This window comes from Cherax quadricarinatus, chromosome 79 (genome assembly GCF_038502225.1).
Source record: "Cherax quadricarinatus isolate ZL_2023a chromosome 79, ASM3850222v1, whole genome shotgun sequence".
Classification (NCBI taxonomy): Eukaryota; Metazoa; Arthropoda; class Malacostraca; order Decapoda; family Parastacidae; genus Cherax; species Cherax quadricarinatus.
In genome coordinates this window covers 14,675,288-14,788,384 of record NC_091370.1, presented here as the reverse complement: position 1 = coordinate 14,788,384, position 113,097 = coordinate 14,675,288, and the positions used below count along the sequence as shown (strand labels likewise).

Sequence of the window (113,097 nt, the reverse complement as noted above, 5' to 3'; positions counted from 1 at the left end):
CCTCTGGACAACAGTTTTGGTAATCCTGCACCTCCTCCTAACTTCCAAACTACAAATTCTCTGCATTATATTCACACCACACATTGCCCTCAGACATGATATCTCCACTGCCTCCAGCCTTCTCCTTGCTGCAACATTCATCACCCACGCTTCACACCCATATAAGAGCGTTGGTAAAACTATACTCTCATACATTCCCCTCTTTGCCTCCAAGGACAAAGTTCTTTGTCTCCACAGACTCCTAAGTGCACCACTCACTCTTTTTCCCTCATCAATTCTATGATTCACCTCGTCCTTCATAGACCCATCCGCTGACACGTCCACTCCCAAATATCTGAATACGTTCACCTCCTCCATACTCTCTCCCTCCAATCTGATATCCAATCTTTCATCACCTAATCTTTTTGTTATCCTCATAACCTTACTCTTTCCTGTATTCACATTTAATTTTCTTCTTTTGCACACCCTACCAAATTCATCCACCAATCTCTGCAACTTCTCTTCAGAATCTCCCAAGAGCACAGTGTCATCAGCAAAGAGCAGCTGTGACAACTCCCACTTTGTGTGTGATTCTTTATCTTTTAACTCCACGCCTCTTGCCAAGACCCTCGCATTTACTTCTCTTACAACCCCATCTATAAATATATTAAACAACCACGGTGACATCACACATCCTTGTCTAAGGCCTACTTTTACTGGGAAAAAATTTCCCTCTTTCCTACATACTCTAACTTGAGCCTCACTATCCTCGTAAAAACTCTTAACTACTTTCAGTAACCTACCTCCTACACCATACACTTGCAACATCTGCCACATTGCCCCCCTATCCACCCTGTCATACGCCTTTTCCAAATCCATAAATGCCACAAAGACCTCTTTAGCCTTATCTAAATACTGTTCACTTATATGTTTCACTGTAAACACCTGGTCCACACACCCCCTACCTTTCCTAAAGCCTCCTTGTTCATCTGCTATCCTATTCTCTGTCTTACTCTTAATTCTTTCAATTATAACTCTACCATACACTTTACCAGGTATACTCAACAGACTTATCCCCCTATAATTTTTGCACTCTCTTTTATCCCCTTTGCCTTTATACAAAGGAACTATGCATGCTCTCTGCCAATCCCTAGGTACCTTACCCTCTTCCATACATTTATTAAATAATTGCACCAACCACTCCAAAACTATATCCCCACCTGCTTTTAACATTTCTATCTTTATCCCATCAATCCCGGCTGCCTTACCCCCTTTCATTTTACCTACTGCTTCACGAACTTCCCCCACACTCACAACTGGCTCTTCCTCACTCCTACAAGATGTTATTCCTCCTTGCCCTATACACGAAATCACAGCTTCCCTATCTTCATCAACATTTAACAATTCCTCAAAATATTCCCTCCATCTTCCCAATACCTCTAACTCTCCATTTAATAACTCTCCTCTCCTATTTTTAACTGACAAATCCATTTGTTCTCTAGGCTTTCTTAACTTGTTAATCTCACTCCAAAACTTTTTCTTATTTTCAACAAAATTTGTTGATAACATCTCACCCACTCTCTCATTTGCTCTCTTTTTACATTGCTTCACCACTCTCTTAACCTCTCTTTTTCTCCATATACTCTTCCCTCCTTGCATCACTTCTACTTTGTAAAAACTTCTCATATGCTAACTTTTTCTCCCTTACTACTCTCTTTACATCATCATTCCACCAATCGCTCCTCTTCCCTCCTGCACCCACTTTCCTGTAACCACAAACTTCTGCTGAACACTCTAACACTACATTTTTAAACCTACCCCATACCTCTTCGACCCCATTGCCTATGCTCTCATTAGCCCATCTATCCTCCAATAGCTGTTTATATCTTACCCTAACTGCCTCCTCTTTTAGTTTATAAACCTTCACCTCTCTCTTCCCTGATGCTTCTATTCTCCTTGTATCCCATCTACCTTTTACTCTCAGTGTAGCTACAACTAGAAAGTGATCTGATATATCTGTGGCCCCTCTATAAACATGTACATCCTGAAGTCTACTCAACAGTCTTTTATCTACCAATACATAATCCAACAAACTACTGTCATTTCGCCCTACATCATATCTTGTATACTTATTTATCCTCTTTTTCATAAAATATGTATTACCTATAACTAAACCCCTTTCTATACAAAGTTCAATCAAAGGGCTCCCATTATCATTTACACCTGGCATCTAAAAATGTTTGTTAATTATCTCAAGATGTTTGAAGGGAAGTGCCTGGATGGCAGTGATGGGCTCTTGGTCCAAGGAGCTACCCTTCCTATGTAACCCCTACAAGAGGTTCCATGAAGCCAGTGAGGGGCTCTTGATTCAAGGAATTGGACTACCTCTCTTCCTTGGATCAAACCTGAATGCCTCGTGTTCCCTACTGGTTTAGTGTTCCCTCTTAAATAGTATAATGTATGACCCCAATGGGTATAACGCTTTATCTACGAATATACATGTGTTCAGTGTGTATTTTTAATTGACCAATAATGATGAGAATCCCTTTGACTAATACCACTAAAGGGAGGTCCCAGATTCTGGGAAGTTTTTTTTTTTCTTCCAACAAGTCGGCCGTCTCCCACCAAGGCAGGGTGACCCAAAAAAGAAAGAAAATCCCCAAAAAGAAAATGCTTTCATCATTCAACACTTTCACCACACTCGCACATTATCACTGTTTTTGCAGAGGTGCTCAGAATACAACAGTTTAGAAGCATATATGTATAAAGATACACAACATATCCCTCCAAACTGCCAATATCCCAAACCCCTCCTTTAAAGTGCAGGCATTGTACTTCCCATTTCCAGGACTCAAGTCCTACTATATGAAAATAACCGGTTTCCCTGAATCCCTTCAATAAATATTACCCTGCTCACACTCCAACAGATCGTCAGGTCCCAAGTATCATTCGTCTCCATTCACTCCTATCTAACACGCTCATGCACGCTTGCTGGAAGTCCAAGCCCCTCGCCCACAAAACCTCCTTTACCCCCTCTCTCCAACCCTTTCGAGGACGACCCCTACCCCTCCTTCCTTCCCCTATAGATTTATATGCTTTCCATGTCATTCTACTTTGATCCATTCTCTCTAAATGACCAAACCACCTCAACAACCCCTCTTCTGCCCTCTGAGCTATATAATCCTCCGGGTTTAGCGCTTCCCCCTTAATTATAATACAGTGGACCCCCGCATAACGATCACCTCCGAATGCGACCAATTATGTAAGTGTATTTATGTAAGTGCGTTTGTACGTGTATGTTTGGGGGTCTGAAATGGACTAATCTACTTCACAATATTCCTTATGGGAACAAATTCGGTCAGTACTGGCACCTGAACATACTTCTGGAGAGAAAAAATATCGTTAACCGGGGGTCCACTGTAATAATAATTCTGCCCTCTGACTAATGCTTCTATTAACTCCACACCTTCTCCTAATTTCCACACTCCGAATTTTCTGCATAATATTTACACCACACATTGCCCTTAGATAGGACATCTCCACTGCCTCCAACTGTCTCCTTGCTGCTGCATTTACCACCCAAGCTTCACATCCATATAAGAGTGTTGGTACCACTATACTTTCATACATTCCCTTCTTTGCCTCCATAAATAGCGTTTTTTGACTCCACATATACCTCGACACACCACTTGCCTTTTTTCCCTCATCAATTCTATGATTAACCTCATCCTTCATAAATCCATCCGCTGACACGTCAACTCCCAAGTATCTGAAAAATTCACTTCTTCCATACTCCTCCTCCCCAATTTGATATCCAATTTTTCTTTATCTAAATCATTTGATACCCTCATCACCTTACTCTTTTCTATGTTCACTTTCAACTTTCTACCTTTACACACATTCCCAAACTCATCCACTAACCTTTGCAATTTTTCTTTAGAATCTCCCATAAGCACAGTATCATCAGCAAAAAGTAACTGTGTCAATTCCCATTTTGAATTTGAGTCCCCATAATTTAATCCCACCCCTCTCCCGAGCACCCTAGCATTTACTTCTTTTACAACCCCATCTATAAATATATTAAACAACCATGGTGACATTACACATCCCTGTCTAAGACCTACTTTTACCGGGAAGTATTCTCCCTCTCTTCTACACACCCTAACCTGAGCCTCACTATCCTCATAAAAACTCTTAACAGCATTTAGTAACTTACCACCTATCCCATATACTTGCAACATCTGCCACATTGCTCCTCTATCCACTCTTATCATATGCCTTTTCTAAATCCATAAATGCAATAAAAACTTCCCTACCTTTATCTAAATACTGTTCACATATATGCTTCAATGTAAACACTTGATCTACTCATCCCCTACCCACTCTGAAGCCTCCCTGTTCATCCGCAATCCTACATTGTCTTACCTCTAATTCTTTCAATTATAACCCTACCGTATACTTTTCCTGGTATACTCAGTAAACTTACTCCTCTATAATTTTTACAATCTCTTTTGTCCCCTTTCCCTTTATATAAGGGGATTATACATGCTCTCCACCAATCCCTAGGTACCTTCCCCTCTTTCATACATTTATTAAACAAAAGTACCAACCACTATATCCCCCCTTGCTTTTAACATTTCTGTCATGATCCCATCAGTTCCAGCTGATTTACCCCCTTTCATTCTCCGTAATGCCTCACGTACCTCCCTTACATTCTGCTCTTCTTCACTCCTAAAAGATGGTATACCTCCCTGGCCAGTGCATGAAATTACCGCCTCCCTTTCTTCCTCAACATTTAAAAGTTCCTCAAAATATTCTCGCCATCTACCTAATACCTCCCTCTCCCCATCTACTAACTCCCCTACTCTGTTTTTAACTGACAAATCCATACTTTCCCTAGGCTTTCTTAACTTGTTTAACTCACTCCAAATTTTTTTCTTATTTTCATTAAAATTTCTTGACAGTGCCTCTCCCACTCGATCATCTGCTCTCCTTTTGCACTCTCTCACCACTCTTCACCTTTCTTTTACTCTCCATATACTCTGCTCTTCTTGTAACACTTCTGCTTTGTAAAAACCTCTCATAAGCTACCTTTTTCACTTTTATCACACCCTTTACTTCATCATTCCACCAATCACTCCTCTTTCCTCCTGCCCCCACCCTCCTTTAACCACAAGCTTCTGCCCCACATTCTAATACTGCCTTTTTAAAACTATTCCAACCCTCTTCAACCCCCCCACTACTCATCTTTGCACTAGCCCACCTTTCTGCCAATAGTCGCTTATATCTCACCCGAACTTCCTCCTCCCTTAGTTTATACACTTTCACCTCCCTCTTACTTGTTGTTGCCACCTTCCTCTTTTCCCATCTATCTCTTACTCTAACTGTAGCTACAACTAAATAATGATCCGATATATCAGTTGCCCCTCTATAAACATGTACATCCTGGAGCCTACCCATCAACCTTTTTTCCACCAATACATAATCGAACAAACTACTTTCATTACGTGCTACATCATACCTTGTATATTTATTTATCCTCTTTTTCATAAAATATGTATTACTTATTACCAAATTTCTTTCTACACATAGCTCAATTAAAGGCTCCCCATTTACATTTACCCCTGGCACCCCAAATTTACTTACTACTCCCTCCATAACATTTTTACCCACTTTAGCATTGAAATCCCCCAACCACCATTACTGTCACACTTGATTTAAAACTTCCCACACATTCACTCAACATTTCCCAAAATCTCTCTCTCTCCTCTACACTTCTCTCTTCTCCAGGTGCATACACGCTTACTATAACCCACTTTTCACATCCAATCTTTGTTTTACTCCACAGAATCCTTGAATTAATACATTTGTAGTCCCTCTTTTCCTGCCATAGCTTATCCTTCAGCACTGTTGCTACTCCTCCTTTAGCTCTATCTCTATTTGAAACCCCTGACCTAATCCCATTTATTCCTCTCCATTGAAACTCTCCCACCCCCTTCAGCTTTGTTTCACTTAAAGCCAGGACATCCAGTTTCTTCTCATTCATAACATCCACAATCATCTCTTTCTTATCATTTGCACAACATCCACGCACATTTAGACTTCCCACTTTGACAATTTTCTTCTTATTCTTTTTAGTAATCTTTACAGGAAAAGGGGTTACTAGCCTATTGCTCCCGGCATTTTAGTTGACTTTTACAACACGCATGACTTACGGAGGAAAGATTCTTATTCCACTTCCCCATGGATATAAAAGGAAAAGTAATAAGACCAAGAACTATTAAGATAAAATCAAAGAAAACTCAGATGAGTGTGTATAAATAAACGTGTACATGTATGTGTAGTGTGACCTAAGTTTAAGTAGAAGTAGCAAGACATGCCTGTAATCTTGCATATTTATGAGACAGACAAAAGACACCAGCAATCCTACCATCATGTAAAACAATTACAGGCTTTCGTTTTACACTCACTTGGCAGGACGGTAGTACCTCCCTGGGCGGTTGCTGTCTACCAACCTACTACCATAAGAGCTTTTAATCCAAGGAATTGGACATAATCTTCCATTATGCAGCATTGTATGACCCTCTCGGGTTTAGAGCTTAATTTACATCAAACCCGATTGACTCCCATCTTCCCAGGTGCTGCATGTCCCCTATGGATTTAGTGCTCTCCCCATGATCCAAGAAATTGCGTCATTCTCACTTGGATGAAACTAGATTGTCTTCACTCCCTATGTATGACCCTGGGGCTTTAGCGCTTAGTTTTGATTATAATAAACTCCCTATGTGCTTTATAACCCCTACGGGTTTAGTGGTAGACTGGCAAGTGTCTTGATGCCGCTGCGGGATCTATCTACTCTGGCTCTTGCCTCAGTGCTGGATGACCCTTGTGGGTTTAGTGCTTATGATAATAATGTAGGTTTAACGCTTAGTTTTAATTGTAATAATAATTGTGGGCTTAACGTCTAATTATGTTAGTAAAAATAATTGAGGGCTTTACGCTTAACATTGATGATGATAATTTACCTTGGCTCGAACCTGATTGCTTCCCATTCTATGTACACTGACTACTACGGATTTAGCGTTTTTCCTGATTAGAATAATACCCTTGATGCCCGTGAAGGACTCTTGTTCCAAGAAACTAAAGCTAATCATTTCCTTAGACGGAACTTGATTAATTGCACCTAATGGAAATAAGTCCATTTGTCTGATTTTTGTTATCCTAGGTAATTTACACTATGTATGATAATTGTACCTATGTGTACTTGTGCCTAAATACACTTAATGACCTGGCCAGGTTTAGTGCTTTCCAAGAATATACATCATAAGCTGTGCTATAAAACCCATAAGAGTTTACTGTTTGTTTTAATTATAGTAGTAATATAATCCTATATTCTTAAATTTTAGCAATTAAATTTGGGTGTGGTCTGTCCTTCCTTACTCCCTGGGGCCTGAACTTTGCCTTCCCCCCCCCCATAGACAGGTACCAGAGCTCCTATAGTCACCCTTAGGGTTAGATGGTGACGTCAGAAAAGTTACATAATTGTTACTACTATAACAAATTAAGAGTCAAAAACCGGCGATTTCTGGAGAGCAGAAATTACTTGCCCTGATTATCGTGTCAACGAAGTATATACACGTTTTGAAGTTGCAACATGTGTCATTTAGATGCTTGTTTTAATGTTACGAATATAAATTAGTCATGAGATAAAATGTCCTCATCGGCAACCGATGGTCAGTGTTCCCTGCTTCCCAAACGTCTCAGCTCCGGACTAGTGGACAAGTGTGTGGTCTATTCTCTAGCATTACTCGTAAACCTTAAAATGAGTGTCATGTGCAAGTACTTGTCGCGCTATCATAGGTAAGTCACCTCTCCAAATTACATTACCTTCCCAAAGTTAAAAACATTAAAGTGAAAGTATTAGCACTTCCGCCAAAAAGTAGTCTTGTTTTTTTTTTTCTAGGGATGTGATAATCAAGGGATTCGTACGAGGGAATTTCTTTCGGTGGGGATGCCTTGATGCCAATGAAGGGCTCCTGATCCAAGGAACTGGAGCTACCCTCCTTTTCCCTGAATCAAACCTCATTACCTCTCATTCTTCAGGCTTTGTATGACCCCCCAAACTTAAGTGATTAGCGATCTCCTACTAATGCAATAATTATTAGGGTTAAGCCGTCCTGATATGAGTTAGTTCAATACAGAATAATGAAAGGTGTATGATGGGAAACTTCCATCACATGCCTAGTGATGGAGAGGCGCTGAGATGGCTGTTTCATGAGTGGAGTGTCACGTACACCTGAGGCTACACTTTCGTCGCCGTGTGTTTATGTAGGTACAGGTACACAAGTACAATTATTATACATAGTGTAAATTGCTACGACCGTCATGTGTACCCGCGACTTAGAATAACGCTGTGTCCGTGGTTCAATCCCCGGCAAGACCACTCTTGCCTTAGGCGTGTTCCCTTACACCTGTCGTCCCGGTTCACCTAGCAAGCAAATAGGTACCTGGGTGTTAGTCGACTGGTGTGGGTAGCATCCTGGGGGACAGATTGAGGACCCTAATGGAAATAAGACAGTCCCTCATGTCGCGCTGCCTTTCTTGGGTTATCCTGGGTGACTAACCCTCCCGGGTTAAAAATCCGAATAAAATCTTATCTCTTATCATTATATGCACCTGGAGCCGGGTACCGTCTGGAAACGGAGGACTCCCATTAATAAGAACCAGGACGTATAGTACGTGAATCAGTTTGTTATAACAGCCCATCTCTCGAGGGAGGTTAATGGACGCTGGTTGTTGACTCTTAATCCAAGGAATTGGGCCTAACCTTCCCATATCGGTTTCAGAATCTTATACTCTTAAATTTCTGAATACAAAAAGTGGACTAAAACAGTAAAGACTGCATCAGGCGGGAACCTCTCCCACAACTTTACCCCTCAAGGAAGGTTCCTTGATGTTGGCGAGGGGCTCTTAATTTAGGGAATTGGATCTGTGCTCCAGTTCCCCGAATTAAGCCTGAATGCCTTCCACATCCCCCCCTAGGCGCTGTATAATCCTCCGGGTTTAGCGCTTCCCCCTTGATTATAATAATAATCCCACAACTTTCCTCACCACACCAACACCTCCACTAACCTTTCTCTCCACCCCATTTCTATGCCTTTAAGAGGGTTACATTGATGTTTGTGAACGGCTATTGATCCCAGGAATTTGAGCTGCCCTTTTCTCCCATATCCCAGGCGAGGTATGCTCCCTAGTAAGTAAGTTTATTCAGGTATACACAAATACAGTCACATAGATTATCATACATAGCAGCATATGTGTAGAGAACCTAGGATAACAGCTTTATTGCTTCCCCATAAATGGAAATAAGTCACTGACATTTTTGGGGTTATACTAGGTAATTTACACTGTATGGTAACTACTACACAAATAACCCGCACATGGGAGAAAGGAGCTCCTCTCCTATGTGCGGCTTATTTGTGCATTGTCCAGTCTCGGTATTGTGCCCTTTGGTTCTTCAAAACTGCACTGTGCCTAAAAAAGCTTACTAACCTGCTTCTCCACAAGCAATGTATATCCACATCATGTCTCCACACGGTTCCCTGCTTTGGATCGAACCTAACTGCCCATCTTTCCTTTATGCGCTGTATGACCCCTACGAGTTTAGTGCTTCCTATAAATGTAATAATAATAATCCACCACACGTTGGTAATTAATGTCGATAATCTTATCTTTATTGCTCCACTCAAGTCTCCCCTCCAAGGCTGACAAATTTCGTTATTTCATGTTACGTAACCCTACCTGTATTATGGAATATGAGAGCGAAAAAATAGCTAGTTTTTGTTCCCACTATATAACTTAAACATAATAAAATAGACGCACACTACAGTTATACTTAATCATGTTGCCTAAAAAAAAAATGAATTTATCTCCCGGGTCAGCGACACGGGGACTGGGAAGCCATGTTGTTTACAACTGAAGCACGATCAGGTGGAGTCTCCATGTCAGCTTATTTCCTGACTTGTACTCGCCTATATGTGGTTGCAGGGATCGATTCACATCTCCTGGCCCCTTGCCAGTCATTTGGCCTACACCGCCTTGTCGAGAACAGGAAGGTTATCACTTACTAGTTCCCACCCAGCAATGGCAGCCTTCACACCGTCACTCATCCAGGTGCTGGCAAAAAAACAGTGTTTACCCTAATGAAGTGATGCTCACATCATTCACAGTACACAAATTTGTGCGTGATTTCGTAGCTGTATGTTTGAAGATTTAGCCTTGATTCGATCGACTGATGTAGTTTTGCTCTCTTGTATTCTTTTGTAATGTAAGGAGTCAATCTTCATCGTGACAACTCATCAAACATCTTTACTATTACATTGTATAGGCTTATTTAAATAACTTTGGCTCTTTGTGTGTTTAGCTTTTACCTGTCTCCTCGCCTTGGTACATCCCATGTTAGTCTGTCTGGTATTCAATAAATTTTGTAAATAGTTCATTACCACTGTAACTTAGCAAACAGATGGTGTCCAGTACCTAAACCCATTATGTGCCTCTAATCCTCTGGCTACGCTCATAGAATGGGTGGGTATGGGGTACGTAACATATGAAACTAATTGTTCAGCTATCAAGACCAACCATTGATTTCAAGTTCTGAGGACAAGGTAGTATGTCCTTGTACGCTTGTGACAGAAAACCACTGTTTTTTATTATTTTATTATTATCACACTGGCCGATTCCCACCAAGGCAGGGTGGCCCGAAAAAGAAAAACTTTCACCATCATTCACTCCATTACTGTCTTGCAAGAAGGGTGCTCTACACTACAGTTTTTAAACTGCAACATTAACACCCCTCCTTCAGAGTGCAGGCACTGTACTTCCGGGTTATTTGTGTATCGTTCCAGTCACGGTATTGTGCCTTTTTGTTATTTATTTACTGTACTTCCCATCTCCAGGACTCAAGTCCGGCCTGCCGGTTTCCCAGAACCCCTTCATAAATGTTACTTTGCTCACACTCCAACAGCACGTCAAGTATTAAAAACCATTTGTCTCCATTCACTCCTATCAAACGCGCTCACGCATGCCTGCTGGAAGTCCAAGCCCCTCGCACACAAAACCTCCTTTACCCCCTCCCTCCAACCTTTCCTAGGCCGACCCCTACCCCGCCTTCCTTCCACTACAGACTGATACACTCTTGAAGTTATTCTGTTTCGCTCCATTCTCTCCACATGTCCGAACCACCTCAACAACCCTTCCTCAGCCCTCTGGACAACAGTTTTGGTAATCCCGCACCTCCTCCTAACTTCCAAACTACGAATTCTCTGCATTATATTCACACCACACATTGCTCTCAGACATGACATCTCCACTGCCTCCAGCCTTCTCCTCGCTGCAACATTCATCACCCATGCTTCACACCCATATAAGAGCGTTGGTAAAACTATACTCTCATACATTCCCCTCTTTGCCTCCAAGGACAAAGTTCTTTGTCTCCACAGACTCCTAAGTGCACCATTCACCCTTTTCCCCTCATCAATTCTATGATTCACCTCATGTTTCATAGACCCATCCGCTGACATGTCCACTCTCAAATATCTGAATACATTCACCTCCTCCATACTCTCTCCCTCCAATCTGATATCCAATCTTTCATCACCTAATCTTTTTGTTATCCTCATAACCTTACTCTTTCCTGTATTCACTTTCAATTTTCTTCTTTTGCACACCCTACCAAATTCATCCACCAATCTCTGCAACTTCTCTTCAGAATCTCCCAAGAGCACAGTGTCATCAGCAAAGAGCAACTGTGACAACTCCCACTTTATGTGTGATTCTTTATCTTTTAACTCCACACCTCTTGTCAAGACCCTCGCATTTACTTCTCTTACAACCCCATCTATAAATATATTAAACAACCACGGTGCCATCACACATCCTTGTCTAAGGCCTACTTTTACTGGGAAATAATTTCCCTCTTTCCTACATACTCTAACTTGAGCCTCACTATCCTCGTAAAAACTCTTCACTGCTTTCAGTAACCTACCTCCTACACCATACACCTGCAACATCTGCCACATTGCCCCCCTATCCACCCTGTCATACGCCTTTTCCAAATCCATAAATGCCACAAAGACCTCTTTAGCCTTATCTAAATACTGTTCACTTATATGTTTCACTGTAAACACCTGGTCCACACACCCCCTAACAAATCGAACACAAAGAGTAGTGGTCAACAGAGTTAAATCGGAGGCTGCCATAGTGAAGAGCTCTGTTCCACAAGGCACAGTACTCGCCCCCATCTTATTCCTTATCCTCATATCAGACATAAACAGAGATATACACCACAGCACCGTATCATCCTTTGCGGATGATACTAGGATCTGCATGAGGCTGTCATCTGCTGAGGACGCGGTTAACCTCCAAGAAGATATAAACAAAGTTTTCCAGTGGGCAACGGTAAACAATATGATGTTCAATGAGGACAAATTCCAACTACTCCGTTATGGAAAACTGGAGGAGATAATAACTAGAACAGAGTATACTACTGACTCCGGCCATACAATAGAGCGGAAAAATAATGTAAGGGACCTGGGAGTAGTAATGTCTGAGGATCTCACTTTCAAGGATCACAACAGTGCCACGATCGCACGTGCAAAGAAAATGATAGGATGGATAATGAGAACTTTCAAAACGAGAGATGCCAAGCCCATGATGATCCTTTTCAAATCACTTGTTCTCTCTAGGCTGGAATACTGCTGTACATTAACATCTCCATACAAAGCAGGTGAAATCGCAGATCTAGAGAGTGTACAGAGATCCTTTACTGCACGTATAAGTTCTGTCAAGCACCTTAACTACTGGGAACGCTTGAAAGCACTTGACTTGTACTCGTTGGAACGCAGGAGGGAGAGATATATCATAATCTACACTTGGAAAATCTTGGAAGGAATGGTCCCAAATCTGCACACAGAAATCACTCCCTACGAAAGTAAAAGACTGGGCAGGCGATGCAAAATGCCGCCAATAAAAAGTAGGGGCGCCATTGGTACACTAAGAGAAAACACCATAAGCGTCCGGGGCCCAAAACTGTTCAACAGCCTCCCATCAAGCATTAGGGGAATTGCCAATAAACCCCTGGCTGCCTTCAAGAGAGAGCTGGACAGATACTTAAAGTCAGTGCCGGATCAGCCGGGCTGTGGCTCGTACGTCGGACTGCGTGCGGCCAGCAGTAACAGCCTAGTTGATCAGGCCCTGATCCATCGGGAGGCCTGGTCATGGACCGGGCCGCGGGGGCGTTGATCCCCGGAATAACCTCCAGGTAACCTCCAGGTAACCTTTCCTAAAGCCTCCTTGTTCATCTGCTATCGTATTCACAGTCTTACTTTTAATTCTTTCAATAATAACTCTACCATACACTTTGCAAGGTATACTCAACAGACTTATCCCTGTATAATTTTTGCACTCTCTTTTATCCCCTTTGCCTTTATACAAAGGAACTATGCATGCTCTCTGCCAATCCCTAGGTACCTTACCCTCTTCCATACATTTATTAAATAATTGCACCAACCACTCCAAAACTATATCCCCACCTGCTTTTAACATTTCTATCTTTATCCCATCAATCCCGGCTGCCTTACCCCCTTTCATTTTACCTACTGCCTCACGAACTTCCCCCACACTCACAACTGGCTCTTCCTCACTCCTACAAGATGTTGTTCCTCCTTGCCCTATACACGAAATCACAGCTTCCCTATCTTCATCAACATTTAACAATTTCTCAAAATTTTCCCTCCATCTTCCCAATACCTCTAACTCTCCATTTAATAACTCTCCTCTCCTATTTTTAACTGACAAATCCATTTGTTCTCTAGGCTTTCTTAACTTGTTAATCTCACTCCAAAACTTTTTCTTATTTTCAACAAAATTTGTTGATAACATCTCACCCACTCTCTCATTTGCTCTCTTTTTACATTGCTTCACCACTCTCTTAACCTCTCTCTTTTTCTCCATATACTCTTCCCTCCTTGCATCACTTCTACTTTGTAAAAACTTCTCATATGCTAACTTTTTCTCCCTTACTACTCTCTTCACATCATCATTCCACCAATCGCTCCTCTTCCCTCCCGCACCCACTTTCCTGTAACCACAAACTTCTGCTGAACACTCTAACACTACATTTTTAAACCTACCCCATACCTCTTCGACCCCATTGCCTATGCTCTCATTAGCCCATCTATCCTCCAATAGCTGTTTATATCTTACCCTAACTGCCTCCTCTTTTAGTTTATAAACCTTCACCTCTCTCTTCCCTGATGCTTCTATTCTCCTTGTATCCCATCTACCTTTTACTCTCAGTGTAGCTACAACTAGAAAGTGATCTGATATATCTGTGGCCCCTCTATAAACATGTACATCCTGAAGTCTACTCAACAGTCTTTTATCCACCAATACATAATCCAACAAACTACTGTCATTTCGCCCTACATCATATCTTGTATACTTATTTATCCTCTTTTTCTTAAAATATGTATTACCTATAACTAAACCCCTTTCTATACAAAGTTCAATCAAAGGGCTCCCATTATCATTTACACCTGGCACCCCAAACTTACCTACCACACCCTCTCTAAAAGTTTCTCCTACTTTAGCATTCAGGTCCCCTACCACAGTTACTCTCTCACTTGGTTCAAAGGCTCCTATACATTCACTTAACATCTCCTAAAATCTCTCTCTCTCCTCTGCATTCCTCTCTTCTCCAGGTGCATACACGCTTATTATGACCCACTTCTCGCATCCAACCTCTACTTTAATCCACATAATTCTTGCATTTACACATTCATATTCTCTTTTCTCCTTCCATAACTGATCATTCAACATTACTGCTACCCCTTCCTTTGCTCTAAGTCTCTCAGATACTCCAGATTTAATCCCATTTATTTCCCCCCACCGAAACTCCCCTACCCCCTTCAGCTTTGTTTCGCTTAAGGCCAGGACATCCAACTTCTTTTCATTCATAACATCAGCAATCATCTGTTTCTTGTCATCCGCACTACATCCACGCACATTTAAGCATCCCAGTTTTATAAAGTTTTTCTTCTTCTCTTTTTTAGTAAATGTCTACAGGAGAAGGGGTTACTAGCCCATTACTCCCAGCATTTTAGTCGCCTCATACGACACGCATGGCTTATGGAGGAAAGATTCTTTTCCACTTCCCCATGGACAATAGAAGAAAAAAAGAGGAACAAGAGCTATTTAGAAAAAGGAGAAAAACCTAGATGTATGTATATATATATATGCATGTGCGTGTCTGTGAAGTGTGACGAAAGTGTAAGTAGGAGTAGCAAGATATCCCTGTTATCTAGCGTGTTCATGAGACAGAAATAGAAACCAGCAATCCTACTATCATGCAAAACAGTTACAGGTTTCTGTTTCACAGTCATCTGGCAGGACGGTAGTACTTCCCTGGGTGGTTGCTGTCTACCAACCTACTACCTACAAAACAATATAAAGTAAGTATTCCGTCAGGATTCATGGCTTCCTCAGCCAAGAAGGATGCACATGAAAATGTGACAAACTGCTTGGACTTGGAATAACAGAGCGGCTAAAAGAGGTCAATCTATCTGAAATGCGTAGGGAGACACTGGTCAGAGAAATAGCAAACATCGAACTTAAGCTAAAGGAATCTTATAGGAGTCAGGAGTCGCGGGAAGAACTAAAAGCCATAAATGAAATCGAAAGAAACCCAAAGTATTTCTTCTATGCCAAATCAAAGTCGAGAACAACGTCCAGTATTGGGCCCTTACTTAAACAAGATGGGTCCTACACAGATGACAGCAAGGAAATGAGTGAGCTACTCAAGTCCCAATATGACTCAGTTTTTAGCAAGCAGCTAACCAGACTGAGAGTCGAAGATCAAAATGAATTTTTTATGAGAGAGCCACAGAATTTGGTTAACACAAGCCTATCTGATGTTATCCTGACGCCAAATGACTTCGAACAGGCGATAAATGACATGCCCATGCACTCTGCCCCAGGGCCAGACTCATGGAACTCCGTGTTCATCAAGAACTGCAAGAAGCCCCTATCACGAGCCTTTACCATCCTATGGAGAGGGAGCATGGACACGGGGGTCGTCCCACAGTTACTAAAAACAACAGACAGCCCCACTCCACAAAGGGGGCAGTAAAGCAACAGCAAAGAGCTACAGACCGATAGCACTAACATCCCATATCATAAAAATCTTTGAAAGAGTCCTAAGAAGCAAGATCACCACCCATCTAGAAACCCATCAGTTACACAACCCAGGGCAACATGGGTTTAGAACAGGTCGCTCCTGTCTGTCTCAACTATTGGATCACTACGACAAGGTCCTAAATGCACTAGAAGACAAAAAGAATGCAGATGTAATATATACAGACTTTGCAAAAGCCTTCGACAAGTGTGACCATGGCGTAATAGCGCACAAAATGCGTGCTAAAGGAATAACAGGAAAAGTCGGTCGATGGATCTATAATTTCCTCACTAACAGAACACAGAGAGTAGTAGTCAACAGAGTAAAGTCCGAGGCAGGCACGGTGAAAAGCTCTGTTCCACAAGGCACAGTACTCTCTCCCATCTTGTTCCTCATCCTCATATCTGACATAGACAAGGATGCCAGCCACAGCACCGTGTCTTCCTTTGCAGATGACACCCGAATCTGCATGACAGTGTCTTCCATTGCAGACACTGCAAGGCTCCAGGCGGACATCAAGCAAATCTTTCAGTGGGCTGCAGAAAACAATATGAAGTTCAACGATGAGAAATTTCAATTACTCAGATATGGTAAACACGAGGAAATTAAATCTTCATCAGAGTACAAAACAAATTCTGGCCACAAAATAGAGCGAAACACCAACGTCAAAGACCTGGGAGTGATCATGTCGGAGGATCTCACCTTCAAGGACCATAACATTGTATCAATCGCATCTGCTAGAAAAATGACAGGATGGATAATGAGAACCTTCAAAACGAGGGCTGCCAAGCCCATGATGACACTCTTCAGGTCACTTGTTCTATCTAGGCTGGAATATTGCTGCACACTAACAGCACCTTTCAAGGCAGGTGAAATTGCTGACCTAGAAAATGTACAGAGAACCTTCACGGCGCGCATAACGGAGATAAAACACCTCAATTACTGGGAGCGCTTGAGGTTCCTGAACCTGTATTCCCTGGAACGCAGGCGGGAGAGATACATGATTATATACACCTGGAAAATCCTAGAGGGACTAGTACCGAACTTGCACACGAAAATCACTTACTACGAAAGCAAAAGACTTGGCAGACGATGCACCATCCCCCCAATGAAAAGCAGGGGTGTCACTAGCACGTTAAGAGACCATACAATAAGTGTCAGGGGCCCGAGACTGTTCAACTGCCTCCCAGCATACATAAGGGGGATTACCAACAGACCCCTGGCAGTCTTCAAGCTGGCACTGGACAAGCACCTAAAGTCGGTTCCTGACCAGCCGGGCTGTGGCTCGTACGTTGGTTTGCGTGCAGCCAGCAGCAACAGCCTGGTTGATCAGGCTCTGATCCACCTGGAGGCCTGGTCACAGACCGGGCCGCGGGGGCGTTGACCCCCGGAACTCTCTCCAGGTAAACTCCAGGAGGGGCCTTAGTCAGATGACCAAAGGAAGCTCTAAACCCACAGGGATTATACAGCGCCTGAGGAATAGCCGAAAATTGTTTGATCCAAGGAAGGGGATGGGTAACTATTGTTGACATCAACATTCCCCTCCCATTTGAAGGATCAGGAATTAGGGTTTTATTTCTCACTGTGTAACTGTCATATAGAATACGATAGCAACACACTGACGATATCAGTTTTGCTAAATAATAATAATTAAAAAAAAAAAACTAGAGCTCAGCCTCCCATGTAAATAGATAGGGTCGCGCGACAAGCTAAGTGGGTCGGGTAAACCGAGGGAAGAGATGTCACGAAAACAATAATCAATGATAATTTAGAGGAGAGATCAATAATGGCCTTACCCAAGGTAATATTTTTCCCCAGTGTATGCATGTGTATTCACCTTGTTATAACTAAGTAGTTGTACTTAACCATTTGTACTCCTAGTTATACTGACCTAGCTGTGTTCACATAGTTATATTTACCTAGCTGCCTATTTTTACTCGTCTAGTTATGCTTTCCTACTTATCCTCATTTATACTAATTTGGTTATACTTATTTAACTGTACTTACCCGGTTGCATTCATCTCGTTTTACACAGTTGTACTCACCTAAGTTGTACTTAACCTAGTTCTCACCTTATACGAACGAGCCTTATACTCACCTGGTTGTACTCATGTAGTTTTACTCGCCTAGTGTGCCGCCTTGGTTGAGGAAAACTTGATCTAAGTTAACCCTATGGGCTAGTAGCGTAGGAAAGTCAAGCAATGTGGCTTTTTTCAATTGGGGACCTTATGCTCTCCCCAATATGCAATCCACAATAGCCAACCAATTTCTAAGTATCTATTTAATGTTAAGTGAAAAAGAGCAGCAGGTGTTAGAAAGCTTGCCCATACGCAACTCCTCCCCCAGGATCAAAATAGGGTCCTTGATTATGAGCCGAACGCTTTACCCCAAGTTAACATGAGGTTATTCAGCCGATTTGCGCCTTCAGCGAGATGCCTGGTGTTACGCTACACTTCAAGGGATGGGAGGGACGGACGTGTTTTGATGCCGGCGAGGGTTTCTTAATCGAAGAAACTGAAGCTATTCTTCCCTTCCTCGGATCAGACATGAGTACCTCATTCCCCAGGATCTGTATGACTCCTACGAATTTAACGTTCCCCATTATTGTAATAATAGTTGGTGTTAAGCTTTTCCTATTGTATGGCATCAGTAAGGACCAATACTTCCCTACACGTCAAACAGCCGTATATAATTTGAAGCAGAATGAGTACCTGACCAAAATCATGCCTGCTGTGTACAACGCCACAGTGACGCCGCAACACCTCTTGTGACGTCATGAGCGCCTGGTTGCTCGTACCTACAAGTTCAAAAGTAAATACGCAGTCCAAGAGGCTTGGAGGAACCAGTTATGCTAGTAACTTGAAGGTTGAGGAGTGCAGGAGCTGCAACTTTTCCCCAGTAGGTACTGTTCTGTGAGTACACAGAATAAATAGATGATTCGTGACTCAATGGTAGATTAACCTAATTTTATTTTATTCTTTTAGTCATTATTGAACCATTAATTCTGTGATACGCAGACTGAGTTTCGAGGAGTTAAAATAAGTTCAGATTGTTTATCAAAACGATTCTTACCTACTAAGCTAATACAAGGTGTTTGTCACTGATTGTCAGAGCGAATCTTGCTGAACAACAGAGAAGTGAACAGAAGAGCCAGAAATACACACGAAGGGATAAAAGAGGCAAACGCGAAGTCAGGACCACGACATGAAATATATCAGTAAAGAACGAAGTGATAACATATAAAGAGGTACGAGAGCTGACAAGTAAGCAAGAACTTCGATGAAGCATTCATTCACTTAAGAAAATGGAAATTATCAGATAACAGAAGATTGAATAAACTAAAGGATACTACATAACATCATCACAACAAGAGATGAAGTAAAGAAGCTTCTCAGTGAACTGAAATTGTTAAAGTCGAAAGGACCTGACAAAGTGTCTCCTTTTTACTCATGTACCAGCTGACTTTTCCACCCCATGTATAGCTAGTACTACTACCCCCACTAGTTCTACACCTCACTCAGAGGTGTAGAACTAATGGAGGTAATTGTTTGTAACGGCCTGACAAAGTTCCTTGAGAGCGAAACGTTCCCACAATAAAATGTAACATTACTTGCACTTGTGTCCTTTTTACTTAACTATGTGAACCTTCAGGAGAGCCGGAAAGCAGCATATGTTGTCCCAGTATTCAAGTATGTAGATAGATAAGCAGCACTGATCTATAGGTTGCTATATTAAGCTTGCATAATAAGGTAATGGTGCTAAGACAAATTACCTAAGAAGAATGATAGAAGGGACAAATCTTTACAACACTGAATGAGAGGTGAATCAAGGAAGACATGTCTATGATGTGTAAGATAAGGGACTGGATAAGGCAAGAAGAATCACTTAAAAGCAATGAACCGGGAACAAGGGGACATACGGTAGATAGGAGCTAAAGACACGATGAGAAATAGTGACAGCAGAGAATAATTCTTGTCTGAGGTTAGTTAGGAAGTGAAACAGTTTGAACGAGAAATTATATCCTAGGTATGACAAGAGTTTGAGACCAGAAATAGTGTGTCCTTCGGTGAGTAACTGAAAGGCAGAGCAAGGTACTAGGATTCGACTCCCTGCAACCACAACTAGGAGAGTACAACTAGGTACGTACACACGCGCACGCGACTGGTTTCACCTACTACTCACATAGGTTGCGTCTCGGAGAACAAGTGCGTAGTAGTGATGTGCACTAACAGTATCTGACGCGATTGCTGAGATGCGTCGTAACAACTTAGACACCAGTTTTAATTTAATGAGTTTTATCACACTTTATAATTATCACGAGAGGCTTCATCAGTCACTACGATTGATGAAGTCGCGCGTAGTAAAATGTCTCTTTTAATAATTATCCAGAACTGTGTACAAGTGTCCTTTTCCACAGTATGTCGATATCACGTACCATATACATCCCTTAGCAACGGTGGGTTAAATTGATTTACTTGGAGAGGGTTGGGGGTCAACGCCCCCGCGGCCTCGTCTGTGACCAGGCCTCATGATGGATCAGGGCCTGATCAACTAGGCTGTTACTGTTGGCCGCACGCAACCCGACGTACGAACCACAGCCCGACTGGTCAGGTACTGACTTTAGGTGCCTGTCCAGCGCCTTCTTGAAGACAGCCAGGATCTGTTGGTTGGCTTTGTGAACAGGCTTTATGCATACTAAAAATATATACACTATGCATATACGTCATTATACATTACTCTTGTAAATATATACACTACACTCTGGTGGCCTGATGGTTAACGCTCTCGCTTCACACGGCGAGGGCCTGGGTTCGATTCCCAGCCAGAGTAGAAACATTGGGCGTGTTTCTTTCCACCTGTTGTCTATGTTCACCCATCAGTAAAAATGGGTACCTGGATGTTAGTCGACTGGTGTGGGTCGCATCCTGGGACACTGACCTAATTTTCCCGAGATGCTCAGCATAACAAGTGGCTTTCTATGTAGTAGTATGTCATTGTTGTCAGGTAGGACTGTATACCATGTACATGTACTTGTAGTAAATAAAGATTATTAATTCCAGGTACGGGTTGGGATTAAATTAGATGCGACAGTTAGAAACTAGGAAAACTTGGCCTTAATCCACCTGAAAGTCTTTTCCCCTTAAACTTTAACACCTAACATACACATGCGTCCTTGACTCCTAGGTGTCAACAGTATCTGCATATACAAATTGTTTATAGATGTGTACATGACTCATGTGTGTACTTGACATATGCAGAGTGCTTACAGGTGTATACATGGTATATACAGTTTCTGCAAAGCGCTTGTACTTGTTATAATACACAATCAGTCTATTTTAATTTGTGTGAATTACTGTCTTTACTTCGTTTTATACAATAAACGTACCTCCTCCCATGGGAGACTTAAGTCTCGAGACACTCCCCAGATAGGGAGCCAAGGCCGGGTCACCATTACTTGGAAAAGACCCGGGCCTTTAGAATACCGGCGAATAAAAAAAAAAAAAAAAAAAACTCTTCATCTTTCAATAACCTGGGTATTGGCAATCACTACCAGCCGCAAAATGCTAACCAATCTGAGAAAAGCTACACCAATCTGACCATATGGGCGCCAGGCATAGCAACATACTGACCAATCAATCAAAGATTTCTAATGCATGGAATCAGCTTCATCCTTCGCTGTATATTTTCCAGCGCATTTACGTCCATTCTATAATAAGGAGACTAGAACGGAGCAGTATTAGCTAAATGAGGCCAAAGCAACAGCCCGCATACTGGCCGGTGTTTAGTCAAAACAGCAATATACTTGACAATCTGTTATTAGCCACATCCATACACTGACCAATTTGATGCTAGCTACTACATAACAATGACCCATGAGAAAGGTGTTACGGATGCATTACTCAACACCATCTGCTTCTCCATAATATCTAGCACTCCCTAGGAGCCCCGTGGGGACGAGGTAAGAGGCTAACGAGTTGCATAACTTCTTCCTGCGAACCCCGTGAAGGCGAGATTGTAGTTAGGATTAGGGATAGCAAGTGTCCCAGAAGATGAAGAGGAACACCTTCCCATGGCAAGACATTATGAATGTCACACTTCCCCAATGGGAAGCCAAGGCCGGGTCACTTATTGGAAAAGACCTGGGCAGCGAAATGCTGCAAATCTCTACCAACCAACCAATTAACACCATCACTGGTAACAAATCAACAAGCAGGACAGCGGTAGTTCCTGCAGTGAGGCTCCAGTGACATCACGAAACAGGTGCGGAAGACTCCATCACTGCCAGTCAACAGCTGTGGTCACGAGTGAGGCTGTCGTGACGTAACGGAACAGGTGTAAAGGCAGTGGATAAAACTGACGTTGGAGTGCGACGTACGTGGCTGACTGCAGGTGTGCGGCTGATGTCACAGCGCAGGTGTGGTCGGTCGGGAACACATGCTAGGAAGCAAGTAATGCCTCAGCCGATATGATTTTCATTTAATCCAAATTGATTTACACAAAGCGCTTATGTAACGTTATGGTTTTGCGATTTTTTAATGAAAGTAGCGCTGTTACTAATGTCAATTAGTATTATGATTATTATTGTTAATTATAACGTCGTTATACACCCTATATCCATTACGTGGGAAGTAGTTGTGAAATTACATTGGCACATAATAGGTCCAGGAACTGGGCTCTTACCCACGGGTTTTACCACGTGGGTTTCTCTGCGGATGCTATTTCACCTTAATTATTTTCGTTACAATTTATGCAATTGTACTGCTCTCTCTCTCTCTCTCTCTCTCTCTCTCTCTCTCTCTCTCTCTCTCTCTCTCTCTCTCTCTCTCTCTCTCTCTCTCTCTCTCTCTCTCTCTCTCTCTTTCTCTCTCTCTCTCTTATATATTTAAGATGTTTACAAGGAGTTCAGTCTCGTGTTTAATTCTTATCATATTAAACATAATTTAAAGAATAACCTTGATGGTTTTTTGTTGCCAAAGCACGTTGCAGAGTTGGCAAACCGGTTCGACCTGTTGCATATGACGTAGGCTGGTGCGCGTTGGTGGGTGTGTACATGGCAACAACCAATCACATTGAGGCTTTCACTCACGTAGTACGTTTCACAGCTGTAGCGAATCAAAGACCTTATAGGTAGGGGTGTGTTCACGTCAGCCAGAGAACACCCAATCAGTATGCGGTTAACTAACCACTTCGGTGTTAAGAGTGTCGTCATCCACCCGGGGCAACAGTCACAAATAATAATATGACTTTAACTCGCAGATTGCGTAATATAAATAATGATATCACCCGACTTATACATATATAACTTAATCCTGCCTAAGCTAAGGTCAGCTTAAATTTAATTAGCATTATTTATCATCATCGAAAAATATAAATTTCTTTATACCCAGACAGATTTTCACTTAATGAAAAAAAAATCATCCAACTGTAACAAAGCTGTGTAATTTCAACTATTTGAGCGACAATGATGTTTCCTCTGCTGCCAAACGTTTCTCTTCCCTTCATGTAATTCATATAATGGTGGTTAACCGTAAGTGCATTAACCTGACTTTAAATAACTGATTTTTATTTTTTCTTAGCTTAGATCGTAGAGAAATTGACACACTGCAACAATTTGAAAGATGAACTTTTTATTTCATGCTCAGTTGTGACTTGATATGGTCCAGGGTGGACCGAAACGTCGTCTAAAGCTTCCTCTCCAAAGCGTGAGTTATTTGTGAATTTCGACATTGTTGTTTGTAGGATAAGCTGATTAAAATTATCAGTGGGCGTTGTTTACCTTTGTTAAGTCTTAATCCATTACTTTATTGCTCTTTCCATTACTCACGTCTGTGCCTCTTACCCACCTCTCTCACATTGCCTATTTCCACTTCCACCGGGGTGTTGTGTAGCTCACCAGTGGCAGCATACACAGAACATAAGAATGGAGTAACCTGCCTAGCACGGGCCTACTGGCCCCGTGCTAGGCAGGTCCGACTCACACCCATTCATGTATTTGTCCAGTCTGGTTTTAAAGTTATCCAGAGTTCTTGCTTCAGTGACTGCATGAGGGTTTGTCTCACTCATCTATGGACACAGCAGTATAAACCACGGTACGAGTGGGGATTGAACTCACGGTGAATGAGTCGTAAAACTCCAGTGGTGTCTATGCTAACCTTCCTTCGGTTTGTAAATATACCTAGTTGGATTAATCTTATTGTAGTTAGTTGGCTCAGTGGCTAAAGCGTCGGTCTGGAGTTTTACGACACGCCGCGAGTTCAATTCCTACCCGTACCCTGGTTCGTTTGCAATCGTGTCATTATGATTTCTTGAGACACAGCAATATTATTTAGTTTATAGGCGAGAACTACATTATTTAATTTGTGTCCCAGTATTGTTTGTAACGGCTTGACAGAGCTCCTGGAGAGCGAAACGTTGCCACAATAAAATGTCACATTAGTTGCACTTGTGTCCTTTTACCTGACATATTGTCAGTAATTCTACCAACATTATTACATCATTGAGTTTATAGGTGCTATAGTTATTTTCTTTTTTTGTCATCCGACTCGCAATTCCAGGGTCCCAGGTTCGATTACCTAATTTATTGGACAGAGAAGAACATTTGGGCAGATTTCCTTTCTCTCCTGCTGCCCTTGCACACCAAGCAATAAAATAAGTACCTGTGTGTTGTGAGTCACATCCAGGGGAAAAAATATTTCATAAAATTTCAATTCTTCTGGAATGCCATATATTGATTAAGAAAACACTGATCCTGTGTTGAGAAACTAAAGTACTGTACCTAATGGATGCATTCAAATATTGGGTAAAAAAGTATTTATGTACCTAATGATGTTTGTTAAAAACTCTCCCTCATCATCCCTGCCTCCGGTACCTTTCTCTCCTCACTAGTAACTGACGCAATTCCTTGTGGTGTTTGCAAGAAGAGGAAAAATTCCTTTGCTTGGGAAGCATTTTCTCGGGTTCTCACCCCTGGCAACAGTGATGCTTTACTAGGAGTTGCAGTTAATGCTGAAAGATGTGTTTCTTCGATATAATACAGCCAGGTTGTGAAAATTTCTCAGGCTAGCCAGTTAAAGGGTTAAAAGCCCCGAGTAGGATACACGTACATGTAAATCCCATTCCCACTACTGACTCCGAGAGACGAGTTATTCCGAAAACACCCGTGTTAGGACTGTTCATGACGAATATACTAACAACTACCCTTACCACTAACTCCCTTTAACCATCCCCTCTACCACCACCACCCCCCATCCCTCCTGGCTCCCCCTCCGTATTTATTAACCCCCCCCCATCCCATTCCTCCACTACCAGTTCTCATCCTACTTTATCCTCCACAACACATCTTTAAAACTTCAACATGCTTAACACCATGCAGTTATGCGTGTCACTCTGTATGTCCACCTTCACAAAACCTCCATATCACAACTGGTGGATCGTAAGTCTTAGGCGCACAACCGAAGGACCCGGGTTTAATCTTGGGCGGGTGGATATGAGCAAGAACTCTCTTCACACCACGCAACCTCAAAATCAGCACATCCTGTGCCTACCACTACACACCTTCCCAGCACAGTACCTTTGAAGAAAGGATGAGAAAGAGGGCGCCTCGCTACTTGTCAAGGGATCTTGATCTAAGGAATTTGAGCTACAGCATATTTTCTTAACGAATACAGTAATAAAAATAATATTATAATTATTATTAGTATAAATTCATTATTATTATTATTAGTAGTAGTAGTATAAATTCATTATTATTATTAGTAGTAGTAGTAGTATAAATTCATTATTATTATTATTATTATTATTATTATTATTATTATTATTATTATTATTATTATTATTATTATTATTATTATGTAGCAGTAGCTGTGTATTCATGGAGAAATGCTAAATCCACAGGGGTTATACAGTGTTCTTTGTTCACTTGCCTTACTTGGAACACAAGTTTGAGCCTAGCATATACAGTATGCTGTCATTAATACAATGCTGCATAGTAATCCAGATGAGTGTGAAGCAGTTTTAAGTAGTTGTGGGAGGTAAAAGGGAGAATAGTAAGTCTTACTGATAAAAAACAAGTTGGTTGACGCCTATCACTGAAGACCAGAGACAGTGAGCCAATAGGAGCAGGCAGTGTACAAGGCTTTGTGTGTGTGTGCTATGGTGCCAGTAGTGGTGGAGGTAAGATAACACGTTCCGGAATAAACTTTAATTAGGACCATGTTTCGTTCTGTTTAGAGCTTTATCAAATCGTGACTTCATAAAGCTTTACGCCGAGCGAAACGTTGTCATGAAGTATTGTTCAGCAGGTTGCCCTCTGTTGCCTTTGTCTATGAGCAAGGTGACACGGGGATATATGTTGAGTTCTTGAAGAATTAATATATTTGTTGTTTATATATTTTTATTTTACTGAGATAGCCTTAAAACAGTGCTAATGTTGATTAAGAGGAACACTAAGGACAGACCACTTAAAGGATGGGCTTTGATGCAGGTGAAAGACTCTTGATCCAATGAACTGGAGCTACCCATTTCCTTTGGTTCCCACTTGATTGCGGCCAATTTCCCAGGCGCTAAATAACAAATGCGGGTTTCGCTCTTCCCATAAGTATATTAAAAATTTTATATACAAAGAACAGACAAGACACTAAATCCACTTAAGGAGTCACTAATGATGCTAACCACGTACACTGATCCCTGGTATTACCTCTGCCGGATACTCAAGGTGCTATGCTTGCTGGGTCTTGGCAAGGTTGAAGCCCATCACCTTTTGCCTGCTTGTTTTTGTGGGATGATTACCTTGAATTGTGGGCACCACCACAACTGCGAACCTTTTGTGTGTGTGTGTGTTTGTGTCCTTGTCTGCCCAGTCGAGTTCTCTGAATATTTTATGTCGTTATCATGTCTCCCCTGGTTCTGTCCTCTAAAGTTGGCAGGTTTAATCCCTTTAGCCTCTCCATGTAGCTCATTCCCCTTATCTTCAGGACTATTTTCGTTGTATACTTCTTCACTTTCTACAGTTTCTTAACATGTTTCATCGGGTGAAAAGTTTCATGCTGGTGCAGCTTGCTGGAAGATGGGTCTAACGTATGTTGTATATAGGGGTCGTGAATAACTTTTTGTAGAAATTCCTGAAGGCTACTCTTAGATTTGCCAAACAGGCATTCGCTTCAGAAGGTATACAGTTGATATGTGTTCTGGCGTTATTTTCGGCACTATGACCATCTCTGGATCTTTCTCTTTAGGAACCTATCCAGTTCCTTCAAGGCAGCGAGAAGTCTAATGGTAAACCCCCTTACGTACAGTGGGAGGCTGTTCAATAGTTTCTGGGCCCCCTTACAATTACTGTGTTGTCTCTTTGTACTTATGGCACCCTTCTTCAATGAGGTATTTTGCATCATCTGCCGAACCTTACATAAAACACAAACCTTTACTCACAAATATATATATATATATATATATATATATATATATATATATATATATATATATATATATATATATATAATGTCGTGCCGAATAGGTAAAACTGGTCAATTAGCAAGAACTCATTTAAAATTAAGTCCTTTCTAAAATTTTCTAGTATACGTTTAAAGATATATTTTTTCATTAATGTTGATGTAAAAATTTATAATTTTGCACCAAAAGGAACTTAGAAAGCTTACCTAACCTTATTATAACAAGAACAATTTATTTTAGCCTAACCCAACAAAATATATTTTAGATTTGTTTACAATAATTTAGTGATAAACAAACAAAGTGAAATATATTTTTTTCGTTATGTTCAGAATGATTTTGGCGAAATTATTGCGTACGCAAATTTTCACTTGTCCTATATGGCAAGATGAGCGTTGCTATTTAAGCCAAGATCGCAAGTTCTGCCTATTCGGCACGACATATATATATATATATATATATATATATATATATATATATATATATATATATATATATATATATATATATATATATATATATGGATCCAAACCAGTGCCTTGAAAGGATCAACTTCCTGGCAGCCGAAGCATGTTCTAGGCATATTCCCCTAAGAAAGAAGAAGAGCAGGAGTAAACTGGAGAAAGACGCTCCCTCTACAGAAGACGACGAAGAGTCACTGAGCTCCTCAGGAGTGCTAGAATATGTGATACACGAAAGGAGGCGCTGATCAGGGAAGTGGAAACTATCGAACTTAAGTTAAATGACTCTTACAGGAACCAGGAGAGGCAGGAGGAGCTTAAAGCTATTAGTGAAATTGAAAGAAATTCAAAATATTTATTTTCATATGCCAAAAACAAGGCAAATACCACATCTAGTATCGGGCCCTTACTCAGACAGGATGGGACTTACACAGATGACAACAAGGAAATGAGTGAAATATTGAACTCCCAGTACGACTCTGTGTTTAGTGAACCACTAATCGGTCTGAGGATCGACGACCCAAATGATTTCTTCATGAATGAGCCTCAAAACTCCATAAATGTATGCCAGATTTCCGACATTACCCTAACTCCGATAGATTTCGAAAAAGCCATTGACAACATGCCTATGCACTCAGCCCCGAGCCCAGACTCGTGGAACTCTGTTTTCATTAAGAACTGCAAGAAACCCCTCTCGCGTGCCCTAAGTACACTATGGAGGAGGAGCTTGGACATGGGTGAAATTCCACAGTCACTTAAAACAACGGATATAGCCCCAGTCCATAAAGGTGGCAGCAAAGCATTAGCTAAGAACTATAGACCAATAGCTCTGACGTCCCACATCATAAAAATCTTTGAAAGAGTGCTAAGAAGCAGGATTGCAAATCACCTGGATTCCCAAAATCTGCACAATCCAGGGCAACATGGGTTCAGGGCAGGTCGCTCCTGCCTCTCACAACTACTGGATCACTATGACATGGCCTTGGATGCACTGGAAGAAAATCAGAATGCAGATGTAATATACACAGACTTTGCAAAAGCATTTGACAAATGCGATCATGGCGTAATAGCCCATAAAATACGTGCTAAAGGAATAACTGGGAAAGTGGGGAGATGGATCTTCAACTTCCTAACAAATCGAACACAAAGAGTAGTGGTCAACAGAGTTAAATCGGAGGCTGCCATAGTAAAGAGCTCTGTTCCACAAGGCACAGTACTCGCCCCATCTTATTCCTTATCCTCATATCAGACATAGACAGAGATATACACCACAGCACCGTATCATCCTTTGCGGATGATACTAGGATCTGCATGAGGCTGTCATCTGCTGAGGACGCGGTTAAAATCCAAGAAGATATAAACAAAGTTTTCCAGTAAGGGACCTGGGAGTAGTAATGTCTGAGGATCTCACTTTCAAGGATCACAACAGTGCCACGATCGCACGTGCAAAGAAAATGATAGGATGGATAATGAGAACTTTCAAAACGAGAGATGCCAAGCCAATGATGATCCTTTTCAAATCACTTGTTCTCTCTTGGCTGGAATACTGCTGTACATTAACATCTCCATTCAAAGCAGGTGAAATCGCAGATCTAGAGAGTGTACAGAGATCCTTTACTGCACGTATAAGTTCTGTCAAGCACCTTAACTACTGGGAACGCTTGGAAGCACTTGACTTGTACTCGTTGGGACGCAGGAGGGAGAGATATATCATAATCTACACTTGGAAAATCTTGGAAGGAATGGTCCCAAATCTGCACACAGAAATCACTCCCTACGAAAGTAAAAGACTGGGCAGGCGATGCAAGATGCCCCCAATAAAAAGTAGGGGCGCCATTGGTACACTAAGGGAAAACACCATAAGTGTCCGGGGCCCAAAACTGTTCAACAGCCTCCCATCAAGCATTAGGGGAATTGCCAATAAGCCCCTGGCTGCCTTCAAGAGAGAGCTGGACAGATACCTAAAGTCAGTGCCGGATCAGCCGGGCTGTGGCTCGTACGTTGGACTGCGTGCGGCCAGCAGTAACAGCCTAGTTGATCAGGCCCTGATCCATCGGGAGGCCTGGTCATGGACCGGGCCGCGGGGGCGTTGATCCCCGGAATAACCTCCAGGTGTATATATATATATATATGCAGTCTGTAGTGGAAGGAAGGCGGGGTAGGGGTCGGCCTAGGAAAGGTTGGAGGGAGGGGGTAAAGGAGGTTTTGTGTGCGAGGGGCTTGGACTTCCAGCAGGCGTGCGTGAGCGTGTTTGATAGGAGTGAATGGAGACGAATGGTTTTTAATACTTGACATGCTGTTGGAGTGTGAGCAAAGTAACATTTATGAAGGGGTTCAGGGAAACCGGCAGGCCGGACTTGAGTCCTGGAGATGGGAAGTACAGTGCCTGCACTCTGAAGGAGGGATGTTAATGTTGCAGTTTAAAAACTGTAGTGTAAAGCACCCTTCTGGCAAGACAGTAATGGAGTGAATGATGGTGAAAGTTTTTCTTTTTCGGGCCACCCTGCCTTGGTGGGAATCGGCCAGTGTGATAATAAAAAAAAATATATATATATATGATAATGTGAGTAGTCACGAAAGCGCTTGGAATTTCTCTATTCTTTCAGAGTGGTTGTTTTGCATATTCTGAAATCACCTGTTTACTGTGATCTTATTGCATATATATATATATATATATATATATATATATATATATATATATATATATATATATATATATATATATATATATATATATATATATATATATATATATATATATATATATATATATATATAGGACAAGTGAAAATTTGTGCATGCAATAATTTCGCCAAAATCATTCTGAATCTAACGAAAAAAATATATTTCATTGTGTTTGTTAAGTATTAAATTACTGAACAAATCTAAAATATATTTAGTTGGGTTAGGCTAAAATAAATTGCTCTTGTTATAACAAGGTTAGGTAAGTTTTGTAAGTTTCTTTTGGTGCAAAATTAAAAAAAATTTACATTAACATCAATGAAAAAAATATATCTTTAAACGTATAAGAGAAAATTTTGGAAAGGACTTAATTTTAAATGAGTTCTTTCTAATCGACCAGTTTTACATATTCGGCACGACATATATATATATATATATATATATATATATATATATATATATATATATATATATATATATATATATATATATATATATATATATATATATATATATATATATATATATATATATATATATATATATATATATGTGTGTGTATCTTTAAAACACATGCATATGTACATTGTATGAATGTGTTGTGTATACTGTATGTGATAACATGTTTATAGCTATCAGGATATTAACCTGTAAATGGGGTCATCCATAAAGAGATCAGTAGCGTGTTTATCATTGTAGATTATGTAATATATGTAACCTGGGTCAGAGCTTATGCAACAGAGGTCAAAGGAGTTCAAGTAGATGACAAAGACATGATGAAACAGCGTAGATGTGGTGTGGTGTGAGGTAGAAAACATTACTACATACTTAACATGTCAACGAAGAACCTTTGTAAAAGGCACAAAACTTGTTTGATGCAATAAATGAATAAATTCCCGTCTGTCTCTATGATCTAGAATTGTTTTTGACATCCTTAACCACAGTTGGTACGAAGTCTTTGTCCCACATGGGAATAGATAACAATGACCTTCACCACAAACATTGCTGAGAATACATAAAATATTGTACAGTGCGATCACCTATTTTTAGTTTTCACATAGTAATGCTCGTGGTGTCTAATCTTTATTATTAGTTTTATTTGCATTTTGTTTCCTAGGATGCGACCCACAACAGTCGTTAATAACCAGGTACCTGTTTGCTACTAGGTGAATATGGGCCGTAAGTGTGTGTGTGTCTGTGTGTGTGTGTACTCACCTATTTGTGATTGCAGGGGTCGATTCATAGCTCCTGGCCCCACCTCTTCACTGACTGCTACTAGGTCCTCTCTCTCCCTGCTCCATGAGCTTTATCATACCTCGCCTTAAAACTATGTATGGTTCCCGCCTCCACTACTTCACTTTCTATGACTGAAGAAATACTTCCTAACATCCCTTTGATTCATCTGAGTCTTCAACTTCCAATTGTGACCTCTTGTGTCTGTGTCCCATTTCTGGAACATCCCGACTTTGTCCACCTCGTCTATTCCGCGCAGTATTTTAAATGTCGTTATCATGTCTCCCCTGACCCTCCTGACCTCCAGTGTCGTCAGGCCGATTTCCCTCAACCTTTCTTCGTAGGACAATCCCCGTAGCTCTGGGACTAGTCTTGTTGCAAACCTTTGCACTTTCTCTAATTTCTTGACGTGCTTGACTAGGTGTGGATTCCAAACTGGTGCTGCATACTCCAGTATGGGCCTGACGTAAATGGTGTACAGAGTCTTGAACGAATCCTTACTGAGGTATCGGAACGCTATCCGTAGGTTTGCCAGGCGCTCGTATGCTGCAGCAGTTATCTGATTGATGTGCGCCTCGGGAGATATGCTCGGTGTTATACTCACCCCCAGATCTTTTTCCTTGAGTGAGGTTTGCAGACTTTGGCCGTCTAAACTATATTGTGTCTGCGGTCTTCTTTGCCCTTCCCCAATCTTCATGACTTTGCATTTGGCAGGGTTAAACTCAAGGAGCCAGTTGCTGGACCAGGCTTGTAGCCTGTCCAGGTCTCTTTGTAGTCCTGCCTGATCCTCATCCGATTTGATTCTTCTCATTAACTTCACATCGTCCGCAAACAAGGACACTTCTGAGTCTATCCCTTCCGTTATGTCATTCACATATACCAAGAACAGCACAGGTCCTAGTGTCAGCATAGTTGCTGATCCCTGTGGAACCCCGCTTGTCACAGGCGCCCACTCTGACACCTCGTCACGTACCATGACTCGTTGTTGCCTCCCTGTCAGGTATTCTCTGATCCATTGCAGTGCCTTTCCTGTTATGTGTGCCTGATCCTCTAGCTTTTGCAGTAACCTCTTGTGAGGAACTGTGTCGAAGGCCTTCTTGCAGTCCAAAAAAAAAATGCAGTCGATCCACCCCTTTCTCTCTTGTCTTACTTCTGTCACCTTGTCATAAAACTCTAGTAGGTTTGTGACACAGGATTTTCCCTCCCTGAAACCATTCTGGTTGTCAATTATACACTTGTTTCTTTCCAGGTGCTCCACCACTCTCCTCCTGATGATCTTCTCCATGACCTTGCATACTATACACGTTAGTGATACAGGTCTGTAGTTTAGTGCCTCATGTCTGTCTCCCTTTTTAAAAATTGGGACTACATTTGCCATCTTCCATACCTCGGGGAGTTGCCCAGTTTCAAATGATGTGTTGAAGATCTTTGTTAACGGTATACACAGTATCTCTGCTCCCTCTTTAAGGACCCACGGAGAGATGTTGTCTGATCCCACCGCCTTTGAGGTGTCAAGTTCGCATAGCAGCTTCTTCACCTCCTCCTTGGTTATATGTACCTCATCCAGCACTTGCTGGTGCACCCCCTGCTCTGATTTCCTGGAGTCCTACTGGTTTCCACTGTAAATACTTCTTTAAATCTTGTGTTGAGCTCCTGACATAACTCCCGGTCGTTTCTTGTGAATTCCCCATCACCCTTCCTCAGTCTGATTACCTGGTCCTTGACTGTTGTTTTCCTCCTGATGTGGCTGTACAACAGCTTCGGGTCAGTCTTGACTTTCGATGCTATGTCATTTTCTTATTGCCACTGAGCCTCCCTTCTTATTTGTGCATATTCGTTTCTGGCTCTTCGGCTAATCTCTTTATTTTCCTGAGTTCTCTGTCTTCTGTACCTTTTCCATTCTCTAGTACACCTAGTTTTTGCCTCCCTACACCTTTGGGTGAACCAAGGACTCGATCTGTTCTTCCCATTATTTGTGTTTCCCTTGGGAACAAACCTCTCCTCTGCCTCCTTGCATTTTGTTGCCACATAGTCCATCATTTATTGTACTGGTTTTCCTGTCAGTTCCCTCTCCCACTGAATGTCTTGAAAGAAGTTCCTCAAGCCTGAGTAGTTCCCCCTTTTGTAGTTTGGTTTTCCCACCCTATTCCTGCTGTTCTCTCCACTTGGAGCTCAACTATGTAGTCGAAGCACAGAACCACATGATCACTAGCTCCCAGGGGCCTTTCATACATGATATCCTCGATGTCAGAACTACTCAAGGTGAATACAAGGTCCAGTCTTGCTGGTTCATCCTCTCCTCTCTCTCTGGTAGTGTCTCTAACATGTTGATGCATGAGGTTTTCCAGTACCACATCCATCATCTTGGCTCTCCATGTTTCGGAACCCCCATGGGGCTCCAGGTTTTCCCAGTCAATCTCCTTGTGATTGAAATCACCCATAACTAGTAACTTTGCTCCCCAGATGTGTGCTCTCCAGGCCACCTCGGCTACTGTGTCGACCATTGCTCTGTTGCTCTCATCGTATTCTTCTCTTGGCCTCCTGCAGTTCTGTGGTGGGTTGTACATTACTGTAATTATCACCTTATGTCCCTCAGACTGGATTGTTCCTATTAAGTAGTCCCTTTCGCCCGTGCCATCCATTCCTTCCATTTCCTCAAACCCCCACTGGTTTTTAATGAGCAGTGCAACTCCTCCTCCCCCTCTCCTCCCTCTGTCTTTCCTGAGGATTTGATATCTGGATGGAAAGATTGAATCTGTTATTATTCTGGTGAGTTTTGTTTCTGTGAGTGCTATTATGTCTGGGGATGTCTCCTTGATTCTTTCGTGCCACTCCTCATACTTATTTGTTATTCCATCTGCATTTGTATACCACACCTTCAACTTCTTTTCTAAGATTGTGTTCTGGGAGGTGTATTGGGGTTGGGGAAGTGGAAGACCTGATAAGGAACTATGGGTGGTTGCAGTGGGGGTGGAGTTTGTAATGCAGTGGGTGGGGGCATTGGATGTGGCATGGGTGTTTTGGTTTAGAGTGTTTGGTTGCACTGGGGTTGACCTGGTTGGGAGGCTTCTATAGGAAGTTGTGAGGGAGGCTGTATTTGATCTTCCTGTGTCTGGGATCTCCTGTCTGTCTTCTCCATCCCCTCTCTTTCCTCCTTTCGCCTTTGTACCATCTCTCTCTGTTTCTGCCTTTCTGCTTGTGTTCTGTCGCGGTCGAGATACACCTTCCTGTATGCCGGCATGTCCCTTAATCGTGCTTTCTCCTGCAGGATCCTGTTCCGAGTCTCGATTCTGCCTTGAAGGTCACTTTCACTGGCCGGGTTCTTTTTTTTACAAACCCCCCTATTCTCTGAAAATTTTCCAGCTGGGTCATGTCGTCTTCTCCTATTGCTTTCATGATGCTTTCAATAGCTTTTTTCCCCTTGTTTTCTTGTGTGTGTATGTGTGTATGTATGTATGTATATATATATATATATATATATATATATATATATATATATATATATATATATATATATATATATATATATATATAAATATATATATATATATATATATATATATATATATATATATATATATATATATATATATATATATATATATATATATATATATATATCACGAGCACAAAAATCATACTAAAGGAGCGAACATAAAACTTAGCTGTGAGCGTGACGTTATTCACGGACTGAGGATGTCAACTGTTATTTATTTCCTGGTCGAGTTTAAATCTTGCTGCCAATAATTTTATTTTGTAAAGCAATTAAATCAGTCCATAATAAAATACTTATTACATTATTTTATTATTTTTTATTAATATCATTACTATTATCACTAATATTATTATAGTAGGTTAGTAGACATTACCCACCCGGAGAGGTACTACGGAAGCCTGTTAAAGTTTTAGAACTCTGATACGACTGTAGGTCTTTAATCATTAGTCCTCATGCACATTTCATCAGTCAAATAATGTTGATAAAACTATCGACAATTATCTCCCATTACCAAACCTATTTCTATACACAGTTCAGTTAATGGCCCTCCTATTATTATTTACCCCTGGCACTCCAAGCTTGCCTACTGTTTCCTCTATGAGGTCTGGTCATGGACGGGGCCGCGGGGGCGTGGACCCCCGGAACACCTCCAGATATAATCCCGGTATACCTGACTTGTTTCTTAATATTTATTAATACCGAAATAGTTATTTTTTATGCCATTGTATGTATAATTTGAAATCAAATATAGGTCTAATTGTTGAGACCAGTTTTAGTTATTAATTTTTAAAGAGATGGACCAGTAAGCCAGCGGAAGGCCTCGGTCAGATGAACAAAAGCTCTGACGGGTCATCATAGGATTAATACCCATTTCAGGAAACATTGTCCTGATTAAAAAAACCATACCACGGGCGGGATTTGAACCGGCGGTCAGAGTCTCTCAAAACTCCAGACCGTCGCGTTAGCCACTGGACCAGCTAGCCACAATAAGATTCGTCCAACTAGGTATATTTCTACACCGTAGGAAGGTTAGCATAGACACCACTGTGACCACAAATACAAGTTTTTACAGATGAATCTCCAGCTAGCGTGGCCGTGACGAACTCTAGCTCAAGTCCCCTCACTGCCGTCAACATGACTCACGAAATCGTAATGACTTGCATTTGTGGTCACAGTGGTGCCTGTGCTAACCTTCCTATGGTGTAGAAATATACCTAGTTGGACGAATCTTATTGTGGCTAGCTGGTCCAGTGGCTAACGCGACGGTCTGGAGTTTTGAGACTCTGACCGCGGGTTCAAATCCCACCCGTGGTATGGTTTGTTTGTAATCGTGTCATTACGATTTCGTGAGTCATTGTCCTGTTTCCTGACGAAGCTTACTTAACCGAACCTAAGTCTTGGCTACGCCCGTGGGTCAACTCTACGCTTAAAAGGCTTTTCGTATAGATCCCCTTAAATTATCTAAAAGATGGCAACAAATACTTAAATTTTTCTGCTAAATATTGTTTCACGTTCATTATATCTCATGACGTTTCTATGTGAAGATGAATGAGAACATAAGAAAGGAGTACTGTAGCAGGTCTGCTGGCCCATGCTAGGCAGTTCCAAGTCACCTACTGGCCTAAGCCAGTCTGATCCAAGTCACATCCACTTCAGAAGGAAGGGATGTGAGTTAGACTTGACTCACACCCTCCCGCACCCACTCATAAATTTGTCTAACCTATTTTTAAAACTGCACAACGTTTTAGCTTCAATGACGCTACTCGGGAGTTTCTTCCGCTCATCTGCAAGTTGCATCACTTGGGTATCTCTATTGCCGCAAGGAAGATCCCCAAATGTTGCAGGTGTCTTATTCATCAACGTATTGGCATTATATACCATCAGTAAATGATATTTATATGTGATCTTACATTATAATTAATTATACATTTTGATTCTATCGATCTGGTCGATAGTCTCGCTGTATCATAATGAATTTCGAGTTCTTTATATTCTCTTTTATAGTTTAGCACTATATTTCCTAAGCTAGGGCCGAAACACGTAAAATTATTAATCGTTTCATCGTTATGGAGCCTAGCAACAGCTGTGCATCAAATCTAGGTAAGCGGCAAGCAGTTCCTTATAATTGTGATATTTACCTTAATACCCACTTATGTTCAGGTAATCAGGATTTATCCAAGGGAGAGTAAAGTAGCTCCAATTTTTGGGATCAAGAACCTTTTACTGGCTTCAAGTCATCCACTTGAAGGGTAAGTTGGATTAAGCAGGATTTGCTTTCTTTAATTTGGATCAGGTTAGGCTTCTAAGTCACCTTGGATGTAAATGAATTAACATGTATATCATGTAAACTCGGTATCAGTGAAAATTTACAAAATAAAACATAAAAAAGTAACAAAGTTTGTGATATAAATATATGCATCGCCATTGAATATATACCTGATTTAATTTTAACTTGAAGGTCGTATTGGGGAAGACCTATGAGCAAACTGTGTTGCCTTGGTTGTTGTGGGGAGGAACACCATAGCGGGATACAAGGACGCTCACATCTGACTGAGCAAGGAGGCCGTCCCTTGCTGATATACAGAACTGTCCTTCACCTATCCGCTCGGAGACGGTGGATGTCCTGTAGTGAAGTTAATGTTTCGGATGATGTGTTTTGTATAGCTCGTCGTACTGTAATGTGATGAGTGTGGTTGGGAGGGTGATGCCATGGGTTGTGTTGTGTATGTGATGTGCTGACGTTGATTTATTCGTTAGGGAAAAATAACTGACGCAGAGGCGCAGCACAAAATTAATGCTGGCTTGCAGTACAGAGAACGATGGTGTCTGCCGTGGACTTTCGTTGGGTAGCTATTAGTCATATGTTGGTCACAGCATCGGCTATTCCGTGGTATCCTATAAATATATGTTTCGGCCTATTATGATGTTAGATAACTGATGTTGCTTTATATTTCCTTGTCGAAGACGTTATTTTAGATTACGAATAATAAGGGGCTTAAAACTGACCCTTGTGGCAATCCAGTTGTTGACATGGCGCAATTCTTTGCCTCCGTCCAAGAGAGACATTCTTTTATGCCATAGACTGCCACGTCTTTTCTTGAACAATATTATGTAGAATTATTAAAAACACTTCACTAGTGGGTGGTGGTGGTGTGTGTGGTACTATTGGGTAGTGTGGCTATAGTATACATGTAGTATTAGTGAGTGTAGCTACTGTGGTGAATGGTACCACTTTATGGATGTGCAGTATGTATGGTACTAGTGGGTGGATGTGTTGCAATATGTACGGTAATAGTGGGTGGTAGTGCAGAAGAGTGGGTGGTGGTGCAGAAGAGTGGGTGGTGATGCAACAGTGGCTACCACTACTTTAATTATGCTGTCAGGACGAGATACGGTGAAAAAAACTACCAGCAGAAAATTTACAGTTACATTTGGCTTCTTGCTTTGTTTGAAAGTGTGTGGCTCACCTTGGAGTAAGGGTTATACACTATGGGGTAGGTTTTTTTTTTTTTTTTTTTTTTTTTTTTTTTTTGCATAATTTTCCTTCTGTGCTGTTCACAGAGAGAGAGGATTCTGAGCCGGGCTGTTGGGCTGTGCTGATTTCTTGCTTTGCTGTCGGGTTTAGCCCCGACTCTTTTTCCTGTTTTCTTTATTCTTTTCCTCTCCCTCACCTGTTCTTCGCCTATCCCCACTTCTCCCTCACCCTTAGTGGGTCCTTACCTGTGAGTCCCTTCTGTTCTGTTCATAATTTTCAGTAATGTATATGCCAAGAGGTGTGTAACTCTAAAGAGTACATACAATTTGAGAGTTAAATGGATTAAAAAACTCTTGATTGATCGTGTACGTAGTCTTAAATCCTCGAGTAACTGAGAGGCATTAAACTTAAAAAAGAACTATGGTACATACACGTAAGGTGTGTGTGTGTGTGTGTGTGTGTGTGTGTGTGTGTATATATATATATATATATATATATATATATATATATATAAAATATATATATATATATATATATATATATATATATATATATATATATATATATATATATATATATATATATATATATATATATATATATATATATATATATATATATATAACGCCTCATCATTAAGGCGCTCAAGTAGACAAATATAATTGATATTTACCAGATTTAAATGTGGGTTGGAGACTGGAGATGGTCAGGAGTGAGTTAGCCCAGTCTAGTATGAGCCAGTAGGCAATGATCTATTTTTCCCTCGCTTCCAAACCCAGCTACTTAAACCCTGGGTATTACTCTACCACAAGCGACACTTGCTCTCACAAAACCTATTCGCTCCATCACATCGTCCACGCTTGACCTCCTAATAGGGTCTTTTTTATATAACACATAAAAGATATGCTACTCTCATAGGTACCAGTATGGAGAACCAAGGCTTGTCCCGATAAAGTGCTTAGTCATCTGTCTGCTAGCCTAGACACATCCCCGCCAGCGAATGACAATTTGTTTTTTAGCTCTGTATGTCGGATATAATTATACTATTCTTCCCGCGAGACTATTATGCGAAGACAAGTTCTACTGAATTTTACAAGCTGAGAGATGGTTAGGTATAGAGACATGTTATGCAGAACTGATCCGAAGAATTGGATCTATTCTCCCCTTCCTAGGAGTGACCCTTATTGTCTCCCATTCGCCAGGCGGTGTGTAACCCCTACGAATTCAGTGCTTCCCATGAATATCCCCTCAAGGAAGGTTCCTTGATATTGATGAGGGGCTCTTGATTTAGGGAATTGGATCTGTGCTCCAGTTCCCCAAATTAAGCCTGAATGCCTTCCACATCCCCCCCAGGCGCTGTATAATCCTCCGGGTTTAGAGCTTCCCCTTGATTATAATAATAATAATAATAATAATTCCCATGAATATAATAATAATAATAATAATAATAGTAATAAAAATAATAAACCAATTATAATAAATAACAAATAACAGCAACAATAGCACGTTATAATAATAATGGTTAAAATAATCATAATAATAATGATAAATACCAGTAATAATAACAATAATGATACAAGCTATAATAATAATAATAATAATAATAATAATAAATTATTGAGCATCATCCTAGCAGCACGCGGAAGATATTTGAAAGAACTCTTGTGGAACTTGAAGGAAGAGTTGAGTGTAATTAATAGTGGTGCATCCAGTTATTTTATTGCCTGATTATCTAAAATTCGGTAATTACTTTTAATTTCAAAACCTTTCAAGGATGGGAGGAAGGATCGTGTCTTGATGTTGGTGAAGGGCAGCTGATCCAAGGAATTGGAGTTGCCCTTAGCTTCCCTATATAAAATCTTATTACTCGATTCGCTTTATGACGAGTTTAGCGCTTTCCCGTGAACATAATAATCTAGGCATTCTTTTTCTTATTTTTCTTCTCTTCTTCTTCCTCTTCTTATTATTGTTGTTGTTGTTGTTGTTTCATGCCCACCCAACCCACCAAACCCATGTTAGCACTTTATATACCAAGGAAATTATATGTTGTAAATTATTTACATATATATGAGGAGTATACAATTTGTGAAAGTATTGGAAATACGTAATTGGTGCTAAAGCATCATTAATGCAAGTTACTGGGAGGGGAATAATATAATGCTTTAGACGAGGTTATTACAGTGATCTGTTAAACATCTATAAGAAATGGGAATTCAGATCATAATGAATTAGTTAATCCTCCACTTGTCAATTTACACTTCGTCTGTCGGTTCACCCTCTGCCAAAGCTCGGCCCTTCAATCTGTAGGGTTGGACCCTAAAGGGAAGTTCCTTGATGTTGGTGAGGGGTCCTTGATCTAGGGAATTGGATCTGTGTTCCAGTTCCCTGAACTGAGCCTGAATGCCTTCCCTCACCCCACAGGCGCTGTGTAATCCCCCATAATAATAATAATAATAATAATAATAATAATAATAATAATAATAATAATAATAATAATATAATAATAATAATGTAGGGTTGGAATAACTTCCCACCCATTCAACCCATAGCGACTCCACACAGGATTTGTCTTGTGTTTAGGTTAGCTTCGTCACTGTAGCCAGATCCAGCCAGTCACCAGGATGTTACTCACAGTAAACAGATCACCGGGATAACAGCAATCAGTGTCGCCAAGTTCCTGATATAATAATCTGCAGTGTAGCCAGACAAATGACACTGTGAGCTGTATAATATTGCTAGATATTTCCTCGTATTGTGATGAGTGTGTGTAGTGTAGAGTAGTAAACAGATGGAATAAATGAAATGAGGAGGCAGTAAATGTTACACTTATTGGTAACTTAAATTATATGATGAAAAAAAACAGAAGGGACACTACTAGCACACACACACACACACACACACACACACACACACACACACACACACACACACACACACACACACACACACACACACACACACACACACACACACACATGAATCATAGAGGCAGGAAGTTCTTCAGGTTGAATGCGGTTTGTAAGTGGAACGATCTACTGTAGACGAGGAAGTGGTGTAGGCAAGATCACCTACATAATGATTCTAAGAGTATGTGTGACTGTATCACAGCATGACGAAGACACACATTACACTACATGAATTTGTCAGTCCTCAACCAATTCGTGGAGGCGCATATCAACCAAGTAACTGCTGCAGCGTTTGGGCGATTAGCAAACCTAAGAATAGCTTTCGGCACCTCAGTAAGGAATCATTCAGGACTCTGTACACAGTGTACATCAGCCCCATACTGGAGTATGCAGCACCAGTTTGGAACCCATACCTAGTTAAGCACGTCAAGAAATTAGAGAATGTGCAAATGTTTGCAACGGGACTAGTCCCGGAGCTAAGGGGCATGTCCTACGAGGAGAGGTAAAGAGAAATCGACCTGACGACACGAGGATAGGAGAGGGGGACATAATAACATATAAAATACTGAGATGAATCGACACGGTGGACAGAGACAGGATGTTCCAGAGATGGGACACAACAACATGGGGTCACAACTGGAAGTTGAAGACTCGGATGAGTCACAGGGATGTTAGGAAGTACATGTATTTCTTCAGTCAGGAAGTGGAACAGTCTGGAGAGTGGTGTAGTGGAGGCGGGATCTATACATAGCTTTAAGAAGAGGCACGACAAGGCTCAGGGAGCAGGGAGAGAGTGGACCTAGTAGCGGCCTGTGAAGAGGCGGGGCCGGGAGCTGTGAATCGACCCTGCAACCACAATTAGATGAATACACACACACCACAGCACACATACACACACACCACAGCACACACACACACCACAGCACACACACACAAAGGGAGAGGGAGGCCTGGTGTCTATCGACAAGTGCCTTTGACAACTGGTAACTGCACACGAACGCACTCGGACCCAGATGTGTATTGCCAGCAATAGCAGGTCCTGTGGAAATTCCCAGTTATTTCAGGGGCGGAATATTCCTGAGATCCTGGAACCCAATACGCCCGCACTAGTGTAGGGAGAGAGAGAGGGTGTGAGAGGAAAAGAGAGAGCGTAGGAAAGATAGTCAGGGAGAGTGGAGAGCAGGAAATAATTCGGAGAAAGTGGGAAGGAGAATGAGAGAGAGGGATGAAGTAGAACAGAATGTTAGGAACGGAAAGTGGGAGGGAAAAGGAAAAAAAAACCTAGAGGGAAGGAGGGAGGTCTAGCAAAAGAAGAGATATAAGACTAAGGAATGTGATGGAAAGAGTGTGAAGGAGGGAGGGAGTTATTAGTGATGGAGAGAGAGAAAGAGAGGCTTGCACGTCAGCAGCTCCAGGTTTGGTACGAGGCAACAACGTTAAAAAAAATCAATAGCAAAGAGTTGGTTACAGTGTACGAGGCTTCCTAATGTACTCTCTCTTCGTTTTCTGCTTCCTCCTCTTCCATTTCTTTTACTTCCACATCTTCCTTCACTTCCTCTACCTCCACTTCCTCTACCTCTGCTTCCTCTACCTCCACTTCCTCTACCTCTGCTTCCTCTACCTCCACTTCCTCTACCTCCACTTCCTCTACCTCCACTTCCTCCTGGCCCTCTTCTTGCTCAGTTTCCACTGTCTTCATTTTCTCCTCTGCTCCGCCCTCCATTACTCTCTCCTTTCCCCATTTCCCTGATACAGGTTACAGGATCTGGCCACTGACGTCACCACAGGTGGGAGATTAATAACCACAATACAGAATTATTCCCGGGAATTATTATTCTGGGGAGTATTATCCAAGGATTACTTTGGTGAAGCTGTTTGCTGTTAAAGCTGCCTTTTTGCTGCTCGTGTGCTGTCCCACGCGAACTTTAGTGTTTCTCGTTGTAGTAATGTCCTCAAGGGAGTATTCAAGGAGGCCCCTTAATGCTGGTGAGGGGCTCATGATCCAAGGCGTTGGAGCTTCTCTTCCTTGGATCGAATCGGAATGCCTTCCATTTCCCCAGGTGCTGTACAGAGTGCTCCCCATGATTATAATAATAACAATATTATTATTATTATTATTATTATTATTAATCAGTATCGGTAAAATTGCCAATACCGAAACAATTTTCGGTTGATACCGATAATTTTCCTATAGTCATTATAATTATAGTCATTATAATTTTTTTTCTTAAATTATAATGACTATGTTCAATACATAAGGGAATGCTTATTGCACAATGGATATTAAAAAACACAGGAAGGTTAAATACTAAGAAATTTAATGTCTCTGGTTACTAGTTATCAAAGGCACTTGTCAATAGTGTGTGTGTGTACTTACCTAGTTGAGGTTGCAGGGGTCGAATCCAAGCTCCTGGTTTGTGTGTGTGTGTGTGTGTGTACTCACCTATTTGTGGTTGCAGGGGTCGATTCACAGCTCCTGGCCCCGCCTCTTCGCCTGTATGTGTCTTTTCACAATAAAACTCACAATAATCAAGTAAAATAAATCAAAACGAGACAATAAAACGAACATAAAAAAACTGGATGGCTTTGATGAAGTTATGGACGTGTTGGCGACGCAATCTGAAGTCAAGGCAGTGGGAGGTGAGGAGGTCAGGTCACGTCATGTGTGTTATGAAGATCACATCATTTGACAATGTACTGAGAGTTAATTCTATTTCTCAAGCACTACAGGTAAATTCATTTAGGTACAGGTACACATACAGTTACATAAATTATCATACATAGCTGCATGTGTGTAGATTACCTTGGATAACCCCCAAAAAAGTCATTGTGACTTATTTCGATTGGGGTCCTTGAGTTTAGCGCTTCCCAATAATAATAATAATAATAATAATGAAAATATCTCATCAAGGTAGATATTTAGAAATAGTTGGGAATAACTAGGATCAGTTATGTAAAAAAAAATTTTTCCATTCACATACAGTATTAAAAAATATGTTAAAATTGTCTGATGCATAATTTAGCAACAATAAATGCCAAGGCCGGGTCACCACTACTTGGAAAAGACCCGGGCCGGGAGAATACCGGCGAATAAAAAAAAAAAAAATCGTCTCAGCATGCTAAACATCCATCATACTCGTCCTAATTCAGTAAACACTGAAGCAACACGTCTGTCCTAACATATTGAAAACATGCAACATACATGCTAACACAATACCCAACACAGTACATTCATCCTAACATTTCTAACACCTGACACACCCGTCCTAACACACTAAACGCTCTGAATCAAACATTATTTCTTCAGGGTCAAGCCAAATTGCTTCATGGAGAGAGGAACTTTCCACCACCCGCGCAGGCGCAGTGCGACGCGGAAGGTACAACCGGCCAGTGGACACTGAACATGAAGAGACTTTATTGTAGTTAGGGCAGGTAAAGGCGTCTGTGGGAGGAGGGTGAGGATTAAGTTTATTTAGGTACAGGTATACATAAATACAGTTACACAAATTATCATACATGTGTAAATTACCTTAGACCAAAAAAGTCACACAGTGACATTTCATTGGGGTTCCTTAGCAGTAATATCTTTATTTCTAAAAGTACATGTACAAGGTATACAGGCCTAACTGACATCAATGACTTACTACTACATAGAAAGCCGCTTGTTATGCAGAGCATTTCAGGCAAATTAGGTAAATTTTATCCCAGGGTGCGACCCACACCAGTCAACTAACACCCAGGTACCCACTTCACTGATGAGTGAACATGGACAACCGGTGTAAGGAAACACGCCGGGAATCGAACCCGGACGCTCACCGTATGAAGCGAGAGCTTTTGCCACCATGCCACGGGCCTGGTGTGGGAATTTAGAGGTAGATAGCAAGGTAGTGATAAGAGAATCTCCAGTTACCGAAGGTGGATGTTACAAGAATCAGGACCTCGTGAGGTGGGGCCGAACAATGAGCAGCCGAGGGTCTTCGGGAGCCGGGACCCTGTGAGACAGAGGCAACCACGGAGTGGGTCCGTGTACATTGCGTCATGGCCAGGTTTTTGTGGACCAGGCGGACTATCCTCGGGGCTAATTAAATTTTGACACCGCTCTTCCTCTCACACCCAGGAGACAGCCACTCGTATTATCAGAATCAGCAGCGGTAAATATATAAAGGACCCCAATGAAAATAATCAAAGGACCCCAATGGAAATAAGTCACTCTCTGACTTTTTTGGGTTATCCTAGGTTCTCTACACATATGCTGCTATGTATGATAATTCTATGTAACTGTATTTGTGTATACGTGAATAAACTTACTTATAAATAAACCTATCAACAGCACCAAATTCAGTAGCACGAACAGCACCAGATTCAGTAGCAAGAGCAGCACCAGATTCAGTAGCACGAACAGCACCAGATTCAGTAGCACGAACAGCACCAGATTCAGTAGCACGAACAGCACAGATTCAGTAGCACGAACAGCACAGATTCAGTAGCACGAACAGCACCAGATTCAGTAGCACGAACAGCACCAGATTCAGTAGCACGAATAGCACAGATTCAGTAGCACGAACAGCACAGATTCAGTAGCACGAACAGCACCAGATTCAGTAGCACGAACAGCACAGATTCAGTAGCACGAACAACACAGATTCAGTAGCACGAACAGCACCAGATTCAGTAGCACGAACAGCACCAGATTCAGTAGCACGAACAGCACAGATTCAGTAGCACGAACAGCACAGATTCAGTAGCACGAACAGCACCAGATTCAGTAGCACGAACAGCACAGATTCAGTAGCACGAACAGCTCCAGATTCAGTAGCACGAACAGCACCAGATTCAGTAGCACGAACAGCAAATTCAGTAGCACGAACAGCACCAGATTCAATAACACGAACAGCACAGATTCAGTAGCACGAACAGCACAGATTCAGTAGCACGAACAGCACCAGATTCAGTAGTACGAATAGCACCAGATTCAGTAGCACGAACAGCACAGATTCAGTAGCACGAACAGCACCAGATTCAGTAGCACGAACAGCACCAGATTCAGTAACACGAACAGCACCAGATTCAGTAGCTCGAGCAGCACCAGATTCAGTAGCACGAACAGCACCAGATTCAGTAGCACGAACAACACCAGATTCAGTAGCACGAACAGCACAGATTCAGTAGCACGAACAGCACCAGATTCAGTAGCACGAACAGCACCAGATTCAGTAGCACGAACAGCACTAGGTTCAGTAGCACGAACAGCACAGATTCAGTAGCACGAACAGCACAGATTCAGTAGCACGAACAGCACAGATTCAGTAGCACGAACAGCACAGATTCAGTAGCACGAACAGCACCAGATTCAGTAGCACGAACAGCACCATATTCAGTAGCACGAGCAGCACCAGATTCAGTAGCACGAACAGCACCAGATTCAGTAGCACGAACAGCACCAGATTCAGTAGCACGAACAGCACCAGATTCAGTAGCACGAATAGCACAGATTCAGTAGCACGAACAGCACCAGGTTCAGTAACATCAGTGCTAGCAGCACCAACCACCTGTAACAGCAAATGTAGTAGACAGAATTATCATATTTACAAAAAAAAATGAATTCGTATTTATTATTATTATTATTATTATTATTATTATTATTATTATTATTATTATTATACTCACAGAAAACCCTAAGCCCAAAAAGGATATTACAATGCCTAATTAATGAGGTAATCAGGTTTGATCCGAGGATGTAAAGGGTAGCTCCCGCGCCTATGGTCAAGAGCCCTTCACCAAGATCACTTCATCCCCTCTCCCTTGAAGGGTTTCACGCTATAGTAATAAACCGGACTTAAAAAATGCACTAAATTACTTCGAGTTCTAAAATCCCATATGTCCTCTTAACAGGATTTATACATGAATGACTTGGCGTCGCTTAACGTGACGAAATTTAACCACTGTATATTACACAGTGAGAAAAGTTTTTTTTTTTTTTTTTTTTTTTTTTGGGGGGGGGTGCGCCCCTCAAGGGAAGTTCCTTGCGCTGGTGAGGGGCTCTTGATTTAGGGAATTGGATCTGTGCTTCAGTTCCCTGAATTGAGCCGGAATACTTTCCACTCCCTCCCCCACATGCGCTGTATAATCCTATGGGTTTAGCGCTCCACATGATTATAATAATTTTTTGGGGCGATGTTGGTGGCAAGTAGGGAACCACCGGGAATTGATTGGGGTCTCAGATGAGTGCAGCATTGGGGTTATGGTGAGGATGGTGTTCCTGATGAACATCGTGAATGAGGATAGTCGGCTGAGCCAGGTACAGTCGACAGTGATGACGGTCCTTGTACCGAAGGGCAAGGAACAAGTGAAGATCAGCTATATTTCACTCGTGTGGACTATAAACTCTTTGATAAGGTGTTAAGGGAACCGGAATGCGTAGTGAGTTAGGCGATCGCACCGGGCCAGTATGTTATCCCGGTAAGTTAATATCAGGCAAATCAGGGAATGGGTGGGGATTGAACCCATGGCATGAGTCCTAAAACTCACAGACCAGGATATAGGTGACGGGAGGGAGGGGTGCTTTGTTCATCCTGGATTGGTAGGGACACATGATTCAGTAGGGTGGAGAACTTTGAATAATATTTTTCTTTGGTATGTGATTTTTTTTTATGGAAATGACAAGGTAGAGGCAAGGATCAAGAATTCTCAAAAGGGTGTAATGTAGCATTTTTAACCACTTGCAGGAACTCCGTCTTCACTGCCTGACTATCTTACAAAGGGTCATTGCAGTTAATAAGATGGAAAAATTTTGTGTTATGTAATATTTATAGTACAGGATCGTATTGATACATATTGTCAAGTCTTATAAATATGATTCGCACATGTTGTCAGATTCCTTAATGTTATTCATCATTAATTTTATTCATTATATGTAGCGACGTTTCGGTAATTATGAAAACTCATTGTTTAAAGTGCCAGCAGTGCTATAATGTATGTATTTTTGTGTGTATTATTTTGTGTGTGTAATGCATTTAACTTCATTACGTATCAGCTTCAGTTAACTGTGTTGTAAGTAAATGTGGCTGATGCCACAGTTTATATCAAAGTACAGTACATGACCCGTAGTAGCGCCTGGGAAATGGGAGGCAATCAGGTTCAGTCTAAGGAAGCAGAGGGCAAATAGTTCCAGTATCAAGGAATCTCCCTCGATGGTATTTTATTGTTGCACCTGTCTTATGTATGTTGATGTTTTAAATAAAAGAAACAGGTGCAGACGTTAATATATATTCGGACAGAAAATCCTTACATATTGTACATCGTGGTCAGTGACCTGTAGCCTAGTCATACTAGTCAAAAAAAATACTTTAGTTCTTAAAATAGGGATTAAACTTTCAAAGTGTATATATACTGAAAACGTACATATCTCTGTGCAGTGGCGCAGCTACGGAGAAGGGTAGGCCAAGAAATTTCACATGTATGCTGTATACTCCCTCCCAGAATGAAAACTTTGCTGTAGCAACGTTCTCTGTTGTATAAGGCTAAGGTTTAATGACCATAGTACACGGTAAGAAGGAGTTATTCTTTGATCATCTTGGAAGGATGTATTATGTAGTTGACAAGTGTGTTGCATCAGCCATGTTAGAGTGGAGGTGTGTCCCTCTCAACCAATCAGCTTCCGCCATTCCGGGGGCTCGGCCCTCTCCCCAGCCAATCACGCTTCAGCAACTGATGTGTGAGATGCTCCTATCAGCTTCGATTGCTTAAATATATATGTACATCTTTTTGCTGTTATAACGAATCTTTAAAGTGATAAAAAATATAATTAAAGAATATCGCAGCGTTTATTACATCAGACTAATGGAAAAGATAGTAGTCAATCATGATAGGATAAAGAAATCTTATCTTAAGCTCAAAGTCCGCAGTCCAACATCATAATGACGTCAGTTGGCAGCAAGACTATTTAAGCAGCCGACGCGGGCGACCACGTTACTCTCCATCCACTTACCATCTTGGGTTGACTAGCTATGGTCATAGTTGAACATCTGGGCCTCGCCACCAATCGTTATTATCATCGTCCAGAAGCTTCGCCAACATGGTTCTCAGTAACAACACTAACAACAATATTGCGCAGGAAGCCAGGTGGGTCCTCTTATACAGAGTAGTTTTAAAATTATTTTTTTTTTATTGCAGGAACATGTGAAATGCGAGTTTTGTCTTTATTATTATTGATAAATGGAAGTCTCCATTTATTAGTTTTTTACTCTCATTTAAGTAGCTTAATAACTGTAAATCATTTATTTACTAATAGGTCACACCGTGATGTGGAACACTGCTTAATTTTTTGTATATCCATTTTTTCTAACTTTTCACTATCCATTTTAACAGTAGAAAGGAGTCTTACATTTCCTCTACGGCGGACTTCCCGGCAGTCTTAATAGCGCGAACTATATTTTAAAACTAAATCAATGGACCAGCTATGACGGATATTTGTTACTATGTTTCTTCAAGGCGTCATTGAATGACAAACTTGAAACAATTCTTTGAGACAGTAGATTTAAGCTTTATAAAGTTTTTTGTTGCTACTGTCTTATTAATTTGCCAAATTTATTTTACATCCAACGATCGTGTATCACTTCCCCCACTAATAGCAAATTTGCTTAAGTATATCCAACACTAAAAGTGTACTTAGCTAGCAGTGGTGCATTGTACTAAAAATTACAATGCAGCCGGGCCTTGATGCATACATTGGTTTGCGTGCGGCTGGCACCAATAGCTGGGTCAGTCAATAACCGAGAGATGATCTGAGACTGGGCCACTGGGCGGTGACTCCCAAAACCGATTACAGGTAGCAATGTAATTTCCACTTCTTCGAAGCTTTATGGGTATGTAGTTACTCTGTACATAGCACAAGGAGCTTTAAATTGTTAGCCAAATGTTTATTCCCATCAAGTCCATCTTTATTTCGAATCGAATACCAAAAAAAAAAAAAAAATCACGAAAACATCCATATCAAAACTAGTAAGAACGGTAAAGGGAAGCAGGAACGTTCAGTACGGAATGGAGCAATTTCTGGGTTCTTAACCCCTATCTAGCCTATTTACAGGCTTTCACCATTTCCTGACCCCAGATATACGTCTATAGGTATGTCATGACCCCAGATATATATCTATAGGTATATCACGAATATATAAAAATCACCTTGAATCAATTTTATCGCTTATCGACCCCTTAACGAAGATTCCTTGACTAATGAAGGGCTCACCGTCCAAGGAATTGGAGCTACCCTCCCCTTAAATCTACTCTGAAAGCCTCCTGTTTCCCAAGAGTCTGCGACTCCTACGGGTTGAGCTCTCTCTATGGATGTAATGTTATGACTAGAAAATGAATATAATTAAGTCACCAACGTGAATAATATCCTGTCTGGGCAAGGTGGATATTTTTTTTTTTAAGTTTCCTCATAGAATACCGTACTTCCAAGTCCACATCGCGGACTTGCTAAATGTTACGTTCAAATTTAACTTGTCGGACAGTGCAAAATAATGGCAAATTTCTCTTTTTTTCTTCAGGTTGACCAGCATGCTGAGTGAGGCCTCGAGAGTCGCCTCTGAGGCGGCCAAAAAGAACATAGACTTCCAGAGTAGAAGTTTGTCAGTCATCTACGGCAAACTTGTTAACCTAAAACCCAAGGTTGGTACATATTTTTTCCTATTCATTATATATATATATATATATATATATATATATATATATATATATATATATATATATAATGTGTGTACATGTATATGTATGTATGCATATATATATGCATGCAGAACAACCACTGAAAAAGTAGTGAAATTCGAAGCACTTAAGTAATTTATCATATTATCAAGGACTACAGTTCCTTGATAATGTAAGAAATCACGAAAGCGCTTGGAATTTCACTTTCACAGTGGTTCTGTATATTGTGATATCACTTGTTTACTGTGCTCTTGTTTAATTTAAATTGTTGAAATAACTGTTATAATATATTTAACCTAAAGTAATTAGAATGTATAATTGTCAACAGGTGCGAAATTTCGTGGAGGAGAGTGCTCGTCTGTGTAGGCCGGCAAATTTGCATATATGCGATGGCAGCGAACGCGAGATGAGACATCTGTTAAACGTGATGCAGCAGGCTGGCATGATAGAACATCTCCCCAAGTATAAGAACTGCTGGTTGGCCCGCACTGACCCCGGAGATGTAGCTCGTGTGGAGAGCAAGACATTTATAGTCACTAAAGATCGAAGCGAGACCATCCCCACTCCGAAGGAGGGCGTGAAGGGCCTCCTGGGCAACTGGATGTCTCCTGAGGATCTGAGAGCTGCAGTCCAGGAGCGTTTCCCTGGCTGCATGGCCGGCAGGACCATGTACGTGGTGCCGTACTCTATGGGCCCTGTCGGTTCTCCACTCTCCAAGATTGGAGTGGAACTGACTGACTCTCCTTATGTTGTGGCCTCTATGCGCACCATGACACGGATGGGTGGTAAGGTGTTGGAAACTCTAGGTGAAGAAGACTTTGTAAAATGCCTCCATTCTGTTGGCTGCCCGCTGCCCCTCAAGAAACCTCTAGTCAACAACTGGCCTTGTGACCCGGCACGAACCATCGTCACCCACGTGCCTGATACTAACGAGATTATTTCATTCGGGTCAGGTTATGGAGGCAACTCACTGTTGGGAAAGAAGTGTTTTGCTCTGCGCATTGGTTCCACCATTGCCAGACGTGAGGGCTGGTTGGCGGAACACATGCTTATCCTGGGCATCACCAACCCTCAGGGTGTCAAGAAGTACATTGCTGCAGCTTTCCCTTCTGCATGTGGCAAGACCAACTTGGCTATGATGACACCCTCGCTGCCTGGTTACAAAGTGGAGTGTGTGGGAGACGACATCGCTTGGATGAAATTTGACGAGGATGGGGTGCTGCGTGCGATCAACCCCGAGAACGGATTTTTCGGCGTAGCTCCAGGCACCTCCATGCAAACCAATCCTGTGGCCATGAAGACTGTCCTCGCCAACACAATCTTTACCAACGTTGCCAGGACTAGTGATGGAGGAGTGTTCTGGGAAGGAATGGAGAAAGAGATCGCCAATGATGTGACTATCACATCATGGCTGGGAGACACTAATTGGAGTAAAGAATCTGGTAAACCAGCAGCTCATCCTAACTCCAGATTCTGCACGCCCGCCGGCCAGTGTCCCATCATTGACCCTGCGTGGGAAGATCCTAAGGGTGTACCCATTTCTGCAATTCTCTTCGGCGGACGACGACCCCAAGGAGTTCCTCTGGTGTACGAGGCGTACGACTGGAAGCACGGTGTGATGGTGGGAGCTGCCATGAGGTCTGAGGCAACAGCAGCAGCGGAACACAAGGGTAAGGTGATCATGCACGATCCCTTCGCCATGAGACCATTCTTCGGCTACAACTTTGGTCAGTACTTGCAGCATTGGTTGAGCATGGAGACCCGCACAGAGAAGCCTCTTCCCAAGATCTTCCATGTGAACTGGTTCCGTAAGAGCGAGAAAGGACGCTTCCTTTGGCCAGGTTTTGGGGAGAACGTGCGCGTCTTGGACTGGATCCTAAGGAGAGTTGACGGCGAAGATGTGGCCGAAGAGAGCGCTATAGGACTCTTGCCAAAGTATTCTTCTATCAATTTGTCTGGCCTGGATGAGGACGTTGATATGGACGAGTTGTTTAGTCTTCCCAAGGAGTTCTGGGAACAAGAAGTCCGCGATATTTCCAAGTACTTCAGTGAACAAGTTGGCGATGACCTTCCTAATGTGATAAGGGAGCAGCTGAAGCTACTTGAAAAGAAACTGGAGAAAATGTAGTTTATGGGAGGATAAACTTGCTCTTTATCAATGGCAAAACTGGTCGCCACGCGACCAACAGCTATAAGTCTGATCAAGAATCACTGGAGGTCTTGGGCTCCATCAAAATATTGTCTTGTTTAAGATTATCATTTCTCTCTCGTTTTATATGAATTTCCTAAGGTCATTTGGCACCACAATCTTTTTTTTTCTTTTGTAATAATCTACTTTTCTCAGCTGTGCTGGGTAATACTTTGCGCGGGTTTTACTGCGCCTGCTCTCCTGTATGATTTATCTTGAATAAACAATATTTTGCACTTTATATTGATATTGTCTCTATTGTTTGCTGAAATTTCCACATCTTCGATGAATTCTCACTAGGGCATATTTTTTTGCTTTCAGACAAAATGACTAATGTAAAGGTATATAGTTTTACCTTTAAAGTTTCACATGATCAGAGGAATTAACACCACTTCAGCATTTGAAAGCTTCAAGCTAATGATGTGTTTATGAACAAGTATAGTAAACGTGTATGTTTAAATCGAGGGAGATACATTTTTTTTTTCACTGTATACAAACCCTTTAAGGTGGGGGTGATGATCAGAGTAGCTGGAGCTACCCTCCACTCCCTCGGATCAGTCCTGATTGCCTCCCAGGTGTTATACTACCGTTAGTGCTTAGCGCTTTACAATAAATATAATGGAGAATCTTTGGTAAATTTTGTCATGTAAGTTAATTAAATTGAGTGTAGATCTTAAATTAAAATAAGGTTTAATTTTCGTCTCGCGAAGGCAATTTGATCAAATTTAATTGCCTTCTACACCCTGTGTGATCGAGTTTTATCTCTTCCCCATGTACAGTATATAACAATATAAGTTGGTTCCGCATTTGCCCTTTATGTGACTTTTTTTTCACAGGGTTTGATATGGTTAGGTTAAGGATTCCTAACTTTATTGACAAGCTAAGAGCTATTACCTACATCAGCTCATTTGAAACTATTTTTATTGTTATGGAATAAAGTAGGGAACAGGATGAAGTTGGAGCCATCTGTGGGCCAGCATTTTCATTTGGACAACTGACTATCTCGTTGACATCATAATGCTGTACGAATGTGTTCCAGACTCTAGTCATTCTGGGGATAAATGATCTTAAATGAAGTGATATTCTGGAGAAGGGTACAGCCAGAGTGAAGTTGCTGTTTTCTTCCCGCCTTGTGGTATAGAAGCTTGCTTCTCGCTGTCCTCGAAGTGGAGCCAAGTGTGATACTTTAGTTATGTTGGTCTTGTACATAACAGTAAGGCCACTCACATCCTTCCTGTGTTGAAAGCTTTGCTGAAATTACAGATCTTTCCAAGATGGGGTCCAGGCGAGGGATGAGACCTCCTGCTCTGTTCTCTACTCTGTTAAGCAGTCGCATTTGAGAGGGAGGGGGGGGGGCAGGCAAACCAAGAAAGTGGAGCATACTCATGGTGTGAGCATACTTGTGCCTCATACAGAATCTTGCAACCCCTACCGTCAAGCAGATGCGAAATACGTTGAAGTGCTGTAAGCTTCCTGGCCGCCTTGTTTGCAAGATTTACAACGTGGTTCTTCATGGTTAGTTTTGAGCCATATTTCACCCCAGGGATATCAACGTCTTCTCCAGGTACCAACACTCTCCATTCATACTACTGCTCAGGCATTAACATCATGGTGCCTAGAGACCATCATCATTTGTGTTTTCTCAGGTGCAAATGTTTCTTGCAGTAACATTTTCTCAGGTGCAAATGTTGCTTGCAGTAACATTTTCTCAGGTGCAAATGTTACTTGTCATCAGTTTCCCAAAGCTGATATAGCTCTTAGCTGGTGAATAATGTAGCTTAGAGCAGCTGTCAGAGTACAGTTGTCTAGAATGTTCTAGCCTACAAAAAACTGCTTTTATCCGTTTCGTTCTCTTTTCTTGCCCCTCGAGGAAGGTTCCTTGATGTTGGTGAGGGGCTCTTGATCTAGGTAATTGAATCTGTGCTCCAGTTCCCCGAATTAAGCCTGAATACCTTCCACATCCTCCCCCCACAGGCACTGTACAATCCTACGGGTTTAGCGCTTCCCCCTTGATTATAATAATAATATCTTGGCTCATATCTGATTGCCTCCCATCTCCTATTCCCCAAGCATTACATGACACATATTTTATATTGGCTTAGCGCTTCCCTTTGCATGTAATAATGTCAGTCTTTTGATTCAGATGGCGGTGGAGCTATTTTATTCATCATTACAAAAGCCAAACGTTTAATGACTCGTGTCTTAGTCAAATGATAACCTGCAAACTGGAAGTTCAGGTCACATGACCTCTCCCTTTCCCTGGCTTTTCGGGTTACCCTGTTAAAAATTGAAGACACTATACTCCACATCATCCGGTTCAGGTCCACCTGAGCTTACACCATTAAGCCGTACTTCCTGGCGTCCGGCGAGGAAATATTGCCTAATTCTGGACAGAAAGGTTAAGGATTAAGGATTTTATTTCTTTGCATAGTTTACAATGTGTAATTACAATACTGATTTGCTAAATACAAAGAAAGCTCTGGTGGTTAACGCTCTCGCTTCACACGGCGAGGGCCTGGGTTCGATTCCCAGCCAGAGTAGAAACATTGGGCGTGTTTCTTTCCACCTGTTGTCTATGTTCCCCATCAGTAAAATGGGTACCTGGGTGTTAGTCGACTGGTGCGGGTTGCATCTTGGGACACTGACCTAATTTGCCCGACATGCGGAGCATAACAAGGGGCTTTCTATATAGTAGTATGTCATTGTTGTCAGCTAGGCCTGTATACCATGTACATGTACTTGTAGTAAATGAAGATATTATTATATTATTACCATCATGCCGGGGCATTTCGGGCAGCAAGGTGGAGACTTGCATAACCCTCCCAGAACGAGACATCTCAGACCAAACCTGAGTCGGCAACCGGATTTCTTCCAAAGGCGTACATACTTTCCCCATCGTGTACTAAATCAGCTGATGTTAGTTACCACAATATGGCGAGGACAAGCGTCCAGGGAAAAGAATAACGTATTTGTGAACGGCGCTTAGGACAGAGCGAGGCGTCCTCACATCATCTAGTGTACAAACCAGGTGCAGAAGTGTCTGACGGTCATGGCATACATTTCTCAACTGTATAACCAGTGTTGTTGCTTCTTCACCACCACGGTGAGTACACACACAATAGTTGTTGACATGTTAGCATCTTAGTGTCTTGTATGTAAATAAGACAGGGGGGGGGATTATGCCATTTTTATTGTGAAGATGTTTCCTCTATTATGTCTTATTTACGTACTGTCGGTTTACTCTGCAACGATATTACTTCTTAGTATCATGTTGTACGATTATTTTAATGCTTAGAATTAACAGAAGATTCTTCTGTTTTGATGAATTCTTAAAATACGTTCACTTATTTTATCGATTTTATTCTTTTTTTTTTTTTTTTTTTTTTTTTTTTGCAGGCTCATTTTCCTTTCCAGTCACCTGAAAATTCCTCTCCCCCCAAAGGAAACAATGTAATAATCATGCAAATTCTTACACGAGTTTAGTAAATTGGGTTATTTTATATTACTAAACACATACTTGTCATATACAGAATTTGCATAAATGTTTGACTTTTTTTTTTTGGGGGGGGGAGGTGGGGTTAACCCTTAAAGGTGGGTAAAGGACGTTGATGTTGGTAAAGGGCTCTTGATTCAAGGAATTGAAAATACTCTCCTTGAATCAAACGTCATTACCTCCCATTGCCCAGAAGCTGTATGACCCCTACAAGTGTAGCGCTTGACTGTGAATATATTAATCCCAGAGAGGGGATCATACAATCATTGACTTGCTAAATTTTGCTTTAGGCTGTAATGAAATGTTTGCTACACAGACATCTATATTCACGTCAGAACTTTACTTCTCTTCTTTCTAAATCCTTTGGGAACTTGTGGAATGCTAACCTTGGTTTATCACTTTGTCAGTTATTACATCACAACAACTAATAATGATAAGTAGAGGCGTGCACGGATGAGAAATATCTGAAAGTAGGCACAGTTAATATATTTGTGTCATTTCAGCTTCTGTCCAATATACAGAGTCACCGCCTCTCTCTGCCACCTCAAAACCTCAGTAGGCAAATAGCGCCTTGTACTTACCTGGAGGTTATTCCGGGGATCAACGCCCCCGCGGCCCGGTCCATGACCAGGCCTCCCGATGGATCAGGGCCTGATCAACTAGGCTGTTACTGCTGGCCGCACGCAGTCCAACGTACGAGCCACAGCCCGGCCGATCCGGCACTGACTTTAGGTATCTGTCCAGCTCTCTCTTGAAGGCAGCCAGGGGTTTATTGGCAATTCCCCTAATGCTTGATGGGAGGCTGTTGAACAGTTTTGGGCCCCGGACACTTATGGTGTTTTCTCTTAGTGTACCAATGGCGCCCCTACTTTTTATTGGGGGCATTTTGCATCGCCTGCCCAGTCTTTTACTTTCGTAGGGAGTGATTTCTGTGTGCAGATTTGGGACCATTCCTTCCAAGATTTTCCAAGTGTAGATTATGATGTATCTCTCCCTCCTGCGTTCCAACGAGTACAAGTCAAGTGCTTCCAAGCGTTCCCAGTAGTTAAGGTGTTTGACAGAACTTATACGTGCAGTAAAGGATCTCTGTACACTCTCTAGATCTGCGATTTCACCTGCTTTGAATGGAGATGTTAATGTACAGCAGTATTCCAGCCTACAGAGAACAAGTGATTTGAAAAGGATCATCATAGGCTTGGCATCTCTCGTTTTGAAAGTTCTCATTATCCATCCTATCATTTTCTTTGCACGTGCGATCGTGGCACTGTTGTGATCCTTGAAAGTGAGATCCTCAGACATTACTACTCCCAGGTCCCTTACATTATTTTTCCGCTCTATTGTATGGCCGGAGTCAGTAGTATACTCTGTTCTAGTTATTATCTCCTCCAGTTTTCCATACGGAGTAGTTGGAATTTGTCCTCATTGAACATCATATTGTTTACCGTTGCCCACTGGAAAACTTTGTTTATATCTTCTTGGAGGTTAACCGCGTCCTCAGCAGATGACAGCCTCATGCAGATCCTAGTATCATCCGCAAAGGATGATACGGTGCTGTGGTGTATATCTCTGTCTGTCTGATATGAGGATAAGGAATAAGATGGGGGCGAGTACTGTGCCTTGTGGAACAGAGCTCATCACTATGGCAGCCTCCGATTTAACTCTGTTGACCACTACTCTTGTGTTCGATTTGTTAGGAAGTTGAAGATCCATCTCCCCACTTTCCCAGTTATTCCTTTAGCACGTATTTTATGGGCTATTACGCCATGATCGCATTTGTCAAATGCTTTTGCAAAGTCTGTGTATATTACATCTGCATTCTGATTTTCTTCCAGTGCATCCAAGGCCATGTCATAGTGATCCAGTAGTTGTGAGAGGCAGGAGCGACCTGCCCTGGTAATTTCCTCCCCCAAAACACGTGAGTAGTACTAAATTCTGAATCTTAATAGGCCATAAATAAAACGAATTTACCATTGCTATAAAAATAGTATTTAAAATTGGTTTATTATAAACAAAAACCTTTGTCACATTAACACGAAGCCTTCATATACCCTACGTAACACCTGTGTGTGTTTAATAGCTTAAATATTTGAGTTTGTGTGTGATCACATCTTACAAACACACACAGGCCTACAAGAGAGCTGAACAAGAAGGAACGGCAAAGTAATGCAGTGAAATATGCTGGCGAGATGTATAGAAAACATAATCACAATAAATATTTGATTATGATTGCTGAAGATTGATAAACTGTTTGAAACCACATTGTGAAATTTCTTTTAATAGACTTCAGTTGTAGAATAAGAGCATTAAATCATATCCCAAAATTACCATGATCTTGTGCCTTATTCTCCACAACAGATCACAGCCATTTGCATTAGAGTCCTTACAAATATTTATATTTTTTCCACTCTTTTTTCCAACTTCTTAAGTTGTTCCCAAACATCGTTGGGAAGATCTGCACCAACTTGTTCGTCAAAGTACCTGGCAATATCGCGGACTTCTTGTTCCCAAAACTCCTTTGGAACACTGAACAGCTCGTCCATATCAACGTCCTCCTTCAGGCCGGACAAATTGATTGAGGATGTCTTTGGCAGGAGTCCTATTGCGCTCTCTTCGGCCACATCTTCACCGTCAACTCTCCTCAGGATCCAGTCTAAGACACGCACGTTTTCCCCAAAACCTGGCCACAAGAATCGCCCTTTTTCATTCTTGCGGAACCAGTTTACATGGAAGATCTTGGGAAGAGGCTTCTCAGTGCGGGTCTCCATGCTTAGCCAATGCTGCAGGTAGTGACCAAAGTTGTAGCCGAAAAATGGTCTCATGGCGAAAGGGTCGTGCATGATCACCTTACCCTTGTGTTCCGCTGCTGCTGTTGCCTCAGACCGCATGGCCGCTCCCACCATCACACCGTGCTTCCAGTCGTACGACTCGTATACCAGAGGTACTCCTTGAGGACGTCTTCCGCCGAAGAGGATTGCGGAGATAGGTACGCCCTTAGGATCTTCCCAGAAAGGATCAATTATGGGACATTGGCTTGCAGGGGTGCAAAATCTAGAGTTAGGGTGAGCCGCTGGTTTACCAGATTCTTTACTCCAATTAGTGTCTCCCAGCCATGATGTGATAGTCACATCATTGGCGATCTCTTTCTCCATTCCTTCCCAGAACACTCCTCCATCACTAGTCTTAGCAACGTTGGTGAAAATTGTGTTTGACAGAACAGTCTTCATGGCCACAGGATTGGTTTGCATGGAGGTTCCTGGAGCTACGCCGAAGAATCCGTTCTCGGGGTTGATCGCATGCAGCACCCCATCCTCATCAAACTTCATCCAGGCAATGTCATCTCCAACGCACTCCACTTTGTAGCCGGGCAGCGAGGGTGTCATCATGGCCAAGTTGGTTTTGCCACATGCAGAGGGAAAAGCTGCAGCAATGTACCTCTTAACACCCTGAGGGTTGGTGATGCCCAGGATAAGCATGTGTTCCGCCAGCCAACCCTCACGTCTGGCAATAGTGGAACCAATACGCAGAGCAAAACACTTCTTTCCCAGCAATGAGTTGCCTCCATAACCTGACCCGAAGGAAATAATTTCGTTAGTGTCAGGCACGTGAGTGACGATGGTTCGTCCCGGGTCACAAGGCCAGTTGTTGACCAGAGGTTTCTTGAGGGGCAGCGGGCAGCCAACAGAGTGAAGGCACCTGACGAAATCATCTTCTCCCAGAGTTTCCAACACCTTACCACCCATCCGTGTCATGGTTCGCATAGAGGCCACAACATAGGGAGAATCTGTCACCTGCACCCCAATCTTGGAAAGTGGAGAACCCACAGGGCCCATAGAGTAGGGCACCACGTACATGGTCCTACCCTCCATGCAGCCGGGGAAACGCTCCTGGACAGAGTTTTGCAGGTCCTCTGGAGACATCCAGTTGCCTAAGAGGCCCTTCAGGCCCACCTTCGGAGTGGGGATGGTCTCACTTCGCTCTTTAGTGACTATAAATGTTTTGCTCTCCACACGAGCTACATCTCCGGGGTCAGTGCGGGCCAACCAACAGTTCTTGTACTTGGGGAGATGTTCAATCATGCCAGCCTGCTGCATCACGTTCATAAGATGTTTAATCTCTCGTTCACTGCCATCACAGATGTGCACATTTGTTGGGTGACATAGACAAGCGCTCTCTTCCACGAAATTCCGCACCTGTTGATAGACGACAGTATTTGACTATTATTTTTTAGATAATTGTTTCCTTATACGTAGTTACGCCGAGTCATTCATATAATTCGAGATAATAGCTTCAAGGTTATTGTATTTCCCAGCATGTATTATAAAAGATCTATTAATTGATGAAGTTTGCAATAAGATCTATTAATTGATGAAGTTTACACCGGTATTATCACCAACTTCATAATTTAAAAAAAAAAATGCTTTGTAGAGAAACAAACCTTAGGCTGGAGATTAGAGAGTTTGCCATAGACAACAGGCAAACTTCGACTCTGAGTGTCGATGTTTTTCTTGATTGTCTCAGTGGCGAGCCTGGACGCCTCTCTCACCACATATCTCACTCTGGGGGGTAAAGACGTTCTTAGCAACTTTAAGGCACTTCAACATTTAGCTTTCAATCCTTGTAAATACATAAAACTTGGCTGTGAAAAAATATTGACACAGAAACCATTCGATAATAAGATATGCATATTTTTAGTTTCAAACATCTGTCATACGAAAAAAATAATAACGATAACAGTTTCAGTATCAATCTTGATTAATTAAATCAATAAACATATAGTTGTTGTGTCAGCTCAGAAAAATAAATAATTATTCGAAACTCAGATGCTGTGCTGAAACCTACACGGGTGCAGCGCTTTTGTAATAATAATAATAATAATAATAATAATAATAATAATAATAATAATAATAATAATAATAATAATTAATAATAATAATACAAAACGCGTTGCAAAGTTGCGACGGCTTAAAGTTACCTGAGACAGAGTAGGCTGCGGGAGCGCACCGCGAAAATCATGTTGAAAATTAAACAAATCCGACTACACTGAAGTTACACGATCACTTGTACACCGCTGATTCTTCCCCTGAAGTCTCCGCTGTTCACAGTAATACACTAATAATTTCAGAGCATAAACAGATTGGAGCGGTTTTTTTTTTTATTAATAAAATAAATCCATCACACGATTATTCCTGCGATGCTCTGAATCCGCTACGTGATCTCTGTTACTGATGCGTTGCAGTCTAGTCTGCGATCCCTCCTAGTGATGCGTTGCAGTCAACATCGCTAGGTAGACTGAGATCACCAGTGTCACTCCCACATGTACACCACAGATGAGGGTCAAGTTGCAGCCTCCACTAATGCGCACCTTTAGTCCAGCACCATCTAGATATAAACTGGTACTTTTTCAATATCCTGTTTATATCAGTGTACACAGCTGACATAAACACTCAACTTTTGAGATTTTGTCAATACGGGCACGAAGGCTAATAATGTTCTCTGTGGCATCCTCGATACTCGCTTATTAACCCATTCGTTAGGTCATCATTGATACTCTTATTATCCCACTCGTTACTAAATGTAAATCGAATGTTTTTTCCTCCGATTAATTCTTGCGATCAAGCGAAGCAAAGTGTGTGGTGTGGAGAAAAGGGTTGCCCTGAATGCCAGGCGCTGGCAGTGGCAGGCTAGCAGTGAGAGAGGTACTTGTGAATAATGGGGCGTCACCAGCAGCTGATCATACTAACCAGGTCCACTAAGGGGTCTAAAGGACACAGATCACGGACACTAGTGCACAGTTCACAGAGTGATGTGCTGATACGTGCTATCAGTTTAAGCTCTGAGCTCCACATAGAAAATTTACACACAATATACCTTCTTCAGTGCCTCAACCAAACACACGAGCGTTTGCACACGTACACCTGAATCCTCAAACACACACACTTTACTGGTTAAGACCAGTCGGGACATGACCGACAGGACCCAGGTTTAATTCTTAGGTGAGGTGAGACATGTGGGCAAGTCTCCTTAAACCTGTTGACCCTATTCACCTAGCAATAAATTGGTACTTGATTGTGAGTCGTATCCTGGGGAAAATGTTAAAATTCAAACAATAATGTAACAAACTATTACTACTACTAATAATAATAATAGTCATTGATTTGCGCCTTTCGCGAAGACATCTTAAAACGAGAGGTCTCTTAAAAGGCCAAGCCATTCTTGTCTACCTACCTACCTACCTTGAGGTAGTTGTGAGTTATTGGACGATATCTTATCCGTTCCTGATTATTATGGATATCAAATCAAGCTGGGATAGGGAAATGAATCGAGATGGAGGATTTGGGGAGGGGAGGGGAAATGCCTGGATGAGGGAGAAAGTGGGGGGGGTGAATGGGGAGCAACGGCCTCTCCATTGCCATAGTTACACGTAGGATTATTTTTTAGTTGCTACATTAATCACTTCATAGTATCTGTTCTGTGTCCCGCATGAAATGGGTAAATTTAATTTGTTGTGTTTGTGGTATAATTAAAGAAAGGCCTTATAAAGGTGTAAGGGAGATGTAAAGGTGTAGGGGAGGTGGGTTGGTGGTTGGTAGGGGCACGTTTGCAGGGAGGGGCAGATGATGCTGGAGAGTGGACGTTTGAAGGGCGCGCAGGAGGGGGGATGGTCGGGTTCATGAAGGTTACCCAGTGTGGTGTTACGTCATATATGATTAGCCCCACACACACACACACACTAACAAACTAACTAAAGCTCATGAATCAGGGAGAGTGTGGACCTAGTAGTGACTAGTAGAGAAGCTGGGCCAGAAGCTGTAATGCAACCCCTGCAACCACAAATACGTAAGTACACACGGGGCCAGGAACACTGTTTCAACCCCAGAAACTACATACAGATGACTGCGCGCTCACACACACACACACCTAGCCAAGCACGTAAAGAAACTAGAGAAAGTGCAAAGGTTTGCAACAAGACTAGTCCCAGAGCTAAGAGGTATGTCCTACGAGGAGAGGTTAAGGGAAATCAACCTGACGACACTGGAGGACAGGAGAGATAGGGGGGACATGATAACGACATACAAAATACTGAGAGGAATTGACAAGGTGGACAAAGACAGGATGTTCCAGAGATGGGACACAGCAACAAGGGGACACAGTTGGAAGTTGAAGACACAGATGAATCACAGGGATGTTAGGAAATATTTCTTCAGCCACAGAGTAGTCACGAAGTGGAATAGTTTGGGAAGCGATGTAGTGGAGGCAGGATCCATACACAGCTTTAAGCAGAGGTATGATAAAGCTCAAGGTTCAGGGAGAGTGACCTAGTAGCGACCAGTGAAGAGGCGGGGCCAGGAGCTTGGACTCGACCCCTGCAACCTCAACTAGGTGAGTACAACTAGGTGAGTACACACAGTGATTGTCAGGGAAGAGATGTTAGTATGAGAAAGTATAAGAAGTAGGGTTCCGCAAGGATCGGTATTAGGACCAGTACAGTTTGTGATATATGTGAATGGCGTACTGAAAGAGATGGATGTATATCCTTATTTGCAGATGATGCAAAATTAATGAGTATAAAACCCGATAATGACAAGGATAGGCTACAGATGAACCTGGATAAGCTACAAGATTGGTCATACAAGTAGCTACTTGAATTCAACCCATCCCCCAACAAATGCAAGTTTCTGAAAACTGGGGAAGGGAAAAGAAGACCGAAAACTGAGTATAGGCTCTGGGATTATTATAATCCTAAAGAAACGCTGAACTCAATAGGGTCAAACAAGTGGTGCTGGATCATAGAATAGCAAGGATGGAGAGGATAACAGAGGTAGAGTCAGAAAGGGCCGTGAGGAGTACTAAAGGAAGTATTATCAAAAATTGAGTAAGCGGTTGCAGTCAAAGTGTCAAAGAGTGGCGACGACGTTGGAAGAAAATTCTGCGTTCTCGCTGATAGACAGGACAGTCCAATAGAATATGATAAATTGTAATTGGAACCTGACAGTTCTCAAAGAGTGGAACAGAGCGCCTCTCCACAAGATATCTATGAGTAAGATGGGTGTGCCCGATGCGAAGACAAAAGAACATTGGTTTGATAGATTGTAATTTGTTATGAGTCATACCGGATCATCGTTGTTGCAAACGGTTGCAAATGTGGTTAGAGATTAAGTCAAAATAGTCTGATAATGGAATACCTTGATATGAAACTGGGAGGTCATATACTGCAGACCGCTCAGCAGAATCTGTCTGCTTATTTCCCTGAATATCAACATGACCAGGGACCCAACAGAAAACAATTTCTTTGTTTTAGCTAGAAATGTGGCACAAAGTTGTATATGAAGAACGAGGGGATGGAGCGAATCATTTTTTTAACAGCTTGCAAAGCACTAAAGGAATCTGAGACAATTACAAACGTTGAGGTAGCCATAGATGCAATACGGATAATTGCAACGAGAATTGCATAAATTCATGGGCTCTGGGAACAGTGGCTTCAAATTTACGCTCAGAGAACAAGTACGATGGGTATGTGGTCCGCTAACCCACATACCCATCACAGCCTGGTTGATCTGGCATAAGAATTCTGAAATTTACCTAAGCTGAGGTTTATTAGCAAATATATTTTATTTATTATTACATTCATGTGGAGCGCTAAATTCGTAGGGGTCATGCAATACTTAGGGAAATGGGAGACAATTGAGTAATCAGCTCTTCACTGACATTGAGGAACCTCCCCTGTTCTAATGACGGATTTTGCATATACCTTGAGACTTTATTTTCTTACGGAACTCAAGTGAGATCCCTTGATGCCGGTGATGGGCTCTTAAATCCAAGGAATTAGACTTGACCTCTCCTTCCCTGGATCGTACCTGATTGCCTTCCATTCTCCCAAGGCTCTGTATTACCCCTACAGGTTAGCGCTAGCTACGAATATAATAACTTACTGCCTTGCGGAGTAAAGCTTACTAGAAGGGTAAAACAAGATTGGGAACCCCTAACGCGACAGAATTTTTGGTTTAAACCCACCTCGTTTTTTCACTGACATTCTTGGCAGTGTTATTACTGGAGAGGACCATGATGCCTAAAGATGATGACGTGATTATTGGAGTGTGAGAAACACTGAGCTATGACCATAGCTGGTCGAATGAAGTCTAGTGTGTCTGGCCATATCGTCGACTGCTTATATTGGTCATGTGTGTCAAGTGCGCACCGCCCTTTTCCCCTTCCTGACGTCATGTGATCCTGGACTAAATTCAGAGCTCAAGGGATCTTCCCAGACCACTGATAGTGACAAAGTGTTTTTACAACGTGTACCTTGTACGTTGATCAGTGCGTCGTTATACCGTAAAGCAGAACTACGGTAGAGATTAGAGTTAGAGCAAAGTGTGATCATATCCTGATAAGATCTAGAAGCAAAGGTGAAGATTGAGTGATTGAGTAGAAGATATAGTTTTTTTTGTTATATGCTATTTACCTATGGCCTGTTACGAAAGTTTTCCTACTCGCGGTTCTGTCTGGAGCCAGGCCTTCCTGCTGATTGCACGGTTAACCAGCCTGTTACTTTTGGTGGCCCGCCGGCCCACTATCCATCACAGTTTGATTGGTCTGGCATTGCGAATTTGCAGGAATTTATCCCACATGGAAAGTACATACAGGTAATAGTAAGTCAAACGATAAGTTTCCTTTTCAGTTTGTGATTAAATATAACATACCATAGTGATAAGCTGCACCTTACACCAGAAATATTCAGTAAGAACATTTACGTTTATCATGGATTTTTTTTTTTACATAATATAGTGATATAAAACAAAATATATAATTTTATTCGGTTGTAAGTGTATTCGATAATTTCTCGTCAGTGTCATAAGAATTTCAGTTGATCATGTCATTGGACATTTCGTGCAATGATAAGCATCAGTTCACGACGTTTAGCAGACACCTTGAGTAAACCGAAGTCATCCGCACTGTCGCTTGATCTTCAGATAGTTCCTGACTATGGAACTGAACTTCTCCAGGCCGAGGGACTGACAACCTCAAATTCTACGACTTTAAGGGTGATGGACTGATTACATCGTCTTCACATCTCTACTGTTCCTGCCTACTTTCTGTATTCGACTGAAGAAGCCTACTGTGTAGGCGAAACGTTTCGGAATAAAGTTGTCTAACTGTTGCATATGTGTCTTACCTAACAACCTGTCGGTATTGTATACCATTTTGATGTTCATCAAACCGAAGTCAGTTCAGAACTTTACAAAATGCACATTCTCGCATTGAAAAAACTAGACCTCTGTGGGAATAAAATTGTGTCGTTTCTCTTCAAGGAATGTGTTGTGATGTTGGTGCACGACTCTTGATCCAAAGATTGAAGCTGCCCTTTTCCTAGCATCCAAACTGATTTCCTCCGATTTCCCAGACGCTGTTTGACCTCAAGTTTAGCGCCTTACCACGGAAATAACACTAACACTATCTCCTCTGAGGTTTCACTGCTTAGCTTAGATAATTCCATTTTAACATTTACAACGTTAAAATTAAACTTAAAGGCAATTTAACACATTTATGTATAGAGAAATGGTAAGGTATAAAGGTAGGCTAGTATATTTTGTGGATCTTGAAAGCTATCACGGCTAACTTCATGGGAACGAAATTGTATAGGAACGAGAATGGGTTTAATTTCAAAAGGATTAGTGTACTTCTTAAGACTTCCTCAAGGTATTAAGGATTGCTTTTTTTTTTTAAGCAGTTGTGGCTCAGCTAGAGGGAGCAACCTGCGTCACCTGATTCTGGCAAGCAAAGAAATCCTTTTAAATAATCTTGAGATCACTGAAGAAGGTGGAAAACGTCATTACAGATATATTAGCATTAGTATAACCCGGAAATATTATAATAACGAAATACAATAGCATAGTTAATATTGTTGATATTCGCTCAGCAAACTTTAGTCGAGTGTACGTATATGGGACCGGAAAATTCCCGAAAATATTACTGATTTTTTGGGGCTGTGGTGCATATTTCACGGCGTAACCTACCGTTTTATAGTTATGCAAACTGCAAATACCAACAGTGACTGATCAAACCGTCAGTGAGGAGGCCTAGTCAAAGACTGGGCCTCTGGGCTTGTGATCCCTGGATCAAAGATACAATCCAAATAATTTCCTTTTAATATTATCAGCATTCCCCACAAAAATATATGATATGCTTGAATTACGTAATGATAAGGATTGGAATAATGCAACAACCAACATTATCAATGATAACGCTAATGGTGGCTCCAAGCTATCATTAATTAAATCAAAGGTATGCAGTACGGCGGACATGATGAATAAGGCAGATGTGCAACACCTGGACGGCTTTACTGGAGAGACGTTTCGCCTGCAGATGACGATTTTTCAGTCTAAAATGGGCAGGATGACGAACACTTATAGTGGAGCCAGTGGAAGATGTGGAGAGTTGCAGCAAAACAAGTTTGGCTTAGATAATGTACTACTGCCTTTATGATAGTATATTTAAACAGAATTTGCCCTATTGCAGGCCCGGGGCCTGGAGGCAAAAAACTGTCGCTTCACACGGTGATGTCCGGGTTCGATTCCCAGCGAGGGTTAAAACGTTGGAGGTGTTTCCTTACACCGGTTGTCTATGTTCACACATCATTTAGACTATGCTGTTCTCGTTTAGACTATGCTGCTCAGTTCTGGTCACCGTATTACAGAATGGATATAAATGCTCTGGAAAACGTACAGAGGAGGATGACAAAGATAATCCCATGTATCAGAAATCTTCCCTATGAGGATAGACTGAGGGCCCTGAATCTGCACTCTTTAGAAAGGCGTAGAATTAGGGAGGATATGATCGAGGTGTATAAATGGAAAACAGGAATAAATAAAGGGGATGTAAATAGCGTACTGAAAATTTCCAGCCAAGACAGGACTCGCAGCAATGTTTTCAAGTTGGAAAAATTCAGATTCAGGAAGGATATAGGAAAGCACTGGTTTGGTAATAGAGTTGTGGATGAGTGGAACAAACTCCCGAGTACAGTTATTCAGGCTAAAACGTTGTGTAGTTTTAAAAATAGGTTAGGTAAATACATGAGTGGGTGTGTGTACGAATGGTATATAATACCGACAAGATGAGATTAAGACATGTGCAACAACTGGGTATCTTTATTGTAGACGTTTCGCCATCCAGTGGCTTTATCAATACAAATTCTAGGACATAACTTGAAGACAGTAGAACTATGTACAGAAGATGAGGTAATCAGTCCCTCAACCTAGGAGTAGGTGCGAAGAGCACCATAGTCGACTATGGTGTTGAGTGTTGTATACACAGTAATATCTTTATCAGTAATCGCTTAAAAGTGGATGGGACCCTGGAACATATATATATATATATATATATATATATATATATATATATATATATATATATATATATATATATATATATATATATATATATATATATATATATATATATATATATATATATATATATATAATTTGAAATAACGTAACATTTATTTTGCATAATTCCAGTATTTACTTTACGAAATGTATGCATGAGGGCCTCTAATATGTGAGGGCCTTAGTGCAGTTGCCTCGTGTTGCCCTCAAATGTTGCTCCACCCGAGAGCGGTAGAGAGGATTCACTACCTCGTTTTTCTGCTGGCGGTTTGCTTCTCGTGCACACAAGGATATTCCTGTTTTCCCTGGGGAGTTGAAATCTTGTTATTATGGCCGAGGGATACTGTTCCCTCATATCCCGGATGAGTCAGTTGACAGAAGGGTGATCCAACACTAGCTCACCATTACCCCGTTTCCCAGCCACTACACCTGATACCAACCACTACCCCTGATACCATCCACTATCTGCACAGTGCACACTAAAGGAATCAACCCGACTCTCGGGGAACTTGTGGTACGTCAGAGGTGCCAAGTCGTCTGTGATGCTGAGCTACTCTGGATTACCTCACGCTAGCGTTAGTTATGCCTGCGAGCCATGAAAAACACACATTCTCTCTCTCTCTCTCTCTCTCTCTCTCTCTCTCTCTCTCTCTCTCTCTCTCTCTCTCTCTCTCTCTCTCTCTCTCTCTCTCTCTCTTTACACAGGGTTTGACAAGGTTAATTAAGGATCCCTAGCTTTATTGACAGCTATTTACAGGTTAAGGATTCCTATCTTTATTGGCAAGCTAAGAGCTGTTACCTACATCAGCTCATTTGAAAGCATTTTTATTGTTATGAGACATACAAGTAGGAAACAGGATGAAGTTGGAGCCATCTGTGGGCCAGCATTTTCATTTGATCAACTGACTTTATCTCGTTGACATCATTATCCTGTACGAATGTGTTCCATACTCGAGTCATCCTGGGTATGTATGATCTCAGATGGAGTGATGTTCTGGAGAAGGGTACAGCCAGAGTGAAGTTGCTGCTTTCTGCCCGTCTTGTGGCATAAAAGCTTGTTTCACGCTGTCCTCGAAGTGGATCCAAGTGTGGTATTTTGACAATATTGGCCTTGTACATAACAGTAAGGCCACCCACATCCCTCCTATGTTGAAGGCTCTGCTGAAATGACAGATCTATCCAGGATGGGTCCAGGCGAGAGATGAGACGTCTTGCTCTGTTCTCTACTCTGTCAAGCAGTCGCAGATGAGAGGGGGGGGGGGAGGCAAACCAAGAAAGTGGAGCATACTCAAGGTGCGAGCGTACTTGTGCCTCGTACAGGATCTTGCAACCCCTACTGTCAAGCAGATGGGAGATACGGCGAAGTGCTGTAAGCTTCCTGGCTGCCTTGTTTGCAAGATTTACAACATGGTTCTTCATGGTTAGTTTGGAGTCAAATTTCACCCCAAGGATATCAACTTCTTCTCCAGGTGCCAACATCCTCCCATTCATCCTTACTACTGCACCAGCATTACCATCATGGTGCCTAGAGACGATCATCATTTGCGTTTTCTCAGGTGCAAATGTTACTTGCCATCTATTTCCCCAAGCTGATATAGCTCTCAGCTGGTGATTGATGTAGCTTAGAGCAGCTGGCATTTCTTCTCTTGGATAAGTGAATGTCAGTGTACAGTCGTCTGCATATGCATGTGATTCTGGGATGAGATGAAGAAGGTCGTTGAAGTAGACATTCCATAACAATGGACCCAGCACGCTTCCTTGTGGAACACTTGCCCCAATAGGATGTCTTGCTGATTCCGTTCCATTGAGAACTACACTTAGAGATCTACCATGAAGGTAATCACTGAGGAGACATAGCGTAGAGCCTGCAATTCCCAGTGCTTGAAGTTTTGCTAAGAGGCCCTGGTACCACACCCAGTCGAAAGCGCCAGCAATGTCCAGTGCTACCACACAGCTGACTTTGGATTCATCCAGTGACTGGTGCCACTTAGTGGAGAGGTTTAACAACAGATCAGCAGCAGAGTAACCTTTCCTGAAGCCATATTGACGATCACAAAGTAGTGAGTGGTAGTCAAAAAACTCTGTCATTTGTCTTGAGATTATTGTCTCAAGGTTCTTACCAGTGATTGACAGGAGTGACACTGGTCTGTAGTTGCTGATTTCTGCTCTGCCCTTCTTTTTGTGAACAGGGACTACATTTGCCTCTTTCCATAGAGAGGGCCATTTACACTGTACTAGGCAGTGCTGAAAGATGCGAGTTAGAGGTGCTGCTAGCTGGTCTGCACATCATCTCAACAATCTTGGGCTCAACTTGTCTGGGCCCACAGCCTTTTCTTGGTCAAGCGATTTAAGTAGGAAATGCACCTCCTCCTGCCTTATTGTCACCACTGACAGTTTTGACACAGTTCTTGCAGCTAGCCAAGGAGGGTCCCTTGCTGGGTCAGGAACTTGCATTTTGGTAGCAAAGTGTTCAGCAAAGAGGTCCGCATTCTCTTGACTACTAGTAGAGGTGGTCCCATCCTGTCGATTTAGAGGTGGAATAAGTTCATCAGGCAGATAACCTTGTCTGTCCTTGAACAGGGACCACCAGGTTTTGGAGCCTACCCTACCTGATGCTAACTTTCTTTTAGTGTCCACCTCCCATTTAGCAATGGCCCACTTTTGAACATCACCCATATGCCTACAGGCTTGCATGTGCAAGTTCCTGTTATAGGTGGTAATATGTCTCTTATACCTTCGCCATGCTTTGTACTTAGCAGTAGCAGCCTCTCTACAACGAAAGCCAAACCAAGGCTGATCTGTAGGCTTCGTCACATATTGCCGGTGAGGAATGTGTTCTTGTTGTAGATTAAGGATGTGTCCAGTGAAGGCTTTCACTTGGTTGTCAACATCCCCTTGGAGAAGAGCATTCCAGTCGGTGGTGGCGAGCTCAGAGCAAAGGGCTGGCCAATTACCTCTTTCCCATAGCCAGGTTGTGTGTGTGGACTCCTCACCTCGTTCTGTTGGGATCTTAAGTGTCGTAAAAACAGCCTTGTGGTCAGACGATCCAACGTAGCCGAGGGGTTGACAAGTGACTATGCCTTCTGCCAGATCACTCACTACTGGGTCAAGGGAGGAGCCAGAGATATGAGTAGGGAAATCAACAAAGTTTCTCATGTCAAACACTGCAAGAAGGTCATCAAAGTCCCTCTGTATAAGGTGCTGGTTGAGGTCACCAACAATTATAATACGTTGACAGTTGTGTTGTAGCAGAAGGGAGTCAATATTTTCCATTAGGAAGTTGATAGGGTCTGCATGTTGCCACTGTGGTCTGTACATTGCACATGCTAGTACAGAGGTACTAGTGTTTATACAGAGCTTGAAGAACATCATTTCAAGATGTGTAGGGGTGGCAACATCATTGTGCTGGGCATGAACACTTTTAGAGACGCACACAGCAGCACCTCCTCCTTGCCCTTGCCTGTCTCTTCTCATCCATGAGGTGTAGCCAGCAATTCTTGCAAAATTTTCTGGAGTCCTGTCATCCAAAAATGTTTCAACAACAGCTATCACGTCTGGACGTCGAGTGTTCACAAAACTATGTGTGAGCTCTCCAACATTAGTAATGAAACCTCTAATGTTGGCCGACAGGATGCTGATAGACTGGCTCCTCATGATGAAGTGGTCAGCTTGAGGTGGTGGATGTGTAGGGAATGTAAGGTGCCTGCCCTTGAGAGAGGTAGGGTACTGAGGCAGCTGCAGGGATGTAGGTCTGTGGTCTTGTATAAGGCACAATCCCACCTGCTGGGCTGGGATAGGAGTAGCTAAGTGGGTGACGTGTGAGAGTGTTCACCAATTCAGAGATCCTGCTGGTTTGTTCTGAGAACAGGTCTCTAAACAGGTGGCCCTGTCTGTCAAGTTCCTTTTTCTTCCGACACTGGTCCTCCTTATGTCCTTTCTCGTAACAGTAATTACACCTGGTATCTCGCAGGCAGTTGTTGGCAGTGTGCCCCTTCCGGTGACAGCGAGAGCACAGCCTAGGTGCCTGGGAGGGTGGACTAGGATTTGTTGCACCTCTCTCTCTCTCTCTCTCTCTCTCTCTCTCTCTCTCTCTCTCTCTCTCTCTCTCTCTCTCTCTCTCTCTCTCTCACACACACACACACACACACACACACACACATACAGGATCCATACATAGCTTTAAGATGAGGTATATAAGGAGAAGTGAACCTAGTAGCGACTAGCGAAGACGGGGGGGCAGGGACTACGAATCGACCCATTCAACCACAAATAGGCCAGTACGTACATTACAGTACAATCACGGAAATTAGCATGCACTGCTTCATGATAATGAATAAAAAGATGAAAGGCGGGCAGATATAAGAACATAAAGAATGAGCACTGCCGTAGGCCTACTGGCCCGTGTTAGGCAGGTCCAAGATATAACTGGAGTTTCGAGAACATGGTAATTACAACCCTTGAAGCCTTTATTGATTTTCTTTCAATATGGAAGGGGGCTGGTGGAGGGCTCTTGTTTCAAGGAAATTGATCAAAATATATTAAAAATATGATATAAAACGCAGAGAACAGGATACAAACTGAATGAAAGTTAAGACACATGTGCAACATCTGGATATCTTTATTGTAGTAGACGTTTCGCCATCCAGTGGCTTTATCAATACAGATTCTAGGACATAATAGGAAGACAGTAGAACTATATACAAAAGATGAGGTAATCAGTCCCTCGGCCTTGGAGTTAGTGTTCACAGCATCGTGGTGGAGGAGAGTCTGGAGCAAAGGCAAGAAGACTGGCGCTTTTTATAGGCGTCAGTGAATGGGACGGGCAGCAGACGAGGGCAGTCACTGGTAGGCGGGATTCCCCAGTGGAAGTAGGTCCTTCCCAAAGAGATGGGTTAGTTGCAGCAGCCGTGAAGAAGGTCTTGTAGATGTCCTCTGAACCAAGATTCCATGATGTTGCAGTGTCTGACAAGTTGTGCAAGAAAGGTATAAAATACCGACAATATGAAAGTTAAGACACATGTGCAACATGCTGCCCGTCCCATTCACTGACGCCTTTAAAAAGCGCCAGTCTTCTTGCCTTTGCTCCAGACTCTCCTCCACCACGATGCTGTGAACACTAACTCCAAGGCCGAGGGACTGATTACCTCATCTTTTGTATATAGTTCTACTGTCTTCCTATTATGTCCTAGAATCTGTATTGATAAAGCCACTGGATGGCGAAACGTCTACTACAATAAAGATATCCAGATGTTGCACATGTGTCTTAACTTTCATATTGTCGGTATTTTATACCTTTCTTGCACAACTTGTCAGACACTGCAACATCATGGAATCTTGGTTCAGAGGACATCTACAAGACCTTCTTCACGGCTGCTGCAACTAACCCATCTCTTTGGGAAGGACCTACTTCCACTGGGGAATCCCGCCTACCAGTGACTGCCCTCGTCTGCTGCCCGTCCCATTCACTGACGCCTATAAAAAGCGCCAGTCTTCTTGCCTTTGCTCCAGACTCTCCTCCACCACGATGCTGTGAACACTAACTCCAAGGCCGAGGGACTGATTACCTCATCTTTTGTATATAGTTCTACTGTCTTCCTATTATGTCCTAGAATCTGTATTGATAAAGCCACTGGATGGCGAAATGTCTACTACAATAAAGATATCCAGATGTTGCACATGTGTCTTAACTTTCATATTGTCGGTATTTTATACCTTTCTTGCACAACTTGTCAGACACTGCAACATCATGGAATCTTGGTTCAGAGGACATCTACAAGACCTTCTTCACGGCTGCTGCAACTAACCCATCTCTTTGGGAAGGACCTACTTCCACTGGGGAATCCCGCCTACCAGTGACTGCCCTCGTCTGCTGCCCGTCCCATTCACTGACGCCTATAAAAAGCGCCAGTCTTCTTGCCTTTGCTCCAGACTCTCCTCCACCACGATGCTGTGAACACTAACTCCAAGGCCGAGGGACTGATTACCTCATCTTTTGTATATAGTTCTACTGTCTTCCTATTATGTCCTAGAATCTGTATTGATAAAGCCACTGGATGGCGAAACGTCTACTACAATAAAGATATCCAGATGTTGCACATGTGTCTTAACTTTCATATTGTCGGTATTTTATACCTTTCTTGCACAGGATACAAACTGAATACGATCAGGGAATCGACTGTAAAAATTGGGGAATTGAGTGCACAGAAAATGCAGTAGTAAGAGCAAAGAATATGGTATAGCTAACAGATCTGACGCAACGAACAGATTCTGACGCAACGAGCAGAGATTGTGATGCAACGAACAAAGATTCTGATATACCGAACAGAGAATCGGATACACCGAAAAGAGATACAGATATACCTATGATACATCGAACAGAGACTGTTACAACAAACAAATAATCAAATACAAATTGGAACAATGGTTTTACAAAGGGGCGTTCCTGCCTTACGAATTTATTAACTTTTTTCACTAAGGTATTTGAGGAGGTAGATCATGGTAATGAATATATTGTGTATATGGACTTCAGTAAGACTTTTGACAGGGTCCTACATCAGAGACTATTGAGGAAAATTAAGGCACATGGAATAGGAGGAGAATTTTTTTTTCCTGGATAGAGGCATGGTTGACAAATAGGCAGCAGAGAGTTTGCATAAATGGGGAGAAATCAGAGTGGGGAAGCGTCACGAGCGGTGTTCCACAGGGGTCAGTGTTGGGCCCCCTGCTGTTCACAATCTACATAAACGACATAGATGAGGGCATAAAGAGCGACATTAGCAAGTTTGCCGATGACAACAAAATAGGCCGTCGAATTCATTCTGACGAGGACATTAGAGCACTCCAAGAAGATTTGAATAGACTGATGCAGTGGTCGGAGAAGTGGCAGATGCAGTTTAATATAGACAAATGCAAAGTTCTAAATGTTGGACAGGACAATAACCATGCCACATATAAACTAAATAATGTAGATCTTAATATTACGGATTGGGAAAAAGATTTAGGAGTTCTGGTTAGCAGTAATCTGAAACCAAGGCAACAGTGCATAAGTGTTCGCAATAAAGCTAATAGAATCCTTGGCTTCATATCAAGAAGCATAAATAATAGGAGTCCTCAGGTTGTAATAAAGTTGGTTTGTAATAAAGTTGTTTGTAATGGCTTGATAAAGCTCCTGGAGAGCGAAACGTTGCCACAATAAATGTCACATTAGTTGCACTTGTGTCCTTTTACTTTACATACAGTCCTCAGGTTGTTCTTCAACTCTATACATCCTTGGTTAGGCCTCATTTAGATTATGCTGCACAGTTTTGGTCACCGTATTACAGAATGGATATAAATGCTCTGGAAAATGTACAAAGGAGGATGACAAAGTTGATCCCATGTATCAGAAACCTTCCCTATGAGGATAGACTAAGGGCCCTGAATCTGCACTCTAGAAAGACGTAGAATTAGGGGGGATATGATTGAGGTGTATAAATGGAAGACAGGAATAAATAAAGGAGATGTAAATAGTGTGCTGAAAATATCTAGCCTAGACAGGACTCGCAGCAATGGTTTTAAGTTGGAAAAATTCAGATTCAGGAAGGATATAGGAAAGTACTGGTTTGGTAATAGAGTTGTGGATGAGTGGAACAAACTCCCGAGTACAGTGATAGAGGCCAGAACGTTGTGTAGCTTTAAAAATAGGTTGGATAAATACATGAGTGGATGTGGGTGGGTGTGAGTTGGACCTGATAGCTTGTGCTACCAGGTCGGTTGCCGTGTTCCTCCCTTAAGTCAGTGTGACCTGACCTGACTGGGTAGGGTGCATTGGCTTAAGCCGGTAGGAGACTTGGACCTGCCTCGCATGGGCCAGTAGGCCTGCTGCAGTGTTCTTTCGTTCTTAAGAACATAAGTACAGTCGACACCTAGCAACACAGACTGCCCCAGGAGACATGGGTGATCGTGGCCGCCAGATTTCGACTGTTTACTACCTACCGTGGGGCGCTTGGTAACTCTTTGCATTGGGAACTTGTTGGGAAGAAAAGGAGTCTTGGGAGTGTGTTGGCAACTTTTACGTACTGAGAGGGATTCATGTTCAGAATACAGTTCACTATTTTTCCTCAACCATCTCGTTGCCAAATGTGTCGTGAAAGGTGTTTATAATTTACTTGCTGTTAAATATGTGATCTTAAATAACAAAAAAAGGCACAATACCGTGACTGGAACGATACACAAATAACCCGCACATAAAAGAGAGAAGTGTGACTTTGTCAATGGTCCAAGTCGGACCGAAACGTCGTCGTAAGCTTCTCTTTTATGTGCGGGTTATTTGTGTATGTAATCTTAATATTACTGATTGCGAAAAGGATTTGGGCGTTCTGGTTAGCAGTAATTTTAAACCAAGATAACAGTGCATAAGTGTTCGTAATAAAGCGAACAGAATCCTTGGCTTCATATCAAGAAGCATAAATAATAGTCTTCTGGTTGTTCTTCAACTCTGTGTCCTTAGTTAGGCCTCATTTAGATTATGCTGCACGGTTTTGGTCACCGTATTACAGAATGGATATAAATGCTCTGGAAAACATACAAAGGAGGATGAAAAACTTGATCCCATGTATCAGAAATCTTCCCTATGAGAATAGACTGAGGGCCCTGAATCTGCACTCTGGAAAGGCGTAGAATTATGGGGAATATGATTGAGGTATTTATATGGAAAAAAGAATAAATAGAAGGAATGTAAATAGCATGCTGGGAACCTTTATTAAGGAAACGTTTCGCCACACACTGGTTTCATCAGTCCAATACAAAGCAGAAACGAGGTAAGGAGAGTAGTAGTTTGAGGTAATCACTCCCTTAGCCTGGAATCGATGTGTTCAGTCCATCACTCTTGTAGAAAGTACAGCATGTGGCCGGAGAAGTGGCATATATACTGTAGTCAGGTGAGCGGAAGCAGGAGGCGGCGGAATCAGTAGAACCATCCACTAGTGTAAGTAGGTCTTCGTCCAAAGGTTGTATCAAGATCCAATGATATTGCAGTGTCTGATAGATGCGATAAATGGTTTTGAAAACTATTTATCACACGGACGATGAAGTGTTGAAGGAGTCCATGGCAACCCATTTCAGTTTATTTCCACTGGAATCCTTTGGCTCTTCCCCAGGATGCGATCCACAGCAGTCACTTAAGACTCGGGTACATAATTTGGGCGTAGGCAGTAGGCGTTAGGAAACTTGTCTACGAGTCTCGCCCCCACACTGGATTGAAGCCAGGTTCTTCGATTGTAATCCCACCATGCTACCACTGAGCTGTGAGGTACCCAGGAGATTTGTTGAAGACGAGTCTAGCTATTGGTACACGACAGCAGTGTGAAACATATTTAAGAAGGTTTCCAGGTTCAAACTAGTGCATTACGATCATTGTAACACAAGTGACTATCTAGATTTACCTTTTTTTTTTTTTTTTTTGAAGAAATTTAGGACGTATGATTGTATGACGAGTTGTATGGTTTGATGAGTTGGGTAGAACATTAAAATGGTATAAAAAGATACCTAACTGTTGCATATGTGTCTTACCTAACAACAATGAGTTGGGTATCTTTATTGATGAAACTTTTCGCCTACGCAGTAGGCTTCTTCAAATACAGAGGGAGCAGGTGTATATACTTGACTGAAGAAGCCTACTGTGTAGGAGAAACGTTCAACAATAAAAATAACCAACGGCTGCACATGTCATAATCTTCAGCTTGTCGGTATTTTAGACCTTTTTCAACATGGTTTAATGAGTTCTAGAACCCTTTAATTATTCCATTATTATTATTATTTTCATCATCATTACATTAATATCGCTAAGCAGGAGTGGCTATTCCGATCAGAACTACGAGTATCAAAATTGGTCTTATTTGTTTACTGACATATTTAACATTTTTAATACTGTCATTATCAACCTGCTGTTATCATGATTAATTTATCTTTTAGTAATTAATATAATTTATAATTTGCTGTTATTTTGACTAATTTCCTGTTTTATTAAGGAAATATATCAAAACATGTCCAAAATCCACAAGTTTCACTCCGTGAGCTTTGTATAGGCTGTAAACTACATTGCAGTAAGCTTTACAAAATCAAGGACTAAAGGAGCTTCAAGCCTGCAGATCAAGAGCTCTTCATTAATGACTAGTATCCCCCCCCCCCTCGAATGGTTATTACAAGTAGGTGGTGTAGAGTTTATGGTTCATAGGGACTTGGCAGGATTGTTTCCGTATGTTTAGTCACTGGGAAGATATGCAATATATTTTATATATATAGGAGATATAAACAGATACTGCAGTCATATAAAAATATATTATTTGAACATAGCTCATAACTTTATCACGTGGAAGATCGCAGTAAAACCTGCGCAGAATATGTCTAAGCACAGCTGAGACAGGAACTGAGCTTATTGCTGTTTTTTTTTCTTTTGCATACCCTCGTGAAAAAAATATAAACGGGAAAATGTGAATAATAATGTAAGTTGTTAATGATGATGAGCCATTTTTTTTTTTGGATATCTTTGTGGAAATCGAGAGACTTGTATTATGATCTTAAGACCTATAGTATGATCTCGATGAGCCTATAGTATGACTTAAAAGCCTTTACGATTTCTCTAACCTCTTCTCCAGCTTCTTGAGTTGTTCCCTTACTTCGTTAGCAAGATCAATACCAACTTGTTCGTCAAAATACTTTGTTATGTCGCGAACTTCCTGTTCCCAGAATTCCTTGGGAATGCTAAATAGCTCATCCATATCAACGTCCTCCAGGCCGGACAGGTTGAGGGAAGAATACTTTGGCAGGAGTCCTATTGCGCTCTCTTCGGCCACATCTTCGCCGTCGACTCTCTTCAGGATCCAGTCCAAGACGCGCACGTTCTCCCCAAAACCTGGCCACAAGAAGTGCCCCTTCTCGCTCTTACGGAACCAGTTCACATGGAAGATCTTGGGAAGAGGCTTCTCTGTGCGGGTCTCCATGCTCAACCAATGCTGCAGGTAGTGACCAAAGTTGTAGCCGAAGAAGGGTCTCATGGCGAAGGGATCGTGCATGATCACCTTACCCTTATGTTCAGCTGCAGCTGTTGCCTCAGACCTCATGGAAGCTCCCACCATCACACCGTGCTTCCAGTCGTACGCCTCGTACACCAGAGGAACTCCTTGGGGTCGTCGTCCGCCGAAGAGAATTGCAGAAATGGGTACACCTTTAGGATCTTCCCACGCGGGGTCAATGATGGGACACTGGCCTGCGGGGGTGCAGAATCTAGAGTTTGGATGAGCTGCTGGTTTACCTGATTCTTTACTCCAGTTGGTGTCTCCCAGCCACGACGTAATGGTTACATCATTAGCAATCTCTTTCTCCATTCCTTCCCAGAACACTCCTCCATCACTAGTCTTGGCGACATTGGTGAAAATTGTGTTGGAGAGGACAGTCTTCATGGCCACAGGATTAGTATGCATGGAAGTGCCGGGAGCTACGCCAAAGAATCCATTCTCGGGGTTTATTGCACGTAACACTCCATCCTCGTCAAATTTCATCCAAGCAATGTCGTCTCCAACGCATTCCACTTTGTATCCGGGCAGCGAGGGCGTCATCATGGCCAAGTTGGTCTTGCCACATGCAGAAGGGAAAGCTGCAGCAATGTACTTCTTGACACCCTGAGGGTTGGTGATGCCCAGGATAAGCATGTGTTCCGCCAACCAGCCTTCGCGTTTGGCAATGGTGGAACCAATGCGCAGAGCAAAACACTTCTTTCCCAACAGTGAGTTGCCTCCATAACCTGACCCGAATGAAATAATCTCATTAGTGTCAGGCACATGGGTGACGATGGTTCGTGCCGGGTCGCAAGGCCAGTTGTTGACTAGAGGTCTCTTGAGGGGCAGTGGGCAGCCAACAGAGTGAAGGCACCTGACGAAATCATCTTCACCTAGCGCTTCCAGCACCTTACTGCCCATTCGCGTCATGGTTCGCATAGAGGCCACAACATAGGGAGAGTCTGTCAACTCCACACCTATCTTAGAGAGAGGAGAACCTACGGGACCCATGGAGTAGGGCACCACATACATTGTCCTGCCGGCCATACATCCAGGGAAACGCTCCTGAACGGCACTCTTCAAGTCCTTAATTGACATCCAGTTGCCCAAGAGGCCTTTCACGCCTTTTTTCGGAGTGGGGATAGTCTCATTTCGATCTTTTGTGACGATGAAGGTCTTGCTTTCCACTCGAGCTACATCTCCTGGGTCAGTGCGGGCTAACCAGCAGTTCTTGTACTTGGGGAGATGCTCTATCATGCCGGCCTGCTGCATCACGTTCAACAGGTGTCTCAGCTCCCGTTCAGTGCCATCACAGATGTGCAAATTTGCTGGCCTACATAAACGGGAGCTTTCCTCCACGAAACTCCTCACCTGTTGACGAAATACGGAAACTGTCACTGAGGGAAGACATTCTTAGTTCTGCAGTAAGTCGTAATAAGCCTACTGTGTAGGCGAAACGTTTCGAAATAAAGCTGCCTACCTGTTGCACATGTGTCTTACCTAACAACATATTTAAGTTATTGCTTTTAATATCAGTAATGCATTTTTTAAATATTTTAAAGAGTATCTTTGAAAGTGTTAGTACTGACCTTAAGTTTAAGGTCAGAGAGTCTGCCATAGGCAACGGTGAGGTTTGGGGCCTTAAAGTCCAAGTTCTTCTTAGCGGCTTCTGAGGCCACTCTGGATGCCTCGCTCACCACGCTGGTCAGTCTGGAGGATGGAAAATGTAGGTTTAAAAACTCATCATTAGTACAAGAGTTAATGATCTACCACCTGTCCCTGGAAGAGAATGCAAGCGAACACATAAACCAGGATGAACTGTAAGAGAAAAAAATATACTAAAAATGGTAGATTGAGTGAAACAGTTTTAAAAACTTATTGGTAAATACTAAATGAGCAGGATATACTGTACACAAAGGTGTGTGCATCTCGATTATCCTAGGCATTCTCGAGTTGTAATCGGTTGAAGAAAGAAAAAAGAAAAGGCAGACCTCTTACAGGTACCACATCATGGCAGACTGTGCAAAGTACCTCCAATTAAAAGCAGACACAACGAGAACTGAGTGTTACAACTCCATCACTTGTCATTAGTAGATGACTAAAATAACAATGTGGTTAATGTAAAAAGTTAAAATACCAATATGTAAAGCATTATTAAACCTTATTTGAATTTTTTGTCAGGATTAGAATATTATATAAGACACATATGCAACAGTTAGGTATCCCCACTATGAAACGTTTCCCCTACACAGTAGGCTTCTTCAGTCGAGTACAGAAAAGTTGATAGTACTCGACTGAAGAAGCCTACTGTGTAGGCGAAACGTTTCATAGTGGGGATACCTAACTGTTGCATATGTGTCTTACCTAACAACCTGTCGGTATTTTATACCATTTTAATGTTCAGAATATTATATACACATTATTAACCCCGAAGGTTAGTAAAGCCAGGATAACTAAGCCATTCAGTATGCCTTATTTCCTGTGAAGCCTTTCAGTTTTATCCAGGATGAGACCCACAACAATCGTCTAACACCCAGATACCTACTTACTGCTAGGTGAACAAGGACAAGTATATGACCGCATTCTTAACGTTTCCATTCGGTCCAGGATGTAACCAGGTATTTCCTATTGTTAGGCGAAGACGGTATAGTAACTCTAGCTCTACTAAACGAATTCTTTGAAACTCTCGTAGCTGTTAAACCTACAGTGAAATTTTAACGCTATCTTCTTGAGGTAAGTTAATTTAGGCACAGGTACACATAAGTACAATTGTCATACATAGTGTAAATTACCTAGAATAACCCCCCAAAAAAGTCAGAAACCCATCCTGTATGATGGAGTGTAACAGTGAAGCAAAGCTATATTTAGTTCTCGATATGTAGCTAATATACTGTGACTTTGACACCTTATAACATATGAAAAATGGTAGCTTCACACTAAGGGTGTGAATGTCTTGTTTCAAGGCATAACACGGCCTCAAAGATCCTGGCAAGAGATAACTTTTAAAAAATAAACGAGAGGAGCAAGCACTTTGAATATTACACAAAATAGTGTGGACTTACTTTGCTTCCAGCATGTTGTTGGCGGAGTCATTGGAGAACACCATGTTGCTGATGTTAAGTGAAGATGGAAGTGACTTCGTTTATAAGACTATGTTCATAGCTTGACTGCCTCTTGGAGGTGAAGTGACGCTCACTCCTCCAACACCGGCTTATATTGCCCTCACTGTTGGACGGCAGCCATCATTTGACGTCATCCCTCATGACAGTGTTGTACTTTGATATTACTGTTTCTTGCTCTTCTTGACGGACCCGGACGCTACCCGGTCAAAGATTGTGAATTCACTAACCTTTTGATATATATCTTTATTTACAAATACTTCAAAACAGTTAATTATCATATATATTAGCAGGCTTACAATTATACTAGAAAAGTAATCGTGAAAATCATGATAAAATTCATCAGGGTATGTGGCAAGAAATGTGATTGGCTGGCTAGGGCCGTGCCTACTGCGAGGCGAGCTGTGATTGGTTAGTGGGAGCCACGCCAGGGGACCCCAGCATCATGCATGGCTGTTGCCATGGTACCTGAGCTCTGAGATGTTACTTGAAATAATATAAGCTTACAAGGATTATTTATTAACCATATAGTAAGTAAGGGAGGGGGAGGATAAGTTGCTGAACTACGTGTTGGGTGAACAGGACGAGGAGTTGCGCATCGTAGTGGATGGGCAAGTAAGTTTATTTAGGTACAATTTTTTTGGATGATTACAACTGTCTTGTATAGTAACACATGTGTAAATTACCTAAAAGAACCCTAAAAAAGTCGGACAAAGTGACTTTCTTTCCATTGGGATCTTTGTAATACTTTTAGCAGCCTAAGTATTAGATACATTAAAATTTCTTGATTATTATCAAAAGTAAAACAAGAATAAATCAGATGAGTGACAAATTACAATAAGGATGGTAGGTAAAACACATAAGCAACAGTTAGGCAACTTTATTCCGAAACGTTTCGCCTACACAGTAGGCTTCTTCAGTCGAATACAGGAAGTAGGCAGGAACAGTAGAGATGTGAAGACGATGTAATCAGTCCATCACCCTTAAAGTCGTAGAATTTGAGGTTGTCAGTCCCTCAGCCTGGAGAAGTTCAGTTCCATAGTCAGATAGTTCCTGACTATGGAACTGAACTTCTCCAGGCTGAGGGACTGACAACCTCAAATTCTACGACTTTAAGGGTGATGGACTGATTACATCGTCTTCACATCTCTACTGTTCCTGCCTACTTTCTGTATTCGACTGAAGAAGCCTGCTGTGTAGGCGAAACGTTTCGGAATAAAGTTGTCTAACTGTTGCATATGTGTCTTACCTAGCAATTTAGGCATTACATGTTGATAAATTAGACACATGTGCAACTCTTGGGTATCTTTATTAAGAACATAAGAACGAAGGAACACTGCGGCAGGCCTACTGGCCCATGCGAGGCAGGTCCAAGTCTCCTACCGGCTTAAAGTCTCGTCAGGTCACCTTGACTTAAGGGAGGAACACGGCAACCGTCCTGGTAGCACAAGCTAATCAGGTCCAACTCACACCCACCCACACCCACTCATGTATTTATCCAACCTATTTTTAAAGCTACACAACGTTCTGGCCTCTATAACTGTACTTGAGAGTTTGTTCCACTCATCCACAACTCTATTACCAAACCAGTACTTTCCTATATCCTTCCTGAATCTGAATTTTTCTAACTTAAAACCATTGCTGCGAGTCCTGTCTAGGCTAGATATTTTCAGCACATTATTTACATCCCCTTTATTTATTCCTGTCTTCCATTTATACACCTCCATCATATCCCCCCTAATTCTACGTCTTTCTAGAGAGTGAAGATTCAGGGCCCTTAGTCTATCCTAATAGGGAAGGTTTCTGATACATGGGATCAACTTTGTCATCCTCCTTTGTACATTTTCCAGAGCATTTATATCCATTCTGTAATACGGTGACCAAAACTGTGACGACTCAGTGGTCAGTCGTCACGTGAGGTCACAGACCCTGAGCTGCCTTGGGGATTAGTGTGGACGGTTACAAAGCATGGCTTGCTTCTGCAGTGTTTTAAAAATTGAGGTTGGAGAGTTGAAGGAGGAGGTCTTGCTTCTCCAGGAGGAGATTAGGAGGCTGAAGGTCCACCTCAATGGGTCTGGGAGAGAGTGTGAGGTGGCTGGAGTTGTGGGGAATGAGGCTTCTAGCAGCGAGGTGCAGTCTGTCTCTCGCTGTGAGGAGGCTGTAGTTGGGGAGGCAGCAACGGCTACCAGCAGTGAGGTGCAGCCCAGCACCTGCTACAAGTGGCGAGTAGTTCACAGTAATGGAAGGCGCATCAGAGTAAGGAAAATTAAGAGTGAAGATCTGAAGGTAGGAAATCGCTTCTCTGTTCTTCAGGATGAATGTACTTCAGTGGCCAGTGAAGGTAAGGGTGCTACTGCCCCTGCTAATGGAGGTAAGCGCATTCTTGTGGTTGGTGACTCTCAGGTAAGATACATTGACCGTGCTTTTTGTAATAGGAATAAGAAGATGAGAGATAGAGTGTGCTTCCCTGGAGCTGGTGTTGGGGACATTGTCAACAGGCTGGATAATATCATGTCAGGTAATGGGAGCAAGCCCATTATCTGTCTCAGTGCTGGTGGAAATGATATTGGGAAGGGTAGGAGAGAAGAGCTGCTAGATAAGTACAGGTCAGCTATAGATTTCATTAAGTCTAAGGGAGGGATCCCAATCATATGTAGCATCTTGCCTAGAAGGGGAGTAGGAAATGAATGGTTGTCTAGGGCAATTGGTGTAAATTGCTGGCTAGACAGATACTGCAAGGAACTTGCAATCCCATTCATTGACAACTGGAACAACTTTTATGGCAAACATGATATGTATGCAAGGGATGGGGTACATCTCTCTGGGGCTGGGGTGGTAGCACTTGCAGACTCGATTGAGAAGGCCATTGGTGAAATGCCTATGATTTTAAACTGATGGAAGATAGAGGTATGGGTGTGTGTGGGAAACAAGCAGGTTGCAACACTTGGGTTGGAAACAGTAAATGTATAAAAGGCATTCAGCATGAAGTTATAAATAAAGACAATAGATCAGGTCAGCAAACAAAGGGGGACAGCAGAGGGCAGCAAGGGACTAGCTCCCTTAAGGTTTACTATACTAATAGCAGGAGTGTAAGAAATAAGATAGATGAGCTAAGATTAATTGCAAGTGCAGGAGACATAGATATTATTGCTATAACAGAGACCTGGCTCAATCTGAAAGATAGAGAGATGCCCTCTGAATGTCACATACAAGGCTATAAATTATTCCACACTGACAGGGTCAACAGGAAAGGTGGTGGAGTAGCGATGTATGTCAGAGACAATTTAAATTGTTGTGTTAGACAAGATATTAAATTAGAAGCGTCAGCCACTGAATCTGTTTGGTTACAGCTTCTCGAGGGCCGAGAAAAACTAATTTTGGGTGTGATTTACAGGGCCCCAAATCTTGATAGGGAGTGCAGTAAACTTCTATGGGACGAAATTCGTAAGGCATCTACATACGAAAATGTTGTGCTAATGGGAGATTTCAACTATAGACAGATTGACTGGAGCAATTTGACAGGAAATTTAGAGTCAGGTGACTTTCTTGATACGATCCAGGATTGTTTTTTAAAACAGTTTGTGACAGAGCCAACTAGGGGAAATAACCTCCTTGACTTGGTTCTTGCCAGTAGGGAAACACTAATTAATAATCTTGAGGTTAATGATGAGCTTGGGGAAAGTGATCACAAATCACTCAGTTTTAATATATCATGGAATTCCCCTAATAATGGCAATCAAGTCTCCGTCCCTGACTTTCGCTTGGCTGATTTCATAGGACTGAAAAATTACTTAGGTGGGCTGAACTGGAATGACCTGACTAAGGGTCAGGTAGGTGGTGATGGTTGCCGATATGATGCTTTCCAGGGCATAGTTCTAGCTGCTCAGTCAAATTATGTTCCAAATAGGGAAATCAGATCAAACAAAAATGATCCTAAATGGATGAACAATAGATTAAAATATCTGATTGGTCAAAAGAGAGGCATATATAGGCAAATCAAAAGAGGAGAGGGGCAATTGAGAAATCGATATATTCAGTTAAAGAGAGAAATAAAAAAGGGAATTAGAAAAGCAAAAAGAGATTATGAGGTTAAAGTTGCAAGAGAATCGAAGACTAACCCAAAAGGATTCTTTCAGGTATACAGAAGTAAGATCAGGGACAAGATAGGCCCACTCAAAAGTTCCTCGGGTCAGCTCACTGACAGTGATAAGGAAATGTGTAGAATTTTTAACACATACTTCCTCTCAGTTTTTACACAGGAGGATACCAGCGATATTCCAGTAATGATAAATTATGTAGAACAGGACGATAATAAACTGTGTACTATTAGGGTCACAAGTGACATGGTCCTTAGGCAAATAGATAAATTAAAACCTAACAAATCCCCAGGCCCTGATGAACTGTATGCAAGGGTTCTAAAGGAATGTAAAGAGGAGCTTAGCACACCTTTGGCTAATCTTTTCAACATATCACTACAAACTGGCATGGTGCCAGATAAGTGGAAAATGGCAAATGTGATACCTATTTTCAAAACAGGTGACAGGTCCTTAGCTTCGAACTATAGACCAATAAGCCTAACCTCCATAGTGGGAAAATTTATGGAATCAATAATTGCCGAGGCAGTTCGTAGCCACCTTGAAAAGCATAAATTAATCAACGAATCTCAGCATGGTTTTACAAAGGGGCGTTCCTGCCTTACGAATTTATTAACTTTTTTCACTAAGGTATTTGAGGAGGTAGATCATGGTAATGAATATGATATTGTGTATATGGACTTCAGTAAGGCTTTTGACAGGGTCCCACATCAGAGACTATTGAGGAAAATTAAAGCACATGGAATAGGAGGAGAAATTTTTTCCTGGATAGAGGCATGGTTGACAAATAGGCAGCAGAGAGTTTGCATAAATGGGGAGAAATCAGAGTGGGGAAGTGTCACGAGCGGTGTTCCACAGGGGTCAGTGTTGGGCCCCCTGCTGTTCACAATCTACATAAACGACATAGATGAGGGCATAAAGAGCGACATCGGCAAGTTTGCCGATGACACCAAAATAGGCCGTCGAATTCATTCTGACGAGGACATTCGAGCACTCCAGGAAGATTTGAATAGACTGATGCAGTGGTCGGAGAAGTGGCAGATGCAGTTTAATATAGACAAATGCAAAGTTCTAAATGTTGGACAGGACAATAACCATGCCACATATAAACTAAATAATGTAGATCTTAATATTACGGATTGCGAAAAAGATTTAGGAGTTCTGGTTAGCAGTAATCTGAAACCAAGACAACAGTGCATAAGTGTTCGCAATAAAGCTAATAGAATCCTTGGCTTCATATCAAGAAGCATAAATAATAGGAGTCCTCAGGTTGTTCTTCAACTCTATACATCCTTGGTTAGGCCTCATTTAGATTATGCTGCACAGTTCTGGTCACCTTATTACAGAATGGATATAAATTCTCTGGAAAATGTACAAAGGAGGATGACAAAGTTGATCCCATGTATCAGAAACCTTCCCTATGAGGATAGACTAAGGGCCCTGAATCTGCACTCTCTAGAAAGACGTAGAATTAGGGGGGATATGATTGAGGTGTATAAATGGAAGACAGGAATAAATAAAGGGGATGTAAATAGTGTGCTGAAAATATCTAGCCTAGACAGGACTCGCAGCAATGGTTTTAAAGTTGGAAAAATTCAGATTCAGGAAGGATATAGGAAAGTACTGGTTTGGTAATAGAGTTGTGGATGAGTGGAACAAACTCCCAAGTACCGTTATAGAGGCCAGAACGTTGGGTAGCTTTAAAAATAGGTTGGATAAATACATGAGTGGATGTGGGTGGGTGTGAGTTAGACCTGATAGCTTGTGCTACCAGGTCGGTTGCCGTGTTCCTCCCTTAAGTCAATGTGACCTGACCTGACTAGGTTGGGTGCATTGGCTTAAGCCGGTAGGAGACTTGGACCTGCCTCGCATGGGCCAGTAGGCCTTCTGCAGTGTTCCTTCGTTCTTATGTTCTTATGTTCTTATGTTCTTAAATGAGGCCTAACCAAGGATGTATAGAGTTGAACAACCTGAGGACTCCTATTATTTATGCTTCTTGATATGAAGCCAAGGATTCTATTAGCTTTATTGCGAACACTTATGCACTGTTGTCTTGGTTTCAGATTACTGCTAACCAGAACTCCTAAATCTTTTTCCCAATCCGTAATATTAAGATCTACATTATTTAGTTTATATGTGGCATAGTTATTGTCCTGTCCAACATTTAGAACTTTGCATTTGTCTATATTAAACTGATCTTACTTCTGTATACCTGAAAGAATCCTTTTGGGTTAGTCTTCGAATCTCTTGCAACTTTAACCTCATAATCTCTTTTTGCTTTTCTAATTCCTTTTTTATTTCTCTTTAACTGAATATATCGATTTCTTAATTGCCCCTCTCCTCTTTTGATTTGCCTATGTATGCCTCTCTTTTGACCAATTAGATATTTTAATCTATTGTTCATCCATTTAGGATCATTTTTGTTTGATCTGATTTCCCTATTTGGAACATAATTTGACTGAGCAGCTAGAACTATGCCCTGGAAAGCGTCATATCGGCATCCATCACCACCTACCTGACCCTTAGTCAGGTCATTCCAGTTCAGCCCACCTAAGTAATTTTTCAGTCCTATGAAATCAGCCAAGCGGAAGTCAGGGACAGAGACTTGATTTCATTATTAGGGGAATTCCATGATATATTAAAACTGAGTGATTTGTGATCACTTTCCCCAAGCTCATCATTAACCTCAAGATTATTAATTAGTGTTTCCCTACTGGCAAGAACCAAGTCAAGGAGGTTATTTCCCCTAGTTGGCTCTGTCACAAACTGTTTTAAAAAACAATCCTGGATCGTATCAAGAAAGTCACCTGACTAAATTACCTGTCAAATTGCTCCAGCCAATCTGTCTATAGTTGAAATCTCCCATTAGCACAACATTTTCGTTTGTAGATGCCTTACGAATTTCGTCCCATAGAAGTTTACTGCACTCCCTATCAAGATTTGGGGCCCTGTAAATCACACCCAAAATTAGTTTTTCTCGGCCCTCGAGAAGCTGTAACCAAACAGATTCAGTGGCTGACGCTTCTAATTTTATATCTTGTCTAACACAACAATTTAAATTGTCTCTGGCATACATCGCTACTCCACCACCCTTCCTGTTGACCCTGTCAGTGTGGAATAATTTATAGCCTTGTATGTGACATTCAGAGGGCATCTCTCTATCTTTCAGATTGAGCCAGGTCTCTGTTATAGCAATAATATCTATGTTTCCTGCACTTGCAATTAATCTTAGCTCATCTATCTTATTTCTTACACTCCTGCTATTAATATAGTAAACCTTAAGGGAGCTAGTCCCTTGCTGCCCTCTGCTGTCCCCCTTTGTTTGCTGACCTGATCTATTGTTTTTATTTATAACTTCATGCTGAATGCCTTTTATACATTTACTGTTTCGAACCCTAGTGTTGCAACCTGCTTGTTTCCCACACACACCCATACCTCTATCTTCTATCAGTTTAAAATCATAGGCATTTCACCAATGGCCTTCTCAATCGAGTCTGCAAGTGCTACCACCCCAGCCTCAGAGAGATGTACCCCAGGAAACGTTTCGCCACACGGTAGCTTCATCAGTCCATACAAAATGTAAAGTAAAAGGACACAAGTGCAACTAATGTGACATTTATTGTGGCAACGTTTCGCTCTCCAGGAGCTTTATCAAGCAATGGCTTGATAAAGCTCCTGGAGAGCGAAACGTTGTCACAATAAATGTCACATTAGTTGCACTTGTGTCCTTTTACTTTACATATTGTCGGTAATTCTACCAACTTTATGAGTTAGTATTGTAAAGGACCTGCCGAGTAGGGGCCAACAGGCCTACTGCAGTGTTCCTCCATTCTGATGTTCAACAATCTCACAGCTCTGTAGATGAATGGTTCAGAGAACCGACATGTTGATAAATTAGACACATGTGCAACTCTTGGGTATCTTTATTGAGGAAACGTTTCGCCACACAGTGGCTTCATCAGTCCATACATAGGAGAAACTTGAAGAACAGGGGGAGAATGAGGTAATCAGTCCCTCAACCTTGAGTCGATGTGGACTGAACACATCGACTCAAGGTTGAGGGACTGATTACCTCATTCTCCCCCTGTTCTTCAAATTTCTCCTATGTATGGACTGATGAAGCCACTGTGTGGCGAAACGTTTCCTCAATAAAGATACCCAAGAGTTGCACATGTGTCTAATTTATCAATCTCACAGCTCGCCTGCCTTGAAAGAGGGTCTTGATACACCCCATAATTTCATCCTAGAGAGAACGAATCATCTGAAGAGTATTATTATTGGCTTTCCATCTCTTGTTTTTAAAAGTTCAAGTTATCCAGCCTATCATTTTTTTTCTTGCATTTGCGATGACAACATTGTCGTGCTCCTTGAACGTGAGATCTGACATTATCATTCACAGGTCTCTCGCCATACAAATTGTAAAACCATCCAATGTAATCTGTGTATTCTAACGAAATAAGCATCTTTATTTTTGTGGAAAAAGACACTTATGTACAGTTCAGGACATTTATTAGAGGAGACGTTTCGCCACGAGTGGCTTCTTCATTTGAGACTGCTTAGACAGATGCTGTTCCTCTTATACTCCTCACAAGAGGTTCCTTGATGCTGACAAAGTTTACACAGCCTACGTTGGCTGATGGAGCACACAGAAGTATCTGTGTCCTAGCTGAAACTGAGCGGCAGTAATATCTAAAAGTCTGATAAATTAGACACATATGCAACACCTGGGTATATTGAGAAAACGTTTCGCCACACAGTGGCTTCATCAGTCCTATACAAAGAAGAATGATGAAGATCAGAAGGACTTTAGGTAATCAGCCCCTCAAACACCTTCTGATCTTCACCATACTCCTTTGTATAGGACTAATGAAGCCACTGGCGAAACGTTTCCTCATTAAAGATGCCCAAACGCTGCATATGTGTCTAATTTATCAATTTGTCGGTTCTCTGAACCATTTATCTATATCTAAAAGTCTGCTGATTTTGTTGGATGCAATATAAACATGTGATTCTCCCAGCATAATAAACTAACGAGAGCTGCGTTAACCGAGGGTCAACTTCACAGTCTGAATTCCGTTTGAATAATTTCCGTATTAGTATTCTTAGACTGCCAATGGGTATCCCAAAGGTATAATCGACTCCTTTCTTGAGGACATTTGCCGTTGTTATCTTATCTGTTTGTAGATGAATGGTTCAGAGAACCGACATGTTGATAAATTAGACACATGTACAACTCTTGGGTATCTTTATTGAGGAAACGTTACGCCACACAGTGGCTTCATCAGTCCATACGTAGGAGAAACTTGAAGAACAGGAGGAGAATGAGGTAATCAGTCCCTCAACCTTGAGTCGATGTGTTCAGTCCATCAATCCATTCAAGATTGATGGACTGAACACATCGACTCAAGGCTGAGGGACTGATTACCTCATTCTCCTGTTCTTCAAGTTTCTCCTACGTATGGATTGATGAAGCCACTGTGTGGCGTAAGGTTCCCGCAATAAACATAAGAACATAAGAATGGAGGAACCCAAGAGTTGCACATGTGTCTAATTTATCATCTTATCTGTTATACCATGCGTTCGAAGGCTAGTGTGCGAGGGAATCCACGCGTGGACTCTGACTCCATTGTTTATAATTTTATCCTATTTGTACATTAAAATGGTATAAAATACCGACAGGTTGTTAGGTAAGACACGTATGCAACAGTTAGGTATCTTTATTTCGAAACGTTTCGCCTACACAGTAGGCTTCTTCAGTCGAGTACAGAAAAGTTGATAGAAGCAGAAGAGACTTGAAGACGATGTAATCAGTCCATCGCCCTTAAAGTTTTGAGGTGGTCAGTCCCTCAGTCTGGAGAAGAGCATTGTTCCATAGTCTGAAACAATATGTTTCAAACTATCAACTTTTCTGTACTCGACTGAAGAAGCCTACTGTGTAGGCGAAACGTTTCGAAATAAAGATACCTAACTGTTGCATATGTGTCTTACCTAACATCCTATTTGTACTTGGCTTCTGATAGAAAGATGTTACAATTGTGCCTAGTGGAGTTTGGGACACTAAGGAGTGACAGTCACGCGGCTGGAATGCAAATAATATAACTAATATTCAGCTTGGAGCAGTGACGTCGCTAGGGTTGGTGTCACCCGGGGTGGTATCTTTGGTGTCACCCGGGGCAACATCTTTGGTGTCACCCGGGGCAGCATCTTTGGTGTCATCCGCGGCAGCATCTTTGGTGTCACCCGGGGCAGCATCTTTGGTGTCACCCGGGGCAGCATCTTTGGTGTCAGCTTTGGTTCACCCGGGGAGCATCTTTGGTGTGCACGTCGCTACCCGGGGGTTGGTGTCACCCAGCATCTTTGGGTCGGGGGCATCTTTGGTGCACCTTTGGTGTCACCCGGGGCAGGGGCAAGCATCTTTGGTGTCACCCGGGGCAGCATCTTTGGTGTCACCCGGGGCAGCATCTTTGGTGTCACCCGGGGCAGCATCTTTGGTGGGCAGCATCTTTGGTGTCATCCGCGGCAGCATCTTTGGTGTCACCCGGGGCAGCATCTTTGGTGTCACCCGGGGCAGCATCTTTGGTGTCACCCGGGGCAGCATCTTTGGTGTCACCCGGGGCAGCATCTTTGGTGTCATCCGCAGCAGCATCTTTGGTGTCACCCGGGGCAGCATCACCCGGGGCAGCATCTTTGGTGTCACCCGGGGCAGCATCTTTGGTGTCACCCGGGGCAGTATCTTTGGTGTCACCCGGGGCAGCATCTTTGGTGTCATCCGGGGCAGCATCTTTGGTGTCACCCGGGGCAGCATCTTTGGTGTCACCCGGGGCAGCATCTTTGGTGTCACCCGGGGCAGCATCTTTGGTGTCACCCGGGGCAGCATCTTTGGTGTCACCCGGGGCAGCATCTTTGGTGTCACCCCCATGAAATCCAAGGGCGGGGGGATGGGGGGAGTAAACTCCAGTTACGTCACTACTGCATGACTAATAACTAATGTTTAACAATGAGAACGTTTAAGGGCCATAAACCGAACAGGAGAATACTTCTCAACTTTATTAATGATATTGAGGAAACATGAACTCAAATACCACTTTGAGTACAGGCAACAGATCCTACATTTATTCATCTTCAACAATGCAAAAAAAAAAAAAAACTTGAAAAATGAAGTAAAACATTGCAATATCAGAGAAACACTAGTTCCGATTTGACCTTGAGTACAAGTAACATCTCAGTGAATCTGATCTTACATTTCCTTGCCTTCAGTCCTGCAAAATCATCTGTCACATCATCAGAAGCAATGATTTTCCCTATATAGGCCTATTTGTACTCTGTAATCATATAATAGGCCATATAGAAACGAAGGATTCTTCTCTTATGTTGGTGCAGCACTGTTTTGGGCATTAGTGTCACCTTCAGAGGCTCTATGGTGTCACCCGGGGCGCCCCCCCCCATCCTTGCGACGCCACTGGCTTGGAGGTGAAATCCCAGTTATTTATGCAGGTCCTAATCATTAGATAAGAGACTCTCCACAGTTCTACGACGATGACACTACCAGCTGCACCGGGGCCATAAATGTACACAGTTTGAGACAGAATGCTCTGTGACTAAAATATCTGTAGAACTGAGAGCATAATGCTTGACATCTAGAAGAAATTTAAATGTTCAAATTTTGATATAATGAACAATTTTTTTAGAGAAAAGATGGAGATAGTGACTTGGAAAGGTGTAATTTTCCACTGTGTTATGAATTATTTGCCCTTGTGGCTTAGTGCTTCTTTTTTATTATAATAATAATAATAATACTAATATGAATTATTTCCGTTGTCTTGGTATTGATTATGTAACTGATGCACGTGGAAATCACTTGCTGTTTTTATTATTCATTTGTATGAGAGATTACCCGAGAAAATTCGGAGGGCTTCTGTGAAAAGGTTTGAGTGGGTTTGTCTGAGCAGTTTTATGCTAAGGAGGTATTTCTGATGATCGAAATTTCAAGTTTCTCTTGTAATGTTAAATATTTTGGTGGTATATGGGCTTCCTAGGATAACCCTCTTCGCTTCCTTCTGCATTCTATTAACCCTCGAAGAATTCTGTCTGACTACTGAACAAGGAAGAATGCACCACAACTTACCTGCGCCTTAATCCTACCAGAAGTAGAATCCTGCCACAGTCCTAAATGCTCTTAGTTTTTCTTTCTGTATTGGCGACAAAGTCTGGTTACAACAAATCCAAGTAAAAGTATATAAAGTCGAAGATATGTGTATCTATTTACATGACTGAGCTGAAACCTGATATGGAGGGATGAACTTGAGAAATGTTTCTCGGCCGTTTCTTAAGTCACTAAGTTGTTCTAGGAAATCTGAAAGTTCTGGGAGGTAGCAGGGTAGATGTAGGTAGGTGTGAATTAACAAGTGAGTCACTGAAAATCTGAGTTAGATGGTTAGAGCAGTAGATTTCAAGCAATAGCCCAGTTACTAGCCACTGAGATTGACAGTGAACAGAGAATAGACATAGGGGAGCTGCGAAACAGTAAAGAATTTCCATTATTAAATCCTAACTGTTACTAATGCTGTACACTGTTTACAGTTGGTGTTAGGCATGGGATTTTACTGAGGCAAGGATGTCTGAATGGCAGGAAGAGTCCACATCAGAAGTATAGACCAGTAAGGCTGACTCCAATTCAGGTAGAACAGCGCCAGTATGAGCAGGCTCACACCTAGACCCAAAAGCTAAAACTGCAACTACAGTAGCAGTGACAGAGGAAGTAGTGTGCAACATCATCCTTCAAACAGCTGTCATAGATCCTTGCCACAGTGGAACAGCAGCTGGACCGGCAGTTACAGCAGGTGAACCGAGAAAGGATAGTTTGGCTTACAAGAATCGTAGATGAAAAATCAGGGAGAACAGTTGGACCACCATACTTGGATCACTGTCAGGGGTTGGATAACCAGGAGGAATATATTAATCAAAACACTTTAAACTAAATCAATACGGGAAAAGAGATACAAAACACGGCAGATGTATTACCAGGCCGTTCGACACAGTTGAAATTAATCTGAAAGTTAAGACACTTGTGCAACATCTGGTTATCTTTATTGTGAACATTGAAATGGTATAAAATACCGACAGGTGGGTCTTACCTAACAACCTATCTTTATTGTAGACGTTTCGCCATCCAGTGGCTAGTACAACAAGAGTTGCAATTCGTGCACAGCCACTGCAACGTCATTCGACCTGGACCAGAGTTAGGATAGAGGCGCAACAGCAACTGTATGGCACCTCCCAACGGATAAGATTTTCCTGGTTAAATTCAGGTCTAGGGCCAAGAGGAAGAGAAAACTCTTACATCAGGTCAAGATCTACTTAGCACAGTGCACCAAACCCAGTGCATCATGGAAATGTTAACTATTCTTGCAGGTGCTCTCTTTCAGGTGTAGGTGAACTGGCTTAACCACCTAAACAGCAAAAACAAACCATACCGTGGACGGGGATAGAACCCGCGATCAGAGAGTCTCAAAACTGCGGGTTCCAGCCCCGTCCGTGGTATGGTTGGTTTGCAATCGTGTCATTACGATTTCGTGAGTCATGAAGCAAAAACACATTGCTGAGTGTCGATATAATTGTTCATGCAGTTGCCCTGGATGTGATGCCAGATTTAGACGAGACCAGTTTCATGACCAAGAAAGCTGATCTCCAGGACGGAGGATAGACGGCTCCCGACAACATACTGCACGAAGTAGCTATTCGCTCGATCAGAAGACAGCACTAATATAGAAAAGAGGTGGTGTTGGCACTACTGGAAGAGCTAGCGAACTTGTTGGCACTGAGGCAAGGAATCCCACTGGAAGCGTGACCTGGTGATGGACGGCAGTCTGTAAGACAGTGTGGAAAAAGACACTTATGTACAGTTCAGGACATTTATTAAAGGAAACGTTTCGCCACTGTAAGACAGTGTTGGGGTTCGCATTTTTCTCAGGATACAAATTTCAAGAGGTCTGGAAGTCTTAAACATTCCCATCACAGTTGTCTGGTTTGGGACCGTGCCGCGGGGGCGTTGACTTCCCTCTCTGAAAATTTTTTTCAAGTAAACATCCTTCAAGATTAAAGTCTTGATACTGGTTAAGGGTTCTTGATTCAGTTAATTGAGTTACCACTCTGATGACTGAAACCTGACTTAGTAAGTAATTTCCTTCCATCCCCCATTACTACAATACTAAGAAGATTACATAAGAACATAAGGAAGGAGAACTTCAGCAGGCCTACTGGCCCATGCTAGGCAGGTCCAAGACACCTACCGGCCTCAGCTAGTCAGGTGCAGGTCACATCCACTTAAGGAAGGAGCACTGCATCAGACCCACTAGCGCAAGCCAGTCAGGACCCTTTTAGGGATGGGGATACCTTGATGCCAGTGAAAGGTTCATGATCAAGGGAACTGGATCTTTCTTCTACTGCCTCGGATTAAATCGGGTTTAGCGGTTTCCGGTAAATACAATAATTGTACAGCTTGAGCGTATATTGCGTAGTTGTGACGTAAGAGTGACGCTGAACATCCCCGCTTTGCTACGTAGCCCAGGCCACTCATTGTCTCTGAGTACGTTTTATTTAGGTCTTATACACAGTTTTAAACTTTTACGATAGTTTTTAAATAGTAAATTATGCAGAATTTTATCTGGGATAACTCAGTAAAGTCAATCACATTAGGAATTTTCTATATGGGGGATCCTTTTTTTTTTTTTTAATGGGGTGATTAGCTCGGTACGCCAGGGGATACTTGTATTAACGTTGGTAGAATTACTGACAATATGTTAAGTAAAAGGACACAAGTGCAACTAATGTGACATTTTATTGTGGCAACGTTTCGCTCTCCAGGAGCTTTGTTAAGCCGTAACGTTACGGCTTGACGAAGCTCATATAGAGCGAAACGTTGCCACAATAAAATGTCATATTAGTTGCACTTGTGTCCTTTTACTTGGTGGTAAGACACACAGGCAACAGTTAGGCAACTTTATTCCGAAAAGTTTCGCCTACACAGTAGGCTTCTTCAGTCGAGCACAGAAAGTAGGCAGGAGCAATAGCAGGTCCTACACTAGGCAGGTTCTTCTATGTTAGTTTTGTTTTCTGGCGATACCAAGATTAGTGGCGGCTATTGGTAATAATAGTAGTGGTGCCGATGATAATATTGGTAGATATGGCAGTGATGATGGCGGTAGGGGGCCCACACATTGCAGTACTGTACAAATAATCTGGCCTCGTCTCTCTCCCGCACCCACTTGTACCCAACACACGTGCCCATCATCTGCACCTACCTCCCTCAGCCTTGTATTCCCCATCCCTCTCCCCTTCCCCGAACGTCTCTTACCCTCCCCTTCTATCGCCAACCTACCAGTCCATGGCTCCCCCACCACAGCTAGTACATGAGGCGCCTAGAAGTCTAGCGACCCACCAGTGAAGGACGGGTGAAGCCACCTTTGCTCTCCCTCTACACCTGTGTGGCAGGTGTGTTGGTACAAGGACATACCTGTTTCATCTGTGCTGTAGTGGCTTTTTCTTCGTGAAGAATATCTCCTGCCACGGGTCTCTGTCAGTAGATAACCTGCTCAATAATTAATCAATTATTATTATTATTATTATAATTAAAACTAATCGCTAAACCACCAGGGTCATACAGCGCTGAGTAATTAAGCAAACCCTGGCATACTGGTGCTAAATTTTACATCCCGTGAAAAAATTAAACTTTATTGGCTTTTTTGGGGTTAACTTACATTTATTAAGTCTTCACAAATTATCACCACTATATACCTGGATAGACACATGCAATATATTGCAATCTTTTATTGGCATCGTTGTTGACAGTGGATCGCATTATACTACATTTGTGTTTTATCCATCGTGTAGATATTTTATACCATTTATCACCACTGTATTATGATCATGTAGTAATGCGATGTGGAAATTTTAAACAGTAGTCTAGAATATCATATCTAATTTTAACATGAATTCACTTCTGGCCCGTTTATATATATTCGCTCCAGTGATGCAACTTGGCATCTTGTTCCACTCAACTACAACTTTTGCCAAACCAGTGACTTCATATATCTTTTCTGATACTATATTTTCCAGATGTGAATCCATTGTTTCGAGTTCCAATAAGGATTATATTTCAACGCCGCAGGTTCGTCCCCTTTATGCCTTACCCTACAGCTTGATATACGATAGTCTTCACTTCTTAGTATACACCTTCCAAAAAAATGTACTCTTCGGATTGAATGTTGTGATACTTGAATCAAGAGCCCTTTTATTGTTTCAAGTAAGTGAAGATAACCCTCTCCTTTATGTCAGACTTGATTACCTCTCATTCCCCAGGATATGAATGACCTCCTCATTCTCTTCAGCGTAATCATAATGGTATCATCTAATGATATAAATACCCTCGGCGTGGACTCTGATGTCTGTATTTTTCATGTGCCATTGTGTAGTGATTTTTTTTTTTTTTACTTTCGGTGTAAAACTTAGCTGGGGGTTGGCCAGTGGATGCTTGAGAACTGAACGGGGCACCATCTGATTAATTAACCTCACGTCAGGAGAAACTTGTTTCCTGATTTACAGTATACACCACCGATAATATGTCCCTTACGAATTTACTGCTTTCCCATGATCACTACTGATACTGTTGAAAATAATTAACTTCAATGTATCTTTGAAAGTTTTCTGATGCTGAAGATTAATTTTAGATATGTCCTTGTAGTATTGTGACAGATTGCATAATCCAACTGAGACCCGTCAACTGGGATGTCTTGATGCTGGTGACGTGTTCTTGACCAAAGGAATAGGAACTTTTCTGTATAACCTCTGTCTATGGGTTCAGCTCTTCCCATGACCAATAATAATATTAATAATAATAATATACAGTAATCCCATAGAAATTTCACAAGTGAAAAGTAAATATGTAGGATAACAGTAGTATTAACGAGGCTAGATATATTATCACTAACACAAGCCCAGGCACACTATCATCGCAAGCATAACTCGGTATAACACCTCAGAGAAGCTTCATTAATATTCGTCATTTAGTTGTATGTGAGGTCCGTATTTGAGTATGCAACACTAGCGTAAAATTCACATCTCAGAGTAAGAAAACTCGAGAAGGTCCAGAGATTTTCCACCATTCTAATTCTTGAGGTTAGAGAGCTAATCTATGAGGGCAGCCTTCAAAACCTTATTCTTACGGCGCTGGTAAAAACGAAGGCCAAGAGGAGATATGATAATAACATAAAAGATAACCAGAGGTATTGACAAGGTGCAACAAGAAAGTGGAGTGTGGCTAGAATGAGAGACCACAACTGGAAACTCAGTGTCAGTTGAGACAAAGAGAGAGAGAGAAAAAAACAACTGTAACCGTGAAGGAGGGAGATTGCCTGGTGGAGATGAACTTCCATCTACAGGAAATAAAAGCAAATTGTGTATGGTAATTGAATGTAGAAGATGGGACACCACGATTATACCTCTGTTCCTCTTATCACAAATAAGGAATTACGAATATTCTATCATATTAGGAGAAGCGGTGAGGAAATAACAGAAAATCTTTCTTCGAAACAAGAGAACTGGATGGCTGGAATAGTATCTAGGTGGCGGGGTAGTAGCGGCTTCAACTACTGGAGCTTCAAACATTATGACAAGCTAAATATTAAAGACAGCACCATAGGCAAAGCTCTGCTCTTTTAACTACAAATAGGTATTTATAAACAGGTAATTTTACACAGGTCAGAGTCAGAGAATCATCTATTTTAATAGCCCCTTTCAAAGCACACCTAACGTAAAATGAGAGGAATTACTACATCCAGTGACTAACGCGTCGGTCTGGAGTTTTATGACTGTCCGCGGGTTCTAACCCCACCCATGGTATGGTTTGTTTGCAATCATATCATTACGATTTCGTGAGTCAGAAATGACACCACAGCCTTCAAACACACGGCACTTGACTTAATTTAAAATATTACACACAGTACACAAATAACCCGCACTTATGAGACTGAAACTTACGACGTCGTTTCGGTCTGATCTGGACCACTGAACCTCTTCAAGGGGGGCTCCTTGGCGTGGTGAAGAGGCTCTTGGTCTGAGGAATTAGCCCTGTCGGTCTTCTTCCTCAGACCGAACCTAATTACCCCCCATTCTCCCCTCCCCTATCCCATCCTCCCCATCCTCCCCTTTTTCCATTCCTCCTCCTCCTCCTCACCCCTCCCTATTGCCCTTCCTCTTTTTAGCCTTCGTGATTTCTCCCACAGGCGCGCTAGTTCCTAGGTAGGGGAAAGGACACCGGGGTCCATCCCATTCCGTTGAGGTTTCTTGGCGGTGGCGTAGTTTGCCGTGGAATCTGGATTGCCTAGGGATGTCCCGATCCCTCTCCGGTATCCCGGAGTGGCTTTGGGTGTCTTTTGGGCGACGGGTGTATCTCTGGAAGCCACCTTTCGGATTCCGGGGGTGGTGGCTGAAGGAGGTATGCTTTGTGGCGGATATCCGGCCGCCCTCTCTTTTGTCCACCGAGGTAGCTCGGCAGATGTGAGGTTGCTATCCCAGATTGCTGGTTTACTGGCATGAAGGGTAGGGTATGGCACGGGTTCCATGCTGCATCTGCGCTACTAGCGGTGTCGAGTCCTCTTGGGCGCGGAGGGGGATTTCCGGCCCTTTCATTCCTCCTGGGAACTATTCCTCCCCGCTCCCCCCTTTTTTTATTCTTTTTTTTATTTTTATTTTCTTTTCTTCTTTCTTTTTTTTTCTTAAAAACAAAAAGCAAAGGAGTAACCTAACCATGGCAGCCCTAGTCCATGAAACCACTACCCCCGGGCCCCTTCTTGATACCGCACCCCATTCTGACCCTGCCTTGTGTTTAGACCACTCTTCGGACACTCCTGATGCCCCTGTACCTCTTGCTGGTGCTGTTTCCTCACCCGCTTCAGGTACCGGGGCTTCGACTGACTCCTTCGATTTGTCTGAACTCCGCTCTCCTTTGACTATGCTTCCGGCTTCTCCCTCTACGGTACGGCAATTTTCGAATCGCCCACCCATTTCCTGCCGGACCAACTCCGGTCCTACTCCTAAACGCCAACGTCAATCTCCTGATGATGCTCCGTCGTTACCTTCCCATTCTACTCGGAAACGACCGACACGTCAAGCACTCCCTCTCCACGCTCAGTTTCGGACCACACAATGGACTAAATTCTTTACTTTAAGACCAACTTCTTCTTCTGCCTACCTTTCTGACCATAGTATTGCCAAAGCGCTCCTGCGTCATGTTGGCAGAGATATTTCATTTCACGCTCTCAAGAGCGGTACACGCATCGTCACTGTCCAGAATGCTACCCAAGCTCATGATCTTTCTCTCCTTTCGAATATCGATACTACTCCTATCACTATTGAAAAACATCTTTCTCTCAATTCTTGTAGTGGTACTGTCATTCTGCCCCATACCATAGTCCAACAGAATTTCCAGTCATGTGGCAATGACATTTTTGAACAGCTGGAACTCCAGGATCTCCCAATCCTCAAAGTAGACACTTATGTCCTTCCTGCCCGGGGGCGGAGACGTTACCCTTGCAATGTGGCTCGTTTAACTTTTGACAGCCGAGAACTCCCGTCCTCTGTATATGTCGCGGGACATCGGTTACAAGTTCGAAAGGTGATACCTACACCGCAACAATGTAGAAATTGCTGGCGTTTTGGTCACCCAGCGAAATATTGCAGATCTATGGCCGAATGCCCAGTCTGTGGTGCCGACAACCATTCTAATACATCTTGCAGTCAACCTCCATCTTGCCTTAATTGTAATGAAGCTCACCCTTCGTACTCCCGCCGTTGCCAGGTCTACTTAAATGAACGTGAAATCCGTTGCCTCAAAGAGGCAGAAGGTCTCCCTTATGCTATGGCAGTTACTCATCTCCGCCTCCAAGGGAGACTACCCCGTGTTTCTTATTCTCGTGTTTCCAAACGTCCCCCCACTTCTGGGGTCCCATCTTCTGCAGCCTCCTCTGTTGTTACCCCTCCCATAGCCACTACGGCATCTAATCCTTTTGCTGTCCTTGGCTCTGACGTCCCGACTACAACTCAGTCTGTTCTCACATCTTCGCGTCCTTCCTCACAAGCCCCAGTATCGACAAGACCTCGTACGACACCTAATACCAATCGCCCCTCTACTCAGAAGTCCAAAAAATCCACATTGCTCAAATCTTCTTTGCCCCTTCCTTCCCTTCTTCCACCTCCACACGTTACCTTTCCAGTCTCTGTACCTAGTTCTTCCCCTCTCTCTGGCTCTATTACAAGTGTGGAGATTCACCCTCCTCCTCGTACTATGCCTTCCACCCCCGTCCCCTCCCAAGTTTCTCCCTCTTCTGTCACCTCCCAGGTTTCTACCTCTTCTGTCCCCCCCCACACTTCATCTCCAGTCCCTTACACTTTTCCCTCCCCCTCTACTTTGGTACAGTCCATTACTGTCCCAATCTTTACTCACCCTCCTCCTCCTATCTCCAATATGGTTTCCCATACATCTTTGAATTCAGAAACACTTGAAGCCATTTCAGAATATATTGCAGAGACTAAACCTTCAATGGACACTGATTCACTTCCTGTTCCTTCTCTTCCCTCTCCTCCATCTTCACAACCCCATTCTTCGCAACGCTCCGTTCCTTCGCTACTTGAACATCTTCCAATGCCACCACACGTTGACTTTTCTAACCCCTCTAGTCCGTAGGTGCCTTTACCTACAGATTCCTGATATTTTCTTCATCGCCAATCATGGCCTATTTACAGTGGAATATCCGCGGCCTCAGGGGTAATCGGGGTGAGCTTCAGATGTTGCTTTCCAGGTTTTCCCCTGTTGGTGCTTGCTTACAAGAACCAAAATTACACTCGGCTGTTTTCCAACCTATCTCAGGCTATAATTTATTGTATTCTTCGGATCCTTTCTCAGATGGGACCTTTAATGAAAGTGCCCTTCTTCTACGCAATGATATTCCGTACTGTCAACTATTTGTCCATACCTCGCTGCATTACACTGCAGCCCGTATCCACTTGAATAAGTGGTTTACAATATGTTCTTTATATCTCTCTCCTTCTCGAGCATTTTCTATCCCAGACTTTGCCTTTCTTGTTTCATCCTTACCACCACCACTTCTGTTACTTGGTGATTTTAATGCCCACCATTTCCTCTGGGGGGGGTCTCATTGTGACTCACGTGGCATTCAGTTGGAGGCTTTTCTTGCCTCTCACCCCCTCCATGTTTTAAATACGGGTACTCCCACCCATTTTGATCCTCGTACTCATACTCTCTCTTGCATCGATCTATCAGTCTGCTCTTCCTCCACTGCACTAGACTTCACCTGGTCTGTTCTACCAGACTTACATGACAGCGATCATTTTCCGATCATTCTTACTTCTCCTTCCTATTCACCACCTTCCCGTAGCCCTCGCTGGCAATTTGATCGGGCAAATTGGGATCTTTACTCACACCTCACTGCTTTTAGTGAGGTTCCTTCTTCATCCTCCATTGATGAGCTCCTACACATCTTCTCGACATCAGTTTATACCGCAGCTTCTCATTCTATACCCCAAACCTCAGGCAGGCATTCTCAGAAGTGCGTGCCTTGGTGGTCTCCTGCTTGTGCTCGTGCAGTACGTTTGAAACGTGCTGCATGGGGCAGGTACCGGTACAATAGAACCGCTGAGAGACTTGTTGATTTTAAGCAGAAGCGTGCGATCACTCGCCGTGTCATCCGTGAAGCTAAACGCACTTGTTGGCGAGACTATGTTTCCACCATCACCTCTGCTTCTTCTATGAGTGCAGTCTGGAAAAAAGTGAGGAAATTGAGTGGTAAATACTCTCCTGACCCGGCTCCTGTTCTACGGGTCACTGGTGTTGATATAGCAAACCCTCTCGACGTTGCCATTGAACTTGGCACACATCTGGTCCGTATTTCCCGAGGGCTCCATCTATGCCCCTCGTTTCTTTCCTCAAAGTCTGCCAGAGAGTTAGTACCCTTGGACTTTTCTTCTCTCGGAGAAGAACAGTATAATGTGCCTTTTACACTTCAAGAACTGGAGGCAACGCTCTCAGCTTGCCGATCATCGGCAGCTGGGCCTGATGACATTCATATTCGTATGTTACAACATTTACATCGGTCAGCCCTTGTAGTCCTCTTACACCTCTTCAATCTTATTTGGGCACAAGGAGTTCTTCCCCAGCTGTGGAAATCTGCCATTGTTCTCCCTTTCCGCAAACCGGGTACTACAGGACATGATGCCTCCCACTATCGCCCCATCGCTCTTACAAGTGCAGTTTGCAAAGTGATGGAACGCCTCGTAAATCGACGTTTAATGTTGTATTTAGAGACTCACAACAGTCTCTCCGCTAGTCAATATGGCTTTCGTAAGGGTCGTTCTACCATAGACCCCTTACTACGCTTGGATACGTATGTTCGTAATGCCTTTGCGAATAATCACTCAGTTATTGCCATATTTTTTGACCTTGAGAAGGCATATGACACAACTTGGAGGTATAATATTTTGGCCCAGGCCCATTCCTTAGGCCTCCGAGGCAATCTACCATCCTTCCTTAAGAACTTTTTAACTGACAGACATTTCCGTGTTCGAGTCAATAATGTTCTTTCCCCGGACTTCGTCCAAGCTGAAGGTGTCCCTCAGGGATGTGTTCTAAGCACAACACTTTTTCTCCTTGCTATAAATGATTTGGCCTCTGTTCTTCCACCCAATATTTGGTCATCACTCTATGTTGATGACTTCGCTATTGCTTGTGCAGGCGCTGACTGTCACCTTATTGCAGTTTCTCTCCAGCATGCGGTCGACCGTGTTTCCACTTGGGCCACCACACATGGGTTTAAATTTTCAAGTACCAAAACTCAGCAAATTACTTTCACTAGACGCTCTGTTATCTCCGATCATCCTTTGTATCTCTATGGCTCCCGTATCCCCGAACGTGATACAGTCAGGTTTCTAGGCCTTCTCTTTGACCGTCGGTTAACCTGGAAACCTCACATTACCTCTCTGAAGGCAACTTGTCACAGCCGGCTAAACCTTCTTAAAACCCTTGCTCATCTTTCCTGGGGAGCTGATCGTCGAACTCTGCTTCGCCTACATTCAGCCCTCGTTTTATCGAAACTCGATTATGGTGACCAGATTTATTCCGCGGCCTCTCCTGCTACTCTCTCTAGCCTTAACTCTATCCATCACCAAGGCTTACGTTTGTGCCTTGGTGCTTTTCGCTCTTCCCCTGTTGAGAGCCTCTATACAGAAGCAAATGTTCCATCCTTGTCTGATCGCCGTGATGCCCATTGCCTTCGTTACTATGTACGCTCTCACGATCTACACAATCCTTCCATTTATAGAATGGTCACCGATATTAGTAGACATTCTTTATTCGTTCGCCGCCCCTGTTTGCTCCGTCCCTTTTCTCTTCGCCTACATTCACTCTTGTCTTCCCTTCAGTTACCACCTTTATATGTTCATGTAGCATCTCACTTTTCCCTGCCCCCCTGGGAAGTTCCAGCTGTTCGGGTCTGTTCTTTCTCACTCCCTTGCTCGAAAGCTCAACTGCCTACGGTGGCTTCCCGCTCTCTTTTTCTTGATCACTTCCACTCCCATTCTCATGCCACCGCTGTGTACACAGATGGCTCTAAGTCTTCAGATGGCGTCGGATTCGCAGCAGTGTTTCCGGACAGCGTCGTACGAGGGCATTTACTATCTTCAGCTAGCATTTTTACTGCTGAACTGTATGCCATTCTTGCAGCACTTATTCGTATTGCATCTATGCCTGTGTCATCATTTGTAGTAGTCTCAGACTCCCTTAGTGCTCTACAGGCTATACGAAAATTTGATACATCTCATCCCCTAGTTCTCCGTATCCAACTTTGGTTACGCCGTATCTCTACCAAACATAAAGATATTGTTTTTTGTTGGGTCCCTGGTCATGTCGACGTACAGGGCAATGAACAGGCAGACACTGCTGCGCGGTCAGCAGTATATGACCTACCAATTTCCTATCGAGGTGTTCCATTTCTGGACTATTTTGCTGCAATAGCTACCCACCTTCGCACCCGTTGGCAACAACGTTGGTCCACTCTGCTCGGTAACAAACTTCATTCTATTAAACCGAGCATAGGTTACTGGCCGTCTTCTTGTCATCAGTGCCGAAGTTGGGAGACCACTCTCTCCCGCCTTCGCATTGGCCACACTCGTCTTACTCATGGGTATCTCATGGAGAGGCACCCTGTTCCTCTCTGTGAGCAGTGTCAAGTTCCAGTATCGATTAGCCACATTCTGTTAGACTGCCCTCTCTATCAACGAGCACGCAGAATTTACCTCCAACGTCGTCTTCGTTCTACTACTCTCTCTTTACCTTCCCTTCTTGCTGATGGACCCTCCTTTAATCCTGACTCTCTCATTGACTTCTTGACAACGACCGATTTACTCCACAAACTCTGATGATACTTTTCGCACTCCCCTCAGCCCTTTCTGGTTCAGTCTCTTGCTGCCCTTTACCCTTTCACCATCCACTGCCCCGCTGTTATCCGTAACCTGTTGCTCATCCATCTCCCTTTTGCCACCTGATGCCCTCACTTCCTTCCTGCCCTGCAGCGCTGTATAGTCCTTGTGGCTTAGCGCTTCTTTTTGATTATAATAATAATAATAATGGACCACTGAAAAGTCATATTGAAGCGAGAAGGGCAGAAGGCCAACACACACACACATATATATATATGTGTATGTTAGTGAGTAAGACAACAAGAGAAACAAAGAAAGGACTTTGTAACCATGAGGATGACGAGCAAGGATATTACGTAATGGAGGTGAACTGCAGAAAATAAAACTACACTTCACAATAAGGATTAAAATGAACTTTAGGTATTTAAGTATATATAACACTAAGAGAGAGTGGGCAAGGCTATCAAGTTAAGTGGTGGGTACGAACCCACCTTAGTAACAGCCCCGCGGCACCTGTGACGTTACCAGCAACACACCGGCCCAGACTAGTTACCTGACACACATGGGTGTCCTGCTGCTGGCTCACCCTTAGCCTAGCTGGTTCTGTATCTCACTAGCTAGCTAGCTGGTTATGTAGCTCACTAGCTAGCTAGCTAGCTGGTTATGTAGCTCACTAGCTAGCTAGCTGGTTCTGTAGCTCACTAGCTAGCTGGTTCTGTAGCTCACTAGCTAGCTAGATGGTTATGTAGCTCACTAGCTAGCTGGTTCTGTAGTTCACTAGCTAGCTAGCTGGTTATGTAGCTCACTAGCTTGCTGGTTATGTAGCTCACTAGCTAGCTGGTTATGTACCTCACTAGCTAGCTAGCTGGTTCTGTAGCTCACTAGCTAGCTGGTTATGTAGCTCACTAGCTAGCTAGCTGGTTCTGTAGCTCACTAGGTAGCTAGCTGGTTATGTAGCTCACTGGCTAGCTAGCTGGTTCTGTAGCTCACTAGCTAGCTAGCTGGTTATGTAGCTCACTAGGTAGCTGGCTGATTATGTAGCTCACTAGGTAGCTAGCTGGTTATGTAGCTCACAAGGTAGCTGGCTGGTTATGTAGCTCACTAGCTAGCTAGCTGGTTCTGTAGCTCACTAGGTAGCTAGCCGGTTATGTAGCTCACTAGGTAGATAGCTGGTTCTGTAGCTCACTAGGTAGCTAGCTGGTTCTGTAGCTCACTAGGTAGCTAGCTGGTTCTGTAGCTCACTAGGTAGCTAGCTGGTTATGTAGCTCACTAGCTAGCTAGGTGGTTCTGTAGCTCACTAGGTAGCTAGCTGGTTATGTAGCTCACTAGCTAGCTAGCTGGTTCTGTAGCTCACTAGCTAGCTGGTTATGTAGCTCACTAGGTAGCTAGATGGTTCTGTAGCTCACTAGGTAGCTGGTTATGTAGCTCACTAGCTAGCTAGCTGGTTCTGTAGCTCATTAGGTAGCTGGTTATGTAGCTCACTAGCTAGCTAGCTGGTTCTGTAGCTCACTAGGTAGCTGGTTATGTAGCTCACTAGCTAGCTAGCTGGTTCTGTAGCTCACTAGGTAGCTGGTTCTGTAGCTCACTAGGTAGCTGGTTCTGTAGCTCACTAGGTAGCTGGTTATGTAGCTCACTAGCTAGCTAGCTGGTTCTGTAGCTCACTAGGTAGCTGGTTATGTAGCTCACTAGCTAGCTAGCTGGTTCTGTAGCTCACTAGCTAGCTAGCTGGTTCTGTAGCTCACTAGGTAGCTGGTTATGTAGCTCACTAGCTAGCTAGCTGGTTCTGTAGCTCACTAGGTAGCTAGCTGGTTATGTAGCTCACTAGGTAGCTGGTTCTGTAGCTCACTAGCTAGCTAGCTGGTTATGTAGCTCACTAGCTAGCTAGCTGGTTCTGTAGCTCACTAGCTAGCTAGCTGGTTATGTAGCTCACTAGGTAGCTGGTTATGTAGCTCACTAGCTAGCTAGCTGGTTATGTAGCTCACTAGCTAGCTAGCTGGTTCTGTAGCTCACTAGGTAACTGGTTATGTAGCTCACTAGGTAGCTAGCTGGTTATGTAGCTCACTAGCTAGCTAGCTGGTTCTGTAGCTCACTAGCTAGCTAGCTGGTTCTCTAGCTCACTAGGTAGCTAGCTGGTTCTGTAGCTCACTAGGTAGCTAGCTGGTTCTGTAGCTCACTAGGTAGCTAGCTGGTTCTGTAGCTCACTAGGTAGCTAGCTGGTTCTGTAGCTCACTAGCTAGCTAGCTGGTTCTCTAGCTCACTAGGTAGCTAGCTGGTTCTGTAGCTCACTAGCTAGCTAGCTGGTTCTCTAGCTCACTAGGTAGCTAGCTGGTTCTGTAGCTCACTAGGTAGCTAGCTGGTTCTGTAGCTCACTAGCTAGCTAGCTGGTTCTCTAGCTCACTAGGTAGCTAGCTGGTTCTGTAGCTCACTAGGTAGCTAGCTGGTTCTGTAGCTCACTAGGTAGCTAGCTGGTTCTGTAGCTCACTAGGTAGCTAGCTGGTTCTGTAGCTCACTAGCTAGCTAGCTGGTTCTCTAGCTCACTAGGTAGCTAGCTGGTTCTGTAGCTCACTAGGTAGCTAGCTGGTTCTGTAGCTCACTAGGTAGCTAGCTCTTCTGCTTGCTCTATTTAGCATGTCTTCCATCCCTTGCTCTTACTTGCTCTCTTTTTGCTTGTTCTCTGTCTCGCTCTTTCATTTGTACTCTTTCGCTTGCATATCCCTTTAATGCCTTGATGCTTGGAGCTCCTCTCCCCTCCCTCGGATCAAAATAATTACCTCCCATTCCCCAGGCGGTGTATGACACCTACGGGATTATTATTATTAGTAGTAGTAGTACGTATTAGATATCTTGAAGAAACTGACATTATAAGTCACATATGCAAAAAATGCAGCTGTTTAACGAATCAGACAAAAAATGGTTTCTAGAACGAGTTTTTATTTTGGCAACGTTCTGCAGTTTAGACCTTTATTAACCCAATAAAAAAAAAGTCTTATTCTTCAACTTGCGTCTTTGTGTTCATACAGGTGGGCAATATCAGCCCATTCTCGACCCGGCATATTTTAAAACGTCAGTCATTCCACGTTTATCAGCGCTGTATGGCCCTTGTGGTTTGGAGCTTCTTTTTTTATTATAATAATAATAATAAATTCCACGATTATATATATATGCAATGCACTACTTCATCTATTTAATAACCAACAGAACAAGCACTTTGCAAATATCAAATCGAACTAGATACTAAACTGAAGCTGGCTATAGTCAGTGGAACCTTGACGCTAGTTCAGGAACTACTTTAGGACGAATTGTTGATCCTGGTCCACATAAGAAAGATGGAGCACTGAGCGAGTCTACTGGCCCATGCTAGGCAAGTCCAAGTCACCTACTGGCCCAAGCCAGTCTCACCCTGGATATATTACTGGTGGAAGCATAAGGTGTTGTAGTTGTGGCAAGTATCTGTATTGATATCCATGTATGTTTTTCTATATGTAGTGGGAATTACCCTCCTCCAATTTTCAAGCTAGCAGTGCTAATGTAGGGACTTGGACCTGCCTCGCATGGACCAGTAGGCCTGCTGCAGTGTTCTTTCTTATGTTCTTATTTGATATTGACAGTAATCTCAATATATATATATATATATATATATATATATATATATATATATATATATATATATATATATATATATATATATATACACTCCTGTGTGTTAGGCTTGGTTTTAAAGTATATCCACTGTACGTGGATAATTAAGGTTGCATTTTATCTGCACACCATCAACCAAGAATATTTAAATACCTAAAATAAGGATTAAGTAGGCTTCGGATTAGTAACCCAGGAAGGTTAATAACACAGGATAGCCCAAGAAAGCCAAGCATTGTGGTTAATTCCCATTGATGGTTTTTTTAGGTCCTTCCCCAGAATGCAACCCCCAACCTCAAATACTATTTCTCCAAGGTTAATGGACTGATTACATCACTACTACACCTGCTGCCTCTATATTTGACTGAAGAAGTCTACTGTGTAGGCGAAACGTTTCAACAGTAAAGATACCTAACTGTTGCACATGAGTCTTAATCTTCAACTTGTTAGTATTTTATACATTTTTCAACATAACCCCCAAACAGTCGACTACTTGTTACTGTTAGATAACAGGTGCACCAGGTGCTGGAGGACTTGCTCTGCGTTACACTTCGTCCAGGTTTCGACCCAGGTCTGTTCGATTGTGAACTGTACAATTTTCCCATTTCCGGAGTATACCTGGAGAGAGTTTCGGGGGTTAACGCCCCGCGGCCCGGTCTGCGACCAGGCCTCATGGTGGATCAGGGCCTGATCAACCAGGCTGATACTGTTGGCCGCACGTGTCAACTAATTAAAATTTTACGACAGACTAAACAAAAAAAAGGCACAATACCATGACTGGAACAATATCCATATAACCCGCACATAGAGGCTTACGACGACGTTTCGGTCCGAAACGTCGTCGCAAGCTTCTCTTCTATCTGCTTGTTATTTATGTATTACGACAGACTATGCTGGTGAGCACCTTCAACTAGGCTGAGGGACTGATTACCTCGTCTTCTACTGTCCACGGTTTCTACATCTTCCCCTTCCATATGGGAGCAACCTGGTGTCCTAAAGGTGTACATAGCAACTGAAGAAGGTGACCTGGGGTGTACTGGCGCATCCCTGCAGC

General features: G+C 42.4%; 3 protein-coding genes and 1 long non-coding RNA gene across 5 annotated transcripts; 2 read left to right on the top strand and 2 right to left on the bottom strand.

Annotated features, from left to right (window-relative positions):
* Nucleotides 1–7,416: 7,416 nt before the first annotated feature.
* LOC128702691 (uncharacterized) lies at nucleotides 7,417–46,105 on the top strand. The gene is made up of 3 exons (XR_008409149.2): nucleotides 7,417–7,839; nucleotides 23,854–23,913; nucleotides 45,216–46,105. It is a non-coding gene; the product is annotated as an uncharacterized lncRNA (long non-coding RNA).
* Nucleotides 46,106–49,869: 3,764 nt separating this feature from the next.
* LOC128702687 (phosphoenolpyruvate carboxykinase, cytosolic [GTP]) lies at nucleotides 49,870–54,042 on the top strand. The gene is made up of 3 exons (XM_053797061.1): nucleotides 49,870–50,029; nucleotides 51,457–51,577; nucleotides 51,942–54,042. Exons 1-3 carry the CDS (start codon nucleotides 49,983–49,985, stop codon nucleotides 53,739–53,741), a joined length of 1,968 nt encoding a protein of 655 aa, XP_053653036.1. The 5' UTR covers nucleotides 49,870–49,982; the 3' UTR covers nucleotides 53,742–54,042.
* A 5,215-nt stretch (nucleotides 54,043–59,257) lies between these two features.
* On the bottom strand, nucleotides 59,258–66,457 carry LOC128702684 (phosphoenolpyruvate carboxykinase, cytosolic [GTP]-like). 2 transcript variants are annotated; one of them, XM_070101966.1, is made up of 3 exons: nucleotides 66,307–66,457; nucleotides 61,730–61,850; nucleotides 59,258–61,484 (listed from the first exon to the last, which is right to left on the bottom strand). In XM_070101966.1, exons 1-3 carry the CDS (start codon nucleotides 66,354–66,356, stop codon nucleotides 59,685–59,687), a joined length of 1,971 nt encoding a protein of 656 aa, XP_069958067.1. In that variant the 5' UTR covers nucleotides 66,357–66,457; the 3' UTR covers nucleotides 59,258–59,684. The 2 variants fall into 2 exon arrangements, with proteins under 2 accessions (XP_069958067.1, XP_069958068.1); XM_070101967.1 differs by lacking the exon at nucleotides 66,307–66,457 and adding an exon at nucleotides 62,267–63,145.
* A 13,518-nt stretch (nucleotides 66,458–79,975) lies between these two features.
* Nucleotides 79,976–83,931, bottom strand: LOC138855060 (phosphoenolpyruvate carboxykinase, cytosolic [GTP]-like). Its single transcript, XM_070101965.1, has 3 exons — nucleotides 83,773–83,931; nucleotides 82,300–82,420; nucleotides 79,976–82,081 (listed from the first exon to the last, which is right to left on the bottom strand). Exons 1-3 carry the CDS (start codon nucleotides 83,814–83,816, stop codon nucleotides 80,285–80,287), a joined length of 1,962 nt encoding a protein of 653 aa, XP_069958066.1. The 5' UTR covers nucleotides 83,817–83,931; the 3' UTR covers nucleotides 79,976–80,284.
* Nucleotides 83,932–113,097: the final 29,166 nt, after the last annotated feature.

Bases quoted from the DNA above. Each gene is read 5' to 3' on its own strand.
- LOC128702684 (XM_070101966.1), bottom strand. From the start codon at position 66,356: ATGGTCCTCTCCAGTAATAACACTGCCAAGAATGTCAGTGAAAAAACG. The intron at 61,851-66,306 runs GTGGGTTTAAAC...TTTACCCCCCAG, and splicing joins AATGTCAGTGAAAAAACGAG to AGTGAGATATGTGGTGAGAG. The intron at 61,485-61,729 runs GTTTGTTTCTCT...GTCTATCAACAG, and splicing joins TCTCTAATCTCCAGCCTAAG to GTGCGGAATTTCGTGGAAGA.
- LOC138855060 (XM_070101965.1), bottom strand. From the start codon at position 83,816: ATGGTGTTCTCCAATGACTCCGCCAACAACATGCTGGAAGCAAA. The intron at 82,421-83,772 runs GTAAGTCCACAC...TCCATCCTCCAG, and splicing joins AACAACATGCTGGAAGCAAA to ACTGACCAGCGTGGTGAGCG. The intron at 82,082-82,299 runs GTCAGTACTAAC...TTTCGTCAACAG, and splicing joins TCTCTGACCTTAAACTTAAG to GTGAGGAGTTTCGTGGAGGA.
- LOC128702687 (XM_053797061.1), top strand. From the start codon at position 49,983: ATGGTTCTCAGTAACAACACTAACAACAATATTGCGCAGGAAGCCAG. The intron at 50,030-51,456 runs GTGGGTCCTCTT...TTTTTTCTTCAG, and splicing joins AATATTGCGCAGGAAGCCAG to GTTGACCAGCATGCTGAGTG. The intron at 51,578-51,941 runs GTTGGTACATAT...AATTGTCAACAG, and splicing joins TTGTTAACCTAAAACCCAAG to GTGCGAAATTTCGTGGAGGA.